We start from the raw sequence: 144,179 nt of genomic DNA, 5'->3' as shown, positions 1-144,179 counted from the left end.
TGCATATATACCTGGTGTTTCTGTTTAGTCTTTGTCCGGTCATTACAGTGTCTTGGTGTGTGTTGTCCTGTGTAGCCTGCTCTGCTCTGTTCAGCTCTGCTCAGCTCTGCTCATCGTTCTCGTCCTCGTCCTCATCCTCGTCTTGTCACCCGGTTATATGTATTTTGGTTTCTTTTGGATTCCTTGTTTTTGGACTTGTTTATCAGCCACTCCGCCTGTAAGTGTGTTCGACTTTGTTTATTAATCTTTTGAACTATACCTGCTCCGCTCTACGTGTCCTGGGTTTGGGTCCTCCAACCTACCTTACCACCACTAGCCATAACAGTTACATATAATTCATAATTACTTTTGTTGAAATGAATTAATCAACTCAGATTAGTCTGAAAACACAGATCAGTAACTGTTTTGTAATGAAGTGTAACGATTATTGTTGTGGCTAACTTGTCTTTATATTTGTTTTTAAATATTCATAGCCTTTAGTATCCCTATGGTGGCAACAGTGGCCCGAGTGCTTTATTCCTTCTGACTGAAGCTTTCAATTTGACTGACGGTTTTCATATAGGCACTAACAGCACGTGACAACATTAATATTATATGTATTTTGACTATTTTTAGTAACATGGCTTAAGAGTGGACCACAAACCTTGTGGTACTCAATCATGAGTAATAATGAGTCCCAGCCATAACTCTTAACCTATCTTGGTGGTGATACAGTAGTTTGTAACTCCATGATTTATTTTTCTAAAGAAAATGTTTTATTCTGAAAAGGAAATTGGCTTTGGGCCTTTTAAAACTCAACAGGAAGGTCAAAGTGCAGCCCTTGAAACAAACCTACACTGTATGTGTAATTGTAACCCCTCACTGTTTGGATATCTCGGCAGGGGGTGACCATTTCAACCAAGGAGAGATTATTTAGGTGTGTTATTGAAATCACTTTCAGTGTCATGATGAGGTAAAATTGTCAAGCTAATGACCCTTCGCTAAGTCCCATCCCCCTTCTTAACTGCTGCTACACCGGTCAAGCTTTCCAATTCCACGCAGCACATAAGTAGTTTATCATCATAACAGTGGCAGTTTTACCACATTCAAAATTATTTCACAACAATTCTTTGGGGAACAATGGTTCCTTGATTTCAAGTGGACAAAATCAGGTCTCATTTCTAGATGGCTGATGTGACTGCTGTTAAGCTTACATTAGCTCTGTGTTGGTCAAAAACTATCTTCGAGGCTGTGCTGGTTGTGACCAGGGCTTGCAATTAATAAATGATGTGGTCCTTGGCCTTGAAACTAGTAGCAAGTTTGCCTGACATGCTAGATTTTGCAGCCTATGTTAAAGCTGACAAACAATTTTGTCCTTGTACTTTTAGTTATAGAAAGTCAAAAGAAATTTGTAAAAAAACATTTTAAATGTAACGTATTGGTCTTACTACAACCGTATGGTAAATGGCTCCATTTAAATAGCACTTTCACACACACACACACACACACACACCACACACACACACACACACACACACAGCAGTAAGCTATCATGCAAGGTGTGACCATCGGGAGCAAATTGTGGTTCAGTGTCTTGCCTACACTTAGAACATGTCAGTAGATGATGGGGATCAAGCCACCAGCCCTGTTATTAGTGGGTGACCCATTTTAACTTCCCAACAGTTAATTAGCCTAAAATTATTGCCATTTACTTGTTTCCTAAATATGATTTTATAAATATGTTTTCAGCAATGTCTTTCTTCATATTGTGTGCTGTACACACTATGACACCAACAATCTGCCCAGTACAACCACGATCTTTTTACATGTTGGTCACTTCTACTGTAAAGGTTTTCTCAGCTTGGAAAAAGCTTGCTCCTCTTCCCATTAGGAAACTGCCACTGCTGCTGTATGTTAGATGGCCATGGATATTTCTGTAGACTGTGGGGTCAGGGAGGGCTGAACCTATAGCCTTTAGTTACAGGGCTGACACTCTAATCACTATAGGCCACCATGGTGCCTCTGTGCTTTCAGTGTACAGTGTGTTCAATGTACAGAACTGAAGCCATCCACAACAATCTGAGACATTTAAACGGCAAACAAAATATATATATATGTGTGAGAGAGGAAATAAAAGATTGCTACACCAAACCTAATTTTCCATCTGCCATTTGTTTAAAGATGTGGTACAGAGAGGGAAAGCAGCAGGAGTAATAACTTGTTTGTTTCTACCACAGTGGGACTCTGAATAGAAAACAACTTGCATAGCATACACATCGTGAAAATTGCATAAAGCCCCCATGCTATGAACAAACAAATACTTTCTGTCTTTATTCCACATTGAAATAGCATTATGATTGATTGCTGTTGTTAACTTAAATAGTCTATTCTTTTTATAACCCCCACTTTTTGGTAGCACATTAATTCACCATATAGCATCATCATATTATGTATACTATATATGAATGAATGAACATAAATATAGCAATTGCACTCAATTTTCTCACATTCACTATTGAAACAAAGGCAACCCTACCCCCAACATCACTTGTATCACAAAGTAAATAGAATACAAAGACAATGTTTCTGTGGGGAATAAATTTAAAGCATGATGCAGTCTGATCTTGTACGATACATCGGCCTAGTGTTTAAATGGCACTTTCAACAGGTGAATGCAGACACCGAACTATAAATCAAAACCTACACTAGGTATCTACAGCGGGACACTCATTAACTCCTTGCAGCGAAGGTAAATTCAGGCCAACCAGTACAATAAACTAATATCTACAACACGCCACATGCCTCCCACCAACCTGAGTGGAACACAGCATGCTGCGACTGAAAATGCATTAAAGCTAGTATAGATGAACAGAGAAGTTGAAAGTCATAGCTAAAAGTGATGGATAAATCTATTTATAATACTTCAAAATCACCAATTACAAATGCTTTACAAGGCATAAACATCCACAGGATCATGCTGTCTTGCATGGAAAAAAAACATAGCGATATATGACCATTAGGAGCATGATGGGTGGTGTCGATGAATGGGTTAATCTCGTCTGACAGGTCTGTCAGGGCACGTCAGGCAAAAAAGTTTGGGAACCGCTGCTCCAGACAAAAATTCACTCCTCGTTTCGACTCTGGTGGAATGACATTTCCACTTGAAGCTCAGCAGAGTCTATGCAATTTCTATTTTGACGTACTTTTTCAAAAGAGAGGTGTGCCTACATCACCTTCTCCTGTCTGAATCACACTCCCTTTGCTGCTCTCAGTCTAATTACCATGATTATACACTCACAAGAGTGCTGTCTGGGCACTGAGGTTCAGACTATTGTACCCTTTATTTTTGGTTCCTTGTAATTTTGGTGAACTTATTGAACTTGGTGAGCTTATACTGTGAAGTGCTTGTTACAAAAAAGTACTTTTTTCTTCTTCCTCCACTCTCCAACTTCCCTCACCTCCCTTGTTTCCCACCATCTTTCCCTCCTTCTCTCTCTCCTAACTTTTTCCGTTTTCCTCATCTTCCCATCCACTCTTTGTGATTAATTATTGCTGCTCAGTGTCAGTCTCTTTTTATAATATCAGAATAATCTGTTCTCAATCTCATTGCTCTCTTCCCCTAACCTCTTGCCCTTCCTTCCCTTTCCTCCTCTTGTGTCATTTTCATCTTTTCCTCTCCACTCATTTCCTCTCTTCCCTTGCCTTTTCTGTATCTCCCCCTCTCTTCGCTTGCAACTCTTTTTTTTTTCTCTTCCTCCATTCAAGGTGATTAATTATTTCTGCCCTATGTGCTGTCCCCTCTCCCTTCTTTAAAAATCATTATCCAATCTTTTATTAACACCGTTTGGGCTTATCTGTGCTAAGCCATTAATAGCTTGGCTTTTTCTTTGCTGGAAAAATTAGGGCAATTGCTCTCTAGGCTACGCTTGAGAATCACTTAACTTGAATTTAAAAGTTGGATGGTTGAATTTGTATTTCTTATAAACATCTAATCCTGAATGTTCTTGGAGAGTTTAAACTGTAAATGTACTGGATGTAGATCAAAGTACTTTTACTCAGAAGGAAATAACAGTACGTGTCAGGCCACAACGGCAATACCTTTTTTATTAAAGATAAATTTAGCAGACAAGAGCAACTATCTATCTTGACAACTCATTTTGTCTATACTAAGCATTATTTGTTTCTATGTGAACTAATCTTCAAAGAGACAGTGTGAATACTTATGAAAATCTGTGAAGCTGGACGTGGATGTCATGCATGAAGAATGTGTCAGACACCACTGATTAGATTATGATGAAACCTGGAGAAATGATGCTTTCCTACAGGATATTTTCACTGTTACACTGAGTGACACTCCCATTACCTTGACACAAGGTGCCATGTTGGGTGACCCTGAGGAAAACTAAATTGTAGGAAATGTATGTTAATTTCACCCCTGTTCCAACGCTTTAAGGGTAAATCTGGCTGCATAGTTTCCCTGAAAGGTCTAAAACACAACCTGCTCGAGCTACACCTCAAAGTTTGATCAGAAACATTGGCCTCCAGTTTGATGCCAGTGTTGTTCATCATGGTGGATTAGTATTGAACCTGTTGGATTGGATTGTTAGATTAGATGACACTGTTGGACACCCCTTCGGTCCACGCTAAAATACAGTATCTCCACTACTTTGGATGCTGACTTTTTTGTTTTTTAGTGAAGCTGATTATGGAAATGCCTTGATTTTTCTCTGTCAGCAATTTATCCAGGTAAATATCTCAAAATCTACTGGATAGATTGGCACAAATTTTTACATCTGTATTCATATTCCCCAGAAGAGTAATCTTAACGACTGATCCCCTGACTTTTTTTCTAAAGCACTAAAAGCTGGGTTATTTTGTCTAATACTTTGGTTTATGACCAAAAATGGTCAAAATTAACCAATTCCCACATTCCCATCAGACTCAGTTGTACTTTGTATTTAGTGTAAATTAGCAAATGTTAGCATGCTCACACAGTAAACTACCATGGTGAACATTATACCTGCTAAACATCAGCATAGTAGTGCTGTCACTATGTGCATGTTAGCTTGTTTACATTAGCCTTTAGGTCAAAGCACCACCATGCAAAAGTATGGCCTCACAGACTTTTAGTTTTGTTGGATTAGAATCTTCTTGTCTTCTGTATTTCTAACAGCTGTTATGATTTTCTGTTAATTTCTTCCCACGTCCAACTCTTATGCCACGGCCAGCCGGCCAAATGAGGTGATCTGGTGGAGTCTTGTTGTTCCTCGTTATTTTTTTGTAGCACCTTTTTAGTGGGGAGTTTTTTTTCAGCTGTTATTGATGTGTTTTTGAACTGTGACACTTGATGCTAATTAAATGAGTTATTACGATGGATAATGTTTCACATGAATTCAAACTACCTATGGTCTATTCTGCTTTTACTGCTAGTACCACAATAATGTATACAGTCAAAATACATTTTTATATTAATAAGAGGTATAAGTGAAAGTGTTTTTATTAATTGTGTAAAAGTTATGCTGGAGTAACCCAATGACAAAAAAAAAAAACTAATGTCAATTCAGTCCACTGTGATTTTAAGATGCAATAAAAGAAAATATGCAATAAGTCAAAGCACTAAAGGCAGTGTACTGTAGATATAGGCTCATTACTTTCCTGTTATGCTTGAGAATCATTTAACGTGGACTTCCTGGGACTCTCCACTACAGAGCAACATTTGGTAGACCTGGAGGCTGTTGAACAGATGGTTCACTGTAGCTGAAAAGAGTATTTCCATAAAAAGAGAATTTCACAACATTTGGACTTTCATGATGTAGCCTCCATAACTTAGATGTAAAATAGTAAATGGTTTATCTGACTACATACTACATCACATTCACCCCATTCACCCACTGATGTGCAGAGGCTGAAGAAATTCACTTTTTTGCACACATTTACACACCAATGGTTGTGCCACCGGGAGCAATTTGGGGTTCAGTGTCTTTGTAATTCCCTCTAAGCACAGGCAGACACAAGTGGTTTTCTTGCTACTGGTTTATTGAAGTCCTCGCTCCTAATCCACCATGAAAACTAATAAAACAACATTGACGAGAAAATATAGAAACAATGTTAGCTCAACATAAACAATAACATGCACAGCACGTGGAATAATAAGTAAAATACAGACGGACAAAACAAATACCTCGTTGGCTGCATGCCACGAAGAAAGGGAAGTCTTTGAGTCTTCAAAGATAAACTTAAAACCGCTCACATCAAGGTCTGCTTTAGCCAACATGAAAATTTTCACCGGAACACACACGTCCCTGCTATCTGCTGCCCGCTGGTGTTGAGCAAAAGTACAACTCACGTGAGAGCAGCCCAACAAAACTTGTAACTGACTTCAAAATAAAAGCATAAATAACAAATGTTACTTAAATAGAAAAAGGGAAGTATACAAATTACAAAAATGTAATTGCAACTTCTGGTTAGTGGATCCACACATGTAAAACCTAGACATTTACACCACAGTGCTTAAAGATTTGAGAACAGTTCCACCTTTGTGTTGGGCAGTGACAGTAACACTCATTCAATCTGCAACTGTGCTTTGTTAACATGTGGGCACATTGACACTGGGACACCGTGGCTATTGTTTGTGCTTTATAAAATGTTAACAGTTACACAGTTACAGCACGGACAGAGATCATGAAAACGTGGACATGATAACATGATCAGGAATGGAAATGAGTCAATACGAATAAAAGGAGTGTGGTGTGTGTGTAACCTTGATACATGTGTGGACCGCACTGACATTTCCAACTACTGCAGAATATTTAAGAAAAAATACATTTAACGGAAGCACCTCGAGCACACTCACTCTCTGATTCTCTCATCCCGTGTGTGTCCTAAGTGACCTCTGTGCGGGACTTCCTCCAGTGTCCACAGCATAATTAGATGGAGCTGAGACCATCTGCAATACATCCATCACTGACACACACACAGACACACACACACACACACACACACACAAACCGCTGCACCTGCAATGAAGACAGAGCGAGCGAGAGAGGCCATAGTCCACCTCTAATCAAGTTACCGTAGACATATCCAGGTTAAAGGAAATTAATATTTGCCTTATGCTGCTCTCACAGATTCTAACTCAGCAGCTCTCACCTGCCTGGACTGGCATACCTGGGGACTTTATTCAAATGTCAAGCTAATCAATCAATCTATACCAAATACATTGCATTAACATCATTAAAGTAGATGGTTTTTCACAGTTGGTAGGTCAAGACACAACCACTGCCAATGCCAGGGAATCATTTCCCCCAGGGGCCTCATGAGTCTGTATGAGAAGCACCCAGGCGCGTCTGAATGAGACACAGATGTGCTAGCGGGTAGGGTTAGCCTCCTTTGTGTTGCTGCGACCTAGCAAACTGTGGCGTTCAGTAATGACACACTGGGATGAGAATGTGTTGGTTGTGCCCACTAGTCTGGGGCATGTCCATTCATTGTGGTGTACCTGGTGCAGTAGTTTTCTTGATACTGTGCAAGAATATTTATTGGTTCTCATAAACAAGACATGACACAGGGCTTAAAGTTCTCCGGAGATCCGCCGGAAGTCCGCCAGGGGGCGTTTTATATTCGACAATATATAATTATGTCTGTGGAAAATATTTTTTTCACTGTCGTGTGTGTGTGTGTGTGTGTGTGTGTGTGTTGCACCAGTCCTCAGCACAATTGGTGGCTCGGTGTGTACATGAAAGAAAGGGAACTAGCACTTCCCGACTACGTGGACACTCATTGGCATGGAAGTTTCTATTGGGTCAATTGAGGTGTCACTCAAAAGGTCAACATGTAGATGTTTTTTTCTGTTTACATGCTAACTATAGTTACGCTAATACAAAACGATGCAACAGCAGTCCGTATGTATTTATTGATATAATAATGTGTTTTGGACTAAATCTTCTACTGGATTGGATCGTCTGCACTGTCGAAAAGGCCATTTTTGTTGGAATGTAATCCATCGGTGGACTACGGCTTCACAGATAAGTGGCATCAATTTTGATTGTAGACAGTGCTTGAAGTGAGCCATCGGTACCAGTATTTCCACATTTTACTCTGTGGTGTACCGGGACCCTTTCTTGCGTACCGACACTTTGGTATAAGCTGCACACAAGCTGCCAGCATTCTTCTCTGCCGTCTCCATATCAGGATTTCTGGGCACTATGTGACACTCCCTTGTTCTCATTCTCGCCTGCATGCTAATCTCTGTCGGCGGAGACAGACGTAGCTCATCAAAGTATGGGTTGTGAACCGACCCATCACAGCCTGGATGGAGCGGGACATTAAAAAAGGTTGACGTGCTACAGCAAACTTCTGAAATAATGCATTACATTGTATATAGCGCTTTATCATGGAAATGCATAGCGCTTCAGAGTGAAGTCAGGGGGGGGACCACCACCAATGTGCACCCACCTGGGTGATGCCCGGCAGTGATTTTTTCACCAGAAGACTTACTAAACAGCAGTTTGAGGCGGAGAGGTAGGGAAACATTGAGCCAATTACTAAGGGATGATTAGATGGAAAAAGACATGTTGGGAATTTTGCCATGACACAGGGGAGCTCCCTATTCTTTGCGACAAGCACGGGATCTTTAATGACCTCATAGAGTCAGGACCTCGGACGGCATCTCCTATAACACACAGTGTCCCCATCACTGCACTGGGATGTTATTGTTAGGACCGGAGGGAAGACTGCTCCCTACTGGCCCACCAACACCTCTTCCAGCAGCAACTTAGTTTTTCCCAGGAGGTCACCCATCCAGGTTCTAGCCAAGCCCGAACCTGCTTAGCTTGTGTTGTATAATGTTGGACTCGTTCTGCAGATTGACCACCATGTGGATAATATTTCTTACAGAAGGATTTAAAGACTGAGAACAACCCACAAAAAACCCTATTAATTAATATAATGCTTGTGGTAAGCTATAAAGTATACCATTATCTGAAATGATAATGAATACATTAACATTAGCCCCAGTATTGGCCGATACATACGCCAACATGTGAATGGGGAGTACCAGCAGGGCTGGGCAATAAAACAATGATGATAAATATTGCAATATAATTAAGCAATAGGTCACGACAGGCTGTATAGGCTTATTATATCACAGTTAAGGGCAACCCCCTTAACTGTGATATAATGAGCTTATAACACGGCCTGAAGTGAATTATTGCTTTTATAAAACGGTTACCAAGTATGGTGAAAAGAACGTAACAGAAACATTACATTTTGATTTATTTCATCAATAAAGTAGTTTGACCAGGCAGTTGCTAAGCAACATACATCAAAGCCTAGAATTATTACTTTTATTTATATTTATTTGCACGTTGCCGTTTTATCGTGCTGCCACTACAAAACTGTCCGGCATCCATAGATTCACTTTGGTAACTTGTACTTGGCTTACATTTTTTGTGAGGTGGAGATGTGTGTGATGCAGCGAGGATATTACTCCACTTTCTCCGGTCCCCAAGTTTCGGTTGCCAATAGCTCTGGAGAGAGGCTTTGCATTTGTGTCCACTAATAGCCATAATATCTCTCGTTTCAAGACCTGCATCAGAGAGTTTTTGAATTGTGGTACTGTGGAGGCAGTGGTTTGTGCATCTTTGCCATGTCCCTGCTTGCTTGCATATTCCATATGCCATTGGCTAATGAGTGTACCTGTAAAGCACAAAATGTTTTTTAGATGATGTCTTAATCTAGTGATAACCTACAAAAAAAGCCCAACTGTTATTTTACCTATCAATCATTGTCAACAGCGCAGACAACATTTCTTCTTGGGTGAAGATAAAAAGCCGGTGCATCCGGTCCATCTCTCCAGAGAGGCAGTTCATACATGAACCCCCTTGTGCTCTCTTTATTCTTTGCCTGTGGATCATTATGATTCTTTGTGTGCTTGTTAAACGTTAGTGTGGCATATTTTAGTCCATTCTCATCTGTTTTGATGGTGAACGATGTGGGTTTTAGCTGCCGATTGCCCTCATTTCCCCTGTGCCCGAAGTGTACCATAGACAGTGGCATAGAAATCTTGTAAAATGTAATTGAAATGGTCCTTTGATGTGGTTGGAAAGTCTATTGCTACACCTTTATCCTTACACTACTCTTCAAAGCATCTCACTGCCCACTTGGTTTGCTTCTCAGTGTTATGTTCATTCCTGGTTCTTTTCAAGTTGGTCGACCTCCTCTTTAGTTATCTCCGCTTGTCTCACAGGTGTCTTTTTTTCGGGTCAAGCCACTCCTCTATGGTAAGGCCTCCCAGGAAGTCAAAGTTTACCTTTGGAGTTTCCCTCTCCATTAGTTTCCAGCCAGCCAGTAATTTAACGTTACTTTCTAATGTTACTTTGTCGCGGAGTGATACAATCAAAAGGAAAGGAATTCAATGTCATAGCCGTTGTATACGCTCATTATACCACTACTATGACCCAATCAGATTGCTTGATTTGAGCTACCTGTTTTATAATTTTACTCAATAACAATATAACAAATGTTAAATAAATGTTTGATTTAATTAATTTTAATCATGAATAAATTAGCACTTAATTGTTTTATTAAGACATTTATTTTGTTGAGGAAAAGGGATGAAAAAATATTTTAATAAATTTTACTCTTATGCATATTTGTTGAAAAAAGATTTTATTATAATTGTTTTGAATGTTCTACCTCAGATTTGTGAAGTGATCCGCTGTGAAGTGTTCTGATCATAAAGAATAGTTTAAAACCACAATTATCATCTGGTTTCTACAACTTTCACTCAGTAGAAAAAATCAGCCTTTAAACTTGAAAGAAATAATGATTTGACATTTGTTGTAATAATTATCGATATCGAATGACATAAAAATTAATCGTGATAACATTTTTGGCCATATTGCCCAGCCGTTCATATCAGCACCTATTTTTTCCACTTGAAACACTGATTATAGGTCGTGGCTGCATTCACCAGAATGCAGGAAATCAAGTGTTAATGCTCAAAATGCTGCATACATTTCCACATTAAATATTTCTTCAAAACAGTGTACAATTATCTTCTCGTCTAGTTCTTGTGAACCCAGTATCGTATTTCCTTGTATCTTGTGAGCTAAGTGTATGTCACATCCCTAATGTGAGCCCCTATGTGCCCACCACTTTTCAACACAGAGTTACACTCTTGCCCCTACACTCGTAACCCCCGAACACATTTCAGGCACAGAAAATGTTCTTGCTTAAAAAGCAAAGCATTTAGGTGTGATTTGATGCCCATTTTACACAACCAACGTGCTGTACAGATCATAGATATATTTATTATTAAATTAAAGGCACCCTAAGGAGTTTTTGACCTCTAGTTGAACTATGGGAGTGGTTCTCAAACTGGGGTTGGGCCCCCCTGCATGGTGCCAGACCTAAAGTTGTTGTTGATTGTGCTTCATGTGATGGCAAAAAGAAAAAAATGGTTCTCATGCAAACAAGGCTACTTTGCCAATCTGAATCTTTTTTGTATTTCAATCACTTGTGTTCTTAATGACTGAGAAAAATTAAATTCACTTTTGCTGGAGTTGGGAGGCTTGAACATTTTTCAGTTTCTAAGGGGGGTGTGACAGAAGAAGTTTGGAAACCACTGCATAATGCACTAACAATAGCAGTAATGCACTAAAAGAGGCAATGAGGAAGCATGAATGTAAACAATGCGGGTTGCAGACTCTTCGCCGTTACTAGTTTAACTACATTTCTCAGTAGCTTGGTGGTAGCATCGCTATTTTCTGAATCAAATAGCTTTTCAGTAACAAAGCTCTTTTATTGACCGAGTAGCACGGTAGCTTCCACACACGTTACATTTTCCCAAGCATTTCTGAAGGATCAGTAAGTGGCGCCACCGCCACACACAGACCTGTATGTGCAGCAGGTGACATCACGTACCGATCCTTGGGCTGATGTCTGAGCTTTCCTGCAGGGAAATAAAGACACGTGCGATTGAGTTTACTTTCTATTGTGATAGTTACTATAACACCTCTTGTGAGAAGGATCAGGGTCCAGCCTGGACACCTCTTCTTCTAGTGAGGAGGAAACTTCGATATGTAGTGGCAGAAACTTCTTTCCATGAGATGAGACATCTTCTCTCTCTCTCTCTCTCTCTCTCTCTCTCTGACCTTTTGCCGTGAATGTTTAGGTTGCAATGTTGCAAGAGCACAAATTCACATATAAACAAAAAAAAATACATTGAAATGACATTATAAAACTAAAGAAAGAGGAATAAAAACACAATATAGTCCTTTGTTACATAAAAAATATGTCTTGCTTTTTGACAAGCAGTAGAATTTTTCAAAGGAACAATTATTAAAATAAGAAACAGTATTACATGACATACACGTATACCCATGACAATGTGATTAACTTACTTTGTACAAACAACAGTGGTTCTCCATTTGTTGCATGAGGAAATACATTTAGCTGCAATGATATGGTAATAAGTAGGAGAGTTTCTGTGTGTCTCTCGCACACACACACACACACACTCTGTTTGGAGCAGGTTTTTAGTCTTTCTTCTGTTGCTACTGTGGAATGAAGATGGTTCAGCATAAATTAGGCCTATACTGTGTTTGTGTGTGTGTGTGTACATATATAATCGTACATACATATACATATGTAAGATGTAACTAAGCTACTTTTTCCACATTGCTGTAGCTTAGCTTAGCTTGCTACATTTCACTGGGGGGTAGCTTCTGTGTATTTAAGTTTCATTTAATGTAGAGTAGCTAGTAGCTTAGCTCACTACATTTTCCAAGTAGATTATTAGGTTATTACTTGACTTAGAATATCTGGATTTCACGCGCAAGATAGCTCTCCATTTATTCCTGTGAAGGTTGCTAGCTGTGTGCATATTCCAAACAAGATTTTTACGCTTCCATATTTTTTTTTGGGTGGGGGTGGGGGGGCAGACTTCCCGTTGGCTCCCCGCACACATGACAGACATATGACACATGCTACACTTCACTCCAAATGTTAGTGGACTTAATGGATCATCTTATAATAAAAAGTTATTTTGGTGTGTTTATGACACAAATGTATTCATAGTTTCATAGCCTCTCCTTTTGTGATGATTGTGTATGAGAAAATATCTTTTGGGCCAGTGTGTGTTCATGTAAAGCGGCTGAAAGCTGCAATTCCAAATGCAACACCAAAATTGCCGCACAGCCCAGTACAGCTCCTGAGGGCTGGGTACAGACAGTTGGAGACATCAGTAAGCATCAGTTATAAGAGATCAGAGGTGCCAATCTGGGAAGCAAATGTGACAAGATTTGTACTTTTCTGGAATGCTCAATGTTGATAAAGTGATTTAATAGTGGGGCTCTTCTAGACCAAATGTTATTAGACAGAATGGATACAATTCTGAAAGTGAAATGAGTCACTTCCCGGCGGTTGTGACATTAAAAAAATTATCCCCCATTTTACAGCCACTTCTTTCAAAATGTAAGCCTATGTATTTTGTGGGCAGTGTCCATCACGTGACAGAACTGGAAGTTATAATTTCACTATTCCACATTGGCTTCAAAGCACGGCGCACTTTGTGGGATCTTGCCTTAGAGCAGGAAGTTTGGACAAGATTAGCTTGTACTATGCAGAGCTTTTTAATTCAACCAAGCTGGTAGATATTTACCTAATACACATTATTTACCATCACCATTTACCATTGAAAAGAAATAGTTATGAAGAAGGTCACTGGAAGACAGAAAGCAAAAGAGACATACTGTAATCCAGGGACATATTTAACCAAGCGAGACGGACATGTCTACAAAAGGAGAGAGTGAGAGACATTGCTGAAGTGACTAGCCTGCAGATCCTGTGTTAGAAAGTTACTTTGTAGCCTTCACTGACTTACACATGATTTTCAACTGACAGGATGGCTGACACAACTGGACACACACAAATGCATCCTCACACACACGCTCCAGAGACGGTGGACACACACTCTGTCTTAAATCCCTCATGCACACACAAGCCATGACAGTAAGGCAAGCGGACACGTTTTGTAGGCTGTAGGGACAGTTAAGGACAGGATAGTGACAGGTGCCCAATGAAAGAGAAGAGCATAAAAGAGAGGAAATAGGACTGTAAATAGGAGATGAGAACTATGGCAAGGAAGAAAGAATGAATGGAAGAAGAAAAAGGAAAAAAAGAGACTGACAGGTGCCAAAGCAGTCTGGGAGTCACAGCTGATCTACATGTCACAACACATTTCCATCCTAACATCTCTACATTCAGTGTGTGTCACCTCACATCTCTATCCCTGTGAATGATTGTGACAACACAAGGAAGACAGTTTGTATTTCTTGACCTCGGACAGAGACAGCTCTTGTGAAACCGAACCTTCACATCTCCGTAAGCCGACTTTTTAGCAAACAAATGGTAGATTTTCCCACATGCACTGAGCTCTTGAGAGAGGTTAAAATAAATTATGAATGGATCCTCGTTTCTCATGGGCAAAACTATGTCAGCTTTTATACCTAACAAAGTTGTCAACATGAGGTCACAAGATGCCAGATTTTGTTTTGTCAACTGTTTACATCAAAATTAGCACATATACACGTTTTCTATACATAGATATAGGTGATTGACTTCTTTCCCGTTGCCAGTAAACAGGTTTTTGTTGTTGTGTGGTTGTATATTGCTCGTCTCTCACAGTGCCAGTAATCTGCCTCTTCCCCTCAAATCAGGAGAAGCTCGAACACCTCGCTGTCTTGCTAGTGTTGCATCTTGCGTGATGCAAAGAACAAAATCGCAAAACACGATGTTCCCATAGACTGGCAAAAACAAAAAATAATGTTCCTGGCTATTGAAGCATTGCATTGTACCTGAAAAGGGGCAAAAGTTTGCATGTCCACCCACGTTTCATGTTTCCATACCTGCCCACCGGAGCTGGAGCTGCAACAACTGCAGTTATTTGACCTTTGAATGAATTCAGATTGTACCCTGATTGTAACACTGAAGACAAAATCCAGTTAATGGGTGTTAGTGGGGTTTTTTGTCCAGTGTGAAAGGGGCTTTATTGGAAAAGTTGATAAAAATTAAATATTGATGAAAGGTTGATGTTATATACTGACATTTCTTTAAGAGACAAATGTGACATTGACTGAGAAGTTACTCTTGTGAAAAACAAAGAGTTATCTGCACACTGAATAGTTTTGACACCCTGTAGGAGGTGTCATTTATTGCGACCTCTGAGAAGGTCTTGTGTGGTTTACAGTGTATAGACTCACCTATTTACTACATGTGCATTCGATCCGCTCTGAGACCTCAGAGTTTGCAAGGTCACAATAAAAACCACCTAGTGGGATTCATAATTACTCAGTGCAGATCATTCTGTTTCAGCACTTACCCACAGGATGGTTTGGATGTGCCCACATTATTCTGTGTTTAAACTAGACTTATATCAGAGCAGCAAACAAGGCACTCTTCAGAAACTTCAGGCTCTGTTATACAGTATATGGGTACTGGGTGTATGGCTCCTTATTTATCTTAAAGTATAAGGTAGAAAGAAAAAATACTCCTGCACACACAGAAATACACTACATAATTACTTTTCAACATTTCATGTGAAACATGTTGGGAGTATTTTCACTTTTTAACTTATACTAAACTGATGTTCTTAAGCAAGAGTTCAGTTTTAATGTTTCATGTTTTATCTGTGGTATACGATTAGCTTTTCAGTAAGTAGTAAAGACAGGGAGTGCTAATATATAGAGAATGTATTACAAGTGAACCATAAATCTTTTTTAAATGGATCTATGATACAAATATGGACAATATTTAAAAGTCAAAGTAAACAGAAGGAGAGAAGGCCTTTCCACGTCAGTCCACCCCATCAGCACAATGAGGACTCCAGGTCTCTGCAGCTCTCTGGCACCATGTGGGACATCGGATCCACAGTGTGACTCTGGGAGGAAAATGTGTAATAAATTCTTCAGGTGATAAAAAATATAAAGTAAATACAGATGATTCTTTAATAAATAGAATATTGTGGTGAAGTTAATTTTCTGATGTAATTTAATTCAAAAAGTGAATCTTTGATATATTCTAGATTCATTACACAAAGCGAAGCATTTCAAACCCTTTTTGCTTTCATCTTGTTGATTACAGTTTACAGCTCATGGAAATAAAAACTCCCCTATCTCAAAATGTATAACAATTTTAGAATAAAAATAGATTTCTGTATTATAAATTATACAGAAATAACCGGAGCAGAGCTCTCTAATCAGCTAATTAACTCTCAGTCTGGTTCTGATGCTCACAATGAACTTTTCCTCACTATTCTAATTTTTTGAGACGGTCCTCTAAAAGATGCCTCAGTATTTTAATGTTGACAGCACTATTATGTCACATAAATGGGAGAAAATGAAACAAGGGAGACTCTTTAAATGTTTTTGTGTTGTCCTTTTAAGACAGACAATTTTATATCAGCAGTCAAATGTCCAGTAGCCAAGACTAGCAACGTTATTTTAGACTCAAAGTTTAAGCTTTGAGTAGCAGGCATCAGAACCTCAACAAGAATCTTGTGACAATATAAAAAGTACCTTTCTCTCTCCAGTGTCCTATTCCAGGCAATAATCCCACACAGCCCTGCCGACAGCAGCAGCATAACTCAAAATAGTGGTGTGGGGAATTAATTAACGTGATAGCAGCCATTGCTAACGTTTTGCAAGATACACAGCTTCCATCATGTAACTGAGGACTCTACCACTAGCTTATTACATTTATTACAAGTAACATACTGAGGTGACATCCAAATAAACGACTCGTAACCACTCGTACCCAACGGTATGTAAATTGAATTGCTTGAAATTGTTCGTTTGAGCTGAAACCTTAAGTAAACTTAAGGTAATTAATAACTGATTCATAGTTAATGTTATCGTTAACTGTTAACGTTGGTCTCAACAAAATCTAACTTTAGTGTTGCAAAATAACGTTAACGTTACCACATTTATCTATTAAAAAGCATTTAAAACCTTGTGAAGTATAATGTCAATTAAAGCTGCAAGCAGCGTTGGGCGGGCCCTCGCACTTGTAAGCGCGTCCGCGTGTGAGCCGGCCGAGTTGCATATTCTGGAGCTCTGCCGGTGCGGCTGTGAATTTCCTACGCGGTTATGTCGCCGCATGAAGGTGCTATATGTCACTTCCTGTGTCCCCTATGTGGAGCTACATAGCACTTGCCGCTATGAATATAAATCGGTATTGACGTGTAGATGTCTGGGGGTCAGAGAGTTATCAAGCACGCAAAGTTTGGTTCAGATGTGAGCATGTACACTGAACAATAATGTACCCAAACAATAAAATAAATTCCTTTTATATTTCCCTGCCTTGTTGTTTATGTGTACATACAGAGGAAGAATGTGATAACAGCACACATTTCATCGTTACTGTGTGCTGTACCGCAGTTCTGTGTCCATGCATGCAGCAAACTGAAAGCACTGTCTGTCGGAGCGTCTACGTGAAAAGAGAAGGAAGACATGGCTGGTAGTGTCTTCAGAGTTGTTAAACACCTCAGCGCACTGAAGGAAGCCATCTGACTGTGTGAGGGGCAAGATCGTTGATGTCTGCAGGCAGAGTAGCCTAGAGCTCTCCTGTCTGACTGGTCCACCAATAGCAGAGAAGATGACCCCTTGAGACACAGCCCCTCCTCATTTGCATAATGAGTCAGAAATGCATACAGAAATTTAAAAAGGACAGGCAGAAATAAATACCATGGGTGAAAATAAATAAGGTAGAAAAATACAAAGGAAGAATAAAACAGACAAAAATATTAAAACACACACATAAATAAATATATTAAAAAAATTAGTAATAAATAAAGTTGAAGATTATAAGGGAGAATAAATAAATAAGGTAATTATAACAAAGGTGAATAAGTAAAGGCACTAATTAAAATATATACATTTATGTCTCCTTGTATAATTTAATTAATACCAACATTTATTTATTTACTTTATTTTTTTGTGTATTTAATTGGAAGCTTATTTATTTATTGAGCATTTATTTATTTCTGTATTTATTTCTGACTGTGTCAGGATCGGTCCTCCATAGCGGGGTGGGAGAGTTATCAAGCACGTAAAGTTTGGTTCAGATGTAGCATGTACACTGAAGTTACAACAACTTCCTGTGTCATGGCGAAGACTTGATCTTTGACGCCACGCCACGGACACCCATTGACGAAAACTCGCAAATAGCACAACTTTTCATCTTCAATGCCTTTAGAAGGCACAGCACAAATTTGAAGTCGGTCGGACTAAATCCCTAGGAGGAGTTCGTTAAAGTACGAAGTGTGTAAATCATCCAAAATTTGACGTAAAATTCAAAATGGCCGACTTCCTGTTGATTTTAGGGCATCGCTCCGAGAGGCTTTTTTGTGCGTCTGGACAAGATACACGTACCACAGAAAATTCGTGCACGTAGGTGAAACGTGCGGCGGGGGCTGCTTCGTTAAAAGTCACTTCCTTTGCCAGCAGGTGGCGCTATGACTGTGGGTGAATGTCAGCATGTACATGTGTTCAGGGCGGGACTCTCATCCTACATGTACAGTTTGGTCCAGATGTGAGCATGTACACTGAAGTTACGACAACTTCCGTGTCATGGCGAAGAGCTGATCTTTGACGCCACGCCACGGACACGCCCATTGACGAAAACTTGCAAATAGCACAACTTTTCATCTTCAATGCCTTTAGAAGGCACAGCAGAAATTTGAGGTCGGTCGGACTAAATCCCTAGGAGGAGTTCGTTAAAGTACGAAGTGTGTAAATCATCCAAAATTTGACGTAAAATTCAAAATGGCCGACTTCCTGTTGGGTTTAGGCTATGGCTCCAAGAGACTTTTTTGTGCGTCTGGACAAGATACACGTACCACAGAAAATTCGTGCACGTAGGTGAAACGTGCGGCGGGGGCTGCTTCGTTAAAAGTCACTTCCTGTTGCCAGCAGGTGGCGCTATGACTGTGGGTGAATATCAGCATGTACATGTGTTCAGGGCGGGACTCTCATCCTACATGTACAGTTTGGTCCAGATGTGAGCATGTACACTGAAGCTACGACAACTTCCGTGTCATGGCGAAGAGTTGATCTTTGACGCCACGCCACGGACACGCCCATTGACGAAAACTTGCAAATAGCACAACTTTTCATCTTCAATGCCTTTAGAAGGCACAGCAGAAATTTGAGGTCGGTCGGACTAAATCCCTAGGAGGAGTTCGTTAAAGTACGAAGTGTGTAAATCATCCAAAATTTGACATAAAATTCAAAATAGCCGACTTCCTGTTGGGTTTAGGCTATGGCTCCAAGAGACTTTTTTGTGCGTCTGGACAAGATACACGTACCACAGAAAATTCGTGCACGTAGGTGAAACGTGCGGCGGGGGCTGCTTCGTTAAAGGTCACTTTCTATTGCCAGCAGGTGGCGCTATGACTGTGGGTGAATGTCGGCATGTACATGTGTTCAGGGCGGGACTATCATCCTAGATGTACAGTTTGGTCCAGATGTGAGCATGTACACTGAAGTTACAACAACTTCCTGTTTCATAGCGAATCATCGACGCCACGGACACGCCCATTGACGAAAACGCGCAAATAGCACAACTTTTCATCGTCAATGCCTTTAGAAGGCACAGCAGAAATTTGACGTCGATCCGACTAAATCCCTAGGAGGAGTTCGTTAAAGTACGAAGTGTGTAAATCATCCAAAAATGGCCGTAAAATTCAAAATGGCCGACTTCCTGTTGACTTTAGGCTATGGGTTCTTGAGGCTTTTTTGTGCGTCTTGATATGATACATGTCCCCAGAAAATTTCGTACATGTAGGTTGAACGTGAACGAGGGGCTAATTTTTTCCAATTTTCTAGGTGGCGCTAGCGAGTCATTTTGCAACGCCCATGTGCGAAACTTGTAGAATACGAAATTTTTCACCGGTTCTGACACGTTTGCAAATTTTGGTGAGTTTTCGAGAATGTTTAGGCCATGTCAGTTGAGCCTACTTTGCAGAAAAAAGAAAAAAAATAAATTAAAGCTGCAAGCAGCGTTGGGCGGGCCCTCGCACTTGTAAGCGCGTCCGCGCGTGAGCCGGCCGAGTTGCACATTCTGGAGCTCTGCCGGTGCGGCTGTGAATTTCCTACGCGGTTCCGACGCCGCATGAATGTGCTATATGTCACTTCCTGTGTCCCCTATGTGGAGCTACATAGCACTTGCCGCTATGAATATAAATCGGTATTGACGTGTAGATGTCTGCGGGGTGGGAGAGTTATCAAGCACGTAAAGTTTGTTTCAGATGTGACATGTACACTGAACAATAATGTACCCAAACAATAAAATAAATTCCTTTTATATTTCCCTGCCTTGTTGTTTATGTGTACATACAGAGGAAGAATGTGAGAACAGCACACATTTCATCGTTACTGTGTGTTAGAGCATGGGAGAACAGTGGATACTTTTAATACAGCCCACACCCCTAATACTGTGTAACTATAACAAGTAGAGAACAGAAGAAAAAGATGTTCTTTCTTTACAACTGTCTGCATAGCTTATTCATATTGTGTAATGAATGAAAATAAATAGGCCTACTAGGCTCCTCTCTACTTTGACATTTAAGATTAGCTTGTTTGATCCACCTTCATACACATGTGACATTACTGTACAACTTGAGAAAGGTGAGTTGTTTTCTGCTCCAGCCTGCCTAAAAGAAAAGCGTTTTGGGATTAAATGGACTTTATTAGCTGCTGCAGTGCAGGATGAACTCAGAATAGACCCATTTCTCACCTTATTATTCTAAATCATGCAACGAAGAAGAAGAAATGCATAAGAAATCCTGGGACAAAATCTGTCCACAAATACTGTACAGCATGTAGTCTGATGATCAAGACTTGTGTTATAGCTGACTTGGGCAGTGAAATGTTTTTTTAATTCATGTGGTCATAGTTGTCCACAACTCAAATCAGAATATAAGAAGAAATGTTTTATACCACCTCAAGAAGGCTTCCTATCAGAAAGGTAGGAAGGTATTTCAAATGTACAACTGCAGTACTTAAATCTAAGTAAAGTAATTTCCCTGACATTTTTGTGTTACTTTACTTTTAATAGACCCATGTAAGAGGTTTTATACTTCCTGTGAGTATAATCCAATCAATCTTATTTTCATACTGTATATCCGTTGTGTAATTTGATAAATTGTGTTGTATGTCGTGCTCGCATCTCAGAGAAGACTCTGACTGCAACATGCGTCTTTGTAAAGAGAGAAACAGACAGAAAAAGTCTCTAACTCTGCCTGTCAGCTCGCTCTGCTCCGTTAAAACTGAATTTACCATACAGAATTGAATACGAGTGCACTCCAGATTTAGCTGCAGCCAGCTGACCGTGTGCTTCTCCCTATACCGCAGTTCTGTGTCCATGCATGCAGCAAACTGAAAGCACTGTCTGTCGGTGCTTCTACGTGAAAAGAGAAGGAAGACATTGCTGGTAGTATTGTCTTCAGAGTTGTTAAACACCTCAGCGCACTGAAGGAAGCCATCTGACTGTGTGAGGGGCAAGATCGTTGATGTCTGCAGGCAGAGTAGGAGCTCTCCTGTCTGACTGGTCCACCAATAGCAGAGAAGATGACCCCTTGAGACACAGCCCCTCCTCATTTGCATAATGAGGCAGAAATGCATACAAAAATTTAAGACAGGCAGAAATAAATACCATGGGTGAAAATAAATAAGGTAAATAAATACAAAGGAAGAATAAAACAGACAAAAATATTAAAACACACACATAAATAAATACATTAAAAAAATTAGTAATAAATAAAGTTGAATAAACAAATAAGGTAATTATAACAAAGGTGAATAAGTAAAGGCACTAATTAAAATATATACATTTATGTCTCCTTGTATAATTTAATTACTACCTACATTTATTTATTTACTTATTTTTTTGTGTATTTAATTGGATGCTTATTTATTTATTGAGCATTTATTTATTTCTGTATTTATTTCTGACTGTGTCAGGATCGGTCCTCCATAGCGGGGTGGGAGAGTTATCAAGCACGTAAAGTTTGGTTCAGATGTGAGCATGTACACTGAAGTTACAACAACTTCCTGTGTCATGGCGAAGACTTGATCTCTGACGCCACGCCACGGACACACCCATTGACGAAAACTCGCAAATAGCACAACTTTTCATCTTCAATGCCTTTAGAAGGCACAGCACAAATTTGAAGTCGGTCGGACTAAATCCCTAGGAGGAGTTCGTTAAAGTACGAAGTGTGTAAATCATCCAAAATTTGACGTAAAATTCAAAATGGCCGACTTCCTGTTGATTTTAGGGCATCGCTCCAAGAGGCTTTTTTGTGCGTCTGGACAAGATACACGTACCACAGAAAATTCGTGCACGTAGGTGAAACGTGCGGCGGGGGCTGCTTCGTTAAAAGTCACTTCCTGTTGCCAGCAGGTGGCGCTATGACTGTCTGTGAATGTCAGCATGTACATGTGTTCAGGGCGGGACTCTCATCCTACATGTACAGTTTGGTCCAGATGTGAGCATGTACACTGAAGTTACGACAACTTCCGTGTCATGGCGAAGAGCTGATCTTTGACGCCACGCCACGGACACGCCCATTGACGAAAACTTGCAAATAGCACAACTTTTCATCTTCAATGCCTTTAGAAGGCACAGCACAAATTTGAGGTCGGTCGGACTAAATCCCTAGGAGGAGTTCGTTAAAGTACGAAGTGTGTAAATCATCCAAAATTTGACGTAAAATTCAAAATGGCCGACTTCCTGTTGATTTTAGGGCATCGCTCCAAGAGGCTTTTTTGTGCGTCTGGACAAGATACACGTACCACAGAAAATTCGTGCACGTAGGTAAAACGTGCGGCGGGGGCTGCTTCGTTAAAAGTCACTTCCTGTTGCCAGCAGGTGGCGCTATGACTGTCTGGTGAATGTCAGCATGTACATGTGTTCAGGGCGGGACTCTCATCCTACATGTACAGTTTGGTCCAGATGTGAGCATGTACACTGAAGTTACGACAACTTCCGTGTCATGGCGAAGAGTTGATCTTTGACGCCACGCCACGGACACGCCCATTGACGAAAACTTGCAAATAGCACAACTTTTCATCTTCAATGCCTTTAGAAGGCACAGCACAAATTTGAGGTCGGTCGGACTAAATCCCTAGGAGGAGTTCGTTAAAGTACGAAGTGTGTAAATCATCCAAAATTTGACGTAAAATTCAAAATGGCCGACTTCCTGTTGATTTTAGGCTATGGCTCCAAGAGGCTTTTTTGTGCGTCTGGACAAGATACACGTACCACAGAAAATTCGTGCACGTAGGTGAAACGTGCGGCGGGGGCTGCTTCGTTAAAGGTCACTTTCTGTTGCCAGCAGGTGGCGCTATGACTGTGGGTGAATGTCGGCATGTACATGTGTTCAGGGCGGGACTCTCATCCTACATGTACAGTTTGGTCCAGATGTGAGCATGTACACTGAAGTTACAACAACTTCCTGTTTCATTGCGAATCATCGACGCCACGGACACGCCCATTGACGAAAACGCGCAAATAGCACAACTTTTCATCGTCAATGCCTTTAGAAGGCACAGCAGAAATTTGACGTCGATCCGACTAAATCCCTAGGAGGAGTTCGTTAAAGTACGAAGTATGTAAATCATCCAAAAATGGCCATAAAATTCAAAATGGCCGACTTCCTGTTGACTTTAGGCTATGGGTTCTTGAGGCTTTTTTGTGCGTCTTGATACGATACATGTCCCCAGAAAATTTCGTACATGTAGGTTGAACGTGAACGAGGGGCTAATCATTTCCAATTTTCTAGGTGGCGCTAGCGAGTCATTTTGCCACGCCCATGTGCGAAACTTGTAGAATACGAAATTTTTCACCGGTTCTGACATGTTTGCAAATTTTGGTGAGTTTTCGAGTATGTTTAGGCCATGTCATTTGGGCCTACTTTGCAGAAAAAAAAAAAAAAAAAAAAAAAAAAAAAAAAAAAAAAATAATCCGAGCAATTCAATAGGGACCTCGCACGGTCGTGCTCGGGCCCTAATTAAAGCTGCAAGCAGCGTTGGGCGGGCCCTCGCACTTGTAAGCGCGTCCGCGCGTGAGCCGGCCGAGTTGCACATTCTGGAGCTCTGCCGGTGCGGCTGTGAATTTCCTACGCGGTTCCGACACCGCATGAATGTGCTATATGTCAGTTCCTGTGTCCCCTATGTGGAGCTACATAGCACTTGCCGCTATGAATATAAATCGGTATTGGCGTGTAGATGTCTGCGGGGTGGGAGAGTTATCAAGCACGTAAAGTTTGTTTCAGATGTGACCATGTACACTGAACAATAATGTACACAAACAATAAAATAAATTCCTTGCCTTGTTGTTTATGTGTACATACAGAGGAAGAATGTGAGAACAGCACACATTTCATCGTTACTGTGTGTTAGAGCATGGGAGAACAGTGGATACTTTTAATACAGCCCACACCCCTAATACTGTGTAACTATAACAAGTAGAGAACAGAAGAAAAAGATGTTCTTTCTTTACAACTGTCTGCATAGCTTATTCATATTGTGTAATGAATGAAAATAAATAGGCCTACTAGGCTCCTCTCTACTTTGACATTTAAGATTAGCTTGTTTGATCCACCTTCATACACATGTGACATTACTGTACAACTTGAGAAAGGTGAGTTGTTTTCTGCTCCAGCCTGCCTAAAAGAAAAGCGTTTTTGGGATGAAATGGACTTTATTAGCTGCTGCAGTGCAGGATGAACTCAGAATAGACCCATTTCTCACCTTATTATTCTAAATCATGCAACGAAGAAGAAGAAATGCATAAGAAATCCTGGGACAAAATCTGTCCACAAATACTGTACAGCATGTAGTCTGATGAACAAGACTTGTGTTATAGCTGACTTGGGCAGTGAAATGTTTAATTTTTTTAATTCATGTGGTCATAGTTGTCCACAACTCAAATCAGAATATAAGAAGAAATGTTTTATACCACCTCAAGAAGGCTTCCTATCAGAAAGGTAGGAAGGTATTTCAAATGTACAACTGCAGTACTTAAATCTAAGTAAAGTAATTTCCCTGACATTTTGTGTTACTTTACTTTTAATAGACCCATGTAAGAGGTTTTATACTTCCTGTGAGTATAATCCAATCAATCTTATTTTCATACTGTATATCCGTTGTGTAATTTGATAAATTGTGTTGTATGTCGTGCTCGCATCTCAGAGAAGACTCTGACTGCAACATGCGTCTTTGTAAAGAGAGAAACAGACAGAAAAAGTCTCTAACTCTGCCTGTCAGCTCGCTCTGCTCCGTTAAAACTGAATTTACCATACAGAATTGAATACGAGTGCACTCCAGATTTAGCTGCAGCCAGCTGACCGTGTGCTTCTCCCTATACCGCAGGTCTGTGTCCATGCATGCAGCAAACTGAAAGCACTGTCTGTCGGTGCTTCTACGTGAAAAGAGAAGGAAGACATTGCTGGTAGTATTGTCTTCAGAGTTGTTAAACACCTCAGCGCACTGAAGGAAGCCATCTGACTGTGTGAGGGGCAAGATCGTTGATGTCTGCAGGCAGAGTAGGAGCTCTCCTGTCTGACTGGTCCACCAATAGCAGAGAAGATGACCCCTTGAGACACAGCCCCTCCTCATTTGCATAGTGAGGCAGAAATGCATACAAAAATTTAAGACAGGCAGAAATAAATACCATGGGTGAAAATAAATAAGGTAAATAAATACAAAGGAAGAATAAAACAGACAAAAATATTAAAACACACACATAAATAAATACATTAAAAAAATTAGTAATAAATAAAGTTGAATAAACAAATAAGGTAATTATAACAAAGGTGAATAAGTAAAGGCACTAATTAAAATATATACATTTATGTCTCCTTGTATAATTTAATTACTACCTACATTTATTTATTTACTTAATTTTTTTGTGTATTTAATTGGATGCTTATTTATTTATTGAGCATTTATTTATTTCTGTATTTATTTCTGACTGTGTCAGGATCGGTCCTCCATAGCGGGGTGGGAGAGTTATCAAGCACGTAAAGTTTGGTTCAGATGTGAGCATGTACACTGAAGTTACAACAACTTCCTGTGTCATGGTGAAGACTTGATCTCTGACGCCACGCCACGGACACACCCATTGACGAAAACTCGCAAATAGCACAACTTTTCATCTTCAATGCCTTTAGAAGGCACAGCACAAATTTGAAGTCGGTCGGACTAAATCCCTAGGAGGAGTTCGTTAAAGTACGAAGTGTGTAAATCATCCAAAATTTGACGTAAAATTCAAAATGGCCGACTTCCTGTTGATTTTAGGGCATCGCTCCAAGAGGCTTTTTTGTGCGTCTGGACAAGATACACGTACCACAGAAAATTCGTGCACGTAGGTAAAACGTGCGGCGGGGGCTGCTTCGTTAAAAGTCACTTCCTGTTGCCAGTAGGTGGCGCTATGACTGTCTGTGAATGTGAGCATGTACATGTGTTCAGGGCGGGACTCTCATCCTACATGTACAGTTTGGTCCAGATGTGAGCATGTACACTGAAGTTACGACAACTTCCGTGTCATGGCGAAGAGCTGATCTTTGACGCCACGTCACGGACACGCCCATTGACGAAAACTTGCAAATAGCACAACTTTTCATCTTCAATGCCTTTAGAAGGCACAGCACAAATTTGAGGTCGGTCGGACTAAATCCCTAGGAGGAGTTCGTTAAAGTACGAAGTGTGTAAATCATCCAAAATTTGACGTAAAATTCAAAATGGCCGACTTCCTGTTGATTTTAGGGCATCGCTCCAAGAGGCTTTTTTGTGCGTCTGGACAAGATACACGTACCACAGAAAATTCGTGCACGTAGGTAAAACGTGCGGCGGGGGCTGCTTCGTTAAAAGTCACTTCCTGTTGCCAGCAGGTGGCGCTATGACTGTCTGTGAATGTCAGCATGTACATGTGTTCAGGGCGGGACTCTCATCCTACATGTACAGTTTGGTCCAGATGTGAGCATGTACACTGAAGTTACGACAACTTCCGTGTCATGGCGAAGAGCTGATCTTTGACGCCACGCCACGGACACGCCCATTGACGAAAACTTGCAAATAGCACAACTTTTCATCTTCAATGCCTTTAGAAGGCACAGCACAAATTTGAGGTCGGTCGGACTAAATCCCTAGGAGGAGTTCGTTAAAGTACGAAGTGTGTAAATCATCCAAAATTTGACGTAAAATTCAAAATGGCCGACTTCCTGTTGATTTTAGGCTATGGCTCCAAGAGGCTTTTTTGTGCGTCTGGACATGATACACGTACCACAGAAAATTCGTGCACGTAGGTGAAACGTGCGGCGGGGGCTGCTTCGTTAAATGTCACTTTCTGTTGCCAGCAGGTGGCGCTATGACTGTGGGTGAATGTCGGCATGTACATGTGTTCAGGGCGGGACTCTCATCCTACATGTACAGTTTGGTCCAGATGTGAGCATGTACACTGAAGTTACAACAACTTCCTGTTTCATTGCGAATCATCGACGCCACGGACACGCCCATTGACGAAAACTCGCAAATAGCACAACTTTTCATCGTCAATGCCTTTAGAAGGCACAGCAGAAATTTGACGTCGATCCGACTAAATCCCTAGGAGGAGTTCGTTAAAGTACGAAGTGTGTAAATCATCCAAAAATGGCCATAAAATTCAAAATGGCCGACTTCCTGTTGACTTTAGGCTATGGGTTCTTGAGGCTTTTTTGTGCGTCTTGATACGATACATGTCCCCAGAAAATTTCGTACATGTAGGTTGAACGTGAACGAGGGGCTAATCATTTCCAATTTTCAAGGTGGCGCTAGCGAGTCATTTTGCCACGCCCATGTGCGAAACTTGTAGAATACGAAATTTTTCACCGGTTCTGACATGTTTGCAAATTTTGGTGAGTTTTCGAGTATGTTTAGGCCATGTCATTTGGGCCTACTTTGCAGAAAAAAAAAAAAAAAAAAAAAAATATATATATATATATATAATCCGAGCAGATTCAATAGGGACCTCGCACGGTCGTGCTCGGGCCCTAAAAAAATAAAAAAAAATAAAAATATAATCCGAGCAAATTCAATAGGGACCTCACACGGTCGTGCTCGGGCCCTAATGACATGGTGAGCATTATGCAAAAACAAAACGAAATCACTGCACTGTTGGTTCAACAAAATGTTTCCTCTGTTCTACCTCCAAGAAATCTGCAAATTTTTGATGGAGACCCTCTTCAATATAAATCCTTCATTAGAGCCTTTGAAAATGTAGTGGAGAAGAAAACGAATAATCCCAGCGACTGTTTGAGCTTCCTTGAGCAATACACTAGGGGGCAGCCAAAGGATCTTGTGCATAGTTGTCAGCATATACCTCCAGATCAAGGCTATCACAGAGCCAAGAGTCTTCTTGCTCAGCACTTTGGAGATGAACATAGAATTGCATCTGCCTATATGGAGAAAATATTCAACTGGACACCCATCAAAGGTGAAGATGTAAAAGGATTACAATCATTCTCTCTGTTTCTTCGAGGATGTTCAAACTTAACAGAACAAGTAATGTATATGAGGGAACTGGACTTACCAGCTAACATGCGGAGTATCATTTTAAAACTTCCTTACAAACTAAGAGAAAAATGGAGGAATATTGCATGTGATCTGCAAGAAAGAAGTGGACAGAGGGCTACATTCATTGATCTTGTAAATTTTATTGAGAGACAAGTGAAAATTGTTACAGATCCAGTGTTTGGAAACATTCAAGATCCTCAACATCCTTCAAGGCCTGTCAATGTCAAGGCCTCCTGTAGCAGTCAGCTACGACAAAGAAGGAAGGAAAGCAGCTACATTACGAATGTCACTTCTGTGAGGGAAGAAGCTATGGCACGGCCTGCAGAACATAGCACAACCTCCACTTATTGCTGTCTTTTCTGCCTGCAGAGAAACCACACACTGGGTCAGTGCTCACAGTTTAAAGCCAAGGCACACCGGGAGAAGATCAACTTCATTAAGGACAAGGGTATATGTTTTGGTTGCCTGAAGGTAGGCCATACAAGCAAGGACTGTAGGAGTCGATTGGATTGCCATGTATGTCTTCAGAAACACCCTGGGGTCCTTCATATAGAAAGACAGGATAAAGGTACATCTGTAGGACAAGCCAAACCACCTGTGAGCCTTTCAAGTGATTCAACCGTAACTTTTCAGACATGTGGCCATATTGGGGCCGGTGTGGAAGATGATTCTACCTTCTCTATTGTTGCAGTAAAAGTCAGAAGCAAACTGACTAATAAGATCATGCAGACATATGCCTTTCTGGATCCTGGCAGTTCCGGCACATTCTGTACAGAAACCATGGCGAAAAGGTTAAATTTGCGAGGTAAGAAGACAAGCATTTTGTTGAGAACAATGGGCCAAAGAAAGGTTGTGCAAGGCCCCGATCTCACCAACAGCCTCATTGGAGTTTTGGTCCGATTTAGGCAGGAGCCTATTGCAATAGTGGCTGATATCCAATCTATGTTTCACCAGGTTCATGTCTCAAATAAGCACGTTGACTTTCTCCGCTTCCTCTGGTGGCCAGGTGGTGACACTGCACAGGCTCCGCAGGAATACCGCATGAAGGTACATCTATTTGGAGCTGCATCATCGCCAAGCTGTGCCAATTATGCCTTAAGGAGAACTGCAGATGACAACGCAGAACACTTCCCTCCAGAAGTTGTGAGTACAGTGAAAAACAATTTTTATGTTGATGATTGCCTCCGTTCAATGGCCTCAGAAGAGGAAGCTAGGAAAATGATCCAGGATTTAACTGCACTCTGTCAGAAGGGAGGATTCACTCTGTCAAAATGGGTCAGCAATAGTCGTGCAGTGTTGCGCTCTGTCAGTGAAGTCCACAGAGCAAAAGACATGATGGAGCTGGATTTGGAAACAGATCAACTTCCTGTTGAACGTACATTAGGACTACAGTGGTACGTTGAGACTGATCAATTTGGATTTAAGGCCTCAGTACAAGAGCAACCACGGATGAGAAGAGGAATTCTTTCGGTGGTCAGCTCCCTTTATGACCCATTGGGCTTCCTTGCTCCATTCAGCATGATGGCAAAGTTGTTACTGCAGGAACTCTGTAAAAGAAACCTAGGATGGGACGAAGTTATTCCCCATGTTCTCACTAAGCAATGGGCTGGCTGGTTGGAAGATCTCCACAAGGTGGCAAGGTTCAAGATTGATCGTTGCATTAAGCCTAATGACTCTGGCAACCCTCTCACTATACAGCTTCATCACTTCTCTGATGCCAGCGAGGTTGGGTATGGAGCTGTCTCTTACTTAAGACTGGAAAGGGACAATAAAGTGCATGTTGCATTTATGATGGGGAAGGCCAGAGTTGCTCCACTGAAGCAGACAACAATTCCTCGCCTAGAGCTAACAGCTGCAGTCCTTGCTGTCAGAGTAGACCGCATGCTACGGAAGGAGTTGCAACTTAGGCTGGAGAAGTCAGTTTTCTGGACGGACAGCACAACAGTCCTTAAATATATATCAAATGAAAACCGGCGATTCTATACCTTTGTGGCCAACCGAATTGCAGTCATCAGGGAGGCAACTGATATTGATCAGTGGAGATATGTGGGGACAAAGGAAAACCCAGCAGATGAAGCGTCAAGAGGTATGAGGGCAGAAGATCTCCTGAATGGAAGGAGATGGATAATGGGACCTGATTTCCTTTACAAGTCCAAGGAAGGGTGGCCTAAATTAGATGAAGACCTTCAGGTGATTTCTGGCACTGACCCTGAGGTCAAAAGGGTCTTGACAGTGAATGCTGCTGTTAAAGACACAGACAATGCTATGGACCACCTGATTCATTACTTTTCATCTTGGAAGAGATTGCAGGTAGCTGTAGCTTGGCTTCTTAAGATCAAGGAAACTCTTGTGTTATTGGGACATAGGAGAAAGGAGCTTTATGCCTCTGCTGACCTCAGTATGGACATTACAGGCTGTCATAGACAGGTGGAAAGTCAAATGCAGAGCTTTAAGGCTACGCTCAAAGGACAGAGTCTGAAACCTCAAGATGTGACCAGGGCAGAACTGTCAATCATCCGGTATGTACAACATCAGCGGTTCAAGGATGAAATTACCTCACTGCAGAGTGGTGTGAAATCCATATCCAAGGACAGTCCACTGTATAGATTGGACCCAGTGATGGATGGTGAGATTCTCAGAGTGGGCGGTCGGTTAAGCAAAGCCTTACTCCCAGTGGAATCCAAGCGACCTGCTATTCTGTCAAAAGACCTGCATATATCAACACTAATTCTGCGCCATATTCATCAGCAGATAGGTCATTCTGGAAGAAATTATATGTTGTCCAGATTAATGCGGAAGTACGGGATTATAAATGCAAACTCTGCTGCAAGAAAGGTTATATCAGATTGTGTTGTTTGCAGACGCCACAGAGGAAGACTCCTTGAACAAAAAATGGCGGACTTACCTGCTGAAAGAGTGTTGCCTGATGAAGCCCCTTTCACTCATGTTGGCATTGATTATTTTGGGCCTATTGAAGTTAAAAGAAGCAGAAGTCTTCTCAAAAGATACGGAGTGGTCTTCACCTGTATGACCAGCCGTGCTGTACACTTGGAAGTAGCATACACCTTGGATACAGACTCCTGTATAAATTCTGTGAGAAGGTTCATCTGCAGACGAGGCCCAGTTTCAACTTTCAGGTCTGACAACGGAACCAACTTTGTTGGAGCCAGCCGTGAGCCCAAGGAGAGTCTGACTGCTCTGAACCATGGTAAAATTCAAAGAGCCTTTCTTCAGGACGGCATAGAATGGAGATTTAACACCCCATCAGCTTCCCATCAAGGTGGCGTTTGGGAGCGCTTGATTCGCTCAGTGAAGAGTGTTCTTGCCTCAGTCCTTAAACAACAGACCCTGGACGATGAAGCACTCCAAACTGTTTTTTGCGAAGTTGAAGCAATATTGAATGATAGGCCTATTACAAGAGCCTCAGATGATTCAAATGACCTGGAAGCTTTGACGCCGAACCACATTCTGTTGTTGAAAGGTAAACCAATTATGCCACCAGGACAGCAGTTGTTTGACAGAAATGATCTGTATGTCAGAAAAAGATGGAAGCAGATACAGTACATGGCAGAACTCTTCTGGAAAAGATGGATTCTTGAATACCTGCCATTGATGCAACAGAGACAAAAATGGACTGCACTAAGAAGAAACCTTATACCTGGAGATGTTGTTATTGTGGCAGATGCTACAGCTTCAAGAGGATCTTGGATGATGGGGAAAGTTTTGGATGTCAGATCAGATGTGAAAGGGGTTGTGCGCTCTGTCCGCCTCCAAACGAAGACCAGCATCTTAGAGAGGCCTGTGACGAAGCTGTGCCTGCTGCTGGAGGCGGTGGTGTGATCACACGAACTCTCTCTCTTTCTCTTTGTCTGCCTCTATTCTCTTTCTTTCTCTTTTCTTTGCAGGTGCGGCAAGACATCTGTGCCTGATATGTTTAGAATACATAATGTAGCTCCGTTTTGAGAGTTCAGTAATTGTGATAATGCACAATTAGGGGCCGGAGTGTTGAAGCTACATTAGTTTGCTTTCAGTAGTGGTAATTTGTTAATTAAATTGATTATTATTATGATTTTGTTTATATTAGAAATACGTATATATGTATACATATTTTGATAATGTTTTTTTTGTTTGTTTGTTTAGTTAATTGTTTTATATATATGTTTAGTCTTTATTTTTGGTTAGTTTAATAATTGCAATGTTTGATTTAGACACCTGAGGGCAGTAGTGGGCACAGGTGAGGGTAAATATAGGTAGGAAGTAGGAAGTGAGCGGCAGCACCTGGGTGATGGGCACATGGTTTTTTACCAGCGTGAGAGATGCTGTATTGCTTGCTCAGTTGGAACAAATAAACCAGCCACAAACCCTGAATCCAGTTTGAAATTGATTTTATTTCTTGCCTGCGTACATTACCTGCCCAGGGTGCTAGAAGTTGTCGTTTGAAGGTTTGATTTAAGTTTAACTTTATTTTGTTTGTTGACAAACGGCCACTACACTATGGATTCGATAATGTTTTTGACAGTGCACATATCAATATCATGGCAGTCGGTGGACTTTTTACTCATCCATTTTTTTTTTACAATATTCTGTTATTTTTCATTGGTCCCTCTGATAAATATTGTTTCTTCGACAAATAACTTCTTACTTTCGACTACCCGTCTTTGCAATATCGCTTGCCAGTCCCGGACCAACATTGACAAAGTATTTATTGAATTCCCTAGCAATTGAAGCCCTGTCAGTGATATCTGTATCATTTAATGCCAGCAAGTAAATAGGATATTCTTCTTTTCCTTTCCTTTATGGTGGGGATTTGGATTGGGCAAATCAGTCAGTGTTTTCCATAGATTTTAAATCCTTTTGTACTCACTTCAAAAGTTTCCACTAAAATGGTCCTGGTGACAAATGGTCGTAATGGAGTCGGGAACTTGACATAATCCACATCACGAAAATTATCCCGGAAACGCTCGATGTTCCTGGCCTCAAAACGGAGATCAATCTGAAAATAAAAATTCAGTCGGATCACTGACATGATAAGACTCTTCCAGCTTCTTTTCTATAAAGCTTAACAATTTAAAGTTTAATAAATTTAACACTGTCTTTATTAATCACAAAAAGACCAATCGGCTCATATGTGACATTTAACAAATAGGGTTAACACAAAGTCAAATAACTTTAGAAAATTCTGCAATATTTAAAATGTGGAGTTTGGATATTCCTACCTGTTTGGTCATTAGCTTCTCAAACTCCTCTACTATCTCACACAGACTGAGCCACTTGAGTCCGGGCAGGCAGTGCAGGAGCCAACTGCCCGCTTTCATCAGCAGTAGGTCCATTTCTACCTGCATCCTGATGCCTGGGTGGATCACCTGTAAGACACCAGGAACAATTTATAAACATCTGCTGACAGGCTTAAAACCTTTTTGCATACAGTCTATGCTTAAAACAAACAATTGATGAATACATAATTCAGAATCTATGGGATCTACCTGGTAGTAAAATTAACTCTAATGAGGCTATTTTGTAATTTTAACACTCACCTTGATAGCCACAGGCATTAGACGCTCCTTCTCTGCACTGCTCCCCACCTGCTGCCCCTCTCCAGGACTTCTCTCCTTATAGCCTTCCTCCTCCTTCCTCCCCCTCCAGTACTGCCACAGGGAGCTTGCCACTCCTCCAAGACCCGGGATCTCCCAGGCTTCCAACAAGTCTTCTTTCTCCATCTCTTCCACCAGTGACTGGAAGGCTGGATCTGCCACCTGGTCCGCCTTCGCCCATCCTCTGTACACCTGGGCCACACATCCAGAACCCACTGGCTCTTTGCTCTCAATCACTAAAACCATCCTCCAGCCCTCGCCAAAAGCCCTCCTGAGACACTGCTTGGTGTGGGCCCAGGAGTGAGGGCGCACCTTTACGTGGAGCCTGGAGAAGCGTTCACAAAACTCCTGAGAGAAGATGTCCCGCCTGGTGCTGGCCCACTGCCCCAGCTTGATGAAAGTGGGACCGGATGTTTCAGTCACCCACAGCAGAGCATCCAGCCAGCGAGATGCCCAGCGAGCGGACACCAGAGCCAAGGGGGAGAGGAGGAGAAGGGGCCCAAATTTGAGGAGCAGCACCAATGCACGAAGGCTTAGCCGGAGAAAAAATAAAACTTTGTGCACCTTGACTTTCGCTAGAGACTTCCTGTCAGCGGTTTGGGATGAAAGAGTTGCTTCCTGGCATCTGGGTGCACAGGATGATACATTGACTGCGCCCCAGCATAACAATGTCACCTTGGGTATTTGGGTTAAAATCTGCCCTCTTTTAACAAGCGATGTCCTGGAGCTCTGGATGAGTCTGGTTCTAGTAAAGTAGCCTGCTTTCTGGAGTGTGTACCTCAGGTTGAGCAGGACTGTTCTTGCTCCAAAGGCCATCGTGGTCATGTCACATGGCTGTTAGGTCAGTCTAGGAGGTAAATTGGTCTTGTATCCTTTTGCAAAAGTAAAGGCTGACTCCAACTGAGATCGAAATAATCTGTGGTCGCCAGGCAAACTGGATGATACACTAGCGACAAGAATGTGTACCTATTTTACTACAAATTCATGGCGTTTCTTTAACTTACAGTCAGCGGTGGTTACTGTGGTTTCCTGTAAACAGGAGGAAACAGGACTGCTTCTTTTACCACTGAGACATTACATAAATTTCAGCTGGCGTTACTGTACCACCCAAAAACATCATCCACCTCCATTGAAAGCAGAATATACATGAAAACAATGACCGCCGCTTCACTTCCGGGTATGACGTATCGCCGACAATGTCACGTGGATTCGTGTTAAAGAAGCCCGTAACAGAAACAGAAAAAACTTTTAACGGCTGGTTATTGGATTAACGTTATACAAGATATGTTTGTATGTTTGTTTTCAATCTCATTTTATTTGTTTTGTTTTGTTTCTTTCCAAAAAACAAAATGTTAACCGGTTTTCTCATGTTAGCAGATGAGACCAACTGACTGAGCTCATGTCAAACGCCTATAAATACTATAATATAGTATGACTAAGTTAGAAAAAAAGACAGTATGCATAGTACTGTCTTTTTTTTCCAACTAAATGCAGAGACGTCAACTGCCCTACAGGTGGAGGCATGTCATACATTTTTCTTGGTGCTCGTTCTGTTCCTCTTTCCTCCTCTTGTCCTTTCTCCCTCTCCCAGAAGGAAGCAAGGGAATGAAGGGAGGGTAGATGGATGCAGAAGTGAGCATACTAACTGAGACAAGTTGGCTTATAGAACTTTTTCACAGCAGACGTTTTGACTTGTCATAGCAGGAAAAGTACAGATCTACTAACATTAACAATGGTTCTGTTCCATAAAGTGTTTAAGCATTTCAAGTGAGCCAGCTGTGTTAAAGCAGGACCATTGACCTGACCAATTGAATACAGCCTTCATTAATGTTAAAATTCATGCTTTGACATGTCAAAATGTCTGCTGTGGAAAATATTTTTCAGTCATAAAAATCCTTGTTCATTACAGTGGCAGTCAGTCAGTTTACTCTCAAATACGACAAAGAAAAGAAGCATGTCCACCAATTTAAGAAGTGATAAACCAGACAAATGTTTTTCTTGAAAAATGTCTTAAACAGTCTAGTGACTATCAAAATTGTTGTTCATCACTTCAGCTCTAACAAAATGGATACAACAAAGAAATATGGCACACAAGGACAAAACTTATGTAAGCTGTAAAATTGCTGCAACATTTTATATAGGCCTAAGTTGGAAAAAACTAACACAACAACAACATTTTCTAGCTGGCTGATATTATGTTGTTAAGAGGAATGTCATTGGGTAGAGCAGAGTTTACAGTATGTGGTCTTGGCATTAATAGAAGTGGCATTTGAAGGTATTTCCTGATAAGGCAGGCTACTCCTTTTTTCCTGAACAAAGCTCCTGAGAGATGACATAAGAGCTGATGCTTCATTTTTCTGCATTGGTTTGGCTGGTAAACTCTGTTTCTGGGTCATAAAGGAAAGGAAGAGGCAGGGAACAAAACCCACCCTGAGGTTGATTCCATTGTCCTTTCATCAGAGGTCTTGCAAACAGCCTACTATACACCATCGAGGACTGAGAACTTGTCCCAGCCATGTTCCCAGTCACGGTGTGAGTCCCCTGGACAGTGGGCTCAGTGCGCTCCCAGGATCCCATCTGTAAGCCTGATAGAGGACTCAGCAACACAATAAGGTAGTGGATAAACGCCAAACAGATGTTACTAGCCCCCACTTCCCACCCCCTCCCACATCTATTGATGGACAAGCCATGCTTTTTTAGATCTCTCTTGCATTTCAAAGACGAGGTCAGGGTTTGGGCTCAGAGGTCAGCAGAATACTCTGCTGAGGTGATGCTGTTAGACACTTTATGAAGGCTACTCAGTGAAATGACTGTAGGAATGCAGTTGAGGCCCCTATACATGCGTTTATATAGAGATTCCTAGCTGTATAGTGTATATATAAAGGGAAATCACAGAGCCACCCTGATACCCAATCATATGTGCATGTACAGTTAAGCATGTGTGTATGTTCTTCTGCTGGTGTGTGCAGTAGCTTTTAGTGGCGGAAAGTCACTAAAGTACAATACATTTACACAAGGATCTTGTACATTACTTGAGTATTTATGTTGGAAGCTATACTCCACTGCTGTTCAGAGGGAAGTTTTTATTTCTTGTTCTACATCTATTTGACTTCTTGCTTCTACTGTAGATCCAGATTTTATATACAAAACACATAATCATCTTATAAGATATGATGCATTGTTATAGTTTAAAGCAGTGTATGAAGTAGTTACATAAAACAGCAACATAAAAACTGCTGTATTTATCCATCAGTAATACTGATCCAATACTAGTATGTAATAATAATAATAATGTATCTCTGAAATTCTGCATCACTGATTCTGCCACTGATTCTGCAGTAAGTATTTTTATTTTCTTTTAGCTGATAATACTTCTGTACTTTCACTGAAGTCAAATTTGGAATGTATAGTACTTTTACTCATAATGAAATATTTTCACAATTGTGTTGTGCTGCTCTAGCCTAATTGAAGTTAGTTGACCAAAGGTATCTCCGTACATTTGTACAACATTCAACTTCATAGTTCCCACTACTCCTCTTAAATTTCCTATTCAAAACTTAGTAAAATAAAATGTTTGATGATTGCAGGCTTTGAAAACTGTTTATCTGTAAAACATACATTTGTAATCTTGGTCTTGCCAAAGAGGGCCTGTGGGGTTGACCAGGTTAATTATTAAGTGCTCTGGTCTTCAGTATGCATGTCCAGTCTTGTTTCCTGCTCTCTCATTTTTTTTCTCCGCTCTTTCCACAGGACCATTGAGTTACTCTGCAGCCCTGGGCCTGACCTTTTAAGAGAGGTCAGCGGTAATAACCCCAAATACTGCCAAACCATTTTCTGTCTTATAGTCTCACCACACACAGTATTCAAAACACACCACTTGTGCTTCTACACTAGTAGTAGTAGTAGTTGTTGTTGTTGTTGTTGTTGTTGTTGTTGCTGCTGTTGACTGGCACATGTGAACCAGTAAACAAAGTTTTGCTGAGATAAAATATATGAACATGTTGTCCCCTCATTGAGAGAGGAAGTGGGGCCCTTGGGTTTCTTTAATTGGCTCTCAGAGGAGGCTTTTATTTATGCATTCAGTTGTGCTCAGTTTTGCCCCTTCCTGCTCCATTCCTTCTTCTTTTTCTTTTTTTTTTAAGCAGGGCACTCTGTTCCCCCGGCAACTAGGGCTCCAATCGCCCAGCCAGCTGCAGATTAGTTCAGCGGTGGGGGGTTTAGGTTGGTGGGAGGGGATGTGAGGAGGTGGGGTGATGATGGAAAATGAAGAGGGAGGAAGGGAGAAGGGAAGGGGGTGGCTTGAGGGAAGGAGGGGTGGGAAAAGTTTGAGAAGGGGAGAGAGAAAGAAAAGGAGCCAGAGTCATTGAGAGGTAGGAGTTTGAATGAGTGAGAGTATGTTTGAGAGCTGAGGGTGCAGAAAGAGCTGTAAACATTTTTAGCCCAGAGGCTGGACGGGAGGAAGGATTTCCCTGACTTTGTTCCTTTTTCAAACTGTTTGTGTGCACTTGGAGCTGCACTCTGTCTTTCTCTGTGTATGTATATGTGGGAGGTACAGGCAGGGGCTATGCAAAGCAAGAGAAGTCGGAGGCAGGGGTAGGGGTGTACAAACCGTGGAAGAGAGAGAAAGAGGGAAACTACTCTGAAGGAAAGGAACCATGCAAATGGATGCTATCTTCTGCGGAGTCAGGTTACGCAAAATGAGAAATTACTCCAAGAGCACTTCATCAGGGCTCACTCAGCTCAGAAAGGTAATGTGAAGAGTTAAAGAGTGCTCGCGTGTGACACTGTGTTTGTATATTTTTCTTTCTTCTACTTTTTAAAATGTTCTCATAAACAAAGTCACTAAAGTTATAGTAAGATAGGGTTTTCTTTCTATGCAGCATGTTGATTGATATAGCTTTTAACTGTTAACAGCGATGAATCAGCTGAACCAAAGTGGTCTTCTCAGTCTGAAAATCATGTACATTGCTTGTGGATCCATGGTCATGCATATGCATCTACTTAGCCTTCTCATGTACTCTCTGCACTCTAAATGTACATGCTTGTGCGTGACCTTGAATGTGTCAGCATTCAAGGTGTGTGTCCATGTACAGAAAGTACATCTACGCTTGTTTAAAGCAATATGGATGGTAAATGTTAGGATGTGGTTTTGTCTGTGTTTATTCGAGAATTATTTCATTCTGGACTGCGTTGGCTCCAGTTAAAGTATGCCTGAGTGTTGCTCAAGTAGCAAGTCTCAAACTGTCTGCACCAAGTCCATTACTGCTGCCCACAAGAAACTCCTCTGTACCTCACTGAAGTATCTGAGCACACGTGAGCACATACACACACACATACACTCAATGGCTGTCAGTGCTCATCTTCTTTTTAAATGAAAACAAAGTGTCGGTAGATGGTTTGGAGACCAACAGTCAGAGTGCACACTAAAGACATTGCATTCCAAACTGGCTTGTAGAGGTGGAGAGAGAGAAAAAAGGAGACACAGGATAAGTGTGATGAGCATTCTTCACTGTGAACAAAGGCACCTCTTCATGCAGAGTCCCAGTGCCTGTATTGTTGTGAGGGGGCAGGCAAGGGTGGAGACCTCCAGAGGGAGGACACAGGAGTTCAGGTGGCTCCACAAAGTCATCTTTTCAAGGATTAGGAATAACATTTTGTTTGCAGATTCATGGCCAGGCATTGTACATTATATCTGTGGTCATACAACTCAAGCTTATGAGCAGACAAATAGCATGGCTGTATACATTTAGAGGAATAGACTTAATAGTTTAATAAAAGAAAAATGGATGTCTAAAGATTGTGTTTCAACTTTTTTCCAATTCATGACCGCCTTCTGCCTTGAAGCCTTGAAAATATTGAATGTAGACAAACTGGACAGTTACCATGGGCAGAGACAGTGGTTAAACAGCCACAGAAAACAACATAACATGCAAAATCAAGTATTTTTGATAACAGATAAATGAATGAATCACAAAATATTGGCCACACTGTTTAATTGCCAAGTGAAGTAGGTTTTTCTGACTTGTTCCAGGATAAATAAAATAGATAATGATTCATATTCTTTTGGTAGATTGGTAAATGCACCAGGTGGAGCTTTCATTGTAAACAAACACAATTTTGTTTATACTTTTCCTAAGAATGCACCCTTAAAACTTCTTCTTCTCTTAACTGCTGTATTGTTACCTTACTGCCACCAACTGACAATATGTAGAATTGCAGGGAATCCTTAGTTTTTGATGTAAATACCAGTTTTATTTGCCAACTGGGTAAGTTGGTAATATACAGCTCTGACTAGCAATTAATGTGATTTTTTTCCAGCTGAGGTAGGAACATCCACTTCATTTCAACCCTTTGCAACTAGAAGACGCATGTAACATGTCTCACCTTATTGCTCTACAGTGCTAGGAATGTCTGCTTTGTCCTATGAGCACTGACCCATAAGAGATGGTTATCAGTCAGCCAAGACAATCCATCTCAGCGGCTTCCTCTTTTAGATTAGCCCGCTGGGCAATCATTAAACCCAAGAGCAAGATCTATAGATCATGCAGCACTGGAACATTTGATTTAATATGCTTTATTTTAACAGACAGCAGCTGAAGTGTCAACTTTCTCTACTGCCACTTTAATTCAGTGGTATTTGTGTCATAGTGGCATAAATGAACAGCTTCAGCAGGTCAAAAGAGTTTTACTGACCACAAATCAACATTCTTTCTGGTCTCCTGTTTCTGACTGTCCTGAGGTTGTATTTACTTAAGTGCGTAAGGTTGAGAGCTTATTGAATTGAGACTGTCTGACTCTCCGGCACTGTGAACAGAAGGTTTATAGAGTTGGAGATAAAGAGACAGGGACTGTCTGTCTGCCAGTCAGCAAGGTTGTAATAAGTGGGCTGCAATCTTGTAAAGGGACTCTGGTGTGGAGCCATTGTATGTGTGTACGATCGCTTACACACACACACACACACACACACACACACACACACACACACACATACACAGTGGTCTGTCAGATTGGGTCAGTGTTTACATTCTGAGTCAGGGGCAGAGGCTAACTGTCTGCATGACTGCTGTGCAAGACAATGTGCACTGTGGTGGAAAGAGGGTTTTCGTGACCTTGTTTTCAGCACTTATAATATTCACACTCTCAATACCTCATTCTTCCTCTTTCTGTGATTCATTTTACTCTCAGACACACACTCATTCGTTCTCAGGGCATTTTTATCTAATTGCATTTCCTCTGTTTCCTTCTCCCTTCTCTTTCTTTCACAACAAAATATTGACACACTCATATTCATGGCATTTCACTCATTGCCCGTCTATCTTTTTTACTCTCTGTAACTCATGATTTCTAGCATAGGGACTGACATAAACAGACCATGACTATCAACACATGTAACACATGAGGTCTTAAATCTACTCAATGGAGGTTAATGGAATTTTTCATTAGTATACATGCTTTGTAAGGGGAAAAAAGAAAACTCAAACACCAGATGTTTAGTATCATGACAAGTCTGGCATCTCTTACAACTGAATCAATTTATGTTTTTTTCTTGGAAGCTTGCTGAAATGGAGAAGTCGGTTAATGATTTGGTGTGAGTCACTAGAGTGCAAATTCATCAAGGAAAACAGTGTTTTGTTTCACGTTGACACCATGGGCTCAAATGACAAGAAAGTTAACTAGTAGTTTTACTTGCAGACACGATTCCCATTCACTTTTTACAAACATGTACAATTGGTGTGTGTATTGTATATTGGCACATGATATTATGAGTGTGTATATGGAGCCCATGTGTGTACATATATACAGAAGTCTGCATATTATGGTAGCCATGTGAAAATCGATAACCTTGCTGATTTTCTGAGGTTTAACATAACTAAATTGATTATATTTTCTCAGTGGGTTTATAATAATTTGTATATAGATACCTGCATGGTGCATGTTATTGTATGTCTCTTTGTGTGTGTTTGTTCGCGGATGCAACCAGTGACATCTGTCTTCTCTATTCTTTTCTGCTCAGAAAAGTGACAGCAGGGCTTTAGGAGGTTACAGCCCGTTCGCCCCTCCTCTTACAGGAACTGGCTTTTGACAGGCACTCTGCAGGGCGGCATGCAACTTAAAGGCCCCACCGGGCAGTCTCCTGCCATCTCCGAGCTGCTGTTGTTGCCACGGTGATGCGCTCAGGAAGAATGTGTCCTGGTGTGATGGTGAAAGAACTCCTCTTGTGTAAAGGATATGGTGGCGGGTATTGTCTATGATGTTGGTAGATGGCCATGGGTTTAGACATGATCAAAAACAACCCTAGCCCCCTCCTCACCCCCACCCCCACCCACATATACATACACAGATGTACGGATAATGCATACCATCTTAGACACCTGTAACCTTGTCCTTGTAAGAGTCAAATCAACACGTATGTATACATGCATGGATAATGCATACCATCACACTGGATACTAGAGGCATTTATCTTGTTGGCAGCTGTCCATGGTTATTTCATTGGATGCACCCATAACCCCACACATGTATACCCACACACTCTTTATCTCACAGCCTGTCGCTTGCAAGTTGTTGCACTGTCTGGCAGTTTCACTCTGTTGTATTAAAAACAAATCAGACCATGGCTTTAGAGAAAATGGTTGCTGCGACTCTAATTGGGACATTTAATAGGACATGGCAGGCTGAATCCCTGTCCTGCTGCACTGTTTACACACAGACTACAGTACAGAATGTAAATCTCTAGCAGAGTTCAGTCTGGAGATTTGGGGCATGGACAGAGGCAGTTACAGTCTGATTGCAGGGTATTAATTGTAGGCTGGGAGAATCATCACGCTGATGCTGATGAAGACTATCCAAAAGCCAGCCAGTGTTTCCAGCTTGGTTTTGGTTTTGCAGCCTGTGCCCACAGCATGTGAGGGTGGCATAGACCCGAACACACATACACACACACACTCACTCCAGAACACATACACATTCATACAGACACTCACACATACAGGAAAACAATGCACACAGACTCAAACACAGATATGGAAATATAAACCAGATACAAACAAACACATGCCCACACACACTTGAACATTAGCTGACATACTGTACTTGCACGTGAACATGCATTTACCATATGCTTAACAACCCCAGCTTGGAGAAAGACCTTGGATGTGGGGAAGGCTGCCATCTGGAAAGAAATGTGTCCATCTGGGTTCAAGGGGTAACTTTAATGTGGCTGTACAGCTCATTGATTTAGGCTTGGGTTGCCACGTTGTAATGAGCATTCCAAAAAATGGGAAAGTTTGTGTGCAGCTTGTGTGCGTAATATTTCAGATGAAAAAATTGTAAGAGCAATGACCTTCAAATCATTTCAGTTGTTTCAGTCTTCTTCTTCTTGCAGTCATGGCTAAGAATGAGAAGGATTTTGTTTACCTGTCAATTTAGGGATCCACTCTATAATAAGAATTAAAACAATGTCTGATGGTTCATCCAAGTGTAACAACTTAATGAGTACTGTAGATACTCCAGACACACTGCAGACACAGAGGAGCTTTGATCATACCAAATCATTTCTAAACACTGTCTTGTTAAGTTCTAGAGCTGGGAAAGTAGTAGTTATGTCTTTGTCTGTCTCCAGTGTAATGATGGTTACAATAATCTTATCCTTTATTATCTTGCTATATTTGTCAAGTTGTATCTGCTGAGCCTGGAGTCACCAGTCCTTTTTAGTTCTGTGTAGCTTTCTAGTTTGGATAGGCTTACTAACATTGCAAAACTATTCATTCTGGCATGCATTTTTGACCCCTCATGAAAGTACAACAACAGCAGCACACATAAAATGGAGATACAATTTAAAAATGCAAAACAAACAAAAAAACATATGAGATGCAGGTGCACATAACCTGCTTACTCATTGTCCCGAGAGTATGTTGCTCTGGTTTAGTGTTTGCTAACTGTCTTAAATTCAAACTACAAAGCATATTTGCCATGTGTTGAGTACAGTCAGTCTCGTGGTGGAGATGACAATGGAAATGCACACCCTTAGATCAGTTTAGTTTGGCTTGCTTCAGTGCTGCTAAACACCACTCTTTCTTTCACTCTTGTTTTTTGTCCACTGGCGGTCCTGGCCCAGGCTCACAGTTGTCGGTCACGGGGTGTGTGGAGGTCAAAAACATCGGCTCTGATTCTGACTCTGGAGTTTACACTCCGGAAGAGCACTTTCCCAAGCTCTCGCCTTGCTCGGCTCCCCTGGGGATTGGCGGGTGAATAAAAAAATCTGTTTCTGAGCAGGCATGCAGAGGAGCAGGGATGGGACGGGGGCGCTCTGGTGGGAATTCTCAAGCGGAACCCTTAAAATGTGAAAGGGGGAAAAGACAGGAAGGAGAAGGAGAGGATTTTGGCATTGGAGCTCAGCTCAGAGACTGCGGCTTGGAGGAGAAATTTGATCTGGGGCCCAGAGAATAATGTTAGTGTGCTGAAGAAACCAGGTTATTGTTCACTGCTGCACATTCACTGTGGCCAAGCCTATTTTAGAGAGGGAAGGTTTGACCATTAGGCTCAAAGATCCCACATTGTGTGTCAGCACAATGTAATATCAGATAGCTGTAAAGAATGATGGCGTACTCAATGACACTTCCTCGTGTGTCTTTGAAACCAGGCCCGTTGGGTGTTGTTAACAGCAGTGACAGACATTAACTGAGATGTAAGACATGCCATGTCTGTCTCGTGTGTTTACGGGCATGGTGAAACAAAATACAGCTTTGGTTGCAGACAAGAAAGGGTGTGTGTGTCTATCACCTGGCATATTACCTGTGGCTGTTTATAAATGACCTCATCCATTGAAATTCATCACTGCCTGCCAAACAGCAAGGCTCATTGCCAAGAAGAGCTCCATGGCTTCTTTTGTTTGGCAAGCTTTCCTGTCAGTGGCCTTACTTACTCTGTCAGTGATGATTTATGCTTGCTGCAACCACATTGCTGCAACCACAGGTGCATCTACACCAAGGTCTTGTTTCCTACTGCCAGATGAGCTGATGATGTGCACTAATTTGTCTGGAAGGTAGGGAGCTGAATACAGAAATATTTAAAGTGATAGCAGACTTCAGATGGGATTATTGTCTAACACAAATAGATGGATATCTTTGACTTAGAGTCTATAGCCACACTACTGTGAGGTTGTGCTTAGGAGCTAAATGCTAAGGTCATGCATGCTAACATGCTCACAATGTTCAAAAGGTATACTGCTTATACACCATCATAGTTTAACATGTAAGCATGCTAACAAATTCTAATCAACAGTTAAGTGCTAGATCAAAAGCCATAGGATCGCAAAAGTTATTACAATTCGTCTTAAGGGGGACATGAATGTCTTTACCAAATTTCACTCAAAACCACAAATGTCAACTTAGTGGTGGAGCGACAGGAAAAGGAAGGGATCACCAAAATCATTAGAATACATCATCAGGGAACCAGAAATATCTGTACAAATCTTGGTACCAATCCGTCAAGTAGATTTATTTCACTGGATAATTAAAAAGTTTGACCTTCTAGTGGTACTTTAGGAGAAGGCAGAGGATCACCAAAGTCATTAGAATATATCCTTAAGGGAATTTGGAAATCTGTAGAAATTGTTATAGCAATCCATCCAATAGTTGAGCTACGCAACTGCACACCTGGCCAATTGCTGCGTAAAGTTGCCGTGACTGTCGAATTGTCTGTTTTGGAGAGAAAAACTTTTCCTCCTACCCAGTTCCACTGTTGAATATGTGGTTTCAGATGCTGATAGACGATCCAACAAGAGCTTTCGTTTGAGGCATACTGAGGTCTTAAGAATCACAGAATCTTACAGCGTTGGCTGAAGCTGGAGTAGTGTTTCAGCTGCAAAATGTACCAAATGTGGATTTTTGGATTTGACAGAAGCAGAGTTGGACAGGGTTGTGCAGTCCAAAGTGAGAGCTGTTAAAAGCAGGTCCTGGGATGAGTTGGCATGGGCACTGGTCTGTGGAGCCAGCGGGGTAATTGGGAGCAGACCTGGGATGAGTCAAGAGCTCTGCTGATGGGAGCTTTCTGTCTGTGGGGAGGAGGGGCTGACATGACATGTCTATGGGAGGGAGCTGAAGGACAGATGCTCTGACTCTGCAAGGAGAAGTAACATGACACCCTCTCCCAGATGGGGGGATAGAGAGAGATTTGTTTGCTCTGCCTCCAAGACAGATTCACCCTCCTCCCCACTTCTTTTTCTCTTCTTATTGGAATGATCTTGTCTCTCGTAGAGAGGCTTCTCTTCTCTTCATTGTGCTATGGCCTCATTGTATTTGTTGGCGATAGGCAAAAGCCAATGTTCAAATGGAAGCATACATTTACAATTTTCCACCAGGTCAGACCAGGTTTTAAAAAAAACCTTTGCACTTGCTTAATTTTCAAATTTTATCAGTCCAACAGTGTCTAAAGCTGCCTCCTAATGTCTATTTCTAGATGGCCTTATCACCTAAAGACTTAAGTGGATTATTTCGCTGCAAGCAGCACCATTTGCTGTCAGTGGAATGTCAAATGGATGCCACAAACTCCAAAGGGAAAGTGAGACCCTCCCCATTTAAAGCCTATGGTTAAACTGTTATGGGATGGTCATTTGTAACTCTGACAGGTGGAGCGAGTGAAAAGGCCTTTTAGGAGGATTTTGCTGAGTTTGTCTGGAGTTTTCCTTCCGTTTTCTGCCGTTTTGACCTTGTGGTAGTCAGAGCTGTCCAATTTATCAAAAACAAACTCAAGTTCTTACTGTATGGGACAAATTATTAAGCAAGAAAATCTGCTGAGCGTGATGATTTCATTTAAGGAGACAAAGGAGGTCAGTCCTACTCACACTTCCTGCAAGTCACATTACACTTCCTGTCTGTTTGTCTGAGCAAACACAAACAATACAATAACTATTCATTTAATGCATTTGAAGCCTCCTAAATGGTGTAGCATTCTGTCCCTTGGTTGTGCATGTGCACCATAATTACATCCATAGTGGCTTTTTCTGTGGCCCCAATTATAATTAAGGTTTGTTTATACATCTTCTGAGGTAATATTTTGGCCCATTCTTCCAGCTCTCAGAGGGATAGACTGTAGACACCCAGGCCGTCAGGAGTCTCAGTTATAAATGACAACCACAATAACAAGAAATGCTATATGTGTGGCGTTAGAAATACAACAATGGAGACTTGTGTTATATTTAGAGTGGATTGATAAGCAAAAAAACACGCAGGGAGAAATTAATTGTTAGTGGTATCCCCTTTAGTTCCTGTCTGGTTCTGTGGCTAACCCAGTTTCAATATTATCTCGCGTCCATCCTCTCATAACAATGGAGAGAACAGGGGGAGAAGTGGAGGGGCAGGAGGACACAGCACAGCAGGCCAGGGGGATTGTCAATGGGGTTGGACACAACTCCAGGCACTATGTGTGATTGTTTTTTGCCCCTAAAGGCCAGATTCTGATAGGCTTCATCACCACTGTACATCATACAACACAGATCCCTGTGGTCTGTGGTTGGATATATAAGGGAAAGATAAGGAAAGCCAGCAGATGGAAAAGTAATGTGTGTGATAGAATGAAAAAACAGATACATTAAGCAATAGAGAGAGGTAAACATGGCATGTGGGAAAAATGGATCAATTCAACAAGTGTGCAGCTTCCAGATTTGTAACACTCTTTCTGGATGTCAATCGCATGCACGTGCAGATACACACACAGATACAGGCACACATAGCCACAGAGTTGGCTTGTTTGGCTCATGTCCAAGGCCTTGCTATGAAATCAGCTTGGGAAAGCAGCAGGGGCCCTGAGCAGGACACAGAGACAGAAACAGAGAGAAAAAGAGTGAGTGAGACTGCTGAGCCAAGATAAAATTCCATTGTTCATTTGCTTGACCATCTCTTTCCCTCCCCCTTTCCATGCATCCCTTCACCATCAACCCTTCCTTTTCTACTTCTTCAGTAACCAGGCATAAACCCTGTCAAAGCTTACCAGGTCAAGGCAGCATGTCAGTCACTGTGAAATCCCCATATCACTCAAACCAAACACTTCATGTCAGACCTGACAACCCAGCGGTACTTGAAACAAATTGGCTGTGCATGAATAGTCTCTGCTCCAGATCTGCAGAAGGAAGATCGCAATACAGTTCAGTATGAAAGAGAACGATTAAAAACCAGTCCCCCTCTATCCTCCCTTCCTTACTATCCTTCACTCCCTCTTCCATCATGCTTTTTGTCCCGCAACTTTAAGACTGAGTGGGAATGAAAGAGAGAGAATGAAAGGGAGAAATGAAAGCGTGAAGATGTGGAGGAAAAAGGCATCCAAGTTTGTCATTCCAGAAAGAGCTGGCTAAATGTGCAGTGGTGCGTTAAATTGATTGCAGGCAAGGTTTTGGCACATGCTATAGTGAGCCACATCTTGAAGGGGATAGGGTTCTCAACGCAGCGTGGTTGCAGAAAGAAAAAGAAGAAAATAAATTGTGATTTTTCTTCGCAGTATATAATTCCCATTTTGAGCTTTCATGTTCCTTCCTTGTCCCAGTTTTGCATAAAACCTCACTCATAAGGATGACAAGTGGTTCAGGGGCTGCCTCTCTTTGGTTGCTTTCTGTATTTTTTGTGACTCCCATGTCCTGATAACTGTGAAATGCGGCGTGGGCTGTGAGCGACTTTGCCCTTTTAAGGTATTTTGAAATGACAAAGAGAGAAAAGAGTGCAGGGATGATGATGTCATGGTGTTAGCTGTTTCTGCAGACCTGGATGGAGGGACAGAGGGATAGAGGGGAGGATGAAATCGTTATGAGAAGCAGCTGTTGGGGAGAGGAGGGCAGGCAGGCCTCCAGAGCACAGCTCGCTGACAACGAATCAGATGTCTGATAAAGCTAGCTACAAAACACTGACAGGACCACCTGCTAAAGCTAATTCAACTTCAACAGCAAAACATCACCTGATTATCACCAAGAGTTAACACTTAGAGAATGGCTGACTGATGACATCGCTCTGAGTTCATATTGTGTACACTTGCATTTCACTGTGAAGAGTATTACAGAAAGAAACATTTTACAGTTTATTACTGACAATAGGATTCACAAAAGTCACGATAGCAGTGCTTTTATAAACCAATTCAGAATTGACACAGCTTGAGTTACAGCTAATCATGGAAAAAGTTTGTGTGTAGAGTGTGTGTGTGTGTGTGTGTCATCACATTGCCATCGAATGAGTCCAGGCTGATTCTTTGACTTACCTCTGTGGATTCACCATTTCATGACTTCAGATTGAAAGAACAGTTAGTCCAAGAGTCATCAATGAAAGGCCTGTATGTGTGTACCAGTGACGAGCCTGTGTGCTGGCTAACATACAGTACACAAATGTGCCCAGTCTTTGTGAATCAGGGATTCATCTACTACTCTATGACCAAACCAAGGTCTGATAAAATTTGTGCCAGATGTGTGAAATTTGGACTCAATGTAGTGACTTTTCTATGGAGAAGGGCCCGACTGCAGACCTGATGTCTGGGAACCCTGTGAGCCAATAGGAAAAGAGTATACTGTATATACCTGGATCTGAGGTCTGAGGACACTAATCACATGGCTGTCCAGACTGAAATGAGAATTATTTGCTTTACTTTTAGTCTCAATTTTTCTATTTTTTGTCATACTAGGGGCATTAGTTTGTCAGGTGGCCTTTGATTCAGAGTGTATTGTAGAATTGTCATAAAATTTGCCAAAATATTCACAATGCCTTGGGGATGAATCTTAATGTTTTGATCATTTTCTGACTCCTTGTCATTTGCCTCTAGAAAGTCAAAATTTCCAGTTCCAACACTTCAGTTAACTACTTCAGTATGGCAGGATACCTCTGAAACTCATCTAATTAATGTATGTATTCCTTATAGTTATAACTGTGCATATTTACATGTTAAATATTAGCATATCAGCGTTCTGAAGTTACCATTTAGCTCAAAGCTGAGCTAAAGTACTGCAGTAGCTGACAGAGCAGCTATGCCTAAAGCTGCCTGTATGCTTCATTCAAAGTGCTTGTCAGATTCGTAAACGACATTCACACTCACTTCAAAACAACAATTGACAGGGTATGTGGAGATAGGGAAAAGTGAGTTTTTCATTCTTTACAAAAAAATTTCTGTCATTTTTGATGGGTACAAATGAGTGCAACACTACCAGTGGCTTCTAGGAGAGATCATGTCTTGCCCTTCTCCGACAGGCTTTTCACCCCACCTTCAAAGGTGGTAGTACAGAACAATTATAAAGACTTCCTTTCTGAAATGGGTGAACAGCACATTGTACAAACTTTTTGATCCCAGCCAGGGCTTTGCAAGGTTTGCTCAACTTCAGTTAAAAATGGTTTAAATGCCGAAGTTGTCTCTATTTAGTATCAAACTTACTCACATATATAAATACCCCTGGATTCCCTCTCTCCACTTTCCATTACTATACATTTCTAGAATAGGTGGTAGTCAATCGCTGAGATCCTATTTATTACAGCAAGACGACACCATGGTTTAGCCATTAAGCCTAAATAAACAACAACATCCTTCTAAGAATCTGTCCACTGCCAGATCTAGTATAGGCTTTAAGGCATTTATGATTGTGTGTTGAGCACTAATCCTTTTCATCTGAGGCCAGGACTGTTATCCTTTATGAAATATATTTGTGTAATAGTTTTTACCTGAAGCATTTACCTAAATGAGCTAAAAGCTACAATCGAGACAACAGGTGATTCTGGGAATAAAATAGTGTTTTTACAGGAATTCTCAAAGTGAAAATTTATAAATATCTCTTTGAATATTAAACAAAAATATCAAAAATATGGTAAATTATTTCTATACTGACACACTTTCCACTGCCATCTTCTCCACCCAGCACTCATCCACCCAGCTGCTGATGAACAATACCACTTCCACTTCCTCTGCCGCAGTGTCCACTGCCTGTCACACCTCACAGGGCTAAGACTGAAGGGGGCAGGGCAGGTGGAGGTCTTTCGGGTCTCAGTTTCCCATGATGTTTTTATTGGCCTCAGCAGATGTCTTCCCTCAGCCTCTGTATTGTTATGGTGGCCATCTTGCTCTGGGGGTCAGGGTTAACAATAGTTGCCAATAGTTATAGGAGAAAAAAGCCTTTGCTGCTCCCAAAATGAGTTTCCCCAGTAACCAAACGCTGTAAACCTGGCAATGTTGTCAAATTTACGAGATGCAAAGACACTACTGCTTGTCAGGTTCAGGCAAGTGCTGGGAAAAACTGTCATGAATGTATGAGTCAAGTTTGAGATATGTTCAAGCCCAGTAAACAATCATCTCCACAGAACAGCACTTTCTGTTTTGGCCTTAGGGCTACGAATAATGAAATGGGACAGGCTAAAAGCCTACACCGTTTTCACAGGGCAATATTATACTTCTGTTATTCTTTGCAATATCCACTTCCCTCTTTAGTTTTGACAACCCCTTTCTCCCCCACGCCTTTAATTTGCTCCCTCTTCATATGTCCCATCTTTCCTCCCCCCCTTGTGATATGCAACACCCTTCCCAACCAAGAAAAAACTGTAAAACTAGGAGACTATATACATTCTTTCTAATCTTTCTTGCCCATCCCCTTTCTATGCAGGATTTCTGCTCTTCATTTCCGTGTTGGGTTTTAAGGAGAAAAGAATCAGGAGGGGGAGGAAGGAAAAAATGGGTTGATGTTTCCCCTTAAACATGTGACCTCTGCTCGGCTCACAGCTGAAAATAATTTGGGCCTACAGACCAGTGAATGGCTGACGCAAACCCTCCTCCACCTCTCTGGGGGACTAGTCTTGGGCTGATGGGGGGCTAAAGACAAAGCAATGGAGGGCTGTCAATTGAGCTATTAACAGAACTAGAAGCTAAAAGATGGAATATTGTACTTTTATTTCTTGTCAAACAATCCCTCAACTTCTATGTAGTGTCAATTTGTTCTTTCATTCCGGAAGAAAAGAAAACCCAGAATCATTCCAAAACACTGAACCCAGAGGGCCAATTATGTTGTTAGTTCAAGGAATAGTTCAGCTGTTTGGCTGCAATATTTTACGTAATCTACCGAAATTTGTTTCTGACTTACCTCACTGCCAGTTGGGACAATAATTTGTGGAATTCGGCTGAATTAGGCTCACATTCCCTACATAGTCAGGAAGCAAGGGAGAGAAGTATTAGGGTTAGCTAATGCAGGTTTATTGGGAGAGATTGGAGGGGGCCAGGCAGTGCTCAGGAAATGTTTTATGGCCTATGGATACCCTAAAGTACCCAAGCACATCTGGTTGAAGTCACACATGCGCACACATCCATAAGTTGGTCTGGAGTATGGACTGTTTGACAGGACGTGCAGATTTACGTAAGTAAGTGTGTTTTAGTTTGAGGTTTTGTGTGTGAGTATGCAGCTGGGTGGCAAAGCATGTATTGGTGTTTCTGTGAATTTACTTAAGAACAAATGTGAGAATTGGAGTTAGCCCTGACCTTTCCTCCACTCTTATGTTAACCACATCCATGCCAGACAGAGGCTAAGCCCCTCTGCTCCGTGCCAGCCCTCCACCAGGTTTTATAGGCCAAGACGTGAATACTGTGCACCAGCGGCTCTAATTCGATGTTACATAGGGATGGTCTTGCTAGGCTCCAAGTGGATCTGGTTTTATTATACTCTGACAAAAGTAAGAATTTCAAACTGGCTGAGAATGTACCCTCACACTCTCCTTGGCACTACTTCTACTGTATACTGTAATAAAAAACAGAGGCAAATGTGTAGCACTGGAAGACACTCAGCACATTAAGGAAGCTATTTTCTGGAATGAAAGGAGTATGTGAATTGCAAAATCAAAATGTGTGTGCAGTACTTGTCTTGAAAATACTCCAGAAATCTGTTCTGGCAAGTGCAAAAATACGAGACACTGAGTGATAACCTAAAAAAGTGCAGTTCTCTGGTTTCCAGTTGCCACTGATGTTTTCCTAATGGAGCTTGATTATATTACAATGTGGTGTTTTTCACATATTCCACAAGTTTTCCATAATGCCATGGGTGCTGGAACTTAATGTGTGTTGTGCCTGTTTGCTATCCAATGTTCAAGCTTTGCTTTCTGCTGTATCCTCCAATTACCAATCAAGTAGGGATTGCTGTTTGGGGGGATGCCGCTCAAGCTGTGAGGTCTGCTTTGCTGCGTGGTTCAGAAATGAGTTTCGCTAGCCACAGTAATGAGAGGTTTGAGCTATTTGGTCATTTGCATTCACACACCAGAGTCAGAAAAGCTTATCTAAGGGAGTCCTGGGGAAGCAGCTCGTCTTTTGACCTAACTCTCATTTGTCATTCTTTAAGTCCGCCTATTTGTATCATCTTTAGCAAGACTAGCTGGAAGCTTTTCAACTGTCTAAATTCAAATCAACAGTTTCACTTATGTAAATGTTTTTCTTTACAACTTTATGACCTTTAAGTTGAAATATAGGTCTGCTTTCCATTCACATGTTTTTCAACAAATCTTTACCATCCACACAATGCACCCACCCCATTATACAAATACATGTTACTAACTGACTCTGTCTTTTTTACTATGCAGGATGCCAGCTGCTAGCACCATGACTGGTGGGAGGGCCCTGCTGCTGTGTACAAACACTGATAACTGTATCTACCAATCAGTCAACGGGTAGGTGCCTCAAAAGCCAATCAAATATTTTTTTTAATTTTACTGATTCAGTAGTAATAATTAAATTATAACATGTCAGTGCTATAGCAAATGCAATGGTAATGCTTATCTGAATATGTTATTGTCAAAGTCTCTTTGAGCAAGGTTCGTATCGCCTCCATTTAGTGTGTAATCAGTATCATATTAACTGATTCTTCCATATAAAAATGAGACAATAGTCAAGACAGTAAACCACCTATTGCTCACACCACTGGCTGGTTGATTTTGCTTGTGCTGCTGTTTCTCATTGTGAGATTCCCCAAGCTGCTTTCTGTAGCAAAAGCTTTGCCTGTTTGTGCTGGAAGAAGAGCAACAGCTCCTCCCACAATTGTGCCAAAAAGCTACCTAACGATATGCTATAAAATCAGACCAGCTAGTGTAATACAGAGACTAGTAGATGCTGCCAATCCCCTTGGTAATGTTGTTGTTTGTTTATAGTAAAAAGGCAAGTTTGTATCAGGTGGCTATGTGAAAGCAAGTCATTCTTTTTGCTGTTTGGAAAAAATTTACAGTGTTAAGAAATCTTGGTCATTGAAAGGAACTAAGAAGTGTCCATTATAATTGTTGTCAGGCTTGTTGCCGTGTGCCAAGGCAGGAACAGGTTGTAGGGCTCAAATGCAGACACAAACACGACAGAATTAGTTTCATTGTAGTTTATTAAAGAATAACATAAAGCGCACAACTCATTGTGGTACTTTCCAGGTATCCATACATAAATATCCAACGTAAAACAGGTACTCCAAACAGAAAATCCAAAAGGCAAATGCAAATTCCAAATCCAAAACATGAAACAAACATTCATCCAGGAAGGAAAGAGTGAAATTTACAACTCACAGACTGAGAATAAACTGGCAGAGTTACAGGCAGATGGGCACAACGAAGAAACATGCAACATGAACTAGACAATGAAAGGAGTGAACTCAAACAATATAAACAGACACAAATGAGCGGGGATAGAAGAACTCCAGGTGAAACACATTAGGGACTAGTCAGATCAACAGGAAACAAAGCACAAAGCACCAGGCACAGACAAATTCAAAATAAAACAGGAAAACAGACACAAATGAAAAACACCGGAACACAGAGCAGACAAACCAAACCGTGACAGTTTTAGGTGAGATGTAACTACGACTCCCAAAGCGCAATGCAGTGAGAAATAACTCACCACAAAAGTTCATTCTTTTTTTGTATGCTTGTAACAGTACTGGTGATTTTAGAGGTTAAGCATGGTAGAACTTATGGGCCAATTCACAGTATAAAGAAACCCAAAGAGTTATGCCACAAATCAAGCATAGCGTTAGTTCAGGCAGGCAACGAAGTCAAGCACATCAGCTGACAATTCAACTGATTAATCTCCTAGCATTCATTTGCAAATTCCATACAAGGCACCTTATTTAAGCTGCCGTAGCCTGCCTCCCTGCTCTCGCTGCTTCCTCTGAAACAGCTCATAGCCCACCGCCCCCCTTTCAGGCCGTATCTGACAGGGATGCTCGATAATTATCGATCCGATTGGGAATATTTCATTATCGGAATCATATCGGGAAATGGATTTGGCCGAGAATTTAACAATGCTAACATGCGCCGCTGCCGTTGTTGACTCTGGGCGTCATATTGCTGCTCATGGATAGAGCCGCACTGGCGCAGTGCATTCAGCTAGAGCCAAACAAACATGTCATCAAGGTTCACTGTTTCAGAAGAAGACAACACAAGGGAGCTGCTCTCCCCGCTTCATGGCTTTCAACATAAGCACGTGATATGGCAGGGAGATCCCAGAACAGAGCCATACTGCAACTACAGTGCCACAATATCAGTCTGTGATGAAAGTTGTCGTGACTGAACCTGTTGAGTGCCGTTTGACCTACCAAGTTGTCTAAGTACATGATTTGTCAGAAAATTAAGATGAAACCATCTGATGATTGTTTAAATCTATAGTGCGGAACTTTTGTCTCCCCCTTCAAAATTTTAGACCAATTTCAAAACTGCCTTTTATTGCAAAGATTTTAGAAAGAATTGTGTCCAAACAATTGCTCACTGTACTGGAAAATAACAAATTATTTGAAAAGTTTCAATCTGGTTTCAGGAAGTACCACAGCACTGAGACTGCCCTGCTTAAAGTCACCAATGACCTTTTAATGTCTGCTGATGAAGGTATGTGCTCAGTCCAGATACTCCTGGACCTTAGCGCTGCTTTTGACACCATTGATCACAACATCATGTTAGACAGACTGAGGCACTGGGTGGGGATCTCTGGTACTGCCCTAGAATGGTTTTCATCCTACCTGTCAAATAGGAAGTTTTGCGTGTCTGTAAACAGCTATGTCTCTTCGTTCTGTCCAGTTAAATATGGTGTGCTTCAGGGGTCGGTCTTAGGACCCATTTTGTTTTCCTTGTATCTGCTTCCCCTTTCCTTGTATCTGCTTCCCCTTGGACTTATTATCCATAAACATGGGTTGTTTCTCAATACCGAGTTCGCCAAGTTCGGACTTCTGTACTTTAAAGCTCGGACTTGGCAAGTTCGGGGGTACAAACTCCCAGGAACGGGAGCACGCAGTCCGTCATTCAGCAATTGGAACAGCAGCAGACTTGATGACGGCCGGACCCGTTAGCGGGCAGGATCTCACATCTCCGAAAACGTCGTAGCAATTTTTTAAATCAGCTTTGTCTTGAGAAATCAACCACATATTTATAGTTTAAACAACTATATTCCCACATAAAAAACTCTTAAAACTACTATATGTGACACAACAGCAGCATTATAAGTTACAGTTCTGAGTTTTCTTGTCCGACATTTCCGCTTTTTGGCGGCGAAATGCATTCTGGGATATCTGGCGATATCACACAAGTCACCACCGATGCAGGCTCGGTAAAACGGGCGGAGCGAAAACACATCCGGGTGTTTGACTGTACTTGGCTAGATGCAGACTTTTGAATTGGAACAGGACTTTGGCTGCGACTGATGACGTTTCACAAGTCCACAAGAACACAAGTACAGAAAAGAACGCAGATTGAGAAACAGCCATGGTATTTCTTTTCATATTTATGCTGATGACACACAAATGTACTTGCCCGTCAGATCCACAGACCCTGGAATGCTGAGTTCACTTCACAACTGCCTTTGTGAAGTTAAAAAATGGATATCAGATCATTTCCTCCAGCTGAACTCAGACAAAACAGAAATCCTGGTCATGGGGTCCCGGCAGATGGCAAAACAAATACTGCCATCTGCTGGTTCCCTAGTAAATCACATTAAGCCTGTTGCAAAGAACCTTGGTGTTTGGTTTGATAGTAATTTAAATTTTGAGCAGCACACCACAAAACTTCAATCCTGTTTTTATCAACTTAGAAATATAGCAAAAATTCGATCTATGTTAACTTTTAAGGACACCGAGACCATTTTACACGCCTTCATCTCATCACGCCTGGATTATTGCAACATTCTTTTCACTTGTTTAACCCAAAAATCTACTGATTGACTCCAGACTGTCCAGAACTCAGCTGCCAGGCTTTTAACCAGAACAAAGAAATATGACCTCATCACCCCTATTTTAGCTTCATTACACTGGCTCCCTGTATGTTTTAGAATTGACTTTAAAATTTTATTGATCACTTTTAAAGCTCTTCATGGCCTCTCGCCTTGTTAAATTTCTGACCTTTTAGTCCCATACACACCAGCACGTACCTTGAGATCCTCGGGCAGAGGTCTGTTGTCTGCTCCAGAGTCTCGACTGAAAACTAAAGGGCAGCGTTTGCTGTCAGGGCCCGAGGCTCTGGAACAGCCTGCCCGAGGAAATCAGGTTGGCTGAGTCAGTGAACTCTTTTAAGTCCCTTCTTAAAACATACTTTTATAGGAGAGCCTTTCCCGATTTTATTTGACTTTATTTTATCCCTTTAATTTTATTCTATTTTACTTATTTTATATTTATCTTAAATGTGTATTTTAGTCTTTTCAATGTTTTCTTGCTTTTATCTTGTATTGTATTTGTATTATTGTCTTTTGGGTATTATTGTCTTTACACTTGTTAAAGCACTTTGTAACTTGTTTTTGAAAAGTGCTCTACAAATAAAGATTATTATTATTATTATATTCTGACAGTGAGAGTAATTACACAACACAGTTGACATGTGCTTATGACGTACAGGCTTAGCCATAACGAGTTGCTGCTGTTTCTACGGTCGCTCCGTGCTTCAGCTCTGGCAAACCAATAATTGCTGGTTGGCATAAAACAAATCACTACCAGTTCGCTTGTGTGGGTATGTTACCACAGAGATTTAAAAACTCTGTTATACTGTAAAATATAGAGAGATTTACCTGGCGGTGATAGGCTTATTCAGCATTGTCCGAACTTATTTGGCAAGAGCTTGAATGTAAAGAACAATAATACTGTATAAACGTAAAGGTCCCGCACTCTAGCTTTAACTTTCAATTCAAACTTTGCAGTGGGGAAAAATACCTCTGAAACTAGTAGATCCTCGGCTGCAGGATGTGACAAAAGCTGTGAGCCTGTATAGTAGTTCCCTTTGCTCTGCCATCTAATTAAATACCTATTTACATTCTCCACAACATGCTGCTTGGACCTAAACTGCGCATTCCCCAAAACATTCATAAAGTTCTGTACTGCTCTGAAGCAAGCAGGGGACACCCCTTTCCATTAGGGTCAGCAGTATAACAAAAGCAGGGCTAGAGAGCAGAGCAGTGCAGAGTTGACCATCTGGCATCTGGATGCTGTTACTGCCCTCATGCTGTAACTGTCTAATGCTTCTATGACCACTCTCTGCGTTCCCTTCTGTCATCCTTGCAATATTCATTAGTGCTATTTAGATTATTATGAATGGATTTTGGTTTGTGCCAACAAAAGGGATTGTCTAGTGGAAGATTTAAATTTCTGTTGTTTTGACAGTCTGCCATGTTACTGAAGTTATCATTCCTCAAAAGCTCAATACAATTCTTGTGGGGAATTGTCACAAGTTGATATCAATAAAAGTTAGTTAGTTTTGTCTATCTTTTATTTCTTCATGCCCATTTTAAACCCTTTCTCTTATCTGCTGATAATGTGTTAGCTCAGCTGGTCAGCTATTGTGCCCTTGTACCTCCTTCCCTCCTTCCGCCCTCAATGACCCTCATCTTCATGCTCCACCCATCCTTGGCTGTGGGGGATAGATACGCTTTCCATATTGACCATTTACTAAATCTAGCTCTCAATCTCGCTTTCTCTCTAATCACAAACAAGTATTTTTTGAGATGGGGGAAGTAGACTATTAATTTCCTTCTCCATCTGCTCCACTTTTTCAGTAACTCCTTCACTCGACCCCCATGCCCACTCCTGTTCTCCTTTACTTGGCTTTTCTATTTGACCTAGTTTTTCCCCTCTGTTGCTTCATTGTTAATAAAAACTGCTGTTTCAGCCGAGGGACACGAAAAGAAAAAGAACAGGGGAGGGAGAGGGATAGGGGGCCCAAACTAATAAAACCCAATTATTTGGTTTCCTTGTTGGTCATAGTTACAACATCAAGTTGTATTTTTTTTTTCTTTTAAGGTCTCTTAGGAAACTTGAATCTGTAATTTTCCCCAGAGATTTCCTCTGGATTGCATGACTGTTGGTTTTCACATCCAGCAATGTCATCAGAAGTCACCCAGAGAGGCCGCATTTCCTCTGTTTGTTGGAAATGCAATCACTTGATGAATGGACTTTGGGCCAAAACTGAGTTTCGAGGGTCGGTGGTAGAAAGATGCACGTCTACACGTCGGCCTCTCCCCTCTTCTGTGTATACTTTCATCTCCTCTCCAGAAATAGCTGTGTGTGTAGCTTGTAAACTTTGACCCCCAAACCCAGAGTTCAAACAGTCATGACCCAGTAATCTTCCACGAGTGACTCACAGCTAAAACAGAGGCACCAAACAGACGTCTGAGCGCTTTTAACAAGAATTCTTGTTTACCCATAAAAGAAATATCTATTTGGACGTAATTGTGAGGCCATTGTGTGGCCAATTTTAAGAGCAATGGGGAGCATGATGCTTCAATATTTACACTGAAGGCAGCAACTGACATCTCTATGAAAATAATTGCACTATAAATTATTAGAGATGACAACAGTGCAATGTATTTTCTCCCTCAGTTTGTCTGGTTTGAATTAAGTACAGACTATTCACTGTCCTCTTACAGAGAGAAGACTCTTTGCATTTGTTTCCTGTTTGTTTGTGTTTCCCTTTTGTTTCCTCCCACAGTCCATCTCGTGATTGACAGGTGACCATCCAGCCTGTTAATCTTGAAATACTGCAAAATGGGCAATTCAAGAAAGCTTCAAAATCTTATTTTAGGTTGATCATATTATATATTTTCTCACCAATTATAAATAATAATGTCAAGCGTCATTTGCATTGGATTATAAAACCAATTTGGCTCTCAGCCTGAGAGCAATCAATAAATCAGAAAATAAAAAATAGAGTGTCTGGGGGTCACTTTGAAGAGAGTCCTGAAGGGAGGGGATGGAGTTTCTTTATTTTTTAGATTGGATATTTCAAAATCTAGCTGTCTTTTGCTAGTTCTCCAACATTGCTTACCCCAGGTGTGTTTGCAACCCCTTTAAAAGTTAAACAAGTATGTTCATATTCATTTTTATGTGTGTGATTCTTTTCTAGGCTTCAGTGCTGTGGCTTGAAGGTTGGGGAGGCTCCATCGTCTGCAGTGCCCCAGCGCCAAGAGGTGTGCGGGTCACCAGGGGACACAGACAGGAGGGACGCCACTGTGTCCTACAAGCGTCCCCTCCCCCCCCTACTCAGCACAAGTGACAACCTGGGTCCTCTTGACACAATGCTTGCTCACAGGAGAGCCAACACCACCACTGACCCTCGGACTCCCAGCATGGAGAATGGGCTGTGTGGCAAACTGAACCACAAGAAGAGTCCAGCGGGAGTCAAGACAGCCAGCATCCGCGATAAGATCTCACAATGGGAGGGAAAAAAGGAGCCTGGAGTAACTTCTACAGGGACATGTCCATTGAGTATAACGCAGAAGGAAGTTGAGACGGTAAGGAAAAAGGAATCCAAAGCTTCAGAGGTCCAAAGGACAGATAGCAAGAGGTTTGTCAGCTGGGACAGACAAGACTCAGGGAAGGAGAATGGTGGAAAGATGGGGGATCCAAGGCCTCAATCTCCAGAAGGCCCAGCAAACAAGGAAAGAGAAGTGATCCTAGAGAGGGGTTTTCGGGCTACCAAGCCAGCAGAACCACCCCATGACAAGAAAAGTGTATTAATTCATGTTAAGAAACTAGAGAAGGCAACAAAGGAGCTTCCTGACAGACCTTCACTGGCATTTCCAGGGAATTACTTTTGCCCTCCTTCAAAGGAGGAGCTGGATGAAACAGAAAAGAAGGCCAACGAGCCCATTTTTGGGACTTTTGATGTGGCTCGGCCTAGCGGGTTGCGGAGGAGGAGGGAGGGGGATCCAGAGAACGTGTACAGTGAGCCAGGTGCTCCGTCTATAAACCCTCTACCTAAACCTCAGAGAACCTTCCAGCACCACACCCCCCCTACTACCCCAGCTTTAGGGCTTAGCTTGTTGAAAGGAAGGAGGAACTTGCCCCCTTTGCCCTCCATTCCTCCTCCACCTTTACCCACATGCCCACCACCTGGGGTTTGCAGGAGACCCTGGGCTGACAAACCCCGGGACAGCAGTAACAGGTAAGGGAATAAGAAGACAGAATTAGTAATATGGGCAACCTTGATTCGTTTTGAGGATCATTCCTATGGCAGACATCCATCCTAGACAATAAGACATTTAGTAAAGCTTTACTGAAGCTCTTGTCACTGTATGTATGTTGTATGTTGAGGTTGGGCAGGTATGGTTAATGTGCTAACTAGTACTAAAGACAACTACAGCTGAAGCAATAGTTTTGTGGGTATTGGAGAAATAAAAGTATAACCTGAAAAATCAAGGGATCAAAACAGTTATTACTATTCATTTTGAGGGGAACATGAATGTTGGGAACAATTTTATGGCAATACATCCAATAGTTGCGAAGACACAATTATCAACCTCATTGTAGCACCAGAGGAAAAGTCTAAAGTCATTAAGGTTATTCCTCTGGGGACCACGGATGGCTGTACCGAATTTCATAGCAATCCAAGCAATGTTTGTTTGTTGTTGATATTTTAGTCAGGACCAGTGGCAGACAGACCAACCTACAAGCCAGTATTGCCGTCCCTAGCTTTGCTGCTAGCATGGCTAAAAAGACATGATAAGTAAATGTTACTCAATCCAGCCATGTTGTCTCGTCTTAACCCTAAAGCTAAAAAAAATCTTTAAAGTGCTCTTGTGCGTATTCCATAAGCCTTCCACCAACCAAACACTGAGGTGAACAACATCTCCCACATCTGCTGTAAATCAAAACCACCGGTGACATCATCCTGTTTCTAAATTTCCCAAAGAATGAGGTCATTGGTTGGATCTGAGGAATGTACACATCAACTCAACTCATTCTCGTTCCAAAACTCTAGTGGAAGAGGAGAAAATCATGCAGAGTGGTATGAGTCATGTCAAAGAGGCCCCTTGCTTTATCAAGAATTTTAGCCTTAACAGTAAAAATTATTGCACAAGGCCCTTGGCTATCACAAATGAGGTTGTCAGGCATTCGTTTAGCAGAGTTAGAATTTCTAGATGTAAAAATGTGTCTACTTGTAAAGTGTAAAGTCTGATCCAGAATCTGAATCACTTATTTTGCCAAAATGTTGGAAATTGAGTCTTAAGTAGCGCTCACATTCAGATGGTTACAATCAAACAAACACAGCTCTGTAAGGAAACCAAAAAAATTTGAACTCTGCAGGATTGGAGTTCATCTATTGTTCACTTTCTTCAGTGGTCTGAATTCTTGTTTGGAGCTTGAGTTGGATCTCTTACATTCCATACCATATGTGGAGGCCTCACTCTGCTCCAGTGTGGTGTGTCAAGCCCTTTGTTTGGCCAGACTGTCTCTCTGAGTTGCCAGTTTGTTAGGTACACTTAGATTTATCAAATGCCATGCAACAGCTGCGCAATAAATCCTACATTTGTAAAGCTTAAAATGTTCAGTTTTTGTTAAAACTCTGACAGAAAGGTGTTGATTCTACACTGTGGTCATTTATTTTGCATAACTTTACTTTATATATCAGGATAAATTCACAATAGTTGACACCAGTATGATGTACACGTGCCATATTTGGTCAAATGGCTAGTATTCATATGCAAATACTAGGAAAGTTAATGTTCAAGTTAAAAACAAGCAAAATAAGATGAAAGGCCAACAGTATTAAAATCATATACTGCACCACAGAGAAGAAAATTGAAAATGATCAGCTTCAGAACAGGGTAGGATTCATTGCAGGGCTTTTGCATTATATTGCATTGGATGTAGAAAACTGTACATGTACATGCAGGTGGGGATGCATGCAACCACAGATGCTTGTGTGCACTTCATTCTACTGGGTTATAATCTTTGGCAGTGATGAAACACAAATGTGGTCATTCAGATGTGGCACCTTGAAAATGGTAACATCAGTTTTCCAGCCTGGCATATCAATTAGTTTTAAAAGCATCATCATGAGCACAAGCTCACTCAGAAACATCTGTCAAAAATCTTCCTACCTTGTCTTCTTTTGTATTTGGCGGGCAACTTCTCCTAAATCTTTGTAATGCTCTGTCCACCAGGAAGTCCTATGAATTTGAAGATCTCCTCCAGTCGTCTACAGAAAGCTGCAGGGTGGACTGGTACGCTCAGTCCAGACTGGGCTTAACACGCACTTTATCAGAAGAGAATGTCTACGAGGACATAATAGGTAAAACAATACATATGACGCCTTAAATTTTCCTTAACCAAGTGGAATCATCTATAAACTGCTACATCTGTCCAAAATCATATTTCTGACATGTGGTTACGTTATGAACCTTGTCAGTTATAAATGGATTTGTATTTGAAAACTGTAAACCATTGCTAAATACTGTACTATAAGTTGTAGGTTCTCCTATTTTCTATACACTTCATGCACTGCATGACCCTTACATTAGTGTGTCATAGAGTTTAGCAGCGGAGGTGATGAGGAGGCCAAGCTGTCCTTTCTCTACTGTTTTTTCTGCTCCAGTTTTAATTTAGAGCCATGCTGCTTCACTTTTATTAAAAGTTATACGTAGAAACCTACGTTCCTACATTATTATCTGCAGTGTTATGCCAACCCCACCTAGAGCCTGTTTAATTTCAGAACGTACAATAGTGGCATTGTGTGAGGTCGTAGCTGAGGTTGTCTACTGTGATTGTCAGTGCAGCGGGGGGTATGTGAATGGCTTAGAGCCACAGCTCATTACTGGCAATCACTTCTATGTGGCTTCGGTTTTCAACCCAAAGACCAGTGTATAATGCTTGCTTCTTGCTTGCAACAACCACATTAAGTTTAATAATTATATTTAAGTGATGCCAAAGCTTATTTTGGATTATTTTACAGTTTACTCCTTTCATAAGGTAGTATTGTTCTTTAAAACGCTCAGACATAGTTAATCAAACTCTCTCAGCAGTGTCCCATGGGTAAAGTAACTCAGACTCTAGCTGTCTGTTCAAGAAGCAGCTCAGGAATGCAGAGCTATAGATAGTGTGGACAGTGATGAACAGTTGTGGTGTCCTCATAGTCTTGTCATCAACCTCCACACGCAAATCAGGTTCTCATCAAGACACTTTAAAAACACAATCCACATGTCTGGTAGTGTTTTCTGATTGAGAGGAAATCAACTGTCATTGCTACATGTGTACTGACGCACGCCCTGATGACTTGATGCAAACTCACATGTACACAGCTGACACACAAACACACCATGTGTGACGTTCTCATCGGCCAGCAATGTGAAAAATAGTATGCTGAGGTTTTCAGAGGGAGAAGGAGTAGGGAACTGAATGTCCCTCTTTATCCTCTGACTCCTACAGGTCACATCTGGTTGATGAATTGATAGAGCAGAGGAGAGATACAGAAAGAGACAGAGACAAAGAGAGAAAGAGGCACAGGTTTTGGAAAATGAAACTTCCTCTCTCCTTATCTGCAGGGGAGGACTGGTAGCTAGATTGACATTTAGCATTAGCTGTGCAAGCATCTTATCACAGTGAAATATGAGCTGGGTAAGCACACTGCTGCCTCTGGTAGCTCTCTGCACATCTGGAGTAGGAATCGTCTGGCAAAACAAACTTGACTGATATGGAAATAGTACTTTATCTGCTCTTTGGAAAGATTGTGTGAGGCTGTTGTGTAATCCAGGTGACAATGATTTCTTATTTTTGAAGATCCTCCATCCAAGGAGAACCCATATGAAGATATAGAGCTTGAGAGAAGTTGTTTGGGAAGCAAATGTGTTTCACCTGCCTCCTCATCTCCTGTCCCTGATACGCCAACTAAGGTACCTGATCACAATTACATCCCTATAGAAACAAAGTAGATTTAACCTAAACAGTTCTACACGAAAAATCATCTTCCAATGTGTCTGTTTTGCTCCATCTGCACCCCCACAGCTCTGCTCCAAGCCCGGCTTCTTCCGACAAAACTCGGAACGACGAAGCTTCAAGCTCCTTGAACTACGCAAGACCAGCAGGGACACTGGCATCTCCTCTCCCTCCCGTATCAGCCCCCCCTCCACACCCAGCAGCCCTGACGACACCCCCTGCCTCTCTGGAGACCCATACAATCGCAGACGGAGGAAAATCCCCAAGGTATTGGAGTCTGAGAGGCCTCTCACAAAGCTCATGCTGCTCTCTCTGATTTATGGCCCAGTGTACTGCTCAGGGAGGTTCGGAGCTGGTCCACGCATGCTGTTGTCTGGGGATGAGTAAGATAGGGGAACATTTTCTTACAGATATTTCCTGTGAGAAGTGTGCCTGGCGGAAGGCCTCCCAGAAGCTGTATTGAAATGATCTTTGTAGGAAGCTGCCAGATTCAGTTTATTAGTTTAAGGAGTTAAAGATGGACATTTCTTTCCCTTTACCTCCTGCAGATGGTGCTGAAAATCAATGGCATCTTCGAGGCGCGGAGAGGGAAGAAACGTATGAAGAGGGTGTCTCAGTCTACAGAGTCCAGCTCAGGGAGAGGTGAGGCTTCATATGAAAACAAAAAAAGCAAGTCCACAAGTCTTTCATTATCTTCACATCAACTGTGAAAAATCATGTCCTCCTCTTCAATGCCTCCATCAAGGAGGTTGTGTTTTTCTTTGCCTGTTAGTTAGCAGGATGTCTCAAACACTTGTTAACTGATTTCAATAAAATTTGGTGGAAAGTTAGGGTATGGGCCAAGGAACAAGTGATTAGTTCCTGGTGTGAAAACAGATCCAGGTTCAGATTGTGCTTTCGATCCAAGAGTTATTTTAAAAGTTTTCTTACCATGCAAGGCCATCTTCTCTAACCTTTTCACAAGTATGCCACGTGCTACTGCACTTCCTGGAATAAAAAACTGTTTTGGGAACCCATGTACAGTAAAAAACAAAAAAAGATACTAGTCTGGCAGACTACTGCAGTATTAACACACAAACTAACACATATATCAAGAGTATATTATTAAGGCAGCTCAGTCCTGCCCTGCTAAAAAATGAAAATGAATAATAAAACAATAAAAAGTGAAAATAAAAAATAAAACAATAAATCACTTAATCAAAGGACAATCCTAAATGATGCACGTCAGCAAGACCACTGTAAATTAGCAAGACATGACATTCTAGATATTCTAGGTTTTATTATTAGGTTTTATTAAATCTATTGTATTTCCTGGTAACTGGTCTGTTTATTTGGTTTGAAATTGAAATGAAATGGTCATGAAATTTGACAAATGGAGAAATTTCTTTTTTATTACACAGCTTTTTTTCATTGTAATTATCAATAAATTCAAAGATCATTAATATTATCAACACTTTACCAACTGCAGACACTTTTCATCAGTTTACCTTTCCTACGACTCTGATGTCTTTACAGTTGTATCTCCATACCAAAACAACACCTCATCATATGTATTCACTTAGCTTCATGGGAAATGTTACATTCTAGGATCAGTTGAGACTGACCCATTTTAGTGGACTGGGTGGTGTTGTGTGATACTAGCTGCAATGAAAGCAACAATAGCAAATTCCACGTGCTTTGGGTTTCATGTGATTGTCATTAGCAGTCTCCTCACACATGTTTTTCTTTTTCACTCTTTCTTCTCTTTAATTTGGTGACAGATGAGAACAGTGAGTCGGAAAGTGACACGGAGGAGAAATTGAAAGGTGAGAATAAAGAAATAAATACTGACAGTACACATACAGTGGCTACATGGGGGAACTATATCAGTATAAGTATAAAATAGTTTTGTATCTCCGTAATTTCAATAAGTTACAAATGAGCACAATAGGAGCATGTGTACAAAAACTGATTCAGATCATAGTTTTGTTTCTTTTCATTGTTCCACTGTATAGCTAACATCAAAAATATACACAGATGGAACTGCTGATTGCCTTACATGGTGACCTCCCAGTGACCCTCTGTGAATGTATGTGCATACATGACATGGATGTATTTGCATGAAATGTGTTTCTCTGTCACTCAGCTCACAGCCAGCGACTGGTGTCAGTCCAGTCCATGCTGAGGCAGACAGGACGGTACCGGACCATGGAGAGGGATCTGATGGATTTGCAGGAGAGGAAACTCTTTGAGTATTTCATTGTTGTTGCACTCCACAAGACCAAAGCTGGAGTCCCGTACCTGCCAGAAGTCACACAGCAGTTCCCTCTCAAGGTAAAAGGGGATAGAAATGTTACTGAAGCACTTTATTCCAAAATGAGACACTTAGCTTTTCTACCTGATGAATACTAATAACTTTACTTGTATATGCCAGTTAATGAGAACCAGGGATGGACTTTCTGGGGAATAAAATAGAAAAAGACTAGTAAATTCAGTGATCCTGCTTTACTGCCATAGACTGTATACTGTCTAAATGTTACAGTGACTGTACAGTGATTTAGCCTTGTATGCGCAAAACCCCTCAATCGTGTGATGTTAACAATGTCAAGACTCTTCTTCAAGAACTTTATCTTATTATCTTATTGAGGCCTTTGGCTACTTTATTTTACTTACTTAAAATAGTGGCACTGTAGCTTTATGATGTGACTAATGAGATTTAGTAAGAGGCTAACACAAATCTAAAATTCTGTTCAGGTAATGGCACTAGAAGAAGTTCGCTTTTAGTGGTTATAAAATGTGGTTCATTATTTATTTCTTCCAGTGTGCAGATAGCAGAATTGTCGGTTTCAGATTTACGTCAGTTCCATATTAGTGTTTAGCAAATTAATGGAAGCTGTGTGTGTGCGCGCGCGTGTTTGTGAGTCTGTGTGAAACATGATGGTCTAAGACTTTAAAGGTGGGGTAAGGTACATTTTGTGGTTAAATTCAGCAATAACTCCTAGTGGTCCTCTAGCTGTCAGTTCTGTACACCCCCGCTGCAAAACAATCCAGTTTTTGTACAGCTATGGCTTTGTAAATGGGAAACAAACAAAGTGGCCCGTACCCGCCACACAACACTGTACCAACCATGATTTGTGTTTCAGCTAACGTTAAATGATCGTTTCCCAAGACCTGACGTTGTTGTGATGTTAGCTTTGGTAGCAGGAAAGTTTTGAGTATAGCTGTTTGGAGCTGGTGTGCTGGCTCTGGGACCATCTCATCCTCTCTGCATGTTAATTTCGCAGCAGCAACTGCGACAGCACTATGCTAGTGTTGTGTCGTACCAAGAACGTTTCGTTCATTTGACCTAATCGTATATGTGACTCAGGAGGAACGGGTTGTCTCAGTGAGTAACTCGTTCATTTTCAAACATGCGTGAATAGTCTTGGACTCTTAGGTTCACTTGTTACACAGCAGCTGCAAGGTCTCCGTCAGCACAGGAAACATAATTGATTAGTTCAGGACTCATAACTGTGGGTCTCTGGGTTTGAGTCGTTCGTTTGTCACATGACATCTCGCTGCTGTGGAGCAGGAATGAACTAATCGTTCAGCGTTCACATGGGTCCTCCTCGGAGTCTGTCTTCACTCGGCAGGCTGAGTTACTGCCAGCGGCTGGGAATGAGAGGCGGTTGTAAGGTAACAGTCACTGGACTGACATATATCTAATATCTATTTTGATAATTTTGTGACATTTAATAAAGCATAACGTTATTACAGCGCAGTTATGTTGTGCTAAGTTAGAGAACGCAACTTAACTTTTACTTTTTATTTATCGACAGAGCCGTGCTGTTGTTTCACAGCTCATGACTGGTGAACAACCTGCAGTGTTTGAGATTATTATTAAATTTGTTAAATTGTGTGTTTTATTCATCTAGTGTGTCAAGCTTATTACTTCAATATATTCCCTGTAAATCTGATGTTAATATATAGATTTTACTCATGGATAGGCGTTAGGCTACTGTATGAATGAGCACTTTAGAGATATTGTGATAGTAATTATAATTATATGGCTGGTTGTATACTCAGGAAAGATTGTGAAAATGGATGGATTTAGCCGAGGTAGTGGCTTAATTGAATATTGACAACATATTTCTGTGGTTTTTACATGGTTTGAATTTGGTTGTGGCTCCATGGGGCTTTGTAGAACCATGATAGAGAAAGATCAAGAGGTGAATTTGTGCATTATACTTTGTCAATTAGAGCAAGCCAGGCAGCCTTCTGTGTTTGAGAACTGCGCTGTTTTTTTTTTTTTAAATCGCCCACTAGAGAGCTGCAGCGCCGCAATAACCTGCCTAGTTAAGATGAACGAAATGACACAAAAAAAAGATTAGTTCATTTTAATGAACGAGATTTGGTGACTTCAGTCTTTCAAAAGAGTGACTTTTCCCATCACTACACTATGCTTACCCACAACTTAGGTAATGTTAGTTACATTACTTGCTGTGTCATGGTTCATGGTATTTGTCATGGTGTTGGATTTTTCCAGAATCACTTACTCCACCTCTAATGGTGTTATCCTTCAGGCATCATTAAATATATTTGTTTTCACATTTTCTCTCTTTTTTCTTCCAGCTTGAGAGGAGCTTTAAGTTCATGCGAGAGGCTGAGGACCAGCTGAAAGTCATCCCTCAGTTCTGTTTCCCAGACGCCAAAGACTGGGCGCCTGTCGACAACTTCCCCAGGTCAGTCCGTGTCCCACTTGCTGCCATGGAACTTTAGACATAAAAAAGTGAAACAAAACAGAGACACAGGAATTTCCCGGCAGAGTGGTAATAGCTCAGCTGTTTTCCTTGCTAATAACCACTTGTTAGAGGAGAAACTGAAAGCCCAAAATAGAAATTACCTTGTGACTAGTAAAGATGACAGTTCTTTCTTTAACAATAAGGTATTGACAGTGACAAATGATTACAGGGAGAGTTGGTGAATTTAGCACCTTACACCTAGATTGTTATTACAACATCACCTCTCTTACTGTGCTGTTTAAAATTGGCCCTATTACCCAATACCTCCTAGCTTAGCTTCTCAACGTCTGCATTGTTCTGAGAAGTGATGATGTGTGTCCTGATGGTTATGGCTAATAATTACCTGGAGGCAAATGCTTGAAGGGTGAGGGGCCACCAAACACACACCTGCATTGAACTGGCATGCACTCTTGCCTGTCAAGAACATCTTCAATGGTCAATGAATACCTGTCAGGTAGAGCTTAGGAGGGTATTTTGTGGATATTTGTAGACTAAGCCTGTCCTGAGGGTATTCCTGCTCATATCTTTGTTTACCTAAGCATAAAGTCCAGTTCAGAATTGAGCTTTCTGTTTCCACAACAGTCTTTTCTGTGTGATTTAAAGAGCTTTAATTTTTTTTCAGCCTGCCTGAATTATGTTTTGTATCTCTCTCTATTTTTTTATCCCTAGTGAGACTTTCTCATTTGTCCTGACTGGTGAGGATGGAAGCAGGCGGTTTGGCTACTGTCGGCGATTACTGGTATGCTCTTAAAATGCTTCTAAGCCTTGTCACTAGCTTCTCCTAATTTGGTTTCAATATAGACAATCTCTCATCATAAACATAATCATCCAATTTTCTTTTATTGTTGTATTGTTTTACCATGCAAGTTTTCAGTAATTGTTCCTGAATGTACCTTCAAAGTCTCATCGAAACAAAGCTGTTGCTTTGCTCTACAGATGTAATCCTGTACTTGGGTGAGCGGTCTTGTGACACTACAGTGTTTTGAAGCTGTCTTTTTCTTGCTGGCTGTTCACAGCCCAGTGGTAAAGGCCGCAGGCTCCCCGAGGTCTACTGCATCATCAGCCGCCTGGGCTGCTTCGACCTCTTTTCCAAGGTAGATATGGTAAACTAAGCATATAAACTTTCCCACAGAGCCTTGTAGTCCTGGTTCCAGTGCAAAAACACATGTGAACTGCAGGTGATGTGGTTACTGCAGTATTGAGCCTTGGAGATATATATATATATATATATAGATATGCATGTTGACTATCTGTACTTATGTCATTGCTAAAATTGAGTTTATAAGGATACTCACATAGAAGGGTAATACAGTATAACTGCTGCTACAGGAGATGGCAAATAGATTGATTGCTAACTCTGCTTTGGATGTACTCAGTGCTGACGATATTCTGAATATGTTTCATCTGTATCAGATCAGCTACACTAATACTATACAGTTGTGTCGATATGTGTGCTGAGGGTTACACATGATGGATTCAGGCTGTAAACCATTTTTTATATTGACAGTCAACATGTTTATTGTATTTTATTTAACATTTATTTAACCAGGAGAAAAGGCCCATTGAGATATAATTTATTTTTCAAGGGCACCCTAACATAAAGCAAGGCATGCAAGGCTTCTATCCTGCTCCTAGCAGAGGGGCCTATCAATCATCTCCAAATTCACACTACTTTCCAAGTCTGTATGTTCAAGATAATTAATAAAAGGACCCCATATATTTTTAAATAGCTCTTGTTTTCGCTTAATATAATGGGTATTTTATTCTAAAGATAGACATGTAGACAGTTACTTTAGCCATTTATCAATACTTAGTCTATTTACATTTTTCCATGATAGTGCCATCATCCGTTTTGCCTATAACAAACATAGATCCAAAAGGATCATCTCGTTCTTCTTTTTTATTATTTTCTTTTGGATAACAACCTAAGAAGAAAAGATTGTGCTCTATAGTTAATTGTCTTGATAAAATATCTTCCGTCATGTTTTGTTCCTCTTCCCAGAACTCTTTTATCTTATTACATCACAACACAGTGGAAAACTTCTGCATTAGCTTGTCCACATTTAACACAAATGTTGGACATTACTATTTGATTTATTTCACTTTTCTGGAGTTATATAATATCAGCCAATTATATTGTAAAAAAATTAAGATAGGTATTTGCTGTTTGTGTTTGAGCTAGCTTGATAGCATCTTTCCACTTATCAAATGAAATGTCTTTCTGTAAACCCTCTCTCTAAACAAAAGTTTAGCTTCGGAAGACTCAGGGGACCCAGTAAGTCATAAAATCCTGTTCCTGTACTTTAATGGTGAATAGGGAGATATAGATAGCGACTGTTTATTGTTTGTTTAATTTAAGCTTCTGAGTTGTAAGAATAAAAATAAAATTGTGTTGTGAGTGTTTAATTTATTTAACTTTGAAATAGATTTGAAGGAGGAGGCAATGGGATGTTCTCGAATAAATTTAAAATTTGGGCAGTATATTTTTTCTTCTAAATATTGATTCTTTCAATTAAGGAGATTGGTAGAGATTTCTATCCAGTAATTGAGCTGATAATTGATCCCATAATAGGATCATAATTAGAGTTCACCACATATTTTATATTGGGTAGTATGTTTACATCCAAATATGTAAAATGATTTGACTTTAAAATGAGGAGCTTGTACAGTCGGATTACCTCTCCTTTTGGAATTTTAGTAGCATTGTGGAAGATTTGGAATTATTACTTGTGTAGCCTGAAAAAATACCAGTTTTTGTTTCACTTCTAACAAGGCTGGAATGGACTTCTCTGAGAAAAATGATGATGTCATCAGCATATAAAGCAGTAGGGTGATTTGTCTGATAATTATACCAGAGATCTCTAAATGGGACAGTACAGCTATAGCAAAAGGTTCTGTTGCTATTGTATACAAAAGTGGAGATAACGGCCACCCTTAACAGCACCCTTTACAGATCTTAATTGGTTTTGATATTTTATTATTAAGTATTTCTGCACTGGGGTCAGTATATAACAGTTGTATACAAGTTTTCCCCACATCCAAAGCTTTCAAGGACATCAAAGAAAAGTATTCTACCCTTTTAGATGCTTTCTCTGCATCTTACGATAGAATAACAGTAGCAGTAGCCCATCTTGTATGTTCAGCACCCCACTGACAATGTGATATCCTTGGCAAACCTTAAAAAAACATTTTCATCTTTCTTAACTATCCCTAGAAGAAAGCCTTTTAGTGAGGACTTTACATAACTCCTTTACGTCAAAATTAAGAAGACTTATTAGCCTTAGATTTTCTGATTTGTTGCAGGGTTTCCCTGGTTTTGGTAGCAGCGTAAACAGGCTTCCAGTAAGGATTGTGGAAGGATGTCATTTTGACAAGATTATAATGACATATTTAAAAGAGTGCATTTATATACAGAATCATTTGAGAAACTGTTCGTGGGTGAAATAACAAGACAGAAATGTCTGTTTTCGGCTAATTTAATAACTTATATATGTGACAGATTAATGGTCTTCATCGCATTCATGCTACAATAATAAAAATATCTAATAATAGCCATAAAGCAGCCCTGGTCTTTGATTTGCAACACTGTCTACAGTGGTCTAACGCACCCAGAGAAAGGTATAGCTCCCAGGGTATAAATTATATGGCAAAATATCTGACACATGATAAAGTGAAATCTTATCCAATATATATATTATCATATGGCCCAAACAAACCTTAAAATCCAAATATTTAAATTACACAAAAGGTCTAACCTATTGAAAAGATTATGTGAGAGCTGGGGCTCCTAATGTCTACAGTATACTCATATATATATATATATATATTTGTGATAATAATTTCAGTTTTGAAATTCCAGAGCATCCTTCTCTGTGTTTTCTAGATCCTCGATGAAGTGGAAAAGAGGAGGGCTATATCCCCTGCTCTGGTGCAGCCTTTTATGAGAGGTATAATGGAAGCTCCCTTCCCTGCTCCAGGAAGGACCATCACTGTCAAAAACTTCCTACCTGGCTCTGGGACAGAGGTGAGATGATGGTGGTGTCACTGTGGAAATCAGCATTTAATCACTGGTTTTTCACCCCATTCTTGGAAGCAAACTCCATGTACTTTAAAAGATTATATACATAATCATATTAGTTTCTTTATGTGTGCAGTATGTACATTACTATCTAATAGTCTTTTGTTTTTTATTTGTGTCCATCTCAACTTCCCTCTCTCTTTCCCACAGGTGATAGAGCTGTGTAGGCCGTCAGATTCTCGTCTGGAACATGTGGACTTTGAATGTCTCTTCTCCTCCTTGAGTCTACGTCTCCTTCTCCGAGTGTTTGCCTCTCTACTTCTAGAGCGCAGGGTCATCTTCACTGCCGACAAACTCAGGTTGGCTGCCTTAATATATTGTTCCAGAGTATGGTGGGTTCAGTCTGCTTTCCCACCTGAAGATCACATGTTCTGTCCTTGCAACCTGCATCAGTCATGGGGCGAGTGGAGTCATTCAGTATTTTAATGAATCCTTTTGGATTATTGAAGGAAGGGTTACGATGCAGAAAAGACCAAGAGCAAAGGAGTTTGAAGGATATGACAGAGAGACCTCAAGTCGACAAACAGTCTGAGGAAAAGAAGATCCTGACCAAGTGTGAGAGGAAGGAATGCTGTTGTGTTATACAGTCGCCTGGGGAACAATCACTTCTTCTCTGGAAAACTGTCATGGATGCCAGATAGAAGGAGTTAGAGCATAACTCCAGAGCTAACACATGTGCATAATGACGTCATCGCACCAACACAGTCAACTTTAAACCTTTAACTGTTGTGGTACACCTGGTTCAACATGTGGGCTTAGCAGAATTAGCCATTATGTCCTGATTTAGTTAAAAAATACCCAAACACCTACCCGGTGGTTCAGGCAATGTAACTGCAATACAATATGTAGTTCTGTGAGTCCTTCCAACAGTTTTTTGTGTGCCTTCCATTTATGCTCATGTACTATTGTTTAAAAGGCAATATAAGAAGGTTTTTCACCATAACACATAAGCAGATCGCGAGTCATTGCACATTCTCCACTGTGGAGTGGAAACTTGGCCTCGTCAATCAATTTTTTAATGAATTAACTGTGAGCAGATGCACACCCGGGAGAGATTAAGTTAACAGTGTGGGGTGAGTGTATTTGTTGCCGCTGTATAGTTTTTATAACTGTTACATCACTCTCCCCTAAGAGATGTTTATTAAAATTCCGAAGGTTTTGTTGGAGCAACAGGAATTTTTAACATTAGGTTCCATATTAAGAAATGTGTTGCCGGAAAGGTTATTTTCTTAAAGAGTTGATTAGCACCATCTTGTGGTAGAGACAAGACATCAAGTGATAAACAAGACAAGTCATGTGATAAACGTTTTACGGATATTATATGCTTTGCTTTTTGGAAGATTTGTGGGGTAATTTTTACTGTTTCTGTGAATAACTTTGAGATATTAAGTTGAACTTAACTTCTCTTTTATAGAAAGAGCAAGAGCTACTTTCTATTGTGTATCACTATCACTCTCTTGATCTGCTGTGCATAACCCGTAGCTAAATGCAAGTTCGCCTCTGTTTTCTGGGGGTTGTTGTAGAAAGTCAACTTGGGAAATGTAGGAACTAACTTAGGCAGAGGTAACTACTAATGCCCAGTATATTACCTTAGTACTCAGTATTAGTAGTGCAAGTTGAGTACATAATGGTGCGCTTTACAGCAAGGTGCTGGTACACTGAATGTGTATATAGTCACAGGTAGAGGTAAGTTATGTAACAATATAGAGGTATGAGTTAACAGATTATGACAAACATAAATAATAATAATGTCATTCAGATTAAAAATGTATTCTTGACCTTAGAAACATTAGTTGAAAAATCAAGCTCACCACAAGGTTCTTTTAGTTGCTGTTTTAAAGCTTTTGTTTGTATCTGTTGATCTTCATCTTCAGATGAAGTTTTCCCAGTTGTCATGAAACTGTAGATATTCAAATAGTATCTTTCTCATACATTGTTGGCTTACATGCTGAGTATGAAAGTTCATTGCTGGGACTGTTTCCAAGCCCCAAAAAGAGGTTTCAATCAGTGATACATTCAGAAGCTTCATAATAGCTCCTAAATGGAAGTTGCGGTGAGATTATTTTAATAATAAACTAACAGTAATGTCCATTATTGAAGTATCTGCTGAAGGTGGATATTCCCCTTGAAGACTTGAATGATTACCACGCTGTATTATACCCTTCCAAAAATAGTTATTAACTAGTTATCATTGTTTTATGAATATTTATCAACCTTTTTCTTTCTCTCTTTCTGCAGCACTTTGTCTCAGTGTTGTCATGCAGTGGTGGCCCTGCTCTACCCTTTCACCTGGCAGCATACGTACATCCCCGTGCTCCCACCATCTATGTTGGATATTGTCTGCACCCCTACCCCCTTTATAGTCGGCCTGCTCTCCAGCTCTCTGCCTCGACTTAAAGAGCTGCCCATAGAGGAGGTAGTTTATTTGTTTTGATGTACTGACTGTTGTGCCTTTGACTATGGGCCTTTCCTCTACTGAACAATGACTTTAGGAAATGACATCACTCTTCCTTTGCTTTCCCCTCAGGTCCTGGTCGTCGACCTCTGCAACAGTCGCTTCCTACGACAGGTAGAAACCATTAGGGAAACACTGAAAATCCATCTAACACAGCATGGAGTCACCCTTTAACTTCATTACACATGTAGTGACTCTGCCAGATGTTATGTGAATACAGTATGTTATTTGACTAAAGTATGTTGACTAAAGTATGTTGACAGTATTTACATCTGTATCTTTCTCACCACAGCTGGATGATGAGGACTCCATTCTTCCCCACAAGCTACAGGCAGCTCTCGAGCATGTGCTGGACAAGAGGAGGGAGCTGGCCTGTGAGAAAGGAGATCTGCCCAATGGTAAATCAGCGCTCTTAACACAGTATTCTGTTTCTTTCTTTCTCTGTTAAGATGTACTGTATTTATAAAGTATATTTTTAAAAATACCAAATATACTAAAGAGCTGTAAAATGATGAAAGAGTAAGGAATGGTCTACTACAGTATGATTCCCACTCTTTTCAAGATTTTTTCCCCAGAACATTAGTGGCGCTATGACTATGGGTGAATGTTGTCTTGTCTTGTCTTGTACATGTGTTCAGAGCAGGACTCTTATAAAACATGTAAACTCTGGTACAGATGTGAGCATGTACAGCCAAGTTACAACAACTTCCTGCGTCATGGCGAAGAGTTTAACTTTGCCACCGCCACACCGTTAACTGCAAAGTCACGAGTTTTACAACATGGCTTCATCAATGCGGTATAGGTTTTCTGGGACAGTTTTGAAGTTGACATGTCCAACCTGCTAAATGTAGTTCATTACAGCGTAAAACGTGTAATTTCCTGTTGCCAGCAGGTGGCGCTGTGACGTTGAATGAATATTGGCATGTGGATGTGTTCAGGGCGGGACTTTTATGGTATATTCCAAATTTGGTACAGATGTGAGCATGTAGACTGAAGTTACAGCAACTTTATGTTTTATGGGCACACCATTCCACAAAAACTCACCGTTTGTACAACTTTTAATCGTCACTGGCTTTAGAGTAGACTGAGAAAATCTGAACACCGTTAACCGAAAACTCACAACATCATGGCCTCAAGTTGATACGTCCAACCTACAAGGAGAAGTACATTACATTGTAAAACGTGTAATTTCCTGTTGCCAGTAGGTGGTGCTGTGACTTTGACTGAATATTGGCGAATGGATGTGTTCAGAGCAGGACTTTTGTTCTACTTATCAAATTTGGTGTAGATGTGAGCATGTGTACTGAAGTTCATCTTCCTGTTTCATGGAGAATCACCAATTTTCGATGACACGCCATGGACAAACTGGTCGACTTTGATTAACCGTTTGAATAACTTTTAATCGTCAATGGGTTTAGAGTGCACAGCACTCCGGACTAAATCTCTAGGAGGAGTTTGTTAAAGTGTGTAAATTGCCAAAAATGACCATTGGCTTTTTGGTACGTCTGGACATGATACATGTGCCGCAGAAATTTCATACATGTAGGTGAAACGTGCCACGGGGGGAGCCGTTTTGCCACGCCCATGCGCGAAACCCATAAAATATGAAATTTTTTGCCGCGTCTGAATTATGTGCAAAGTTTGGTGAGTTTTCAAGTATGTTTAAGCCCCCAAAATTGAGGTTACTTTGCAGAAAGAAAAAAAAATCCCTTCAGTTTCAATAGCGTGCTTGGGCCCTAATAAAATGCCTTTTTAGTTGTTTCAGCTGTCTTAAGTACCTGGTTTAGGCGGCATTCAAGTGCTCTTACAATTTTAGGGTGTTCACTACATGGGGAACTACATGAGGCCACTTATACATACAGAGTTGCACAAGATTTAATTTTATGTTTTATATTATATCAAAAAAAGAGAATACAATAGTTTTGACATGTATTTTTATGCAATCAATTTGAACAAAACAACACAAAAGTATATCATAGTCACCTTCACATGACAAGTAAAATAATCTATGTTTTCGTATCCAAATCTGTGGTCTAAGGATAAAGGGTGTATGTCGTATGTTGTACAGATTGTAAAGCCTTCTGAGGACAATGTGTGATTTGTGACATTGGGCTATATACACATACATACATACATACATACATACATACTTGCATACACAGAACACCCTCATATGTCTTAAGTTAAAGTGTTTAAAGTAAGACTTTTTAAAACAGAAAAGCAGTAAAGCCCAGTGGGGCAGTTCTACAGTATATCACAATTCAAAAGTATGTCTCTTGATTTTATGGCTTGAGAGTAAGGCCTAAATAAAATGTCTTGATATTGTATATAATGTGTAAAAAGTGGGATGTATGTGACTGGGAGTATCAGGGAATTTCCAGTGAGTAGGGAGTTTATCTTCCTAAATTGAGTCATTGATATTGATCAATCTTTTGCAGATAATGGATGCGTTGTCCTGTAGTTTAATCTTTTCTGTTTTATTTCTTTTCACTCCACCCAGACTCCAGCTCCCTCAGCACGGTGGTGTCGGAGGCTTTTGTGCGTTTCTTCGTGGAGATGGTGGGTCACTACTCCCTCTTCATGGGTGGAGCAGAGCGAGAGGATGAGTGTGTCTCCTCCTCCACCATGCCCTGTCCCAATTCTTCCTCCTCCTCATCCTTTCAGCGTGAGGCCTTTCGCAAAGCAGTCACTTCCAAGAGTTTGAGGAGATTCTTGGAGGTGTTCATGGAGACCCAGATGTTCACCGGCTTCATCCAGGAGAGGGATCTGCGCAGGCAGGTCCTAGGTACTTAGATGTGATTACCTAGCAGTAGTGTTACAGAACATTTTATAAAGTAGAAATACTAGTTGAACACCCATAAATACTAAATAAAAATAATTAAAAAAAATAAAATATATATATATATATATATATATATATATATATATATATTAGTTTTAATCCACATGCATGTAAGGAGTATCTTTAAAACATTGTACTTGAAGCATTCGACTTGTTCTTTTATTTCCAGGTCTATTTGAGGTGAGAGCACAAGAGTATCTGGACTCGCTACCTGGGAGCGAGCAGCGAGGAGTCAACAAATTCCTCAAGGGTCTAGGTGAGATTCACTGTATAGCCTCGACTATAAAAACCTGCCAGTTCACTCAGATTTTTACCATTTATAGAAAATAGTTATATAGCCAGATGTGGCGGGAAAGTCTCTGATATTTGATCAGAATCCCCATTAATGAACACATACATGAATGTCAGTCTTAGTTAGTTAGTTAGTTACCTACAACTTAAAATTACACAAAAGGAGGAGCTGGGCATGAGTACAATCACCAGCTATACAGAGTAACAGTGATAAGTAATATGTGATAATGTCCACGCTCTACAACTGCATGAATATGATTGGACGTTACTAGCCACACAGCTGTGAATGAGCCAATTGTTGTAAAGCATATTGCCACGAGAGGGACTTCAGTGCTTTATTGCATATTGCCTGAACTAATGATAAGCTTCATTTTGTATGTTTCTTTTTAATTTGATTCACGTCTGTTGCAGGAAACAAGATGAAATTCCTTTCCAAGAAATGATGTTTGGAGTAAGGATGTCATCTGTGAAAGTATGAAAAAGCAAGATGAGGTGTGCAGTTAAAAAGGAGCAAGACGCACAGAATGTAGAAATGGAGATGTGTCAAGGAAGACTCTTGAAGTGAACTGGACTCATAGTTTGTGAACGTGAGGGAATCTGGGGAAAGTTAGGGCTAACAGTGTTTCATTAGACTTTTCCCCAGGTTTTGATGTTTTACTGATTACAGTCAATCCCTGCAGTGTATTACTGTATAGCACAGCACAGTGTAAATGTTTTTCAGAACAGTGTTCTCCCTTTTCTGGTTACTGACTTCACCTATAAACCTGAGGGAGCGTCACTGACAGCCCCATTTTGTACTATAGTTTCCTAAACATTCCAAGTATTTTCTATAGAAGCTTTTATAAATACAAATAGTACAACTTCTTCGTCAACAGGAGGCTTTTAAGTTAATTTATATTCTTTTTAGACAAACCTAATCCTTTTTTTTTAATTTTCCTTCGAATGAGTGCAAAGAAATCTCCTGTAGTTTGTAATAGGCTTTATTTAACAGAGTCTAGTCCAGACTGTTTATAGACCACTTTGGGTTGTTGGGTAAATGTGCCACTGTATTAAGTAAGTTAACTTTTATTGAAAAAGGAATGAACACCAACAAAAACAAAAAACAATGTGAATACATCTCTCACTTATGTTTGAGTATATGGTTTGGATAGACTCAATTCTGAAGGAAGTTGTGTATTGTAGGCCAATTGGTATCAATGTGATTCACAAAAGCAATTAGGTTTGCCTTAACCTTGATTGAGAATGCAATTGAACTTTATAAATAAAGGAATTTGAATTTTTTAATTACACCAATGCTTCATTATTTTTTAAGACAATATTGTAAATTCCTGATTCAAAGTGAGTTAATATAGCTTTTGCTGTTGCTACCATTGTAAACGGACTCAGTGAACATTAATATCTGTAGAATTGAACAATTGTTTGATTGCTTATGAATGTTGAAGTTACACAGTTTTATCACTTATTAAGCCAGTGGCAAAATTTTTCTCATTGAGCATTACTCAATGTGACTACTAAGTTGACTTTAACATGTGAAATCAGCAGTGAACCTTTGTGTTCCTTGAGCAAGACACTTCAGTCCCCTCCAGCTCCAGGGGGCGCTGTGCCCACATCCTGTTCCCTCTTTTAGGGGGGGGGATTCATTAAAGGTTCAGTTTAATGTATGTGTACGTGGTTTTACTTACACATATAAAATACAGAATATGTACCCTTTAATATGACCAAAATCATAAATGGTGCAGCCAATTGGTTTTAGAAGACACATCATGGTGATTTAATGGAGATATCATGCGTGTAGTAAAGGGGATTTAATTGATTGGAGTGCAAATACACCTGTATCTACAAAAGTACAACTTTTGGTAAGTATTGTTGCAAGACCTGCACCATGAAGTCAAAGGAACTCAGCAAAAAGATGGTTGAACAACAAAGTCAAGGGATGGAGACAAGAACATTTCCATGTCACTAAACATCCCCTAGAGTTTAGTTAAATAGCATTACAATGAATCTGCATGGAGCAGGTGTACTATACAGCCCTGCTGTCAGCAACCAGGTTTTAGCACAGCGGTTGTTCCATCGGAGCACAACTTCTAGTCTCAAAAACTGGTGAGTGCAAAAAGCAACTTTTACTGGAATAAATGTGGTTCACTGGCACGTAGCTGCTTACTTTTTGAAACAAAGAAGATAGCCTAGTAAAATTCCAGGTCACATACATTACGAGTAGAAAAGTGTTACACTGTAACCAGCACTACCAACAATATCCACTGGAGGACTCTGTTATCCAGGTCGTGTCATAATCCACGTGTTGCCTCCATGTCCAAAGTTCAGAATTACATCTCAGACAATAAGGCTTCCAAGCCTTTAATGACTTACACAACATGCCCAAGTCCAACAAAAGTATTGCTTCTTTTGCATATGTGAGAATATAAGCAAAGGAGAGGAGTGCATAGAAAGACTGTTAGAAGTGAAATGCCCCCCAAATGTTTCAAAGATCTATATTTAATTTGGCTTATATTTACATTTAAATAAATATATCTTCTCTTTAACTACTATGAGGGTTCACAAGGTAATTTAATGTTATTCTATCATATATAATAATAGGTAGTGTAGGGGGTACACAAATTAATATCATGACATGACGCCTGAATAAAAAAACAATAAATGTGTTAGTCTGCTATAACATACTCAGTTTAAAAGTTAAAACCGGCATCATCCGCTGGGGTAAGTAAGTGGTATATACAAAGAAAACTCCACTTGTTCATGAGACAACAAACCCTTTAGTCCAATATATATTTTTGATAACATGACCCTATCGCCTACATCTTGCATTTAGTAGCATTCTGGGCCCAAGTTGGATAATTGTTCATTTCAAAACAAGCTGAATAAACTTTATTCCCACAAGATTCTGGCTTTTACTCAGTAGGCTAGTAGGCTATAACATCCTTGACATACATATGCTGTTGTGTACAACTATTGTAAGTCATTAGAAGAGTTGAGCTCTATTCATGTTGTCATGTGTTTGTTTGTTCTTCCTCCTAAGGCTTTTAAAGTATTTTTAAATACAATATTTGTATATTTCCTTTGCACCCCCCACCACCCTTTCCTTTGCTTTCCTTTCCTTTTGGGAGCCCTCCTCCTCTCCTCCCCTTCGTCATTACGTGTTGACCGGTCAGACCTGCCTCCCTCCCCTCCTCTCCCCTCTCTTCCCCTCCTTCTCTCCCTTGGTCTTTTTCTCTGGCTTTTTCCAAGCTTCATGTCATACCACTGCTAATTCCTGGAATTCCTGCCCTCCTCTCGCATCAAACAAACGGCTTCAGGAAGCAGACAAGGCAGCAGAAAACAAGGGAGAAAAAAAGAAAAACCTTTACAGAGTCACTCTTTATTTAAAAAAAATCTAATATTGCTCCACCTGCCTGCCTGACAGACTGCTAATAGAGTTTCACCAGGTAAGCTCCTACAAGTGTTTTATAATTATTTAAAAGTGTTGCTCTCATGTTCAGATTCAAACTGCGTCTTCTATCGGAGTGTACACTTTCAGTTTGTTGGACATTGTGGATGTGGAGTCAGTATTTCACACCGCTGTCTCTCTGAATCATTGTCACTCACTGTCGGAGATAACATTCCTCAAATATCTCACATTTCTTCGCTCAAATTCCGACATTTTCCCCTTTAATTCCAGCGCTGGAGTGTGTGTGTGGTTTGACTTCCTGTGCTTCAGCCGGAACTTTTTTGAGGGACTAACGTCACAGTGGTTCAGTCAAACATTAGCGCCTGTCTGGGTAAAGTTTTACACCGGGAAACTGAGATGATTCAAACGGAGTATTTATTAACTCGCACGTTTAAGTCAGAGGGGCTTCACCCTCTTCTATCAACAAGTGTAAGTAGACTGCGAGACTTGACACTGCAGTGGCATGACTTCTTTCTCAGTCAATGACTTGATTTAATTGTCTTTTTAGATCAATTAAACACCTGTGTTTTAATAAGTCATACTATCACCAATGTAGGTAAGTAGGCCTATTCAGATCCTAAAAATACCACAATGTAAAAAATACTCAAGTAAAAGTATATATTACAAGTAAAAGTCAGGCATTGGAAATTATTTGGTGAAAAAGTATCAGCACTTAAAATATAAAAAGGTGGATCAGGCTACTATTTAATTATTGTTATTATTACTGATACATAGGCTAAGCAGGGTGTTGTAGATGGCTGAGCTGGAGCTGATTCTAGCCAAAATGTCTAAAGTAGCCCTACTAATAACTACACCTGTCAGATAAGTAATTATATATATATTTTCCTCTGAAATATTGTGGGGCAGAAGTATAATAAAGCAGAAGGTAAAGGAAGGAACAAATGAAAATACCCCAGTGAAGTGCAAGTATTGATGAATTGTACTTAAGCAAATGTAATTTGTTACCTTCCACCACTGAGTACAAACTGTATCATCAGTAAAATCTCTTTAGATGCAGAATGGTCGCTTCCTATACATTTATTATTATCCTGTATAGGCCTACAATGATCATTAGTCTTAATCATGAATTAAGTGAAGTGGAGCTAATTTTAACTGTAATTTTTGTAAATTTGTTTTCAAAATCTGCTAAGTAACTTTAACTGTCAAATAAATGTAGTGGATATCATAGTGTTCAGTATACTATTTGTTCTTGCTGTACATGGATGGCATCATGTGTGAATATGCTTTTGTTCTGTTCTTTGTGTGTGTGTGTGTGTGTGTGTGTGTGTGTGTGTGTGTGTGTGTCTGTTTGTCCACTACTACTAATAGTCCACATTATATTATATTTGTCCAAAGTGACTTACAATAAGTGCATTCAACTGAATACAAACTACAACTGAAGAACATGTTCTGGGCTGCTGGAAGTGATTACAAGTTTTACTGTTTGTTGTTTTGTTTTTGCTTTTTTTGGGGTGGGGGCTGGGAGTAAAGGGAGTAATTATATGTAGGTCATTTTCACACACATACACAGTATATGTACACACACATTTACTCGAGTATTTTCATTTTCAGGAAATATTTTACTTTTTACTCCACTAGGCTACATGTATTTGAAAGCTTTAGTGTGACTTTGCAGATTAAGATCTTACATATTAAGAAACATGTAATGAACTATGATGTTACATGCTGAATATTAAAACACCCAGCAGTGTAAAGAGTAGTAAAATTGGCTCCAATTCTACCAACTTCATTATCAAAATTCTGCTCATACTGTTATGCATCAGCAACAATTATCAATTATTATAATATATAGTAATAACATTGACTCGGGCTGCATAATGAGCAACATTTCAGAGTGTACTGTGTTTAATTTCCAGACTGATGTCTGACAATCCTTGTTTTTTGAAACATTCACCAATATGGAGTATAAAAACACACAAAGTAATTCACAGAAGAGGTGCAATAGATTATTTTCATTATCAGTTAATGTGCTAATAATTTTCTCAATTAATGGGTGAACTGTTTGTCTATAAAATGTCAGAATATAGTGTAAAGTTCCCAGAGCTAAGGTGATGTATTGCAATATCACTGAACGGCATTGTTTTGTACATATAACAGTCCAAAATTAAAATATATTAAATTTACTTTCATAGAAGACAAAGAAAACCAGCAAATATTTACATTCGAGAAGCTGACACCATTTGCAGGTTAATTTTCTGTTAATCGACTAATCATTTCCCTTACTTACAGCATACTTTTAGATCTTGTGATGGACTCAACTTAATAACGTTACCATATGTGCTTCTGTAAGCGATGAAAAGTATTCAGAATTCCATGTTATGTATAAAAACTCTGTGTGATTGTATGATACATTTCACTATATCCTGCCAACTGTACAACCACAGAGCTGAAAAGTCAGCTTTCGCAGCCAGAGATGGTTAACACAGGGGTGTGTGTGTGTGTGTGTGTGTGTGTGTTTTATGGTGTCCCACAGGGCAGCTGAGGGGAGTGTGTTTTCCAGAGAGGCAACAGGTGGAATGGAGCAGGGTGATTGGGGGTGGGGTAAAAATCACACCTGTCAAAGCTTCCTTGTTTGGATTTTTTTCTAGGCCTCGGCCCTTTTGTTTCCAAGGCTTTGGGTTTACTGTTGTCTCAGACAGATGAATTATATTGTAATGTGAACTCAAAGGTTGTATTGTTTGCACTGCAGTAGAGGTTGTGTGTGGGTGGATGTGACTGGGCTTAGAGGGGTGGATATGTATGTGTTTGTGTGGGTGAATGAGTGGAACAAGTAAGGGAGGTAAAAAAAAGCATGAAAAGGTGTGCGAGCAAGCAGGGAAATTTCTGTTTCAACCTTGTTTGCAAGTCAGAGTGTGTGTTTGTGTGTTGTTAGGTTGCCCTGAGACAGGTCCTCTCCTCTGCGGAGGAGTGTGTGTGTGTGTGTGTGTGTGTGTGTGTGTGTGTTTTTTTTTTGGTGCGCTCATCCCACATAGCGATCATTCCTCCTCCGCTTGCACGAGAAAAACGAATAATGCCTTAGATATGAGCCTTGCAGAACAAAGACTTTCTGCACCCCCCCTCCTTTTCTACTAACAGCACTCTGCACCCACAGCTCTGTGCAGTGTGTGTGACTGTGTTGTCCATTGATTCCAGCCAGTCTGATGGATCTTTCTGTTGGATTATCTGGAGCTGATCTGATAGACCCGTTGTCCTCTCTGGATGCCATTAGATAAGGACTCGCAGTTGTAGGGTTTTGTATAATAGTGAAAGAATATACAGGTTTCATCTTGTTTTGAATTTAAACCTGACATAACTTACTGATATACCTTATAACGTTGATATAGCAAACCTGTTAGCATGCTCTTATTTACACATCCAGCAGATGTGCAGATGTGTTCAGCAATTTTCTGCAGTGACTGGGCTCAGGAGTGGCCAGGGGGCTCTATACCGTCCCCTATACAATTTCATCAGCAGTGCATTTCACCTAGAGGTATAAAATTTGCAAGGTAGATGCAATATGGTTGTGCACCGTGGTTGTGGAAAAATGGCTCAATAGCGCCCCCTACAAAATTTCAATGAAGCAGCCCCGCCGTATGTTTTTTACGTAGCTGTACGAAATGTGGGGGCCGATTTATCATTTCCAGACTATAAAAACCAATCTTGGAGCCATTCCCTCAACAAGAAGTTGGCCATTTTGAATTATTTAGGAAATTTCAACCCGTTTACACTCTCTGTACTGTAAAAAACTCCTCCTAGAGCTTTAACCCAATCTACCTCAAATGTGGGCAGGGCAATCTTAAGCGCCTTGCAATGTTAAAGCTTTCTTTGATTGATCAAATGGCATGTCCATGGCGTGCCGTTGAATTGATGTTTCGGCATGAAAAAGGAAGTAGCATGTAAATGGACTAGACATGGTCAGATCTGTCCCATAATTCACAAGTAAAGATGTCAATATCCAGTGATATTGATAGCGCCACAGTGATAGTTTCAAACTTAATTTCTTATGCCTCATTTATATTTTTACCCCACATAGCACCTTAACGGACAAAAATGTCCATAGTAAAGCACCACATCCATCACAAAGTTCTTGTCAAATGCTGTTGTCTTGGTGAGTAATTATTCGGCATTAAACAGGAAGCTGTTTTTTGAGAGCTATACCCTAAAAACCCTACTGGAAGTCAGCCACTTTGAATTGAATAAGTACCCGACACCTCAACCAAACTTTGTGAGATATTTTCGACACATCACCTGTGTGATTTTTGCATGGTTAACTCCAGAGCTGTGTCAGCTGGGGTGCGGTGTAAAGGCCCCAGCTGTCGCTGCACCCAAGGCACCCATGGGGGCGAGAGGCCACTCAACTTGCAGCTTTAATATGAAGTTGTGTTTCTGGCCACCTGGCAAATTTAAGTCCAATGTTCACTCTCCTTTTAGCTAGTTTTGGTCGCCACCATGTACTGAGAAAAATATCTGGTTCTTCAGCTGTTAAATGCCCCATTATGTTCACCAGCTAGACTATAGCTGCAACAGTTATTTTTCATTACTGATTAATATGCAGATTAATTTGTTGATTAATTGAATAATCGTTTAGTCTATAAAATGTCAAAAAATGAAAAACTTGAATGGACATTTATTTTACTAGAGTCCAAGATCATGTCTTTCAATGTCTTGTTTTGTCTGACCAACAGTGAAAAACCTGAAAATATTCACTCTACAATAATATTAAACAGACAAAAGCAGGAAATCTTCACGTCTGCAAGGCTGAAAACAACAATTCTTTGAACATTTCTGCTTAAAAAATTATTTAGAAGATATAATATCAAAATATTAGCCTTATTTTTTCAGACAATTGATTAATCAATTACTCGACTAATAGTTGTAGCTCCAAGCCAGATGCTAACTTTGTCTGCTGTATTTTGCTGAACAGGTTTTTTTTTTTTTAATGCTGAAACAGCTGCCTGTTGTGGCTTAAAACGAGAGTGGTGAGACTGAACCAAAAAGTAAGTGTGTGTGTGTGTGTGTGTGTGTGTGTGTGTGGTGGGCAGAGTTTGGAGACTCCCACTGGTGCGGCCCAGAAAACATATGATCTCAGCAAACAAAACAAACCGGTTTGTCTCCACTGGCTCTCACTGCGACTTTTCATCGCATAGCCTGATATCCTTTACCCTTTACTGCTGCCTTATTTTCAGACTGTGTTTCCTGCCTTTACATTCCTGGCCTGATTAGTGGAGATTGTGACCAGTTGAGTACAAATCCACGCTTACACACACCCTCACTCACCAAATACTAACCAAATACACACACAAATGCATGCTCAGACATATATATATATATATATATATATATACACTGTACACACATACAGTGCATGAGTGGGAGTAGGTACTGTTGTTTTTGAGCACTACAGACAAACACAAACCTATATAAATAATTCAGGTTTTAATTCACCTTTAAATATTTATTTTCTTAAATATTGACGTGCATTAAAATACCCATCTGACCTTTGCACTTCTTCTTATTGATAATGATAGTGGTTGCCTTGGAATGCAGTTGTATTTAGATGCTGCACTTGTGTTGTTAAATTCCAACATTTGGGGGCGGCTGTGGTGGAGCGGAGCGTCCTCTGATTATAGGTTTGGTGACACATGTAAATGGTCTGTACTTGTATAGCGCCTTTCTAGTCTTTCTGACCACTCAAAACGCTTTTACACTATATCACATTCACCCCATTCAGAAACCAAAAATACATATTCACAGAGGGGGGAGCAATTTGGGTTTCTGCATGATTTGCATAAAAAAGTGCTCTTGAAATATAGCCATTTACCAACAAGACAAAGACATTACAGCTGTGCTAGTAGCTCTGAGGCTATATTTAAGTAGATGCTAACATCACAATGCTGACATTGTAATTGTAGCAATGCTGATATGCCGATGGCATGTCTACATTTATTCATCAGCATTAAACAAACACAAAGTACAGCTGAGGCTGATGGGAATTTTATTATTTTGCAACTAATGTTATAAGTCTTAGAATGAAATTTTGACCTGATGAGCCCCGTGTAGCCTAGCTACCTGCCCATCCAGCTGGCACAGTACAATGCAGGGCAAAGGTGAACAGAGGCTCTCTCACCTGCAGCTTCTCGTGATGTTTGCCTCTGTTTTGTTGTATGTGTTTCTCAGTGTGTGTATTGAAGGAAAGGCTTTACTGTTGCCACACTGTCTGCGTGTGTGTGTGTGTTAATATGACTTAATATAAATCTGCTTGAATGGTTTTTGTGAGTGTGTGTTTAAGCATCTTTGGCTCATGCTTGACGTGTGGGCCCCTTTCTTTGTTTTTTCCTCATAATTTGATTCCATAAGTGAGTTCGTCTGAATTGGAGCGTGTGTGTGTTCATGTGTATGTGTGTGTGTGCAATTGTGTTAAGGGGTGGAGGGCAGTTGGATGGTTACGTGGCCCCCTGACCACAGCACCAGCTGGGGGATTATCCTGTTGAACGGATCCAGAGAAGAGGGGCCTCGCCTGGGGGTGGATGAGAGACTGGACTGGATGGGTGAGGGAGGAAGAGGGGGGAGATAGTGGAGTAGGTGGAGGGCGGTAGATTTAAGGCATGGCTTAGGTTAATTAACCTCTTGCACACTAATGGTTTATGGCCTCCACAAATCTCACAGTGACCTACAGTGGGCCCCGAGCTGGAGCTGCAGTTAGTTTAAAATCAGTTACACAAACAATTTAAATGTCAAATTTGAGTTATGTTTAGTGATTTAGTTTTGTTGTGATTTTAATAAAGCAACTGGTTCACTGTTGAGTAGCTGGTGGGCTCGTGATCAAGAGATTGGGGCTTATTGGATTGTTCACCAGAAAGATTTTGAACTAATTTGAGATTTTATGTGTGTGATTTAAATCAGAAAAGTTGTATTTAGATTACTTCTGCTCTGCTTTCTGTACAGGTAAGAATGTCTACATTGAATCTGAGTAGCACCAGAAAAACCATTACATGTTGTCTTTATTTTTTTTTTGTCAAGTAATGATTTGAGTTCTTTGCATTGCTTCTCCAATTTGCTTTTTCATGTTTTCAGTGATTTTGTTGTGTTGCCTAATGGCTGGTGTCTCTATGTTTTGTGTAAAAGTCTCACTTTATGAGCAAAAGTTTTGTTGGGCTCAGTTATTTTAGTTTTTTTTACGTAAGCTGTAAAAGCAATCAGTTACTGAAACCTTCATAGCCTCTCAGGAGACAATCTGTTAACTAGTTGATTATGAATAATGTTACACCCACTTCAGTGTGGTGTCTGTTGGTGTCTGTCACATGGAGTTCAAAGGTTAGATATTCATATTGTGCAACAGTTAATGGAGAATATGAGTAGGGCTGTAACTCACAATTGTTTTCATTATAGAACTAATCAATTAATCAGACAAATAATCAACACATTAATTGACATATAAAATGTCAGAGAAATTGTGATTTTCACTATTCAGAGTCCAAGGTGAAGCTTTCAGATGTACTGTACCAAAAGATAGTGAATTCCGCATCACAGAAGACCAATTCAGCCAGCGAATATTCAAAATTTAGAAGCTGGAACCAGTGAATTTATGGCAGTTTTGCTAAAAAGATTATTTCCTGTCGATCAACTAATTGATTATTCAACTGATCGTTTTAGCTCTAAATATTTCCGTTTGTAGTAGGGTGAGACCAGTAATCAGCTTCTATAGTTTAGGACCACAGCTATTTTCATGATGGATTTTTTGTTTAAGAATCATTTGATCTATAAAATATGACAAGTTCCCAAGTTTAATTGTTTGATTCATTTGACCACCAGTCTGAAACCAAAATATATTTATTTTACAATTATATGTGTGGCATGTTTGCTTGGTAAAGATTTAAATGATTAATTTGTTCGCACATTAAAAATCAAATGTCCAGTGATTGTTATCTGCCAACAATGTGTTTGTCTGCCTGGATATTATATTGTAATAAATCGTATTACTAGTAATGACACTCATGGTTTCAACAGAAAATTCATTTTGAATACGTTTTCAAATGCCATAATCCCTTTCAACCTGACAGGAATACATTTCTGGGGGTTTAAACAGTTTAAATTGAATTATGTATCCACAGGAAATATAAGCTAGTGACAACTTCAATCTAAAAAAAACATTAATACTTAATTAATATTTGTACTTAATACTACCAACACAGATATCAGCCTTCAAAAATCCCATATCAATCATACCCATTATGTATACCTAGGGGAGACTGTGTGGTGAAAGTAGCTTTGAGTGTGTCCGGTCTGCTCTCTACATGTTGCTGACTGTCTATAGGGTGTCAGTGTTTTGTTTTTGTAGGCATGAGTTTATTTTATCACTGTATGCTTCTACATCAGAGAGAGAGAGAGAGAGAGAGGCTGACCGACCGGCCGGCCGGACGCATTATAGGAAGTGTTGTGGAACATCAGGGGGCTCAGAGGAAGGGCTGCGGGGGGGGCTGGACTGGCTGGAGAGCCTTACTCACTCCTTACAACACACAGACTCACTCAGCAGATCACTACGACCCCTACTCAGCCATATAGTAATGGTCACTGCTTTTTGCTTTTTGTTGCCGTAAATGGACATGGAGTTTCGTGACAGGAAAACAAACGATGACAAACACAAAGCTTTGTTTATATTGACTCATGAGTTTGAGAGTTATTTCTTCACCTTGTCCGACCATCGATGCCTATGTTTTCATTTTTTCCTGCACGTCCACAGTTGAAGAGGAAAAGGTGGAGCTGACGTCTGTCTCATACTCTCCCCTAAAATACATAAGCACTGTGTGCACTTCCTACACAAATTGGCATGTAGAGAAAACAGGATATGAATCTATTGGTAGACATTTTGCAAGTCAAACATCCCCATGCTGCCACTTTTGTTATGTCACAAAGAGCCAGTGGAATGTCAAGTTAATCCTTTTTAATTAGTCAGCTGGTTATTGTAATACTCCCCCACCCAAAGCAATATAGAAATGCATTGACTAGAATCTCAGCTGAGGATCTCAAAGTTTAATAATAAAGTCAGCTGTGAAACTGATGAAGAAATGGGCAACCTAAAAAGCCTCCCGGCTTTAATATCCTGGTATGATCCTCCTTGGCATGTGTGTCTAAGTGTGTCTGAGGACGGTGATCCCACTTTAATGTGTCCCCTCATTTGTTGACTTTAGGCCCCTCCTGCACCCCCTCCTCTGCTTACGGTTGTCTCAACACTAGGTGCCACTTTATTTGTTTTCACTAACCTAATTTATGATCTGAGGTGCTCATTCCAGGTTTGGATTAGCAGCCGTGGGGCTGATGTGATCATGTTTTGTCGTCCACCATGTGCTTTAAATGGCTGCCTCAATGTAACAGCTAAGTCGCCTGATCTCAGTGACACAATATTTTACAAACCACATTTAGGATGAAAACATTTTGATTCAGGTTTTAGTGGCTTTGCATGTTTTAAGTAGATGTGATGGATTGCATGGTCTATTAATTTTGGACCCCTCGAGCTTATGAGACCCTGTCAGACTCCACTGGAGAAACTGAAAGTATAGTGTGCACTGTGCAGTCTGCAAAATCTGTAAAGATGTTTCTGCGTTCCTAGTTGTTAGTTGATATTTTGTGAGTGAATCATATGGTTCTGTGAAAATTGTGTCTAAAGCATCCCAGAAAACAACAATTTTAATAAACAATGAATTCATCAAGCAAAAACATACCATTTCTTGTGGGTTCCAGCTTCTTTGATGTGAGAATTTGCTGCTTTCTGCTCTGTGGTACATTATTGTTAATTGAATATCTTTTGGGTTTTGGACATCGCTCTGGGTTATGGGGAGCGTAAACAATTCATTTATTGATTACAAAAAAGTATGAAGAGATAATGACAAGAATGATCTTTTCTTCATCCTGTAACTTATGCCATATGTGGTTTATGTTAAAGTGTTGATGCTTACTATGTCAGAACAGGCTATCAAATGACTTTACATGATTACAAACTACAGCTTTTTTATATAGAGCATTTGCAAGTATGTGCAATGTACATCAATAAAATCCTTGTCAGAAAATCGTCCATAATGAATTTTATTCTGTTTCTTCATATGTAGCCTAAAAGTTTGAAGAGGAAGCTGTGAAATCCTTGCAAAACGTTCCCTGGATAAATCTGGACTGGAAACTCCTTACATAGCACCATGTCAATTTCATCATCCTTTTCTTGCTTTCCCAGGACTGCCCTTCCAGACCATCATCATCATCATCATCATCATCACATCTGTGGATTTCATACAGACAGAACCACTCCCTGCAGCCTCCTCCCTTTCTCTTACCCTCATCTCCCCCAACCCACACCCTGAACCCCCTGCTCTCTGGTCCCCTTTCCGTCGTCCCACCACGTCTGCGGAGTGGGTGCCGGCTCCCTCCCCCAGGGGTGGGAGTGAGGAGCTGGGGGACGCACTCGACAAACCCCTGGAGAATGATGCCGAGGGCGTGTGGAGCCCAGACATTGAGCAGAGCTTCCAGGAGGCACTGGCCATCTACCCACCCTGTGGCCGCAGGAAGATCATCCTCTCTGACGAGGGCAAGATGTACGGTACGCCCACCTTTATCATCATACTATCCATGTACCTTTTTCTTCTTGAATGGGATGATAAACACAACACCTGAAGATCAGCTCACATGCAGGTCAGGGTTGAGGATAATGCTCTTTAGCAAAAAGTGAAATAAAAGTTATAGTCTGTGAACCTCTCCTCAAAGACGCTACTACTCCTCAAACAGACGCTACTACTACACCCACAGTGCAACACCTGCAGTATGATGGGGCACAAACAGACAAATAGACATTTGTTTCATATACTCTCTCCCACACACACACACGTTCATCATCACTCCTTGTGTTCATGTTTCACATCACTCCCGTTTCCTGCACAGCTGTCAGCTCCACTTTGTCCCATAGTGAACAGTATGATGGCATGATGTGTCAGAAACAAGCGCACAAACTTTAATCACTCAGTCTTCTACGCATGCATGCATACAAAATTTGCCTCTCATGCAGACTTCAGTTTGATCATTTTCTATCAGAAGCCATGATATTTAACTGAGAATGAAAACAATACACTGACACATAGAAAAGCAAAGCTGCATTTCTATTCACTCCTTCAAGATCCATAATAATGACAAATCAATTAAAAGTAAAGCATTAAAGTATCAGCTTCATCAACATACAGAGTTATTTTGGCTAGACCTATGTCCCAATGTATTTCTGGCAGTGACAGTGAGAGCGCTCCAGTGTTCTTGTTATCAAAATGTGCTCCATATCATTCAACCTAAACAGGTTCAGAAGAATGAATAACTTCCTACAAAGCGTATACTGCTTGTGTTTAAATGGCATGGATGCTAACTTTTGTGTGTTGTTGCCTCAAGTACTCATTAGAAATGAGAAATGTTGATGGGTTTTTCCACACTAAATGTTGCTTGACCAGATTTCACATTGTTTGTGCTATTTGGCAACCTATCTAAAATAATGATCTGAGGTTTGGAGCAGCAAAATAACTTTACTGAAGGTCTTTCCATAGTGAATCTTTGGGTATTGTCATTGCAAAACAGGTGTTGGGAAGGTGAGGTGACATTCCTCTCCGACACCTTGCTGAAAGATATTTGGTAACAGATGGCTTGCCCATAGTGTGTCCTCCTGCTTGACTGTTTGATAGTGGATCTGGTTGTTGGAAAAGGGGCGGATAGAGGTAGTGGCGCTATCAGACAGCCTCTGTCATCGCCTTGTTTTGTCACAGTGCCAGACAGCTCCTTTAACTGTTAGCTTTGCCTAGCCAAGCTTAGCCACCTATTGAGGTCATGGCCATCGTCTGATCAACGCTTAAACCCTTATAAAGCCAGTAATAATAGTTGGAGGGGGTAGAGGAGGGAGGGGCAGGTGGCTCATTCTGTCTCACGGGGATGGGGGGCTGAATGAGCATAGGTAGTGATGGTGGGGGTTTTGGCAAGGCAGGCACTGAGGTGCCCCTTCTTCCCTGTGGGGGTTAGGGGCAGGTGATGCACGCCAGGGAGTGCGTTGGCCCGCCAGGAATGGCATGTGCACTTGGGAGCCCGGGGGTTCAAGGCAGCTCGGCTGTAACCCTAAACCAGAATAGACGTTTACCCTTTGAGCACTTGAAGGGGAGGGAGGACGGGTGGACAAATAAACACCAAGGTGGGCACTGGTGTCTTGCATGGCCTCGGGCCCCAGTAGAACGGTCTCACACCTGTCCCCAGCATGTGTGTGTATGTTTCAGAATGAGAAAGGTAGAGGTTGTGTATTTTTCTTTACCTCCTCTGCTCCCTGCTTTTTCTGTGACTTATCTCCCACAGTTCTCTTTGTCTCAGACTCTTTCTTTGTCCTTTATGAACAACCTCTTCTCCCTTTCTCTCATTCTGTCAGTTGGTCTGTCTGCCTTTCAGTTCACCTCCAGCTGCTCTCAGTTCAACCTGACAGCCTTGTGGCAAAGCCAGATTTATGACTTGAGAAATGAGGCAAGACTGAGCCAGTACATGGCCCGCTGTGCCCCTAAACAGCCTGACCAGTTCTTCCCTTACCTCCCCTGCAGCTCCCCTGTTCTGTGCTTTTATCACCATCCCCGCGGTCACAAGTGGCCAACAACTCAAGTCATTCAAGCTACAATCAATGCAAAGCCACTTTGAAGGTCTTTAGTGTTGTTAATGTTGTTAAAGCGCTGATGGGCGGTCTTAAATCAGGTAGCCAAATCAAATATCAGCTGAGAATATCTTTAATGGCATATATGAAATGGTGAAGCAATGACTTGATAGTTTTAGAAATGTTATTTAGTCTTCTTGCATGGGCTAAATATGGATACACACGCAAAACAAAACTCCTAGCAAAATAACTGTCTGTTGGCCTAGAGTGACATACTCTGAATATTAGGTTGAATTCCCCTCTGAGGAATGAATGCCATTTTTTGCTAAACAATATGATATTGAGTCTCTGAGCAGCGAAACAGAAGGAATGTGTGCTTCTATCCATTGTAAATTCCTAAATTGACTGGAATGTTTTTACCCCATATTCCGAACATTCACCACATTTTTTTCCCATAATGCTGTGCATAGCGCTGGCACTCGCGCCCATTAGTGAACAGACATATTAGTTCGCTTATTAGGGACGGTGTCACGGATATTGTGGCGGTTATGTGCTCCGGTGGTAATTCGACATGCATCTGCCAAGGAAAATATTTCCTGCCTTGTGTGGCTCTCAGCAAGAGACGTGCCCTGTGGTCTGACCGAAGGCCTCATGCTGCAATAATGGAAAAACAGTCCCGAACTTGTAGTGCAATGGAAACTAATGTGCTGACAACTAGAAGAATGAAGCTAGAAGAATGTGGCACTGGAAATGTTATTATCTTTCCTCTTTATTTACTGCCATATGACTGCCATATTAATTTATGTGCCCCTTTTGCAATTGTAATTGTTTTCTTTTATGATGTCTTTTGACTAATTTTTATTTGACAGCATTCAGTCTTGCAAAATGCAGCTGTTTGGTTTCGTCACACTTGTTTTCCTGACATCTGTGAGAGGAGCTCTTTTCTCATATTTTGATGGGTACTGCTTCCTGTGGGGAACTTTTTTATCTTGTGTTAGTGTAGTGGGTAAAAGCAACCAAGTTTCCCTCAGTAGTGGCATATTTTTCTGTCAGTTCAGAACAAAGAATACCCACACAATGAATCACGCTCCCACTTAGCTTCGCTTGTGCAACGTGTCAACCCATTGTGGGTTTTTGTCAAGCACTGCAAATATGTTTTCATCTCAAGCCATTCTCATTAAGAGTGTGATGTAAAGGTCAGCGAAAAGCAACAGCGAGTCCTCACCCGGGTACAAACTTTGGCAGTAAAGTGAGAGATTCACCAGTGACCTTGACCTGCTGACCTTTTGAAGAAGCCTCTTTGGCAATTAGATTTTCCTCATATGAATATTCATTCAGACACCAGTTTATTAGATACACCACTTGAGAAGGCGGATGAACATGAACCTCCTATCATGTGAACAACCCCCTGCTGCCTGTGGAATCTCGACACAGCTCCCTCCATCTCAGTCACTGTCTTTCTGTCTGTCACAGTGTAACCAATAGGACATGGTGAGGAGAGACAACCACGTAACAGAGCTGTCACTGTCACTTTATGTAGACATCTCAGATCAGCAAGGTGAACGGAAGGATCCAAACAGGCCAGACATCTTTTGATCTGTCTATTCCATTAACTGACGTTGAGCCTCACACAAACTACCTCTGCATAAATCTCTGTAATCGCAAATACACTCGTGGTAGGTTGTGTTAATGCAACATGGCATCTGTTTAAACTTACTAGGAATACTATACTGTCAGAAATAAGACTAAACTTCAGATCTGGCTTATATAGCAGTGCATCTGGTTACCATGCTGATAAGTGCAGGACTCTTGTATGATGGGAAGCTGTGGTTTTTGTAAGCTTGAATGACACCTGTCAGAGATTCTCAGTGGGAGATTATCAGAGGCAAACTAACAGAAATTGAGTTAATAAGGGAGAGGGAGGAGAGCTAGTAACATTTTATCTTATGGGTTTTCTATTTGCTAATAATTTCTCAAAGGTTTCATGGAAAGAACTATGTCATTTGGTACTAAATATAGGCGAAATAGAGAATAGAGGAATTTATGTAAAGAGAATGCTTCAATGTACATTTATATCCAAGGAAGGTTAAAATCAAGAGCAAATGGACTTGGTTAAAGATACTCAAAGACGGTTCACCTCTCATCCAAGAGGCTTCTTCGGTTCTGACTGCCTTGAAGGGAATCCCAGCTATTTAACCTCAGAGGGGTCTTTTCTAAAGTTATCGATACTTCTTAGTTTGTTCGTGCTCCTGGCTGTTGTGATGACACTAAATATGTATATAAAATAAATAAATAATATATTTATAATTTCTTATTAGAAGCTTGGTTTAACATATATGTTGAATTTTTTGCGGATTTATGTATTTTCAGCTGTCCAGCTATGCACTCAACAAAAGACTAGAGTACCAATTGAACACTGTCTCCATTTTAGCTAGCATACCTTATAGTTAGTGCCAAATTAGATACTTATTTCCAGGAAACTTCCAGGAAAAAATTAGGAAATAACAGACCTCTGGAATAAAGCAGGTAAGTGCTCTATTTGTGAGTCTTCTGGAATATCTGCATGAATTCAAAAATACTTTTTTTGTGAATAGCATCTTTACAATTACATTCCTCTAATTTGAAAGGAATACATTACAATAGCACAAATTTAAGGATAGTTTACCTATATTAGTCTCATGAAAATATTGGTTAAATAATTAATTTTAGCTTTTTATATGGTTTTGGTTTTAGTAAAAAAATTAAAAAATTAAAATGTCCTGGAGCTCAACGCTCTTAAGACAGTGGAGATGGCTGTGGATTTAAGGCCACTCTCCCCCATTACCCCGTGTGACGCCACAGTCAACACTTTGGAGTCTGTTTGCTTCCTGGACAGCTTCATCACCCAAAAACTTGTGGGCGCTGAACATCATCACCTCCCTCAACAAGAAAGCCCAGCAGTTGATGTACTTCCTGCGGCAGCTGAAGAACAATGATGGTGCACTACTACACCGCTATCATGCTGATCAGCTCCGCTGCTGCCACAGCCAAGGACAAAGGCAGACTGCAGCATATCGTTCGCTCAGCAGAGAAGGAGACAAGCTGCAGTCTTCCACCCCTCCAGCACCCGGACGCCTCCAGGACTCCAAGGCGAGCAGGAAAGATTGTGGTCAACCCCTCCCACCCTGGACACAAACTGTTTCAGACACTCCCCTCTGGCAGGAGGCTGCGGTCCATCAGGACCAAAACATCACGCTACAAGAACAGTTTCTTCCCATCTGCAGCTGGCCTCATCAACAAGGCCCAAGACCCCCACTAAAACTGATTCCCATGCCCCCAAACCTCCCCTCCCTCTTACAGTACATCGTGTAAATGTTTGCACATACAAATCTGATGCACATGTAATTAACTGCCATATTACACATAGGCTTTATTATTCTTTTATTTTTGTATATCTTGTCAATTACATATTTTTATATTTAAATAGGTTTACAAATTCCTTGTATATGTGTAAACCTACTTGGCCATAAAGCTGATTCTGATGAAAGAATTAGGATGTAGTTGTACACAGATCAATGTGGACAGTGTTGTCATTTCTCCTTTTCCTCACTTATTATACATTTACCACATTATTATATTCACACAGTCATTGTGCTTATAATATACTGTATTGTAACGTAAGCTGTTCAAATGATAATTTAGTACATCAAAACTGCAAATGATTCGGTCATGAGGAGATGAACCCAGTAAAATATATATTAATATGCTCAGCTTCAATGCCACTTACCAATTTTGAAGTTGTCACTTGTTTGTGTTGAACCAGGAATGCTTTGTGACTGTTTTAATGCTGGACCATCACTGGCTCTATAATGTAGTACTTTACTCGTTGCTGGTATCAAGGCTTGGTAGAGTGCTTTTCAGAGCTCAGAAGGCTGCATCCAGGCTCTATCGGAGAGGAAATGACACCCAGCCAAGACATTCCTGCAGCCTAAATGTGACCTTTGTTTTCCTGGGCAGACACGGTGGGCATATGTGCTGTTGAGGGAAAAAGTATGGCTGGCAGATGTTGCTTCTGAGAGAAAGACAGTTTGTATGCAGTTAGACAGGCACAAATGTACACATGTCCAAGACCAAGTGTAACTTATACTTACGGTAAGACTTGAATTTAAATAAAGGTTCAACAGATTGTAGTTTCCTCTGTATTAACTATGTAGCTTAAACACAGCCACACACGTACAACAGGGTGATGAACTAAATCACTCCCTGTGATATGGTTGTCCATTGGATAAGTCCATGTACATAGGGATGTTGTTGTTCACACACAAACAGGACATGGACTCATGGGGTGATGCTGGTGCAGCAGATGCAGGACCCAGTGTGAACCAGTCAATATATAGGAATGTCAGGAATGCACTGGGCTGAGATGGAGACATTGAAACAAAGAGAGAGAGAGAGAGCACACCAGGCCAGTGATGACCGCAGTCCCATTTGGGGGAGGGCAGATTTATGACCAGTCAGGCCCAGAGGTTGACTTTGGAAGGGACACTATAGGCGGCCTTCACTAACCCCCTCCACCTCTCCCTGACCTCTACCAACAGGCCTGACGAGAAGGAGAGAAAAGCCAGAAGGAAAACTAGTGAAACAGTGTTTGTCTGGCCTTTTAAGATCATTACAGCTCCAGGATTCAAAACTTTAGTATGTTTTGGTGTTTTGATTGGTGATTTGGTGTTATTAATACAGCCATGGTGCCAACTTACACATGCTGTCAGTAAGATGAATGAAGGGGTTCAATGTGCCATTTTCCTGTAATTACCACTTGTGGCCACAGTTTAGCAAAAGTTACATAGGCTTGCAAGGCAGTGGCTAAAATAAATGTTTTTATAACAACAATGGATCAAATGACAATGTGAAAGGGGTCATTTGTAGTGATGACCTGGAATTATCACCCGAATCTGCAGCTCTTCTGTGCTTTATGGAGCTTTATAGCTAGTTTTAGCTCATTGTTGTTGTTGCTGTTCAATCTGTAACTACTTTGCTTAACTCTCGCTGCTCTCTTAGCACTGTTGGTCGCAGCGGGCAGTTGTTTTCAGGGGAAAAGGTCTAAAAACAGGTACAGAGCCTGCTTAGCACCAAACAGAAGACAGGCACAGTAAGAGACTAGCTGGTATACATAGTGGAGTATTTTGGAGCAAAAGAGCCAGTTATTTCCCTCAGGAGTTGGTAAACCAAAAACACAGCTAAAAGGAGAGTGAATATTAGACTGGCATTCATCAGGTGACTCCAAATGACTCATAATGTTGCTTGTACCTGCTGGATGTGTAAGTAAGTAACTGTTTGCTAAGACATTTGTCATATCAACTAATGATACAGAGTCGTGTTCACAACTTGTTTCGGTTGAAAGAAACCCAGTTATTTCAGGTTTAAGTTTGAAATAGAGAATTTAAGGTGTGTTTTGGGACAAATACACTTTTGAGTCATTTCAGACATTTATATTGCAGGCAGGGTGGAAACTAAAAATATTACAGAATACAAATGTATATATAATATGTGAGACTGGAAACTTCACCAACATCTACCAGCAACAGAAATATTCCATAAAAACTCACAAACTATAATGTTTTCTAAGTTGCACAACCCAGCAGTGTCTCTGAACTCTGGAACAGTCCAATTTTCCTTCTGCTGCAGGTGGTCACTTTTCATGCCCTTAAGAAATTTTTCAGATTTCCGCCAGATTTCCATGACTGCAGGCAGTGTGATAAACAACATCAAACTGTGGACCAGTGGCTGATCATATAATGTTCCTACTGACGTTTGGGCAGCATTGGCTGGCACAAGTTCTCTGTCTGTGCTACTCCCATTAGATATCATGATCTCATCGCTGTGTGACTGAGTCCCCTCTCTGATCTCATGGGTGTGTTGGAGGGTATTTTTGATGGGGCCCTTCCCCAAGCACTCACCAGGAGTGGCAGGGCATCTGATATGAGAACACTAAGCAGCCCATTAATGAAGCTGTTTAATGCTTGCAGTACATACATAGTTAATTTTGAATGGAGATACCGTCATATTGATAAAGCAGTTTGTCCTTTGCTCTTTTGGTGTAAGAATACCTTTTTAATCGTTATTTTTTAGAAAAAAATTTTCATTGTAATGTTGAAAACAAAAAAGAATTGATGTAGTTACCCTGCCAGACATTTATATTAGCATTTTCACAGAAGAGCTTTGCAACTCTCATTTCTTTCATTGTCTTTCATGTTTGCACTTGACTTGACTTGGGTTTCAAGTTGATTAAGTTTGACAACAACTCTGGGCCAGGAAAGGCTTACAAATCCATAAAAGATATTCAAAAGTGTCTGGCTACCAAAGTGAAAAGATGGTCTGTTTTTCTGAATTCATGAATTGTTCATCTGTGGTGACATGCTCACGCATCTGTGTCTGCCACTTTAAAAATCCCTATTGTATTGGATACACAGTGTACATCTTACTGTACACTGAGTGAAGTTTCCAGAAGATAAATTGCTGGGAATTGGAAGAACTTGCAGCTGTAATGTGAGGAACTTGATACAGGCAACTTAATGTTCATTTGAAGTCAAGTACTGTGACTTTGACAAAGCTCTCTGTTCGTCTTTTCAAGAGTTTGATTGCGAGGAAATGTGGAACACTTCCTTAATCCCTGGGGAATTAAAGAAATATGCATTTATGGGCTCAAACAATCGGCCTGCGGGTGCACCTTCCGATAAACACTAAATGGTTGAGGAGTTACAGGCCTGAAAGGAAAATAAGATTGAGACAGAAAAGAGTGCCGCAACTGGGGCTAAGTCTGTGTGTGTGTCAGTTTATGTCTTCTATGTGTGTGACTGTGTGTATAAACTGGAGTAGACTGCATTTGAGAGAGGGGTTTAGTGCACAAAAGCCTCACACAATGGCAGTTCTTCAGCTGGGTGTGTGTGTGTGTGTGTGTGTGTGTGTACTGATTCACAGATAAAATCAATCTAACAGTTATTTGTTGCTAAAGAAACTTTGCTGATGGTAAATCCATTTTTTGCATATCTTATTAAATTAAAATTCTATTTGAATTTACTTTATTTAACCAAGATAATCAATATCAATATTTTTTAGGAAGCGGTACCACGATTGTTTCCTAACCTTAGCCACTTCTTTATTATTGTCACTATGATGACAAAGGTCCCCTAACCTTAGCAAAGTTGTCATTTTAACTCAAAACCAGGATGTTTCCCCAAACTTAACCAAGTTGTTTTTGTGTGCTAAACCTAACCAAACCTTAACAATAGTGTTGTCATCCTTTAGCGTTAGATCAGAAAACGCTTCTACGTGTCATTGTAGAGGGCACGGACAAACAACGTATTTTGCCGTTTCATTTGAAGAACTTTGTTGATCCAGCTGATTCCATATAGTGGCACCATAAATCTGCAGGCTGCTCTTAGACACAGCAATTTTGCAGCAGGGATTTCCAGCCTTTGCTGCTAGACTGCTAGTGCGGGGGTCCAAGGTGAAGCCCAACAGTTCTATTAGGTTTAGAGGGACAATAGGAGAGAGGAGTTTTTGTATACATAGAGGAACTGCCAGCAAGGCTTTATTTTCTAAAGGTTAACTCCAACACAGCAAACTCCTCTCTCCAACTCAGACTCACATTTCCACCGGCATCTTCCTGCAACAACTTGCCTCTCATGAGATTTCAGATCGAGAATTGTCCTTGAGCGAGACTTCTGTTTATGGTTAAAAACAAGGGGTGTTGCCAGGTGTTACTTGTAGGGATCCTTCCCATGATGTTATCAGACACCTGGTATAACAATCTGAACCTGTCAAAAAGTCAATTTTGATGGGCGCAGTTGCTCCAATAGAATATTTTGCAGCCGGTTCGCAGCTGAAGCCATCTACTGTACGGATTTCAAAAGGTTCGACCCTAAAATATTTGAAAAAAGGGCCCAGGTTTAAAAATACCAAAATTACAGTTTAATAACACTGCAGTATGATCAGTATCAGTATTACACTTCTGATCTGAAAATGCAGCAACATTACTAAAAAGTCTGACATGACAAAAAACCTGTGTCAAATCAAAAGCCCCAGATTTTCCTAACTAATTTGGTAGAGAAAACCAAGGTCAACTGTGAAGTTGTTACCCAAACTGCCTGTTGTAAACATCCATCACAGTTTACAGGCACACCTTATGTTTCAACTTTTACAATTGCTCTAGTTGTGCGCACAAACCTTTTTCTTACACAATGAGGGTTTATTCCCAACATTTTTGTTGTACTCACTCAGAATAAAAATTATTTACACAATCTTACAGAACTGCTGCTGACTGCTTGTGTTTCTTGTCCTGTCTGATTTCATGTAACAATGCTGTGTTTCCATATCTCAGCAATTACTGTAGTGCAGTACAATGGAAATGAGAGCCCAAACTAGAAAACCAAGATTTATCCTTTGAATGATCATGATTTAATATTTTAAAAGCCTCCATCCAAAATACAACTAATAGTATAAACAAAATATCCAATATCATACCGATCAAAGTCAAAATGTCAGTGCTTACAGCAATAACATGCATTGCATTTGGGAAATCCTTCTCTTTCTCATTTTCTTCAAAGACTTATAAAGGTTGTACCATACACTTTATAGAGGCAGATAGATTTCACCTTTAGGGTATACAAACCTACAGCCTAAGCTGTTTCTGTAAGGACAAAACACAAATGCTTTGAAAAAGCATTAAGTGGAAACTCATGTCTGAGCGAACTGTGAGGACTAAGGCTGTTCACATGAGCACCGGGAAGAAAGTGTTTTGCATTCCGTGCAAAATCTGATCACTTTTATTGGCTGACAAAATTACTTATGGGGGTTCAGCCGAGCTTCGGGTTTCCTCTTTTCACCATTCGGGGTCACTTGATTGGCCGGTTCGTGGAGCGTTGTGAGGTCTGACCCAAGCGTCACTATGTAAGGGAAAATCTGACGGGTTTGTACCAGGTTGTGTGTCGTGACTGATCTGTGTGTTAATTCACATGGAGATGTGGTGCCAAGGGAAAAATGACAGTGTTTAAGAGGTGGTGCAAAGTCTAGCAAACTCTTATATGATTATGTGTGTGTATGTGTGTTTGTGTATGTGTGGGGGCCTGTGTGGGAGTGTGAGAGAGAATACAAGAGTCGTGTGATTCACTCTGTACCTGAGCTTGTATGTGTGTGTGTTTGTTTGTGTCCTGCCTTTTATTAGTACCTTATTGTAAATTTGCTGTTCTCTTTCATTTCTAATTAATCTCTTAATTATTTTTTGAGATTAGTTGATGGTTTTTTTTCTCTGTCAAATGTCCAAAAAATAATGGCAAATGTCCAGAGCACAATGTGACTTATGTGCTTGTTTTGTTGAACCAACGGTCTCAACTCAAACATATTCATTTGATTATGATGTAAAACAAAGAAAAGTAGAAAATTCTCACATTTAAAAAGCTGGAACCAGCAACATCTTTATGTTTCTGTCAATGAACTAATTGATTAATTGACTAATTGTTTCAGCACTATGTCTGCAAAAGTGTGGGTGATCTGTGTATAATGGCTGCCAACTTTTATACAGTCCATCTTACAAGTGGACTTGCATGGCAGTAGTAGATTACATAGCCCCCCAAGCCACATTGTTTCTTGTCAAAACTACATTCGCAATGAAAACTCACAACATCACACTCCTGAATTACACTCCAAGAACTATTATGCACAGTATATAATTGTGCATGTCTATTTGAGTGTTTTTACAATCTTAGACATTAAACTAGTGTTTTAGTTTTGGAGAAGAGGCTGAAAGAAGGCACATGACCGTTCCCCTCCACTGTAATCATATACACTCTGGATGGGGGAGAACAAGCCCAAGATTTACTGCAGGCCAAAGGCATATTCCATAAACATTGACACACACACCAGCTGCCTTACCAGACGGGGACCCCTTTAGTTACTGGCCTGTGCCATGTCTGTGTCTGGTCTGAGTCCTGCATGGCCCCAGCCTCCACCTGCTCTGCCAATGTGACCTGTCTCTCAGCAGTGGCAGTGCACAGAGGTTATTATCGTCAACTAAGATGAACGAAATAACAAAAACTAGATGTGAAAAAACATTGTTGTTAACTGAAATAAAAATAAAAACCAGGCTTTTCAAAAAAACGATAACACAAATTGTATTGAAAAAAGTAACTAAAATAAACTAAAATTATTTATTTATTTCATAGGACCTAAATAAGCCCATTTCAAGTGAATATGAAGCCGGTAGAACTGTTGCGGGGCAGTTGGTCTGGCCAGACAGCAGTTCAGCGGTGCGTGCGGTGATTAGCCAATAGGTACCTGTTGGTGAGCCGTGGGTATGTTATGCTTTTGTTCACGATGAAGAACTGGCATGTTGCGTGTCGTGTGGCTGTCCTGCCAAGATTGCTTTATCCATCAAGAGAGCCCGGGGTCAGGGCGACGTCTGGCTGCAGCGTAGCAGGTGGGGACCGCCGTTATGAGGAGAGCCTCATGTAATTTTAAGGGTAGGCTAACTGACCCAGGTAGGGATCAGCTGCGTAGTTGGTGGGATTTGAACATGTTTTCTATTGTCTTTCACACATACATGTGTACAAAATAATATGAATGCAACAACTGTACAAAGTTGTGTTGTGTTTAGTTTGGGTTTCAGATAGTGAGACACTGTCTTTGTGGTTTTCTTTCCTTGTTTAGTTCTGTTCTGATTTGGCTTAGTGCTCTTCCTTCGTGTGGGATGAACTTGCCCCTTGCCCATTGATTGTGAGCTCTTCTTGCGCTGGGTTCAGGTGTCTGCTGGTCATTATATTTACTGCATGTCAGCTAGTGTGTGTTTTATGGGCTCATTGATATCTCAGCCAACCTGTCTCTTTGTGCTTCACATTGTTTTGATACAGATTTTTTTTATTAATAAAGGTTTAGATTTTAATATAACTGCCTCCAGGGTGCTAGGAACCTGTTGTTTGTGGCTCCAAGGGGGGCATTCACTATTCAGTTTCTTCTTTGTCCATCAATTGTATTTCACCTATTTAACCAAGAATGATAGAGGTAGAGACTGATGTAATGAATTTCTTGGGTCTAATGCTCTTAGAGTTTTCTGTAGAAATTATACTGTACATTGCATGTGCTACATTCATTTGTAGTATTTATTTAGACAATGTGTTGGTACTTCAAAAAACAAAAAAACCCCCACATATATATAATTAGTGTTTGTGACCCTATGTACAAGCTTCAGATAGCTTACAAAAGGGTGTCCCTTTTCAAAAATCTGGATTATTTCTAATGGTTGTACTTTTTATTATTATTATTATTGTTACTGTTTTAATGTAAACTGAACCGAGCTTGGCATCCTGCAGCGACAAAGACTAAAACTAACACTGAAACTAATAAAACTAAACTAAAACTAAGCATTTTCAAAAAATAAAAACTAAACTATCAAACCCACGTTAAAAACTAATTTAAATTAAACTGAAATTGAAAACAAAAAGTCAAAATGAAATAAAAATAAAAACTAATGAAAAATTCAAAACTACCTAACTAACCTTGGAAGAGACACACACTCACTGTAGAGATACGAGCTAAGAGTACACGCAAGTGGTCAGGCTGAGACTAATGCAAACTCTCACACACTTAGTGATATACTTACACTTGCAGTTCATGGTGTTGACACACTTGACAGCCTTGGCTCTTGCTTTGGGCATGTGTGTTTGCACACTTATGTATATGTGCATGCATGCAAACTCTTCCAAATATGTGTGCACGCAGACAAACGTTTTAAGATGATAATTTAGCTAATTATAAAGTGACTGCAGCACACAAGTATTTGTATAAATATGTGCGCAGAAATATATAGTGTATATACATTTCCTTATTCCTCCCCCTCATACTTTCTGGTTTGGCCAGGCATGCAGAGCAGGCTCACTGATGAGTTAATAGTTAGCTTAGGTAAACAATTTAATTATTCCACACCTAAAACATGCCCTTCCTGAGCCCCTCACTTTCAGATTAAGTACACAGTGGGTAAAATGAAGATTTTGCTTTGTAATACTGTGTTTTTTTGTTAATGTTCTGTTTTCTGTGTTCAGTCACAAGATGAAAGCCATAAGGCAAATTAGCAGGTATACAAATGTGTAACGTAAAATAATAGGACATAAACCTCTTTTACTTTTCTACTCCAATTAAAACTAAGGACCAAGTTGTCTTTCTATTATTAATTCTCCCTATCTCTTCTTATATAGCTATTTACAAGAAGATGAATGAAAGCTACAGTATTGCACATTGTGTCATTTTTTTCTCTTTTTTTTTGACATTTTCTTTTGCCCTTCTTTGAAGTCTCTCCGAATGTGAAGGAAAATTTCAATATAATTAGATTTTTTTTTTAAACCTTTATTTATTCAGGGGAACTTCACTGAGAGGAAGCCTCTCTTTTGCAGGAAGGCAAAACCTTCACATTCACACTATTACACATTCATACCTGGAAGCTGCCCAGTACAACCGTAGCCTGGTCTGCGGCCACTAAGCAGCTCCACTGGAGCTGTTGGGGTTAAGGGCCTTGCTCAAGGGCACCTCAAGGTGGTAAATGAGGGAGGGCGAGCACTGTTTGATTTACTTTCCACACCCAGATTTTATCCTGTCGGTCTGGGGATTGGCGACCTCCTGGTCACAAGCTCGCTAACCTTTGGGCCACCACTGCCCACCTTTGGGCCACCACTGCCCAATGTAATGTCTAATTAAATTTAAAATGATGTTGAGCTTGAAATTTGGCCAAAAACTGGACAATTGCCTTTAGGTGGACCTTTTTTGCTGATTTTTGTCAAACTAAAGTGAGGCTGTTTTCTGGTTCCTTACAGGACGAAACGAGTTGATTGCACGGTACATCAAACTTCGCACAGGGAAGACACGGACCAGGAAGCAGGTAAGTTTTCTGGAAGGGCCATTTGAAGCAGCCCCTATTTTTGGACCCCTCCACAAAGTCCACTCCTGCTGAGTGATTCCCCAACACCCTGGGTACATTGAGGGCTGGAGATGATGATTGATTTAGGGCTAAGGCCCAATGCACAGATGCTATAGGATCATGTGTCGGTGTTGTTTCTTCACCACCTCATGGATGTGGTGCTTGTTAGAAGGGGAAAGAAGCTGGGGAATATGGTGATCTGGATGGGAGACTGAGGCTGGGCGGGCAAGGGATTTGGAACTCTATCCCCACTACGGCATCTGATATGGAATGACTGATGTATGGGCAATGATGGATGTGAGGAGAAATGGTCCCTGCTAAGTCATCTGGCAGAGTCAATGTGGGACTGACAAGAGATGAGAGGAGAAGGGGGGCAGTGAGGGATCGTGATGTATAGTGGTACAGGTCGGAGGGATAGAGGGACACCTGCTGGTCCAGCAGCAGTAAACTTATTGACTGTTGTGCTGCTGTACAGGTTTTTAGGAAAGTTACTTATATATATTACCATATAAAGATTCAGTGTTATGGAGCAACAAATGTAGTTTTTGTATGCATTTGTAATGCATATTTAAACCAGATTGTGATATAAATTGAGAGCAGGGTAGAAATAAGAACAGTGTTTAATAAAAAATGTTTTTTGTACAGATTTCATTCTGTAGATTTTTTGCTTAACAGATGTATAGCTTATGGCTGTTCATCCAAATTACAAAAAGACGTACTCTTCTTCTTGGCTTTAGTGGAATCGATCCATTCATATAGTTTTGTTTTTTATGGGCATCATGATCAGTGTGCATCCACTGAGATTACAGCAACAGCAACGTTTCTTTCCAGTTTTCTATTGAATGAACATGAACATCAAGTATTCACATTAGATTTTGATTTATTCACAAGTAGAAATTTGTAACAGACATAGTGCCATTCTAAGGTTCTATTCCTGAGCAAAAATGTTTCTATATAATTTTTGCTTATTACTTTTGTGATACAAAAAGGTAGCTCAGTGATCCACCCTGTACATTTGTCTGTGGTGAAGGCCCATGGACCAAAGACATTTTAACCACATTGGAGTTAAATTAATGCCCTTCGAGCTTCCATCCATCTAGTCTCTAAACCTGCTCATCCTGTGCATTCTCACCGGGGTTCCAGATGAGTGTACACAGTAGTCATGTTGCCACACAAACATATTCACGCAACAGTGTTAACCACTAAGCCAACATGCCGTGCATTTGAGCTGAAAATATGTCTCATACATGCAATGCTTAACTCTGTTGTGTTGTCTGTTGTTGTCTTTCAGGTATCTAGTCACATCCAGGTCCTAGCTCGACGGAAGGCCAGGGAGATCCAGGTGAAGCTGAAGGTACGCTACGTGAGTCATTTTCACACTTTTTTTTTCTATATTGTTAAATATTTTAGAAGTGTTGCTTTTGTTTGATGTTTAGCTAAACAACTTTGCACGCTGCCAGAGAACAGAATTGTCATAGCTGAGTTAAGTATGCTGAGATTAGTATGTTGCTCATATGTTTTTATTTTATTCTATTTGAGACTGAATCATACAGGTTTTCAGATCATAATCAGACCATGGTTATCAGGATTTCAATCAAGTTGAGCAGCAGCAGATTGAAAAAGGGTGAAACATTATTACCTGATATTACTCCCTCTTATAATGAAGTTTCATGTTTAGTTAAAGGTAGTTCAACATCCATGGCCCTTGCACTGCCATGTATTCACATTCCATTAACACAAAGGGACAAACAATTGGCAATTTTCATTGCTCATGCATTTCGATGAAAGGCTTAGTGTGCACAATTATGAACAAAATGAACCAAACCAAATTGTCAGGAAACTAATGAATCCCTGCATTATTCCTTCCAGGTATTACATTTGATAAGTACCTCAATAAAAGTTTTCCTGTGTGGGACGCTGAGAGCTTGCACATCCATGTCCCCCCAGTACTTTCTCAGTTTGCATTTCTCATCCACATACACCCGCATACTCGCAGTCACAGTAGGCAACAGGACTCTCCTTCACCTTGGGCGGCAGCCATGAGGGTTCAGCTGGCAGGGCCCGGCATTGGTCACAGGGTTGGCCCCTGTGACAGGCCTTTTTAAATACGTCTTTGGTGTAACTGAGATGCCTACCACATGTACCCCCCATATTTCAGCTATGCCCTTGTGTTAGCCAGTTCTGGGAAGAAGAATGCACTGTGTGGCCTTGCCCATTAGGGCTGGGGCGGCAAGTGCTTGTAGTCCTCTGTGGTTTGGAAACTGCTGAAGGAGTGGATTCAAAAACAAGAGGTGTATCACTTTACAGTATAGCACAGGAAAGACAACTTTTTAGCTATCTAGCTATATTAAACTATTTTAACGGCATTAGCATTTAGCAATATTGATACAATTATTAGCATATTAACATATGACCCTGTTGCCTTGCCTTGTCTTACAGTATGACCTCCAACAGAAGCTAGTTGTCATCACTGACTTGCCCCTGCCAAAGCAATAAACTTAACTCTTGACCCAAAGGCCCTTGACTGTAATATCACCTTCTCTTCAGCCCTCTGCCTGGCAGCGATTCACAGATGATGCAAGCTGGCCTCAGCCTTTCATTTCCCCTTTTAGGGCTTTGCTTGTGTTACTGGTGAAGTGGGGTGCCGACTTAAATGGAGTCTGATGAGTCCTCTGCCTTTGCGTAACTGTCCCACTCACGCTCTCTGTCCCTCTCCATAGGACCAGGCTGCCAAAGACAAGGCCCTGCAGAGTATGGCAACCATGTCCTCAGCACAGATCATCTCACCCACGGCTTTCCAGAACAAGATGGCTCTCCAGGCCCTGTCTAGACCGGCTTACCCCACTGCTGGTGGGGTGAGTCCCTGACCATAGTTTTCCCCTACACTATCTTATTCAGACTAACCTGAAAAGCAATTGCCACATTTGTTTTGTTAAAATACCTTCAACCTTCAATATCATCCCAGCGTCTTTAGTTTGCCGATTGATTTTTCTTTTTATACTGATACATGTCAATCACTTCCTCTTTGTAAATTCAGTTTGTCTGAATTTGACATCCATACGAGACTGCTTCCCTTAGCAATTTTGCACATTTTAGATTTATGACCCTGTAGTTTGGCCACTGATGATATGACATCTTTTAACTTTTGTGAATAAGTTACTTAAGAGTTAAAGTTCACAAGAGGTATTTATAGTGTTTTATTTATTCCAGGTGTGTCAAAAATACATGACACTTTGAGATCGATTGAGCTTCATCTTTTGATTTGACACATTAAGCTTGATTTTTATTTATTTTTTAATTTTAATTTGGCTGAAAACTGGACCACACTTCTCACATCTGTGCTTCTTTTTTTAAATGAAGGATGAACACAACACAAATCATGTGTGAGAATTGGTGTCAAGGTGGAACTGTGTAATATAGTTTGCTCTTTTGTTTTTCCCAGTTTTGGCACGGGACTTTTCCAGGACAGCAAGGAGGCCATGAGGAGTGAGTAGCCATTCTTTCTACTCTGTAGTGCTACAATATCCATCAGTAATTTCTCATGTGAGTAGCTTAATAACCATCAGATAAATTTCAGTCAGGGATTCAGCATACCACTCTTCCCCCGGCGTCTTTAGAGGTCAGACGGTCCAATTAGTATGTGAGATGGGGTCATGAGGCCTAGACGGTGCATAACATGCCTCTCCCTCTCTTGTCTGTCTCGTCTCTCCAGCATTAAGCCCTTCTCCCAGCAGAGTTACGCCATGCAAGCGTCCGGCCCGGCCCCCATAACAGGTGGGTGCTCTTTTCCCCTCTGCTGTGTTGACAGAAGGCTGTCATGCCGGCAAAGTGATGAGACAACCCAGCTCGTGATGAAGAACTTGCATAATGCTCAGATAAATTGTTGCAATATTGCTGCATTTTCATTTTAGGTTTTTACATTGTTTCACTTAAACCACATATTTACGCACTCAATGCCCTCTCATCTGCAGGTTGTGAAAGCACAGCAGGGCTGCCAATGTCTCCAAGTGCCCCCCCCTGGCAGGGTAGAAGTATTGCCAGCTCCAAGCTGCGAATGCTGGAGTTCTCCGCCTTCCTGGAGCAACCTCAGGACCCAGAGGCTGTGAGTAGACAGGACAGGAGATAACTGGTCTTATCCATACCCCAAAATGGTTTTTACTCTCCATGCAAAAGTTTATTGTATCTATTAAGTTTTTTGATTACTTCAGAGTTCTTGTATACCACAAATTCTATTGACAGGTGCTTCAGACCAATACTGACTTTAGTCACAATGTCTTGTTCAGAGTTTTTTGCTTTTTTCACCATTTTATTTTCTCAAAAGTGCGTAGTCATGATTTTAGAGAGGGCTTGTGATTGCTTGTGGCAACAATTTGTATTACTTAATTAGTGGTTTGCTACTCTTTATTTGCTGATTATTAACAATATATGTCAGTTTGTTGGTAGATAAGAAAATGTCTTACACTACTGCTATTCTAAACCCTTGTTGTTGGATAGTTCTTTTGGGGAAAAATGCTCACAGACCACAGATACTACAGACTTTAGTACAGAGCTGTTTGAAATAAAACAGATGAAGAATGTAGTAGTTAGCGTGATCAGTGATTCAAATATTCAAAATTTAAATATTAAAAAGTTGCACTATGCAGTGAAATCCAGCAGTGTGAATATAAGAATACTAACATATTATTTCACATAATATCTCAGGAAATAGATGTCACATCAGTCTTTATTACTTTGGTGGGTTTATGTATGTAAGGGTATGACAGCAACTCACAAAGATCACAGAGGAATCTGTATTAGCGCACAAAAAATGGACACACCAGAACATATCATGATGATGAACCGTGCAAGTGGAAAGATAAAGTTGGGACCTTTTTGTCAGGTTTTACAATAAATATGATTCAGTGGAACAGCAGGCCCAATGTGACATATGTCCTGGTGCTCGGTGCACTTGGCGTCACTGGCAATTTAGCTAACTGAACACTTGTCTTCTTTGGCCCTGTTCATCTCCTGAAATGCACTTTTGTCTCTCCAGTTTAACAAGCACCTGTTTGTGCACATCGGCCAGTCCAACCCGAGCTACAGTGACCCCTATCTGGAGTCGGTGGACATCAGACAGATCTATGACAAGTTCCCAGAGAGGAAAGGAGGATTGAAGGAGCTGTTTGACAAGGGGCCACACAACGCTTTCTTTCTCGTCAAATTCTGGGTAAAACATTTTAAAAAATCTTTTTAGAGAAATACAGTTTAGTCAAATCCAATCCTGTTCGTTCCCTTTCACTTCCCTTACACTTCCTCTAAGTTCCATTTAATTTATTTTAAATGATATCAAATGAAACCCATTTTAAAGTAACTATGTAAAGTTCAGTCCAACACTCTGTGTGGTATGTTTTATACATCCTCAGAGCATATAATCACCCCCAAGTTATGAAGGTGAAGTGAGAGTACAGTGAATTCTATTGTTAATGTTTTGTAGCACCTGTTGGCTGTTAATGGCCTTGCGGTGTTAACTGTGTTGAGATAGCTTAAGCATTGGAGTTAAAGGAACTTAAGTGTGATTTAAAGCTAAAATGAATGGAAAGTCATTGCTCCCATGACCTGACTGGTGGTTTATATGCCAGCAAAGAAGGCAATGCTGCGCTGCATGCATTATTCGCTGGTGTATATGTATGTGTCTGGTGTGTGTGTGTGTGTGTGTGTGTGTGTGACAGCAGCCTTGAAGAGAGTGGCAGGTCTGATCTTTCACCAGGGAAATGTGAGCCCAGGCACCTGTCTCTGCGCTATTAGAGAGTCCAACCCTTGTGCCCCCCCCCCCCTCCCCCCATATGTATTTATAGATAAGCCTGCCCCCCCAAAATACAAATGCACATAAACACACAACACCCAGAGAGATATGAGAGAGTAAAGCATGGTGGCAGAGTCAACTTAAGATGCAGGCTAAGGAATGAAGACAGATGGAGGAGAATGTGTATCATTGAAAAAAATGTATGCAAATATGCAAACTGACAACCTGAAAATGGGCATAAGAAAGAGATTGAGAGAGAGAGCCACAGATAGAAAGGGAGTATGGCCGTGTAAGTGGACATGTCCATTTTGTTAATCTCAGCTCGTCTGGCCACCTCGCCTTACCTCAGGATAAGACCTTTAGTTTTTGTCTCACGTACAACACGTACACACTTACAAACCCACCCTCAGGGCACCTAACATCTACACATACATTCACTCTTTACTAAAGTGACTTTTAATGTGACTTTAATATGTCCACAACCTTCGCTTGTGGTTTAAAAATCTGTATGTAATGATGGATGGACGTCACTTTGGCATTCAAAATAAAACATAAAATTTTAATCCTTTGCACATAAGGAAATTAACAATCAAGACATATAGGACTGTAAAAATATGGGGCGCCTAGGTATCTCGCCTGATGGAGCAGGCACCATGTATCAGTCTGATTTGCTGAGTTCTTACTGCAGCAGCCCAGGTTTCGATTCCGGTCCAGGTCCTTTGCTGCATGCCTTTTCCCCTGTCTTTCTGTATGGTCACTATCAAATAAACGGAAACGCCAAAAAACAAAAAAAAAAAAAACAAAGGGATGAATGAATCTCCCCCAAAAGATGTTCCTCTGAACATGCTGCCATATTTATTTTTGAGTGCTCAAAGAGTCAATGGACAGGCTCTGGGACCGTCTACTGTGTGGAGCATACACACCAGTACACACATAAGGTGCAATGTAATTTTTTCCCTCTCCTATGGGAGCAGGTTGGTGCATTCCAACCTGCCAACCTGCCAAATGTCAAAGCATCATCTTCACCAATGTGGAACATTGTGAAAGATGACTGCCATCATCCTCTGATCCACTTTGTTAAAAAATATGTTGCGTGGAGGTGACTGGTGACTTACAAAGCAAATATACTGTATATTATAGCTTTAACTGCTTCGGTTTAAAGTGCTAAATACTGTGAATGTCAAGTTCAAAGTGCTGCCTTACAATCTCATGACACCAGATGGCTTTCTATGTTTGACATTACCCTTCTCACGTGTTTGACTGCAACATTATTTATTGTGGAGAGATAAAAGGCATTTGTGAGTGACACCATTTTGGAAGTGGTCTTCAACAGGCCTTGAAAGGAGCAGCTGGTCAAGCCATGGCATTTGATTGTGGCGTGAGGTGAAGGAGGGGATGAGTAGTCCCGCCATATATCAAAGAAAAACAGAGCACGACAGCAATAAAGAGCAACAGATAGAAATAGGGACACAGACAGTATAAACAAGAGATAGGGATGGCATGAAAAATGGTGGCATGTTACCAACACGTTATTCATCAGTGAAATATTACTCTTTTGATTCATGTCATAGTCAATGGGGTCAACAGTTATGATATGCTACTCCCTGCTAGAGGAAAACAAGCTTGTAACACTGTTCCTTCTGAGTCTGTTCATCTTATCGTATCCCAAGGGGGTCCTCCAATTCTCAAGGCATCCATGACAAAACACAGAAATGCTGCAAAACAGCTGGGCATTTCAACACCCATACTGGGAAAAAACAGCAAAGATGCTCTTGGCCATGAAAATAAGCAAAATGAAATCCTCGACACATCTGAAAATACGATAACTTTATTTACGCCATCGTAAAAGATGGGAAGAGCCTATTTGATGTTGCTGCAGTGACACAGCCACGTGGTAGGTCATGACTCGGGGGTGTGCTGAGGCGAAGGTTGGCATGGTGATGGTGACAGGCGGCTGGCCCACCTCCAAAGCTATGGCATTCTAGATTGAATTTCTAGCAAACCCCTCTGTCGGCCGCTGGCTGCCCTGCCCCTCTCTCCTCCTTCCTCCTCAACCCCCAGCGCCCGTGGCCCTGTCCTAACGGATTGTCTCACGCCTTTGAAGTGCCGAGGGAATCTGATTTGAGCTGGCTCTGCTAAATTGTTACACAGCCAGCCTGCCTACCATGATCTAATCAGCCAATTGCAAGCTGCTGATTGTAATTGGATGAATTCCCTCGCAGGCTGTTAGGGAAGCAGGGAATGGCGGTTCGGGGAGGGTCACTAGGCCCCAGGGATGAAGACAAATAGAGGAATTACATGAGCGAGGGATGAAGATGAACGGGGTGATGAAGAGATGAGCGGAGGCTGAGCGGTGTCTCAATGGCCCATTAGGAGACAAGAGCCCGACAGGGGAAAAGGTAAAACAGCCCAGCTGTCTAACAGAGAAGATGGCACCTCAGTCTGATCCAAAATCAGATTATACTTGCTTCAGTTCAAACTTAAACCAGTGGGAGGATCAGAGATGGGTGAATCTGCATCAAGGATTATGAAACTTGACTCTGCGTTGCCTTTACATTGAACTTGTGAGGTCATAGTTGACAGCACAAATGTCTTTTTATTAGTTTCAGTTGTTGCTACGTGACTGACAACAAAATAGATGTTGCCTTGTTTCTTTTTTGCAAAAATAGTGAAAGATTTTGTTTACTGGATTTGAATATCATGTTTAGTAATAAAAGTAACTTGGGCTCCCACCATGGGCAAAACCAAAGGCTGTGACATCCTTCTGAATGCGTTAGATCAGAAAAATTCCAGTTCTGTATTTCTGTTGTTGTTCTTCTGTATTATCGTCTTACAACAATGCGCGCACACACACACACACACGAGATACACAGCATCTTGGGAATCTTAAGGCTGGATTTGACAGCGTTATACTGGGTTAACAAGGATCTGGCAATTGGATGCCTCTTGGCTTTACAGAGAATCACTCTCAAGCTTTGTTGAGCCATAACACTCTTGCTGATGTGTCTTTGTCAGACTGACACACATGTTCGTTGATATCCATATCTGTGAGCAGAAAAGGAGAACTGATTTTTTTTTTTGTTATAGATTATGGAGCTGGTACTGTATATCCTTGAGATTTTAGATACTCAGTGTGGAGCAGGGTAGTGTGTACTGTAGCACACATCTCCCGTAAAGGAAGGGCAGCATATCCAATCCTGACATGTTTTCTATTTCTTCCCTTTAGGCAGACCTTAGTGTTAACCTGCAGGATGACAGCAGCTTCTTCTATGGTGTTTCCAGTCAGTATGAGAGCTCAGAGAACATGATTATCACCTCATCCACCAAAGTCTGCTCCTTTGGCAAGCAGGTGGTGGAGAAAGTGGAGGTAAGACAAGGATATTTGGGGTTATCAAGAATCCTCCGACCACACCTTACATCAGTGCTGGGTGTGGTCAGTTCTAATCTGTTGTACTTGTAACCACACCCAGATGTGATTTAGTACCATAGTGCCCGGCTATATCACCACTCCACAGGGTGTACATAAAGCATGCTGTCAACACTAGTTGGTAGGGCAAGACAGATAAGTCTGGATGAAGTTATTCTTTAAGATGTCAAAGATGCAGTCATAAATATCCAGTTGGCCGAGCTTGTTGGGACTGTATCATGAATATATTAAGAGAACTGGATACCATGTTCCAAGATGGCACCCTGTTCATTCCAATTAAAGCTGGTCAACAGATGAATATACTAAAAACAGTTTGTCAGGCTACTGCAGGATTCCACATTTTTGGACCCGTGGAGTGTGCTTATTACGGTCCTTCTAAACCTGAGGTTGCTGACTTCCTGCTGGCTCCCCGCACACATGAACAGCTCAAAAATAATTTACTGATACAGCTCTTCGAGACTTCTTTGACTTCCATTGAAGGATCAAATTCCCATATTACAAAGAGTCACTTGAGACATTTTGTGACAAATGTATCATCATTTTATAGCTGTTCTTTTCTTAATGACTTTGTAAAGTGGTAAAGTATTTTTTGGCTTCACATGATCTGCAATTCTTACAGTAACCACTATACCTAAATCACTTCACAGCAGATGGAAAGCTTCGCAGAAACTCCTCAGGACTGCAGAACATGTATCACACCTCCTTCAGCAATGTTTTGGGGGGTTTAGATGACAGTGTTTTACTGTAATAGTTTCCTGAAAAGATTTTAAACTTCAAAGCTAAGTCAGTAACAGACAATGCTGTTTAGGTCTCTTGAGGTTTCAGTAGAATTAAACCATTATAAATATAGACAGTGACCTTATGGTGTGTTATTTGCCTATATATTTTTTTAACCTTCATTTTGTGTACTTGCCTACATTTGGCCGAAAATCCAATATTTTGGGATTATCAACAGCAAATGACAGCTCACGAAGTTTGCACGACTGATTACTTAAATGATAAACTATGGTAATATTTCAGCATTAAGAGGTCCTGACCACGTCAGAAACCACTATTATCATCTAGGGAGTGAATAACTGCTACTGGTGGAGATGGATTCCAGTCAATTACCAATGATCTGTGGTCAGGAAACTGACGTGATTCACAAATCTCCCCAGCATGACTAACTGTTATACTTCCCGTTAACTAGACACAATAGTGGCCCTGCCCCCACGCACTGCTGATGGATTGTACAATATAAACACATACACATCCCTAGGTAGAGCCATCTGCCTCAGTAGGCCACATAATTATATTTAATGGCTTCATCATTTGATTACGGTTGTCACAAGAAATATGTTTATTGTCATATCCGGCATGCCATATGCTGCATTAGGTATATTATATTACACATATTATAGCTTATCACATAGATGTTCACATCCAATGTATCCAATTGAGTTTCAGTTGAATATATATTCTTATTGGGGATTTTTTTACAGTAGATTTCACATTTCATCCTTTAAATGTGTTTTAAATTCTCTTTACACATGGTATATGTTCTCATATATTGGACTGCATGCTTTTATTGTATTGTATCTGTTTTCCCTAGACGGAGTATGCACGTTTTGAGAATGGGCGCTACGTGTTTCGAATCCACCGTTCCCCTTTATGTGAATACATGATCAACTTCATCCACAAGCTTAAACACCTGCCGGAGAAGTACATGATGAACAGTGTACTGGAGAACTTCACTATCCTACAGGTGCCCACATGAATCAGGGATATACAAAACATGTGTTTATGGAGGCTGGAGATTTTAGTGCTTTAATCTGTTTGCATGCATGTTCTGGTATTATATAGATAAAATAAGATTAAATAATATTTTCAGGTATTCTGTTATATATAATATAAAATGAATAGTTTGATAGTTTGGAAAATACACTTTCTTGTGGAGAGTTATGAGATCAATACCACTCTTTTACCTATAAGCTGAATATTTAGGTGAAGGCAGCTGCCTCTCATCAAAACTTGACTGTATGAGCTGTGTTGCGTTGGCCATGCTCAGGAAATTCTGCTTATGGTGTAGACAGTATAAAGAGGCATAGACAGCTTATCCTGACTTAAATTTTATTTGGATATGAGTCTGCATAATATGATTGTCTGGAACACTTTCATGCATTGGAACTCATTGTCCTTCATCATTCATGTAGTTCCATTCACACCATTTAAGGCAGTAGCACACAGGGCCACATAGACGTTCAACATGTGTGCAGATACTTGCTCACTTTCAAAATGATTTTTGCAGGAATCCCATAAAGGATGTGAAACAGGAAAACTGTTGTGTTTCTAAATTAATATGATTGTGCGGTAATATTTCCTATGGGTAACCGTGACAGATCTTTAACAGCTGGTAGCAATTTTTCACTGCCTGTGAACAGCATTTTTTAATTGTTTCTTGAAGAATTGGCCATTCCACTGTAAGTTAGACTTTTCTGAACGAGTCCATGTGCCCCCTCGCTGCGTCCGCTGAGAGGGAAGCGAATAGAATAGTGTATTACCATAGTAACAAAGTGGTCCTCAACACCAGGGTTCAAAGACATCGGTGTCCCTTCCATTGGCAGCTGCATTCCTACTTGCCAAGGGACAATGACCATATTGAGCCCACACTGACGACTACAGCAGCATGTCATTAGGTTTCTCAATGGACTGATTTAGTTCATATTAACCATGAACAACTCATTAACAAATGTGCACACACACAGATATGCACACATAAAGACAACAGATGCGTGGACCCCAGATTCCACATTGCAAGGCCGAGCACAATGGATCAATATGCCTCATGTATCAAGTGCTGTGTTCAATGCAACACAATTGAGCATAATGAACTGATAAAGTTGTGTGCTTGTTTTTGCTTGTTGCATTGTCACACTTCTGCTGTATATTTGCAGATACAAATTAGTCTTGCATATAGAAAAACCAGAGAGATCATGTATCATTTATTCATTGTACAGTAAGTACATTTCTGTCTCCTATTTCAGTGTTTCTTAAGTGTTAATCGTTTTGTTGTCATTGTCAATTCCTTATATACATAGATTTGTTAGGGTTAGATAGTGTCTCATAATGCTCGGTATGGTCATATAAACATAGTGAACGAGTAGGCCTATGTGAAAGTATGATCATACAGTGATCGTTTAAGAGCAAAAATAATTAAAAAAGTTAAAGATCATGCTGTATAAGAAGACTACTGTTAAAAAGTAGCTGCATTATGTTTAAGAGCAAAAAAAAATCAAAAACTGAACCATATGCTACTGTCAGTATATTTGAAAGAAACAAATTATTTTTGCATGATTTTCACTGTTCTTAACATTTGAATACAATTTTAAAGGCATGTATGAACATACATAAAGTTCTACCAAAACTACAGAGTGGTAAACAATGGGATGTGTACAAGATGAAACTATTATTATTGTTATTATATCCCCTAGTGTGGTCCAGTGAACCCTCTTTTTAACTAACTTGTTAGTGTTAGATTGATAATTAGGATTTTAATTATTGATCAGTTACGTCGTCCATTGCCACCGTGATAAAGGCCGATCCCCGACAAGAACTACATAGCAGCAGTGTGCAAAATGTGTCACTTTTTCTTTCCACATGACTGAATATACATTTTTTTAATATTTAAAACTACTTATTGCTTATGGAGAAGCCTTATTGTCCAAGGCTTCTCCACATTGCAGAAGGATTTGAAACTTCTCTGCAAACTAGAAGAAGTGAATACATTAAATTTTATTAGTAAAAACATTAGGACGTATCCTTCACAGCATGGCTTAACAAAATCGTTTGTGTTTATCCACAGGTGGTGACAAACAGGGACACGCTGGAAACCCTCCTGTGCATAGCCTATGTCTTCGAGGTGTCCACCAGTGAGCACGGCGCACAGCATCATATTTACAGGCTAGTCAAAGACTGACACAGTCACACAATTGGAACTTACCTGTTCTTGACCCATTGTAGCACCTCAGTAAGCAACAACACTAAACAATGGACTACTTCCTCTGTAAGCTTAAAGCTGAAACCATACAACTCGGTCAGGAGCCCAGAGAAACACTTGTTTTATCAGCATGCCCAAGAGCACAACTACTGCTGAGGAGGAGGTGGATTTGGGATTGTGGAAGCTGAAAAAGCCTTTTATGTGAAAGTAAGAAAAAAAAAAAGAAGAAGAGGACCATGATACACTGTGGTCTCTATACCAAAGGAGCCAAACCTAGCCAACAAGACCTGCATGAGAAAGTTGTCATTGGTGGTGTTTTTTTATCTCATTTTACTAGTGCTTGTTTTTGATTTAGTTTCTTTTACACACATGCATGTGCAGGGGGATGTTTGCTACAGAGGAGTTTGGCTGCCTCAGGGAGCCACCTAGTGACTTAAATATAAATAACAATGGGGAAAAATAACGAAAGTAGACTGAGAATCCCTCCTTTGCACATCCATAAAATATCACTGTTTTTGATGCCAATCTTTTGTGTTTTTTGAGCATTTGAGTAATTATGTACAGTGCCACATCATCTCCTCTAAACAGAGTTATGAGGATAAGAGGCTAAAATGATTTAAAAGAGCTATTGTATTCACTTTGTTTGATGTTTAATGTTAAATATGTCTTGTATTGTCTTACTGTTTTTGGTTGAAAATGATCTGACTACAACAAAAAGGCACATAATAACACTGCTAACTTGAAACAGATTTAGATCTGTAAGCTGATTACAGAGGTTGTCTGTAACTTGCCCTGAGGTGTCAGATGAAAATACAAGTGTTTCTTACAGAACTCTATTGCTGAGTTTTTTGCATTCTGTACAACGTTTTGCAAGTGACTTTAATATGTGGCGTACTCATCACATGCGTGGGGTTTTATCCTATATGATGGGTCACACTGGAACTGGCAAACGTCTTAGCACATCTTCAGGTTACATTAAGGAGGTTATAGCTTTCCATGGCTAGATATAATACATAAAATGCATTTTAAAAAAAATCTTTTTAAAAATGCAAAAATTTAGTATAGGCTACCTCTGACAAATTTACAATTTTACAGTGGGGAAATCAGACAATTTGGATCATTTTAGTTCTCTAATTTCATATAACCTACTATTTCAAATCAGGTTTTAGGTGACGAAAGTAAATCTATTCAAAGATTTCTGTCCACATACTAAATCTGCTTGATTTTTAAGTGTGTTGTTGAGTGACACTATTGTCTAACAATGCAAACCACGAAGGGAACTGAGGAGTTGCTTGCAACTGAAAAAACTTGTAGCTAATTGTGGATGACACAGCTCCAGGGAGACATCAGAAAACAAAAGGGTAAGTATCTAGAGCTGCACCATTGATTAATCTGTTAGACTATACAATGTCAGAAAATATAGTGAAAAATGTCTTTTGCAAGTTCCCAAAGTCTATGGTGACATCTTTAGATCTTAGATTGCTTGTTTTGTCTGAGCAGTCTAAAACCTAAAGATTCTATTAACAATGATAAAAAAAAAGAAACGTAGCAATAGCAAATCCTTACATTTGATTATTAATTGTTGCTTTTAGTTTCTGCCAGTCTGCTCATCAGTTAAAATAAACTAAACATTTTAGCACTAATTGTATCTTTGTAAAAACATTTTGCTTTCTCTTTGTGAGGTTTAATTAAATGTCCTTCCAAAGTTACAGTTTGATTTGTTATGGTGAATGCAAAACAATTTAAACAAGTGAGTAGTTTTAGTGTGTACTATGAAGTTAGGAAACAGCTATTGTTGATTTTTAAGAGAATATCCATTTTGAAGAGGTTAACATAATATGTAATCTTACCAAACAAAATAGTTTTTTAATGTCAGCTAAGGATGATTAAATGCAATGCCTCTCAATTTGAGGAGGATTACATCTATACAGAATAGTTCCAATTTACGTTGTAGGCTATATGCCCTGCACTCAATAAGCTCCAATCCAAAAAGGCACTTTTAGTTCCAGCTGTAAACTGAGAATGTGGTACTGTGATGGAGAGACAAACTCACAAAAGGTGAGAGAAACAGCCTAACAGGTGCAGCAAATCCTAAACCAGGGAGCAAAGGGCTTATTCTGATAATCCCATTTGAAAGTATTCAGGCAGATTGCTACAATTACGGCAATCCACTCTCAGATGCCTGACCTTGCCGAAAACAAACGGCTTGTTTTTTTTCACAAAGAGAACAGAGGTTACTGGAATTATCTGGAGAGTTCCTGCTAAAACTAGAGCAAGGTTTACAGTAGCGCTATGTGGTGAAGTAATACCTGCACTGTGGGGATTCATCCAAATCCAATCAACAGGAGTATTCACAGGCCTAAATAATGATTGTGTTAGACAGGTTTACAGAAGGTCACCAGTCTAGAATTTTAAACAAGATTTTTGTAAGACTGAAAGTATAACCAGCAAAACTGGGTTCTCTCACTTAAGAAATTGCCTCCTTATGCACAAAATGCTCCAATGCTACACATATGCAGGGTTAGACAAAATAACAGGAAGACCTTCCTATATTCCAATTTAACAACACCACAAACTGTAGCTCCAAAATGCCACTAGGATGAGCTAAATACACGTACCAAACCTAAACTTTAATGAAGAAAAAAATTTTCATGATATCTATTAAGGAAGATTGTGTGATATGATCAACTTCACAAAGATTATATTTCATTTAATGATATTATACCCTATGTACTGTAGATTGTGAGGTGTTCTGTTGTGTCACTGTATTTCCCAATCTTATCCCTACACTTGTATAAGTATCACTAACTTGTATAGCTTTGTTGTGCTGTTTGTTACAGTATTTAAAATTGTCTCAATTATAAAAAAAAAATCTTAAGTAGTTGGTGCCATTCTGACTGAAAGGTAGCTTCTGTTGCTCATCAGCGTCTAAAGAGCTGTGGTGCAGCCTGACTGGTACCTTATGCATGGCTGGGTCTCCACCTCCTCCAGGTGCGTAGCTGTGACACTGGCACCAGTAAAACCAGACCACTGGCTCTACATCATGCCTGTCAACTCCTAGTAATCAGCTTCCCAGATATGTCGATGCTTTGTCGAGATTATAGTTTGACATGGTATGATTTACATTACGCGCAATGAATGCCACATTGGGTTTGCTGACGGTTTTGAGTCTGGTGTGCCACACCGAGTCGAGGTGCTCACCGACTTCTTACTACAAGAACTGCTGGATTCGACGCTTTCCTGGGATTTTCATCGATATCGAGGAGTCTCAGAGGAGAGGAGCGCAGCTTTTGAAGTATTACCAGGAGGAGACCGCGCTGAAATGCAGCCGCACCTGTTGCCTTACGAGAAATTGTAAGTAATGCTTTTTAATCAGGGTAAAACACACGCAATTATTGGACGATATATTGGAATTATTTTTATTTGTAACGGTACAATATTCCTCCGCTGATCCTCTACATACGTATCCCACCATGATGAATCCTCTTTCCTCTACCAGTTTCCTGTAATCTGGCGATATTTCACTATGACACCACTCAAGAAAACGTGAACTGCTTCCACCTGCATTGTCCAACGCTGGAGAGCTGTATTCTAAGCCACAGAGCCAACGTTGTTCTGTACAATGTCACAAAAGGTAAGCAATGTAAAGGGTAAGTACTAAAAAATGCATTTCGGTACTCTAATTCGCAACAATGGTTTCTGTGGTTATACATTTTTTTGGAATATGTCTGTGTGCATATAGACTACAGAGCAGTGGTGCAATGTAAATATTTACTCAATGACTGTATGTAAGTACAATTTTGACATAGGCCTACTTACTTTGTATTTCAAAGTTATGCTACTCTACTACATTTTGGAAGCCAAACTTATACTTTTTACTCAACTACATTAATTTGACAACATTAGTTACTAGTTTTGCTGATTCTGATTATTAATACAAAATATAAATCAACTAATAAATTATAGTACCTGGCAGTATATAGTAAAGTATTTGAAATTAGCTCCACCTTTACCAGATGCAATATTAAAATGATGTACACATAGATCAATAACTATAATCCAGTAATATATATATATTATCATGAAATGGGTTTTCTGCATAATGAGTACTTTTGGTACTAACTACTACTATTAGACCTATCAGCTATGAAAAGTAACCAAGCAGTACATTTACTCAAGTACTTGAATTATTTTTAGGTACTTGAATCTTGCGTGAGTATTCCCATTTTTTGGCCACTTTATACATCTACCCTATATTCAGAGGGAAATATTGTACATTGTACTCCACTTAATTAATTTTGTTACCTGTTACTTTGAAGATTCAGTTCTTTACACACAAAACATGTGATCATACTATAAAATACTACCCAACAGTAGTTAAAATAATCACCACCTCAACCAACTACAACAATAAAATGCTACTTACACATAAGAGCGACAGTAACAATAATCCAGTTGTATAATCTATAATAGTACAGTAATCATATGAAACAATTTTACTGCATTACAATTACGTTTACTGCGGAAACGTTAAGTAAATTTCTCTACTAATACTATGCCCTGTAACAGAGGAACTATATACTGCTTCCACCAAGTAGACCTACTAATACTAATAAAAGTAAAGTAAACATTCACTAATTATTCATAATTAAAACGTTAGACGCATTTTTAAAAAGCCATTGTGCTTAACTTTGGAAGGAAGCAAAAACTGAAAAAACTAAAACTATAGGAGAGTCATGACTCAAGAATTTCTTCCTTCCCTAGGTGTGGATCCTGACTTGTTGGTGTTTGGAAAATACTTCACCTCCAATGTACGTGTGTTACCCCACCACTACAGTCGAGTCAACGCCTCAGAGCCGCTGCCCTCAGACAAACGCCAGTTCATTCATCCACCTCCACCTGCTGTCCTGCCCCTGACCTCTGCACCCACAATTAAACCCCCCACCATGACCACTAGGCTGCAGAGCACCAGTCAGCCTTCAACAGTTCCCACAACTACAGCTACCGTATCTTCCAATCCAAATACTCCACTAGCTTCAGAGAACCATGTCCAAACAACAAACCCAACCACCTCCACCAATTCACTTGTACCCAGCTTTCCTTCGTCTTCTTCCTCCACCACAGCAACCACCCTCAGCCCTTACAATCCCAAGACAACCCCTGCCTTTTTTATCACAACTGCACAGCCCTCCACAACCCCTACCCATTATCTCACCACCACCTCCCCTCATTTGACCACCAGCCCTCCAACCCCCACAGCCGTTAAGGGGAATATAGACAGCAGCAAGCAGTATCCCAATAACACCAATGGCAGCTTGGGGGGGGGGCACACTGCAGGCAGTGGAGACCAGGGTGTCAGTGGAGAGGACACATTAGGGGGTTTGGGACCTGGGTGGCACGTAGCCGCTCACACCTTGCTGGTTGCAGTGGCCATCTGTATCACAGTGCTTCTGAGCTGCTGTTGCTCCATTCTGCTGGTCGTGAGCTGGAGGGGTCAGAGGAAGAGGATGGGACGCTACCAAACATCGTGGAGAGTGAAAAGAGGCTCCATGCGTCTGATAAAGTACGTGCTGGTCAGAGAAAACACCTGAAAGTGGGATGAAAAGTGTGCTGGAAGTAAAATTTCTCTTTTGTTTACAGCAATGTTTCTAAAGAAGGGATCAGGATGAAGAGACATTTGACAAATTAGAGATTGTTGTTATATTTTTGTAAAACAATAGTTTCTTTATATTGTATTATTTTAATAACTATATTGTTTGTATTGCTTTATTTTAAGCAGATATGGATGAAAATGAAGTTACTGTCAACTGATGCATTTAGGTCACAATTCTGTATATTAAAACCAAACAAGCAGAGGTATTTTGTGGCTTAGATCAGATTACTAAATACACAGTTACCATAATCTTGGTTTCACTTGTGATGCAATGACTTTTGACACATGACCTGAACTCAGCCAATGCTTTCGACCACAGCACTTTGCCTCAAGAAAGACTTGGCTTCATCGACTTTAAACTGTCGCTGAAGCCAAACCTCAAGGCCTTTGGCCAGTTGTCTACGCTGGTCTTAAGTTGGACTTAATGGGTGCTTTCAAGAAAAAAAAAAAAGACAGCTACAATTCAAGGGTTGTTCAGATCGTCAACAATGTGTGATGATTGGCTACTTTTTGCCTTGTGGCCTTCTGTGTTTAACCCTCCTGCAGTCCAGCACATCTCCTCATTGCATTGGGTTTCTTCTGACCTAAAAGTGCACGGATCACAGACCAAAACTCCTTAAGAACTATGAGGTACTTTTCACCAACCTACTGCTGAAAGCATCCTTTCACTGGGATGCCACTCCTTGACCTGATGGTGACGAGAGTGAGATGGGAACTGAAGTTGGGCAGGGAACTGACTGAATGGGGCTTTCATTACATTAAAACTTTAACCATCATGCACAACTTTCCGACATCTAAGACAGAACCCTCTTAACAACAGCTTGCATTAGACTTTTAATTTTCTATTAAAGACAGCATCATACACATAAGACAGTAAATTTCTTTTGGAAAATAAATACATAAGTAAAGACCCTTAATGTTGTATAAACTGATGTATATTTGAACAGTAACTCTAGAGTAATCTCTTGTTTGTGTTACTAGTACGCAGATGGAGTATTTAAAAATATTTTTGTGGACCCTATTACAGGTCATTGCTGCTCTTGGTCACCATCTTCATGTAAATACATGTGTACATTAAGCTGTATTACAGGTTGAGTACTTTCTTGACCGCCTCTTTGTATTGCAGAATGGTGCTCTCGCTCTCCCCTTCATTCTTCAGCCTTGTGACAGAGTCCTTATACTCCTGCACCTCTCGTCTTCCAAGCAGCTGCTCGTGCACTTCCTCGCCCTCTCCTCCCCCGGCCACTTTCATGCGTACTAGCACATCCAAAATATTCCTTTGGGACGGGCTGTCCTCCCAGCTATACTCCTCCATGTCTGCCACGGTCTTCTCAGCCTCCCAGGCCTCTGTTTTCTGAAGAATGAGAATAACAGAACACATTTGTGACCTTTAACATGAAGCCTGCAAATGGAAGATTTATCCAACCCGACTTGTCTGTAGAATTAGATTTGAACTGTATATGTGTGGTGCAGCAAATATGCCACACTATAATCAATGAAAATGGTAACAAGATATGTTTTTTTCTGCAAGTTTTCCTAGGTGTCTGGCTCGATCCCTAGTTTTGAAAACAGTATGGCATCAGATGTAAAATATAGATGTCCTTGGTCACCCCTCACCCTTCTTTGATGCTCCTCTAACAGGGATAATATTTCTCCATATATAGTGCTCTGTCCACTGCCTGTCTAGCTGTCATCACATTCCCTTGAGAACAATATGCACCATTGTGCTGCAGCTTAAAGCAGGGCAGGGACAGAGCCTCAGCTTTGCTGCTCTCCAGGTGTTTGAGGTTAATGACCATCATTACCGCTTATACATATCTGATCCACATAACATCCCATCTGGAACAAGTCCAGGCCCTGGTGAAAGAGGAGCACTAGATACTTAGGAATAGATCAGTAGCTTAGTTTTAGATCAACAAAGAAAGATCTGCAGATAATCTTCATACATTAGGGCTATAACATTTTAAGAGGGTAAGTTTAGTCATACTTTAACTGTCAGTACAGTAGACCTTTTTAGGTAAGTGTTACTGGCAAAGTTCCAACCTTCTTCCTGATGCTGTTGCAAAATGAACATTTATATTTTCAGTAAGAGGAAAGGACAGGTGAAGGCACAAGCACAGATGGAGTGCCTCTAGTGGTAAACTTCCATCCATGTTGGAGGCAGATTTGAGCAGTCAGACCCAACGCTGGCCTGGATTAGCACACACTGGAATTAGCAGGGAAGGTCCGTCTCCCTGAGTGGAGAGATAAAATCACCACAGTTGCTGCTAACAATTGGCCTCTTTGTGGGCTAGCGTTACAGCCTGAACGCTACGCCACTCTCACAGCTTCCACAGGCCTGCTGGACAAGCACTATGCCTTCCATTGTGTGTCCAAAAGGGCAGTGGACAGTGTTCTGCTTCCTGGCTCGGACACCTTTCCCAACGGAGAGAATTAAAAAAAAATAAATAATTGTAACTAAGCCTTGACGAGAAAAGTTCAAAAGGTAAAGGTGGAGTCATTTTCTTTTATGTGGTTGGCATCTTGTGGCAGACTGATGTGGCATGGTTGGCTTAATGTGAATTAGTATCAGGGTCAACACCTGATAGGGGAGCCTGTTTTCCCCCATCAGTGGGGAAATGTCAACTGGACAATGCTGCTGTTTGCCATCCTGCTGCCCATTCAAGTCTGATACCTCCCTAATGGGCTTAGTCTCTCAGATTGCAGAACAAGATGGACATGAATTCTCCTGGTAAGGTACTGTGCCATGTTGCTAGCCATATGTAAATGCCACCCAAGACGCAGATGAATGAATTAAATTTTTTTTGTTTGTTTTGTAATACTATATTTTTTGCAATGTCTTTTGTAGAATATTTAATTCCTGAAAAATATTGTTAATACTTATTTTCCTCATGTATTTCCAAAATCTTAATGCACACCATTGTGCCAGTTCAGTGCCATTCCAATAACACTTCAGCTAACACCAACCTGTAAAATTAGGGCTCAACCTTTCACATCAATACAGTTTTATTTATCCGTGTAAATCATTGCAACAGTTTGCCATCCAATTGCTTTGTTTACATATTAACTTTTATAACATTAGCTTTACACTGTTACATGCGAATTATACCACATAACACATAACATGAGGGTTGCGCATTTAATGCAGGCTCTGATACCCCTTTTATATTGCATGGTGCAGCATATCAGATCAGGTGTGACCATTCATCTGATCTCAAACAAAGCCCCTCAAAAGGGTAAACACGGTGAAGCGACAGCAGGACATTGGTAAAAGTAATGCCAGAGCGCAACCAGCCTTTAAATGAATGGATACTTGTTGAAAGCAGATAAAAGGTCAGTAAACAAAAAGCCCAAAGTCATAGGAGATGTGTGATGAGTGGACAGAGAGAAGAAGAAGAGGTGTCTCAGCTTAGCTAAGTTGGTTAGGAGGAGGGTGAAGATTAATCACTGACAGTGGCTTTTTAGGTTGGGGCAGGATTTCCCCACATCCAGCCACTGTGAATGTCTACTCGAAAAAAAACAACAATATTTTCAACTCACCCAAGACTCGTGGTAAAGGACAGTTAGCAGGTATATGGCATAGTCATGATTCTGCTGTCTCAATGGGCAGCTTGTAGAGAGAGGGAAGAAAAGGAATAAGTTATGGTAGTTTGCTTTATTTCCTCATATAATTAGGTATATCAAACACTAAGGAAGGAGTGTTTACCTGTCAGTTGTGATGGTGAGGATATCAGTATCTTTGCAGTATCTCTCCCCAACAAGTTTGAGCATTTTCTTGCGTGCATGGTCATCCAGATTCAAACTAGACAGCTTTAACTGTGAGGGAAATGACACAATTGGATAATAAAAAAAAACAAAACTGTTCAGGCACATGATTTTCCACATAACGTTTTGCGATGTAAAGAGAAGTACACAAAGACAAAAAGCACATGTGACTGCATTATGTACTGTATCTTAGAGCTGCAAGATATGGTAAAAAAAAAAAAATCTATCAATTTGCGATATGATTTACTGCTAGTGGGGAATTATAATTTTTGCACCACAATTTTCACTGCAGCACTACACATTTGGATATTGCACTTTGCAGATTTCGATAAAATTTTGATAAATTGTACAGACCTACTATATCTCCTGCCTAAAACTCTACTAAACTCACTTATACAGAGCTTTGACTGTGTTGATTAAAATACTATACTTTTTACAGATCATACTGTGGCCCAGAATAATCTCTGATCACCTTGCACAATGGATAGATATAAAATAACATACTATTCCATGATTACTGGTTTTCATGGCTCTGACTTATCCAATGTGCACAATGCAACAAAAATGCACAAATAGGTAATACAAGGTACATGTGAACAACAATTATATGACAATGCAAACATGAGGTCACTTCAAAGTGGCTAGACAAATGTGCACAGCGACGGTAAAGTGGTTCAATTTGACACATGTCTGGCCTGGATCAAACCCCGCCACAGATTTGGTTTCCAGTATTGTCCTCAGTCTCACTTTTTCACCCTGTCTAAATGAAACAAAATATTTTATCTTGGTCTTGCTCTAGACTCTGCACGTAACTGTGTGAGATTTGCCCTTCAATCTATCTGTGTGCCTAATCCACCTTGATTAATGTCTGAATAGTTCCTACCACACTGGTATAATCTAAGGCAAAGTGTGAGCAGATGGCTGGTGATTAACGGTAAAAATGACACATTTCCACATGGAAGAAATTACCGATTTGTCAAAGGAAGTTTAAATTCCTTAGTATCAGTGTTGTAAGTCACGATTAGTTTGACAGCTGGAAAAAAACAATACAATTCACTTGTGTAAACAGGTTCCCTAAACTAAGAAACAAAAACAGGATTTGCAGAGCACACTGGTATTACTGCTCACGTTAAAAACAAAACAAGCAGCAAAGAATAAACTGAAACAGCATTCTTACTACATCACAGTACATTAACTGCCATCTTGCTAAGCCTATTATATTGCTATAAGTTCCACGATGGAATCTAAAGTGTAAATCATGGATTGTGGTTGTTATATATTTTTATGTGTTTACATGTATGGTTCTGGTCTGTGGGGAGGATTGCATATTGATGGCTTAGCGGGGGTGGGGGTTGGGGGATTAAGAGGAATATCAAAATGTCCCAGTAAATATTATCGTATATCGTGAAATGTTGTGAACATGTTTTACTTTTTTCTGTAAAAGTATTATGTTGTTAAAAATTAAACACATTTTCAAAAAAAACCTTAAACTAACACACAGAGCCGAGCTTCCGCACATGATAATATGTAAAATAATTCGACTGTAATCTCTATGTAGACATGATGGCATAATTTCTTAGATTTGAGGTCACTGGACAATGAATGTCTCTCTAGATAAGTCACAGAGACATGATGTCAGCTGCCGATATTCATTTGGATAAATCTCTAATCTCATTTTACATGTCAGGTTTCACCACACTTTCTATACATCCATTAAACACAGTTAAAGCCAGGTCAAAACCTTTTTACAGAAATTGTCAAAAAAACAAAAAACTGTAATAGCAGGGAAACTTACTTTGAGATGAACAATACGCGATGAAGGGTTTCTGACAGACGGGCCGGCAGACACGTAGTCTGTGCTTTCTACTTTGATGGGGAAGTGCTCGTCACATTTGGCATCAGTGTTCAAGGCAGAGGGCCACTCTGTACAGAATGCTGAGAGCAGAGAAAGAAATTTTTACACGCTAAAATCTATCTATCTATTTATATATTTATTTGTGTCAAATAAATAACTTTTCTCTACAGTTAAACAAAAAAATGTTTACGTTTTAGAGCTGCACAGTGCTTCTTGATGGCTGCCGGTGTCAAATGCAGGAAATTTGGTATCTGAAAGATATTATGACAGAGATTATGAGAATGTTGAAATGCTTTGTTACTCTTCATGTAACAAAAACATGAAAATGTCCAGGAGTCTTAATATGTACATCCCAGAAAGTGTAAAGCATAATTAACACAGAATTTGTATAACAGTCTACAAAAATGACTTAATGCTAGATTTCAGAATACGTTTTACTTTTTTTAAAAGTGCATGACAAACTAAGTGAGAAAAAAACTATCCTCCTCCTCCTTTGAGTAAAGGATTTTATATAATAAATACAATTATATAATATAGTCTATATTGACATCAATAAAATTCTCACAGGTCACATTATTGGCTTATGTTTTGACAAAAGCACGGTAATATATGGGGCATGATTAAAGAAAGTTAAACATTTCAAGCATCAAACATAAGTAAGGGATGCACAGCAGTCGGGCCCATCACGGCAGAGTGAGAGAACTAAATCAACATCATCAGGCTGCAAGGCAGGGCTCCAGCTGTGACGGGTGTAGTGGATCTGCAAGTGGCTTGAGTCCAGATGGAACAGCTGGTGTCTGGACACAGCAGCTCAGTAATCTGGGCACAGACACAGATCCATCATACCCATGCAGCAGAGCAAAAAGCACCCAATCAGTACTGCAAGACCACTAGCTGATACAATTAACTCCACTTGTCATAATAAATACTAGGAGATAATTGCTAAGATATGTACTGTAGATGGAATACATACAGACAGTCCACAGTCAACAGCATGTGGCTAAACTTAGCCTGTAGAGCTTGCTGTATGAGGAAGTACTGACTTGTTTTTCTTGTTGCTTCTTTAATTTCTAAAACTGCAAGCACAATTAAAAAAAAATAAAAAGTATGTTTATGATGTGGACCCATTTAATCCCGAGCTATGGGATCTGACCTTGATCAGCTCCAAGTTGCCCTTCTTCTCTGGAGGAATGCCTCCATTCACAGGGTAGCCCATCCTCACAGGAAGTGGGATAGAGCCCGGTCTGAAGGGGGCTGCTGCAGGATAAACTGCAGTCCAGTCCTGATCCACCGGCATCTTTTCTGTCCTGGGCTCCCCTGCCTGATACAAAACACATAGGACAAAGGAAGTTTTTTCCCCATTAAGGAAACTGTGAGAAAATCCATGACTGTTTGTTGCAGAACCATGAAGATGCTCATAATTTTTATTAAAATCATCTGTGCCAATCTATTCAGTAAGAAATGTCTTATTTAATATTTTGTCTTATTTGAAACATGTGCATCTTGTTATATTCATTAACAATTCATTGCAAACATAACAGCTGCTCACTTACATCTCTCCGAGGTTTTCTGACAAAGGATCCTCTACCACCTCTATCAGGAAAGCCTAAAATGCATTAAATTTCGAGCTTAGCCACACACAAACACTTTTTAATATGAACATTTTCACAATAAATTAATGTCATGCTGTAAACAATGTTATCCTAGATAGAACACACTTTAACCACTGCACAAATCCCATTTCTGTATTCTTCAATCTTATTTACTTTTTCTGATTATTGGTATTTTTGACAATACACCGGATGTATGCTTTACAGTACGTGCTTGTACATCTGATTTATTTCCTATGCTTCTTGCTGTACTGTCTACACAAGTTAATAAATTACAGCTGGAAAATGCGTTTATATCTCGATCTTCTCAAAAAAAAAAAAAAAAAAAAAAAAGACAATTTAGGTAAGTAACGTCTTGTCATTTTTCAAACATGCCAAGCATTCCCTAGTTCTGGCTTTTCAATTGTTCCATGTAAATAGTTATCCATCCGTCAAGTTTATACACTCTTAACTGCTAAAGTACATCCCTGTCAAAGCACAGGGGTACCATAACCGGCCTTGCTGCATCTTCAGTAGTTAGCTTAGCGTGCTGCTATGGTTCAGAAACAGCATGAACTATTTTACAACGACAGTGAAACTCACCTTTATTTCCAGTAGGGGAATTTATAGACAAAGCTGTCGCGTATGTGACTCTGCTCACTGACTTCTGAAATCCAAGACAAGGAACATATATTCGACCTAGGGACAGAAATGCCTTGCTACTGTGTGAAACCATGTTTTCCCAATGACTATGGAAACCAGCGAGGGACAAACCAAGAAACATTGCGAACCGTGTAACTTGGCGCAGAGTGAGTCTCTAGTGCCTCCTACAGTTGAACACGTGTGGAATCGCAGCTTATAATTCAGGATAGGACTTTATTTAGGCGGAGGTAAAACTTTAATAAAGACTGTTAAAAAAATTGTTTGGATAGAATGAATAGCATCAACCCTTCTTCATTCGTATTTACATGCAGTATCTGTAAGCGCTCGACCATCCATGTGTGACCGGACCAGCGACGTCCACCAGCTGCTGCTTTATTAACGTGTGGTGCCTTCAAATGCTCCCCGTAAAATCACATATCGTAAAAATGGCCCTGTGGCTATAACCTTAAGCCATGAAAACATATTAAGCTAACGTAAGAGTGAGGCACGAGCACGGTCTTGTTTTTGGTTGCAACCGGATCCAGTTTGATCACACTTGAAATGTGTCTTAGTAAGTTAAACTAACAGCATGTTAAGGGGCATAACGAGTTCACATACATTTGGATTGTTAGACAGTATCGTTATGTGTAAATATTCAGTTTTATTCAACCTAACCTTAGCATAAAAATACAAGAGACTGCATGCAGGGTACGTTTGCAAATACGTTTGTCTAATTTATATATATTGTAGTTGGCCAGCATGTAGAAAAACTAGCTAGTTTCAGGTGATAAGAGTAATTAGTGTTGTAAACTTGTAGCACGTTTTTTTTGCTTTTCTAGTGGAAAACTGCTTATTTCATGCTGTTACATGACACACCGATGGACCCAGTTTGATTTTTAAAGCGAGAAAACACTCAACCAAATTAAATTGTTGTGGGCCCTGGGACAAAAACCAGTCACATCACCCCAGGTGTTCTGTGTATCACTGACTGCATGGTAGTTTGATTATACACATACAAGTTCAGGGCTCTTCTACAAGACAACCATTATGATCCCCATATGTCACACAAACATTTGCCATGATGTATAGGCTAGGTTAGAAACTGAATGTAAACATAATTTGTTTAGAAGAAAACGCTGCTTGAAGTGATTTACCAAGCAACAAAAAAAAGCCAAACATTTAGGGTGTCAGGCTTCTCCAACATAAAGATTTGGTGCTTGTTTTTGTTTAATATTACTTTAAATTGAATATATGTGGGCAGTGGACTGTTGGACAGCACAAGCTATTTGAAGGCATGCTTTTAGGCTCTGGGAACTTGTGATGTGTAGGCTATGTTTCCCTATTTCTTGACATTTTATCCATAGACTAAAAAATGATCTGATTAAATAAAATGAAAAACAGACTGATTAATTAATGATTAAAATAATTATTAATTACAGCCCTTCTAGAATTTGTAAATGCATAATATCAAATCCGACAAATCCACACTCTCTGGATTTACACATTGGCAGTTGTGACTTAGCTATCACATTTTATTCATAGCCAGTGTTTATCATAAATTACATTTTTACTAAAAAAAAACAAAAAACCAACATTTCACGTCTTCACATATCTACTGTACTACTACATAATTTTGCATTTTGGGCACTTGGTAATAAAAACAGAAAGCCTGGGTACCACATTGTTGTTCGCTGATGTAATTTCCCTTAACCCATGAACGCAGCATTGGTCCGGGCAGAAGCCGCGATGCACTTCAAAGGGTAAAGTCCTGCAGGCAGCAGCCGATTTAAGCCTCATGTTCTCTGAGTATTTTCCATGTTAGGGTTGTTTTTGTTTTAGCGCGGGAAGATACATTCTAATTTATGTAATTTAGTTATTTTACCCCTGGATCTTGTTTTTATTAACGACAAAAAAGCCGAAGTTGTTGCCTGGTTTCTGAGATAATAACATTATTATTTACCATCGATTACATCTTGAAAGGTGTTTCTGGAGTTAAAGGTAAGATTTGACACAGAGAATTGTTGTTTAACTCATCAAGTACGCAGCTAAGAACAGCGGCCTGTAGCATTAATTGATTCATATATTGACTTAGCATTTGCTTGATTATGCAGCTTCATTAAACAGATCCCAACTTGTGCTTCATTGTGACAGTTTTAAGGAAATTAGTTAAACAGATGACAAGAGGAAATGTAGGCTAAGTTTTTTTTTTTTTTTAAGGAGTGGAAGCTAAATGTTTTTGTAATTTATTTTAACTCACATCATTCAGTTTGTGTTATAGGTCTCATGCCAGGGTCGTTCAGAAAGTCATACAATACTCTGTAATTATAGAGTCTGACAGCAGCCTATGCACGTCTGACAGTTCATTGTGTGTGTCTCATTACTGTCTAGTTTTAAAGGTAGAAACTCAATCTATGGTGAGACAGCAGTCATGTGGGTTTTGTCATCAGTTTATCCATAGCTGAGGACAGATCTGGATGGGGTGGCTGCCTCCAATTAGCCTACCTCTCTTGTCCCATCAGGCTTTTTCCGATCCTTTTAGGCAACATCCGGCCATCTATCACACTACCTGGTTCAGTTTCTTTCCAGAGGAGATATTGAACCACCCACCTTGTTACACTAATTAATTGTACATAAGTCAGCAAAGAGTAGAATTCGCTTTGACTTGGCAAATGGAAAGTGTTGTTGTCAAGTTACTGTGCTGTCCAGACTTAGTAATCCAATTTTGGCCAATTATTACCTGGATTCACACAATTAGTTAACTTCATTACACCTGCTTCAAAAGCAAACTTAGTGAGGCTGACAGCTCGTAGACAAGCTGTAAAAACAGTCGTTCACACGGCTGCAGATATCCGTGGCTTTAAAGGATAATTTCAGTGGTTTTAAAACCCGGGCCCTATTTTCAAATATTTTGGCGTCGAAATGACTAGTGGACCAGGCTGGTGCGGTAATCGCTCAGAGGAGAGGTAAGAGCCAGGAGAGGAGCCATGCTGACCCAGCTTGGACTTAATTCTGATCCTAAAGATCCGGTCTGGACAAAATGGGACACTGACCAAACAACGGAATTCAGAGACTGTTGTGCCCACATCGTTACAGAGACCTGCCCCATCAACATCCCGGATCAAGCACTTGGCTGGTGGTCCATGTTCTGAGCTGTCAGCGCAAGACTTCGGCAAGATGAGAGGAAGTGGACTCTTGTTTTACATCGATGATGCTTGGTGCTCAAACTCAGACTGTTTATTGTGAAGATAAAACTTTCATAATATCATCTGGTTGTTGCTGTTTACATTCACTCCAGATGCAAATTCAAAAAATGCACCTTGGAATGTTTGGGGTGTATACATGTAACCTTGTACCTTGTACTTTGGATACAAAATACAACGATGGAAACGAGAAGAGTTTGTTGTATGCATACTGTAGAGGAACTGCTAGCAAGACCTTATTTACCAACGTTACTCCAACATAACAAACTCATCTCTCTGACTCTGACTCACGTATCCACCATCATCTTCCTGCAACAACTCGCCTCTCACGAGATTTCAGAGCAAGATTGTCCTTGAGCAAGACTTCTGTTTGTTAAAAACAAAGAATGTCACTCCAATGGATCTTTTCCATGATGTTGTCAGACACCTTGACTAACAATCTGAGCCTATCAGTGGCTAAAAGAAGCACTTTCTGTGGACCTAATTTTGACGGGCACAATTGCCCCGAAGGAATACATTGCATCCTCTGCAGCTGGTTTGTTGCTGCTGGCTGAAGCCATCTAGTGTACGGATTCCAAAACTTTTTTGTACCTACTAGTCATTTTGACACCAAAATATGTGAAAATTGGGCCCAGGTTTGAAAATACTGAAAGTACCCTTTAATCAGGCTAATATTCTTCAGCTTGCATGTTGATTAAGCTTCTGTGAGGTGAAATGTTTTGTGTAACCAATAGGGAAGGTCACATAGTAACTTTAGTGGCTTGAAATGTGGTTTAGGCTAGTAAACACACTGGATTATTTTCTCTAAGAGCAGAGTGCCTGCTGTGCATTTGTTTTACCTTCCCAGATGGGAAACTAGACAGGCTTTGACATCCATCAAGGACAATGCAACAGGATGCTGTTTTTATAGTAGTAAATCCTCAGAGAGAGCAGGCGGAAATAGGACTTGTATGCTGACCTGTCGCTGCTACATAAACTTGCTTCTGATTTTGTTCTGGGACTATTATGTTCAGAGGTCATAGGTCACAGTATAATAGCCTAACTCTATAACCATTTGCAAAAGTTCATAGAAATGTCACAATTATTTCTTACTCACCTGTGGCAGTCCCCTCTGTTTTCCTTCTCTTTTTAACTTCACAAACATGGCTGTATACATTCTGTAGATACATCTTAGAGCAAGAAGTAGAACTGTTATGAATTCAGAAGCCCTAATCAGCGTCAGTGCCTTGTAAGCACAACAGGTCTCAGTCCAAGTATGGCTATATTTCAAAAGTAACATGCTGAAGGGAACCAGCTTAAGTATTTTCCAGATTCTAATCTGATGATATATTTGTACTAAGGATATTTTTCTGTTATGCTTGAATGCTGGCCATCTTTTACAGTAGCAGATTTTGTGTAGTAGCTGCAACATATTCATTTTTAAAACTTTCCAGTGTTAAGACCGTTCACATAACAATAGCCGGTCACTTACAGTAACACTGAAAATGTAAAAATTTTAAACTCTTAAATGTCCTTTTTGGCAACCTTCCAAGCACATTAAAACATTCAGATGTGTTTGGAAATAATGTGAGCTGTAAAAGACATTTGTATAAAAGCAGAGTAATGGTGGTTTAGCAAACACACTTTACATTGTCCACATCTTATGTCTTTCATGACAGATGCTAAATTAACAAGGTCCTTGCTAGCAGAGAGCAAGGCAGACAAGTCATACTATCACCATGACTCATGTCACTTACTCCATTGCAGGTATGGACACACATGCAGTCCAGCAGAGAGGGATCTTGTCTGCAGTGGGCAGCTAGCAATGCCTAGCTAGGTGTCTTATCCTGGTGGGCTCTTCTCTTCTACTTAAACCTTGGTCATAACTTCCAGGAATTTCCAGGACTTTTAAGTCCCCCTTGGCCCTCTCTGGACAGGGCCATCCTGTGGGGCAACATGGGGGAAAGACGGGCACACTCCTTTCACATGACGTGCCACGTGCAGCGCGACCATGGCAGCAGGATGGGGAGCTCCTTCATACGTTACAGCCCCAATGGATATGCCAGCACAAGCCTCAGCCTGGACAAGGAGATGGATGCAGACCCTGTGGCCTCCACCGGCACTACAAGTGCTGGTTCTGCCCTATGGGCTCCTGCATCTGACATAAGCGACTACTCTCCTGTTTCAATGGAACTGGACCCCACATCGGTGAATAATGGATCAGACACAAAGGACCCCGTGCTGCAGACCCTACAAAGGCAGCCCTCTATTATCTCTGTCCCTCCACCTCTCCCTCGTTCGAGCTGGCTACATCATCAAAAGGATTTCCAAAGCCCTTACATCAAGACTAGCATGCAGGGGGATGTTTACAACTTCCTAGAGAGACCTGCAGGACTGAAATGCTTCCTCTACCACTTCCTTGTGTGAGTACCTGTCTGGTTCTGTGTATACCAATTTCAGTTCATACTGCAGGTCAGTTACGCAGCAGTGCTGAATGAGTAGACGTAGTTACAGATGACAGTAGAGGTTGACAAGCTTGTATTAGAATCCAAAAGCTGAATTATAGTAAATAAACATTATTAGGAGCGCTCATGGAAAACAGTCCCTGAACACAATGCTAATTGAAGTTTTTAGCATTTAATTACAAGAGAAACAAATGCCTTTATGAAACATATCTGGCAAATGTTGCAAAACTAAATAAACCTAACCACCATAAGGATTTATTACTCAAAGTGTAAACACTTAAATATCTGCTCTAAAACCTATTAAAATTTCAGTAAACAGTCTAGTTGAGGGTATGACTTCAGCAACATAGGCCTGTCTCATTGTTAGCTCCCACTCTTGTTAATTACATCTAGTGCTGCCAGTATTAGGTTCTGGTGCACTTTAACAAAAGGAGGTGCCTGCTTGTTGTCTGCGGTTGTTTAAGATAACCCAACAGAAACATGTCAGCGTGATCTGGTCAAGCACACCTCTGGCACTAATAATCTTGGGCTATTCTGTTCTCCCTTACCGTCAACAAATCAGAAACCTTAAGCATGAAACACGGGGCTTCCTTCTGCCAGGGGAGCTCAATGACCTACAGTTAAAACACAGCTTACATGAATCATCCTTTGCTTGTGCTAAAATGCTCGACTCTGATAATACAGTGTTGTGTTTTACACAAAAAATGGGTAAACAAGTTTAATAAGTGGTCAATATCATATGAAACTTATATGGTAAAAACATAGAAACTTAATACATTTTATTATACAAATGTATTCATGACTAACAAGTGCTTAATATCTGAGAAATATATTGAAAAGCAAAAGTAAATATTTTTAACTCTAGACTGTGCCAGTTTAGACTTTTATTCATAAGTTTTAAGCACATTAGAAGTGTAACAATTACATTTTATTACAGTAAATTTCCACATTCAACATGTAAGGAGTGTCAGCGATTAATAAAATGATGATTGATTTTTGCAAAAATAAAAATACTGTAAAAGTCAATCAATTTCAGAAATCATTTTCATGGCCAATAATAGCCCCTAACATGTGACTACAGGATCTTCCATGATCTCTGAAGTATCCCACAATTTAGTCCCAGACGTCAGTAAGCCCTGAGCTCATGGATTTAGACCAGATTAGATGAAAATATGAATGATAATAATAGAAGTTCAATTGAAAGGCCGCTACTGAACCATTTTACATTCAGCTGAATCATACAGTCAGTCAAATAAACAGAAAATGCTAGGTTAATTTGGACTCCCCATTTGTGGGTAATGATGACACACTGGATGCTACAAAGTTCTGCGTTTAAAGGCTTTATTTTACTGTTCCACTACAGTCACAGCAGACTATATTTTTCTACTTAATTGTACTCATGGTTATGTGTAGTTTGGGTGCAGTAAAAGTATACAGCATGCTGATCTGTCTGTTACCAACTCACTTTGAAGGGGTGTTAGGAGGATTAATTGCTGATACTATAGTTACAAGATTCCTGAACTGGATCATTAATTGGCTGAAAGGCACCTGCCATATACCATGTCCTGGGCCCTGGACAGGTAAACCAGAGAAAATTGTAGTAAAACATCATGTTTGTGTCTTGAGTGCTCTGTTGACTCATTAAAGTCACACAGTAAAAGTTGTGAGTAAAATCCTTTTATATATAAACTGTAAGAGAAATGCCACAAGCCATTTAATCATTTGCCTTTTTATTATCCTATAAGTAATTACACCTGACCCGATAGTGTAGATTCATAAAGAACTAATTGTTGCTAGCAGTAAAGGTAAAAGTTAAAACTTAATTTTTAAGAGGTGCTCTATATGATTATTTTTATCAATAAGGTTTGCATGTGTATGAACTTTTGCAAGAGCACACGTTAGCCTGTGACATCCTGTTTGCTTTTTTTTGTATAGAAACACATCCATAAGGTTACATACAGGTAAAAAAAAACATTTTTTCTGAACAAAGACAGGAATGCAGGATGAAATTAATGTAAGAATTTCTGAAACTCAAGTTGTGGCCTTTCCAGTTGTAAAAAGCTAATAATTTATATGTATCTTGCATGAAATGTAATGAAGAAAAGGGTTATGAGAGCATCATATAACACTCAAATGTCATCAGTTTTTCTGCCCATATGTTCACAACATATAACATAGCATTTCAACTTTGGGTTATGAATCTGCAGTTCGACAGCTCTGGCCAAGAAAAAACAGGAGGGTTTGGTCTGCTATGCAACTTCTGGCAAACAATCCCAATGTTTTCATCTTCTGAAAGGTCCTGTTCCTCTCAAATCATCAACTATCCAAACACGTACCCCCCTCTACAGTGCTTTAGCTCAGTTGCCTTCAAATTACCTAATCATTTAAACATAGTCTAGACCTAAAATGGAAGGTAAGCCTACCACCTTTCTGCTCTGTCTGTGAGAAATTGAGCTTGAAGAGAAGTAGAATTAGTCTGTCTCATTGAGATACTATCTTTGTCAGTCAAAGATGAATGGAAACACTGTGGAGACACTCTCTGTTGTACTGTATGTGTGTGTGTTCTGTGTGTCCTATGTTGCTGATGATCCGTCCCAGCAGTAATTGAGGCTGTAAGGTTCTCCCATCACAGAGAAGAAAGAACCTGAGCCTGCCCTTCATTTAATATTAAACCCTTCTTACTGATCTTTGCTGACACTCCTTTAAGTAACTCTTACTTGTCAATGGCTGTCACTGGTGACCATCTATTCTGCTGGCCTCTTTAGAGATTGGCAGGGGAGGAGAGAGGCATAAAGGGCCCCATTCAGCACTCATGACAGTCCTAGTAGGTCTTCTCTAATAGGCCTGCTCTTCATCAGCATGACACACACACAGAGGTGGTTGCTCAATTCGTCACTGCCTTTATCATGCTGAAACCAGGAGCAGCAACATTTCCACAACCGCCAGCAATTCAGCACATGTTTGTTCATGTTTGCATGCAGACACAGGCATGACACACATACACAGATGTGCAAATGTGGTTGGTTTGCACAATACAAAAAAAGGAAATAAAACACATTGGCTCATACAGA

At 40.3% G+C, this 144,179-nt stretch overlaps 6 protein-coding genes across 7 annotated transcripts in view; 4 read left to right on the top strand and 2 right to left on the bottom strand.

Moving 5' to 3' along the window:
• adck2 (aarF domain containing kinase 2) overlaps positions 1–35,353 on the bottom strand; it is a 55,180-nt gene extending 19,827 nt beyond the window's left edge. Inside the window, exons 1-3 of one of the 2 annotated variants that reach the window (XM_038705946.1) lie at positions 34,130–35,353; positions 33,812–33,958; positions 33,460–33,588 (exon numbers count right to left, since the gene is read on the bottom strand). In XM_038705946.1, coding sequence (XP_038561874.1) covers positions 33,460–33,588; positions 33,812–33,958; positions 34,130–35,011 — 1,158 coding nt within the window. In that variant the 5' untranslated portion in view covers positions 35,012–35,353. The remainder of the gene's footprint in view (positions 1–33,459; positions 33,589–33,811; positions 33,959–34,129) is intronic. The other variant, XM_038705945.1, reaches the window with a different exon arrangement.
• Positions 35,354–38,553: 3,200 nt separating this feature from the next.
• On the top strand, positions 38,554–81,042 carry si:dkey-82f1.1 (DENN domain-containing protein 2A). The gene is made up of 20 exons (XM_038706068.1): positions 38,554–38,934; positions 53,755–53,841; positions 60,517–61,557; positions 63,560–63,687; positions 65,172–65,284; positions 65,397–65,594; positions 65,876–65,969; positions 67,088–67,132; positions 67,453–67,640; positions 69,918–70,027; positions 70,757–70,826; positions 71,104–71,181; positions 73,971–74,111; positions 74,316–74,464; positions 76,404–76,581; positions 76,693–76,734; positions 76,913–77,018; positions 79,121–79,405; positions 79,632–79,718; positions 80,165–81,042. Exons 2-20 carry the CDS (start codon positions 53,756–53,758, stop codon positions 80,194–80,196), a joined length of 3,171 nt encoding a protein of 1,056 aa, XP_038561996.1. The 5' UTR covers positions 38,554–38,934; position 53,755; the 3' UTR covers positions 80,197–81,042.
• Positions 81,043–93,646: 12,604 nt separating this feature from the next.
• Positions 93,647–122,796, top strand: LOC119894306 (transcriptional enhancer factor TEF-3-like). Its single transcript, XM_038706985.1, has 11 exons — positions 93,647–93,775; positions 108,672–108,736; positions 110,067–110,138; positions 111,496–111,630; positions 112,218–112,261; positions 112,488–112,549; positions 112,747–112,877; positions 113,808–113,981; positions 117,784–117,924; positions 119,576–119,728; positions 121,826–122,796. The coding sequence occupies exons 4-11, from the start codon at positions 111,529–111,531 to the stop codon at positions 121,937–121,939; spliced, it is 921 nt and encodes a 306-aa protein (XP_038562913.1). The 5' UTR covers positions 93,647–93,775; positions 108,672–108,736; positions 110,067–110,138; positions 111,496–111,528; the 3' UTR covers positions 121,940–122,796.
• A 2,127-nt stretch (positions 122,797–124,923) lies between these two features.
• Positions 124,924–128,697, top strand: LOC119894304 (MANSC domain-containing protein 4-like). Its single transcript, XM_038706982.1, has 3 exons — positions 124,924–125,314; positions 125,460–125,594; positions 126,725–128,697. Exons 1-3 carry the CDS (start codon positions 125,095–125,097, stop codon positions 127,549–127,551), a joined length of 1,182 nt encoding a protein of 393 aa, XP_038562910.1. The 5' UTR covers positions 124,924–125,094; the 3' UTR covers positions 127,552–128,697.
• Positions 128,435–135,764, bottom strand: mrps35 (mitochondrial ribosomal protein S35). The gene is made up of 8 exons (XM_038706983.1): positions 135,426–135,764; positions 134,787–134,839; positions 134,387–134,554; positions 133,424–133,484; positions 133,174–133,313; positions 131,320–131,429; positions 131,154–131,223; positions 128,435–128,967 (listed from the first exon to the last, which is right to left on the bottom strand). The coding sequence occupies exons 1-8, from the start codon at positions 135,604–135,606 to the stop codon at positions 128,698–128,700; spliced, it is 1,053 nt and encodes a 350-aa protein (XP_038562911.1). The 5' UTR covers positions 135,607–135,764; the 3' UTR covers positions 128,435–128,697.
• A 1,453-nt stretch (positions 135,765–137,217) lies between these two features.
• Positions 137,218–144,179, top strand: part of kcnq1.2 (potassium voltage-gated channel, KQT-like subfamily, member 1.2) — a 212,833-nt gene continuing 205,871 nt past the window's right edge. The window contains exons 1-2 of the mRNA XM_038706981.1: positions 137,218–137,462; positions 140,411–141,066. Of these exons, the coding sequence (XP_038562909.1) occupies positions 140,600–141,066 (467 nt within the window). The 5' untranslated portion in view covers positions 137,218–137,462; positions 140,411–140,599. The remainder of the gene's footprint in view (positions 137,463–140,410; positions 141,067–144,179) is intronic.

Source organism: Micropterus salmoides, unplaced genomic scaffold (assembly GCF_014851395.1).
Source record: "Micropterus salmoides isolate LMB-PRFRI ecotype aquatic unplaced genomic scaffold, ASM1485139v1 Ms_hic_scaffold_8, whole genome shotgun sequence".
In the NCBI taxonomy this organism is placed as follows: domain Eukaryota; kingdom Metazoa; phylum Chordata; class Actinopteri; order Centrarchiformes; family Centrarchidae; genus Micropterus; species Micropterus salmoides.
Note: the sequence above shows the minus strand (reverse complement) of the source record. Positions and strands in the feature narration are given on the sequence as shown.

Bases quoted from the DNA above. Each gene is read 5' to 3' on its own strand.
- LOC119894306 (XM_038706985.1), top strand. From the start codon at position 111,529: ATGGCAACCATGTCCTCAGCACAGATCATCTCACCCACGGCTTTCCAG. The intron at 112,878-113,807 runs GTGAGTAGACAG...TTGTCTCTCCAG, and splicing joins AACCTCAGGACCCAGAGGCT to TTTAACAAGCACCTGTTTGT. The intron at 117,925-119,575 runs GTAAGACAAGGA...TGTTTTCCCTAG, and splicing joins AGGTGGTGGAGAAAGTGGAG to ACGGAGTATGCACGTTTTGA.
- LOC119894304 (XM_038706982.1), top strand. From the start codon at position 125,095: ATGAATGCCACATTGGGTTTGCTGACGGTTTTGAGTCTGGTGTGCCAC. The intron at 125,315-125,459 runs GTAAGTAATGCT...TTCCTCTACCAG, and splicing joins CTGTTGCCTTACGAGAAATT to TTTCCTGTAATCTGGCGATA. The intron at 125,595-126,724 runs GTAAGCAATGTA...TTCCTTCCCTAG, and splicing joins TCTGTACAATGTCACAAAAG to GTGTGGATCCTGACTTGTTG.
- si:dkey-82f1.1 (XM_038706068.1), top strand. From the start codon at position 53,756: ATGCCAGCTGCTAGCACCATGACTGGTGGGAGGGCCCTGCTGCTGTGT. The intron at 53,842-60,516 runs GTAGGTGCCTCA...ATTCTTTTCTAG, and splicing joins ATCTACCAATCAGTCAACGG to GCTTCAGTGCTGTGGCTTGA. The intron at 74,465-76,403 runs GTTGGCTGCCTT...CTCTTTCTGCAG, and splicing joins TTCACTGCCGACAAACTCAG to CACTTTGTCTCAGTGTTGTC.
- mrps35 (XM_038706983.1), bottom strand. From the start codon at position 135,606: ATGTTTCTTGGTTTGTCCCTCGCTGGTTTCCATAGTCATTGGGAAAAC. The intron at 133,314-133,423 runs GTAAACATTTTT...CTCTGCTCTCAG, and splicing joins GCACTGTGCAGCTCTAAAAC to CATTCTGTACAGAGTGGCCC. The intron at 128,968-131,153 runs GTGAGTTGAAAA...CTCATTCTTCAG, and splicing joins TCCTTTACCACGAGTCTTGG to AAAACAGAGGCCTGGGAGGC.